Source organism: Xyrauchen texanus, chromosome 2 (genome assembly GCF_025860055.1).
Source record: "Xyrauchen texanus isolate HMW12.3.18 chromosome 2, RBS_HiC_50CHRs, whole genome shotgun sequence".
NCBI classification, from domain to species: Eukaryota; Metazoa; Chordata; class Actinopteri; order Cypriniformes; family Catostomidae; genus Xyrauchen; species Xyrauchen texanus.
The window spans coordinates 32,986,345-33,108,240 of record NC_068277.1 but is presented as its reverse complement, the minus strand read 5'-3'; the positions used below and the strand labels follow the sequence as shown (position 1 = coordinate 33,108,240).

General features: G+C 38.3%; 1 protein-coding gene across 3 annotated transcripts; it reads right to left on the bottom strand.

The window, feature by feature from the left end:
- Window positions 1–1,789: 1,789 nt before the first annotated feature.
- On the bottom strand, window positions 1,790–100,564 carry LOC127660099 (uncharacterized). Of its 3 annotated transcripts, XM_052150178.1 has the most exons (24): window positions 100,385–100,563; window positions 72,575–72,772; window positions 64,251–67,422; window positions 60,770–60,949; window positions 60,549–60,672; window positions 59,778–59,871; window positions 53,517–53,603; window positions 52,689–52,805; window positions 52,214–52,312; window positions 48,304–48,452; window positions 43,175–43,313; window positions 39,729–39,851; window positions 39,249–39,440; window positions 17,039–17,958; window positions 10,268–10,517; window positions 8,871–8,960; window positions 6,578–6,802; window positions 6,281–6,451; window positions 5,734–5,914; window positions 4,676–4,792; window positions 4,258–4,506; window positions 3,832–4,025; window positions 3,057–3,115; window positions 1,790–2,893 (listed from the first exon to the last, which is right to left on the bottom strand). In XM_052150178.1, exons 1-23 carry the CDS (start codon window positions 100,385–100,387, stop codon window positions 3,077–3,079), a joined length of 7,113 nt encoding a protein of 2,370 aa, XP_052006138.1. In that variant the 5' UTR covers window positions 100,388–100,563; the 3' UTR covers window positions 1,790–2,893; window positions 3,057–3,076. The 3 variants fall into 3 exon arrangements, with proteins under 3 accessions (XP_052006138.1, XP_052006153.1, XP_052006147.1); XM_052150193.1 differs by lacking the exon at window positions 4,676–4,792 and having other exon boundaries at window positions 100,385–100,564; XM_052150187.1 differs by lacking the exon at window positions 3,057–3,115.
- Window positions 100,565–121,896: the final 21,332 nt, after the last annotated feature.

Genomic DNA, 121,896 nt, shown 5'->3' with positions numbered 1-121,896 from the left:
GTTTATACATAAGGTTACAATCTATCGAAGTTTAATGGTGTAACACTCAAATATTTAGTAGTGCATAAATTGTTACTTCGTGCCCATTTACGCCAAAACTAGGCTTGGTTGTAACTTATGTATGGCTGGTGCAACAGGCACCAAGGCAACACCTTGAACTCTTTGTCATGTCCTCAAACCATTCCCGAACAAATTACCCTGCTGGTCACTGCCATCAGAGAATACTATTGCCATGGAGTGTACCTGGCCTTCAACGAGGTTTAGGTAAGTGGCACGTGTCAAATTGACCTCTACATGTATGGCCGGACCCAGGGTTTCCCAGCAGAACATTGCAAAGAGCATCACACTCCTACCACCGGCTTGACTTGTGCCACAGTAGACCTTCAGACCAGACGGAATAGCCTTCATTTCCCTCGTGCATCGATGAGCCTTGGGCGCCCAACGCTCTGTCGCTGGTGTGTGTTTTGACCCTCCTCGGACCACTGTCGGTAGGTACTCACCACTGCTGACCGGGAACACTCCACAAGCCTTGCCATTTCAGTGATGCTCTGACCCAGTCGTCTGGCCATTACAATTTGATCCTTGTCAAAGCCGCTCAGGTCTTAACTCCTGGATTCAACACTGACTTACATGTAATATATTGTTTAAATGTACCCAGACCTTAACATGTGGCATTGTTAGGAGATGATCAACGTTATTCACGTCACCTGTGAGTGGTCGTAATATTTTGGCTCATCAATGTGTATTACAATATATTTAGCAATTATATATTTTTTTTGTTAAAATAAAAATTGGTTTATATTGCACAGCTATCAGCCCTGCCGAATAGACCAGCATAACTTTTCATGCTGGAAACCAGCTTCAGAAACACGACATATGTTGCAATATATGCGGTCTCTTTTTTATTCCACCGAGACCCCAAGTGCACTCAGAGGAATAGCATGTTTGTTTTCCACTAACACATGCTGTAGGTTTGAAAAGACAATGGCACCTGAAGGAAAGTGAACAGATGTGGCTTCGTAAGCATCATCTGAAAACCATTCACAGAGCAGATCGATGAATGCTGCAGTGTCCTCTCTGTATCTAACAGTGAGGAGGATGCAACAGACAGTTCCTCCTATAACTCTTAGCCAGCACAACCCCTCAACCACCTGCTCTAGATTTTATGGAGTGCCTGAGATGCAACAACAGACTGTCGCAAATGTTATTGAGTGAGTGCATTAAACAACTGCTGGAAGGGAATTTGTCACAGTGCAGTCGGTTTCTTATGTGCTCTACATTATCTTTTTCTTTTCCCTCTGCTGACACTACTGTGGTTCAGTATGTGCAGTGTTCTCGGATAGAAATGTGTTTAAAGACACAGAAAGAAGTGTTTTATCTCAGACACCTTGAGACAATGCATGCTTGCATGTCTGTTGCTTATCTATATAAAGATGAATAGTGTGACCAACAAAGTTGCTATCTCAAAGCTAAAGAGAATTTTGAGTAACTCTACATGCATTAATTTATCTGCCATTAGCAAAGAGGTATGCAGAGTGTGTGAAAAAGGTTGAAGAAAGTTCCTCAGGCTACAACGGTACAGTAAACTTAACTAAGCATAATTTCTCACCGTGCAAGCATTTACAGGTATTTGGGAGAACATTTAATCCTCATACCGCTTGGAGCCCTTAGGCTGAGTAACATCGTTAACAACAATGAATCTGTTTATTAGCTAAGTGCAGAAACTGAATACCAGCCTTGAGGGTACGTGAGATTTGTTGTAAAAAATAATAAAATCAACCCACTTCCGTTATCAGTACAAAGAAATCAGTCTTTATTACTTCTGTGTGAACTTAAGATTGGAAAATAGTACACGTGTACACATTCATGCTCCAGCTAGATATGGAGATTGCAATGCTTTTCTTTTTTTTTTTTTATTGTTTTTTTTATTTTGTACTTCAGATATGTGTTGGCGACAAAGAATGGCACTTCAGTTATTCCCATTTTGACATGTATAAATTTGGAACATTTCCTAAACGCTATGTCCTCAAAGCACCATCAGTGCAGCTATTTACAAACAATGTACATTTTTTTGTTGAAATTATTAATGTAAATAAAAGAACTGAAATTAAAAACCTCTCTCCCATCTCCAAACAGGCAGCACTACCCAGTATCTAGGAGCAGCAGTGCAGGGCAAAGCTGACCTGAGGTCAGTCTTAAGATCTTAGTTTATGCTCTGATAAATCCTGAGTCTGTCCCACAGAAATATGATTCTTGATCATTCCAAATGTAACAAGCTGGAGAGGCACAAAACTCTTCATAATAATGTCCAAACTGAACCGACTGACCAAAGGTCAGATTTGAAATTAGAAAGAATCATTATGGAAACACTGTAAAGAACACAGAAATTCTAGAACATCGCTTTGTCAGAAAACAAATCTTTTGAACATTGCTCAAAACTCTAGTATACTGATGCTCAGAAATTTCCACATGCCTTTTATCATTAAGGCATTTCTAAATCAAATACATTTCAGTCTGCAGCAAAGTGGGCAAAAAAAAAAAAAGTGGGAGCTGAATAACTGAAACAGTTTAGAACTGTATTGTACACTACTACAGGAGTTATTTACAGTTAATAATACAGTAAGAACACTACTGTATCTAAACATTTGAAAAGATAAATACAAGAATATTTATTCAGTTTAATAGATCATTTTTAAATTTATATAAAAAACAATTGAAGCTAAAAAGTGGCTTTAAACAAAGAAAAAGAGAAACAGTGCTATTTCGAGCGCTTTTTAAAGTCAATGTAAGATGTGAGTTGCTGGCACTCAACAGGAACAATAAATACTAGCTTTGTACTCCTCATCTGAGTGGTAATGTTGTTTTCTCGTTCTCAAGCAGACGGATATTAAACCTATGGGACAAAGTGGTAGCAAACATATTACATAACATAGGTTTGTAAATACTCCAGATATAAATGAGCATGAAAAATGTATTGCATATGCAGAGATGAGTTTATTAATGCACATGCATATAGCTCTGTAGGTGTGATGTCATGGAGCGAAAGCCAGACTTACTGCAGCAGGGGTTACTGAGCTCACACTATAGTAGATGGACCTATCACTTGAGCTTCTCCCTGTGGAGAATAAATTAATCACGGGTTAGAAGGGAGGCTTGCACACATGCTTGCTTTGGGTTGATCATCAGGTGATCAGGGTCTTGGAGAATGTGGATTAGTGCAGGCATAAACATTGGTTTCTGCACCAGTGAGACACACTGATCTGTTATCTGGTGTGGGCAGTGCATGAATGTGGTGGAAGCAGCTCTCTGGTTAGTTCAGTTTCAGAAGCTGAACCAGCTCATGTTTGCAATGATCCACTTTCAAATAGGGTTAAACGGTGCATTCAGTGATTTTTTCCCCTCAAAACATTACACAAAGAAATGAATAGTACTTTTGAAATACATTTTAAAATCATGTACAGAGAATGCTATTAATAGCTGTTTTATTCTACATGGAGCAGGTCACCTCATGGAGGCACTTGAACAGCCAAATACTACTAATTGTATCTTGGTACTCCTCTTATGGGATACGCAGAATAAATGGCTGACAATGTTTGCTTTTGCGTAATGCTACAGCTATGCCTCTAGGTGTCAGTATAAGACCAAGACAACATATTGGCCAGCAAAAACAAAGTTACTGAGTGCACCTTTACTATTGTTTTATTTAAAAAAGTGTGCCATTGCAGAAACCCAGACAAACTCGAATAATTTAATGAACAAAGTAATTTTGGGGGGTTCAGAGTTCAGGAGAAGGGTGTTATGCTTTGAACTAAAGACACATGAAATACTAACCGCTGAGATGTATTCACTACTAAAGGAGGGTTTTTCCTGGGTGGGAGAAGTGATGGAGTAACAGGAGTAGTCACATGGTGAGCTGGGCTCCTCAGATAGAGCCTCGGGCAGGTGACTGGACACACATCCACTGTCCGAGCCACTCGAGCCACTACCAGACAGACAGTGAGAAGACGAACCTGAACTCTCTGTAGCTGCAAACACAGGCAGACGAGTCAAAACCTCAGCATCACATTTTATGTGGTTTCTGAGATCTTCAAACTGGCATTGTATAAATATAATCTCCATAAAGGACAAGAAAACACAAAGACAAATCAGACCAATAAAAGGCTCTTAGCACTAGGCTACATTGTAAAAAAAAAAACAAGGTATAATTTAAAGTTACTTGTCCAGTGTGGTTTTTGATAAGACTTTTATGTTACATACTCATAGACGGCTGACTGCTGGTCTCATGTTCCAGTTCGTCTTCCTCGATGCAGGGACTGATGAGAGGTCTCTCCCCAGCTAACAGATTTTGGCTGCTGTACATATGGAGATTCAAAGGCCCGAGGAGTGTGGAAGAGGAGGGGCCATTGGCCACTGGGGGCCCGCTAACAGGAGTGTTCACTGCAGCTCGTTTGAATGGGTTTGAATGGTCAAATAGAGAAACAGCAATGGAGGCTCTCGTTCTGGCCCCTGTAAGAGAACAAAGAGAGTATGATGCTGGTAAAATCAAACACAGAAAATCATTTGCGGATCATTTTGAATCTAAATATTATTTTGGTCAGCAAACAAAGGTCAACATAAATGATCTGTTCAAAGGTAATCTGATGAGTTTATACCATGTTATTGTTAATAGTCTCACCTCTGCCTTTCATTATGTAGTCAATGGCCCTGTCGTTAATAGCAGCATCGCTGGGTTTAATGTCCAGGAAGGGTTTATTCCCCACCCCCATAGAGACCATCTCCTGCATTCGAATTTCTGCATGCAAGCGCAGTGTATAAACTTGTTTAAAAATAATGCTATGTATAAGATATAGGACTGCACGATTAATAGAAAACCTAAACACGATTACAATTACAGCTTTCGCAATTATTTAATTAATTATTAAAATGAAAAGTGTCAATTACAACATTCCATTTAGGTGTACGCCCATTGTGCCAAAATGTTTTATTTACACCACATATTTTGGACCATTGTGTGCCTGAATGCAGAGGCAAATCGGACACGTTTAAATTAGTTGCATATCAGTAATGCTCACTATCAAAATTATACTGTGTACAATTTATTCAAAATATGAATAACACTTTTTGTTTTACATGCAATTAAAATATTAAAGCAATACAGGCTACATAGTTTTCAATTTGTTTTAATGCATAGCCTACATAAAGAATATGGCATGCAACTGCCCCACACAAATTAAGTATTTTCATGTAAATTATTGTAATCTAAATGAATAATCACAATATCAAAATAAATAATCGGCAATAATGCGCAGCCCTAACAAGATACACAAAGATATTGAAAGACATGTTAAAAAATATACGTGTATATTTTAGTGTAATTAGTGTATAATGTGAAAATGTGCAAACAAAGGAACCTAAGAAAGTTGAACAGTGCATCTAATTTGCATCATTCACTCATGCTTTTACAAGTCTTACCAAACTGGAGTAACCTAATATTGGTGTGACTTAAATGATGAGTGTTTCAAGCAGCTTCCTATCTGCCTGAGGCAGTCTTGGATTAAATACAAATCTTGAAAAAAATAAATAAAATACATATGCTAAGGTGGGATGTAACAGGAGATTTTATTTGCAAGTTTCTTTTTCACCTCTCTTCTATTTTCATTAGCTTTTTCCAGCACATTGGACAGAAAAATCCTCCCAAAAATTATTTAAGCTAAACCACTTTAGTTCTATCACCTTTATTTCGTGTGGCCTGTTGCCATAGTATCCGTGCAATGTCAGTGGTCCAGGCGTGTTTTATGTCAGCACTGCTGGCCTGGAGAATATAGGCTTGGTTCTTTGAAGTTCTCCTCCGGAACCAGATCTCAAACCTCAGACCACTCTCTCCCGATGTCTCCGTCATACCAACATCGGCTGTCTGCAGAGAAAATATAAGAGAGATTAAAGATAATACCAAGATACCAGTACCATCATAAAATTCTGTTAAATATGGAGGGGTCAAGGCATCTTGTGGCTCACATGAGGCCAAACTGATTCTCAGATCCTCAAATCTAATTTTGAACCCAATGTAAACATTAACATGGGTCAAAGAAGGTATAATAAAAGAAAGTGAATGTATCAGTGTACTTAAGTCATGAAACAATGAGTAACTCCGTTGGCGTCAATATGAAAACAGAAGCTCTGAGAGAAGTAGTGCATGCCGTACCTCATGCAGTAAAATGTGTTAAAGGTGTGCGTTTTATTTTTTGAATTACGGATTCCACACATTTGTTTAAGTTCTTACCTTAAACGAATGCTTGTATATGTAAACATCTAGGCCACCCTCTATGCGTTTGGGTTTGCTGAAGAGTACCAGATCCTCAAACAGGAACACATGTCTTTGGCACTTCTTCCTGCCATAGCAAATCGTAAACTCATCTTGACGAACCAACTGCCCCTGTTCCTTTAGATTCACCTGAGAACACGAGAAAGAAAATGTTACAACTGAATCTGAACATGAAATGGCTGTGCAGAAGATCAGATGTATTCACATGTGTGAATTTGTTACAGAGTGCATATCTGGTGTATCAGACACACGTACATCGCAGTCTCTGATGGCATCCATGGCGAGCAGATCATTGCCATGGCGCAGCTGGAATTTGACCATCTCTGCGGCGGCACGTAGATATGCTAGCTCCTGCTCCTGGACCTCACTCACTTCTTTGATCAGGTCTTTCAGCAACAGTGCGTATTTACTCATCCGCTGGATGGGCTTCAGAAGGTATGATGCCAGGTCCATCTTATCCCCCAACTCCAACTGCTTGTGCTAGAAAGAGAGAGACTTCATTCTAATCTCACAGTTTTAACCCATGAAGAGAATTTTGCAAGATACAGTGGGTATCCATTCAGAATAGACTTTCTACCGCCGCGATCACCGCGTGAATAAGCAGTTCTAACCCGCTAAGGGGTGCTATAACCATAGAATTTTAACTGGCCAGAGATGAATGCCTCAGTGCTTTTCCTCCCAACTTAATGACCATTCAGTTAGAGGCTGTAAGGGCATGTTAAGCTTGTTTTGCATATCGGCATAAAAAAAAAGGGGGAAAAAAAAGAAGAGACAAAACAAACTTTAAAACACCACAACATTTATTTTCTGGCTAAATATTGCAACGGAGATGTATGATAAAGACTTTACTGCAGCATTCAGCATTCACGAGGATGTCTACACATGGGAGAATTATTTGTTTGAATTTATTCATTCACATTTCATTAGAGAGAATTGTAATTTATGAGTATTTGTATACATATACACAGATGCTATGAATGAGCACAGACTGCATTTTTAAACAATTGTGACTTCCAAAAACTGCTAAGACTCTAATCCTGTGCTTTCATTTAATGTGCTGATAGGCTAGCACATATTTTCTATTTTAAATAGTATTATCAAATGTGAATTAATTGATTTACATGTGTATCATTATGTCATAATATCCTTGTAATAAAAACAAATGAAAAAGCAAACAGAATCATTATTTATGGGAGCAGAATACTAATGAAATATTTGAAAATATTTGAAAAAGTTAAATTGTTGAATTCCTGTTAAATTTCCTGCGTCAATATTCGCTGAGCTACCCAGGCCCCCAGAAAACACAGATTTGATGAGTTTAACAATGGTGTTACAACAGTATATGGTGTTAATATAGTAACCATGTTTAATTTTGTGGTTATAATTATTTTAACCACGTTCTACATATTCAGAATTTGTTGAGCAGGAGTGGGGAAGGGGTAGTTGTTCATGCCCAAATGGGTTGTCACAAAATTAGATAACGCAGCCAGGGCACCCCCAGGCATTCAAGGGCTCCTAGGCATTGGCCCGGTCGGTAATCCGTCCCTGGATGCCAACATTATGTAGTTAGTTTATTTAGAACTCAGCCCCAGTTAAACCTTAACACCAGAGAATGACGTAGAAGGAACCCCCACTATCACAGAACGGTGGCAGGCATGATGAAAGTAATAAAACAAACACACCAGCAACAGTAGAACAGTCCCTGAGCTAACAGTCCACAAATGACTTTCAAAAGAACTTCAGTTTTTAACTACTCACACCAACCACTGTAACTTTACAATAATCTTATTTGAAAACAAAATAAGCACACACGTTTAAACGCACACGCACACGCACACACACACACACACACACACACACACACACACACACACACACACACACACACACACAAGCGGGCCTAACACTTTTGGTGTAACACTACTGACTTGCTGGGTCAATTATAAACATGGGTAAACACCATTAACTAAATGCATTGTTGTTGTTTTTTCATTAGGGCTAACAAATGAAATTATGAATATTATGTATTTTCATTTTGACTTTCAGGAAGACAATTAAATTGCTAATATCTATGAAACAACAGTTTTAATTTATTGAAAAAGGCTGACATTCGAGCATTTGTTTCTGTATATCAATTCATGATCTTACTAAGCTATAACTTTATTGTTAGATCACCTTCTACACATAAAAATGTAAAGAAAATACAATACAAATAATAATTTTACCAATTTAATCATAATATCTCTCCCTTCACACTATTAAACAATGGTGACAAAAGTGTCTCTTTGCACCTCCTGTGATGATTTTGCAAACGTTTTATTTGCAAAGTTTTCACGTGGTGGTACTCCCCGCAGTACAAAGATTCATTCTGGTTGCTTACCTACTGTACATATCTTTCTAAACACAGTAAATTATAGCAGGTACAAACTCCACATTCGCAACTCTCCAAAATGCTGTCTAAACATTACAAATAAAAGGTTATCACACTTATAAAGTCCCTTATGTAAAATGCTCTGTTGTGGTGTGTAGTGTGGATCCAGTTGCTCACCCTGAAGAAGCTGTTTCCATGGCTGGCCAGGAGTGTATCTGACTTCGGCTTGTTCTTGCTGTACAAGGCGTACAAGCTAAACTGGTCTTGCTAAAAATGTATATGGAGAAAAAGAACAAGAAAAGGAATATATTGAGTGTAATTGTTCACATTTTAATATTCCTGTCCTGAAGAATTGCTTGTTTTTTTGTTATGAAAATGGAGGGAGGGAACATTTTCCCAAATCATTTCCAGGTTCAGTTTTGTTTGGAGTGTTTGTGATAGGGTCAACTGTTTAGTAATGTGTTTTAGGTTCATATGGAATGTGCCATAATTTCAGTGCAGGTTTTGCTGTGCCAGGATTAAGTTAAAAGTTATTTCAGCCTAGTACGTGTTCTGCTGTAGGCCAAACAGCCCCCTTCTGTATCTCTTTCTGTATTTTCCTATCCATTGCCTGAGAAAGCATCACAAAGTAGAGATCTTACTGGGAGCCTCAGTTGACCACATCTATGGGGAAAATAAAGGAGATGCAGGCTGGTGGTCTTATGCTCATTTAAAGACCTAGGAACAATTCTCCTCACAGGGTGAGAGACAGAGTGAGAAAGTGAATACAGAGAACATTTCTTGATGGTTTTAGACTATAGTGTGGGGTCAAAAATGAGTTGGTTATAGACTGGGAACAGACAAACACTGACTTTTGTTTTAAGCACACCAATAAAATCCTGTCTTTGACTATATTGCACTGTCTAGTGGGATTCTTCAATGAAAACTTTACTACATCTAATTTAGATGGTCCCTAATGGAACAAATTAAGTCTTGCTATAATCAGCATAAGTTATAGATTGCACAATTTATCAGACTATAACAACAATTCATGTTTTTAAAATGTCACGTTAAAGTTAAAGTCTGACTGAAATTACACCAGTCCAGTTTTTGCAATTTAGGTCTAATCGACCTAGATAACGAGATTGTAGCTCGGCTTCATCCAGCATGTACAGTATACAAGTTAATGGACCACAACTGGCCTTGCACATGCTCCAAAAAACAGAGGTGATATAATACAGAGGTTAGGTATTAAACTCAAATGTCGAAAGCAACACAAGCAAGGCAAATGGTATCATGGCGAACACTACATCTGATTTGTAACAAAGTGAGTGTTAAGAACATAAGAAATGTACAGATCTGTAAAGGTTTCCATGTTGTGCAAGTCTTGCTGTTGAGAAGCTAGATCAGAGACTCTCTCTTAGTGCTTTTGTATACTTATGCATTCTGTCATGTATACTTGGACAGACAGATGAAGACAGTAGCTTGACTACACAAAAACCTGCAGTAGCTCAAATATAACTGGGCATGTAATCATTAGTCATTTCATAGATACTGTGAAAAGACAGTAAAAGAAAATGAAGGGACTCTCTTACATGCCGTAGGAAGCAGTGGCTGACACGTAGTGGGTGGTTACAGCAGCTCTCCAGCTCTTTAAGGAAATACTGGCTATGGAAGTCCACTAGTTTCTCCAGGTTACCGAAGATGACGCTGCGCTTTCCCCGCAGGTCCTGCGGCAGATCGGCAAGCTCCATCTCAGGGAAGTAGTTATCAATGATGTACCGTAGAGAACGCACATACTCCCTCTCTGTTGTGACCATCTCATCCACAATGTGACGTAGTTTGCTGAGGGACAGAGAGAGAGAAACGTGTTAACATACTTTGAGCGATTTCATTTTATAATATGACTGTGACAGGGCAGAGCCGGGTCGTGATTCTACACACCCGGCCCATTATCAGGCTAATCAAGCCTCCGAGAGGGATAAAGGCCGACTGCGGTGCAACGGAGAGAGAACGTTTACGGGCAGCTGTCTGACACCTTTGTGTGTTTGTCGTTTTGTTTAAGTTGCTTATGAAACTATTATTTATATTGTCAAGCCGGTTCTTGCCTCCTTTCCATTAATACAGTTACATTGACCTTTAGGCTAATGGGAATCTGACTTCCTGCAAATAGTCCAGAATGAATTTCCATATTCTTACATGCTGGTTAGCTGGTGGTCCAGCACAGTCATGCTGTTAAACGCAAAAGTTTGCTGATGAACATAGTTGAAGAAGGTATTCTTTTTCAGTATATGTATAAGCCCTATCCTACTGCAGGTACTAAAGCCTGTTGTAGGTACTTTTCCCCGGAACTAGTACTTTTTCGCTTTCGCACCTGAGGAACTGTAGTTCCTCGGAGTTGTTTTAAGAGACATTTTTAGCTCATACTTCAAAGAAGGTACTTTCAGGGCGTAGAGGGATTGTGCGAGTCAATGGTCAAAAACCTATGATGCAAAAATAGCTGCCACTTGTAAACAAACTTTTAGCTGCTAGCCTGCTAATCAGAGGATTGGACTAATTTTATATAACATAAAACAATGTATCCAAAGAGAATCGCCCGTTTCATATGCAGCTCGGCAAAACATTTAAAAGAACACTGCAAAATAATCCATTTCCCTGGATTTACTATTTGTAAGTATGTGTTTGAGGAAAATATATATTTTGGTTTCACGCGTCCTTCACAAAGACGAATCTGCCCGATTCCAGCCTTGCTGAAGCACCCCCAGATCATAATTGATCCAAGCAGAGTGTCTCACAGAAACTGTGAAATTTGGTGGAGTATCAGTGACGATCTAGGGGTGCTTCAGCAAGGCTGGAATCGGGCAGTTTCTTATTTGTGAGGGACGCATGAATTAAGCCATATACAAGGTTATTCTGGAAGAAAACTTGCTTCCTTCTGCTCTGACAATGTTCGCCAACGCTGAGGATTTTTTTTACAACAGGACAATTCTCCATGCCCAGAATACTCCAACACAGAAAGGTCAATCAATGTGTGGATGGAGGCCCACCGGCTCAAGACCCTGTCATGGTCAGAACAATCTCCAGACCTAAACCTCATTGAAAACCTCTGGAATGTGATCAAAGAGGAAGATGGATGGCCACAAGCCATCAAACAAAGCCGAGATGCTTGAATTTTTGCACGAAGAGTGGCATAAAGTCACCCATCTATGTGAAAGACTGGTAGAGAGTATGCCAAGACACATGAAAGCTGTGATTGAAAATCAGGGTTATTACACAAAATATTGATTTCTGAACTCTTCCCAAGTTAAAACATTAGTATATTGTGTTGTTTAAAAATGAAAATGAACTTGTTTTCTTGTTGTCAAAAAACACGGCATCTTTTTTGTTATTTTGACTAGTTGCCATTTTCTGCAAATTAATGCTCTAAATGACAATAATTTTATTTGGAATTTGGGAGAAATGTTGTCAGTACTTAATAGAATAAAACAAAAATTTTCATTTTTCTCAAACGCATACCTATACATAGTAAATCCAGAGAAACTGATAATTTTGCAGTGGCCTCTTAATTTTGTCCAGAGCTGCATGTGTGTATGTCTCATCATCGGGAGACGCTTTGAGTTTTCATCACATCTGTACTGTTTGTAATGTATGACTACACAGAAAATAAAGTGATTTCTGGATAACAGCATACATTTTTTTCCTGGAAAGACATATATAAATAATCAGATGTTTATTGAGATTAATTTAAATGAGAAATTAATCTAAATTATAAACTAATAACTCATGAAATTTATTTTACATGAGGGAAGTACTGTGTGCCCGTTAATGCGTGGTTAACTTACATCAAAAACGTCTTTAAGAAAATGAGTATTTAAGTGCAGTAATTTATGTTTATTCATAAAAGCCTTTATTGTAAAAGATTGTGTTGATAAACAGTGGACAACATTTTCAATATGAAATGCGAGGCATGTCTCTTACTCCGGCTGCAGCACTGCATGCAATGCTTGTGTGCCTAGTAAACTGTAACCTGAAGACACCGGCTGCATCTGACAATGAGAAATTGCTGCCTTCGGAGGCGCTATAATGAGGTATGATGAAATAAAGTGCTTTTTCAACTGTAAAGATACCAGTTTCCTTATGAGTTTCATTCATCCAAAATGCTGTTGTTTAAAACATTTACCGATTAGGCAGCTGCCTATGTTTTCGGATGCAGCCAAAGTTCATATAAAACAGTTCTACCAAAAGTGCAGCTCCGGTCCTGGCATCCTCCATTGGTGGTGTTGATTTTGTTGCTATTGAATCACGCATGCTAACGACGTCAGAAGAATGGTCGATACTAGATGACGTCACTATGGGGGTTATTTTTGTGAAAACAAATCTAAAAAAGGAATGTCTCCTCTGGTGTCCCATTCCTCGTAACAGTTCTCATCTAGAAAGTTACTAAGGGGAAAAGTACCGGGACTGTAGGTGGGAAAAGGCCTTATGCTAATGTAAAAAGAGCCTGTTTCCCCTAATAGCTTTACCAGATTTCTAAGAACAAATAGCTATAAAGGATGGATGTTTTCACACATTGGCACCTTAACACTCCAGGATGCGATTGCACACCAGTTGCCTTCATTCAGATCTTTAGAGAACTAATGGTTTTAAAACACAAAGCTTAACTCTTGTGTTTGAAGGGGCATCTGAGCAATAACTCTGGACTGAATCGGACCTTCTAAGGCTGGGCTCTAGACTAACATTTGACAGTGGTGGAACGGGTGCCACAAAGAACCTCATTTGTTAGCTGTGGTGGTAGTCAAAATTAAAAAAGTAAAAAGTGAACTAGGGCTAAATTAATAATTTATTTTTTAATTAAATTATTCTGAATGTGAACTGAATTGGGACTCCTTTATTGGAACCTAGGTTATTGTTGATTCAAGTTCAGTCATCTCTGGGATATTTGAATGCCAAAAAAGAAATAAAAAAATGATGGATTGTTACATATATTTTATCTTAAATCAGAGAGAATTAGAAGAGAACAGATTTTACATAGAAGGAAAACTAGTGTTGTCCATAATTCACACAGGTCCAGGCTTTAAAGCCATTTGGCATTTCCCCTTATGAAAATCTACAACATTTTTAAAATAGTTTTAACTGGTTAACAAGACCATGGTAACCACAGGTAAAACAAAGCATGGATCATCCCTACCATGGTTAGATTTAACAAGCTTTCTATAAAACAGACTATGGCATTTTTGTAATGAAAAACCGTACTAAACACATGTAAAACTACAGTATAAATACATAAACATTTAGAAACTGCCATAGTTGAAACAAAAAACATATTATATTCCCTCACTACCATAATGTGGCCTATTATAAACGTAATAGAGATGTAGCATGTAGTAATTTGATATTTATTATGAATATATTTCTTCCTAAAATACTATACTACTAAATGTATGGTAATTCTTTAAGGGTGCTAAAATGTGAAAAGTCCTATTTATATCTGTTTTTAGAGGTTTGCATAAGATAATTCAGTGCTGAATTTAAATGGTTTCCGTGACTCACGCCATACTCGCTGCTTCTCGCAGCACTGTAATGATCAGTGGTGAGAGCTCGACACTTGATCCACAAGTAAACGCACCTTTTCTGCACTCGCATTGAGCGGTCACGTATTGGTCCTCACGGCATTGTAATGATTGACGCTCCGCAAGTGAATGCACCTGTTCTGTGCTCTCGCTGCTCTGTCCATTTGAGCCGTGCTGATAATTGGTCCGGGTAGCGGATATATCGCTGTTTTGTTCCACATTTGATGTGTTTGTCATTTGATATTGAAAGATTGAGAGTTGGCCAACACTGTAGTCGCACCAGTGCGACCTGAAACAAAACTTAGTTGCACTGCCAGAAAAAAACAGTTGCAAAATGCGACCATTTAGTCGCAGTCGGGAGCCCAGTAAGATATAAAATATGTCTTTATTATTCTGCCTTCCCCACCTAAAACTTTACTGGGCCAACTCATACAAAGCTAACTTAACTCTGTTTTATCCATAGTTTTCCTGACTAACCACTGGGTGGCATCATGATGATTCGAATTGCCACTGGACTGCCTTCTGGTTCCGGTCTACCAATATGAACAGCAGCCATTTTAATTAGGAGTAAAAATTAGCTGTTGTTATCAGCTGTCAAAACTTGAAGTTATGGGAACCACTCCTTAACCTTTGAAGAATGTGTTATTGACATTGTGACTCTCTAAAGTACCAGAACCATGGAGCCACATGCTTTTTAGACAATTTGTACAAATTGTATATGCTAAACATCACATTATCTACTAGTAAGAACATGTGTCATTGCAGATAAAAACACTGGAGACCGGAAAACTAAAAAACATTCCTTATGAATCGTTGAACATGTCCACGTTCAGGGAAAGGGTGTGTTTTATCTGCTTGGCTACTTTACTTCTTACTACATGGTGTGTGTCCAGTACTTTAAGTTTTATTCTATCCATGAATCTCAATCACGGTTCTTATCACAATGTCTAAATCTCCCTTAACGCTTTGCAATAACTAGACCACACAGGGAAAATTGGCTTGTTGTCTGAAAAACTGTGTTAACATCACCTCTGTACTGCAGTCTCAGAGAAAGGGAGAGAGAGAGAGAGTCTGAGGAATGTGTTTTGAAAGACACCCAGATGTAAAGACTGTAAGATGTCTATTTAGCCACCTTCATCCATCTCTTCTCCGTGAAGGAGCAAAACACGAACACATCCCCACCACTTCAAAGCCCAGTGGAGTGGCTCCCACCTGGGATAGTAATCTGCATCTCAGGCTCTTTCCCAAGGGGTTAAGAGGTAACCTGAGGGGCTCACAGCTGGAAAAATCATCCACAGAGATTCAGGAGGATTATGAGGTTGTGACCGTTTAATACGAGACATATTCAACCTTCCCCTCATATGACTTTACAAAGAGTGGTTACAAAGAGATATGAGATACACTCTGTATTTGTGTTTTTAGCTGAAAAGGATTCTTAAAAAACCTTTGCTTACTGTATGGCTTCCTTATATGCAGGGTTTCTGCAGATTTTATGAAGCTAAATTTAAGATTTTTTTTTAAGACCAACTAAAGAAAATGTAAGGACTCAATTGTATGTACATCAATATATTCTTATTCTCTATATTCTTCTACAACACTTCTGTGTCACTTACTGACAGATGAAGCAGCACATACCACCAACTATACTGTTGTCTGATCAATGAATATTTAGCTATCTAAATGTATACTTAGTGCTAATATTTAAGCCATGTGGTGCAGAAATTAGACCTAGTCCTCACTCTAAAATAACTTCAACAGGGTGACCAGTTTTATAAAGTCTCAAAACAGGACACACGTGTGTGTTTGTGAGTGATTTTTTATTTTCTTTTTTAAATGAGGGATCATAAAAATAGCATTTTATTTATGTAGTACTGTCCTGAAGAAGCTATTTGACATAACTATTTGACATAACAGATCCTCACATATGGGGCTTTTCCACTGCATGGTACAACTGGACTCAACTAGACTCTGCTCTGTTTTTTGGGGTTTTCCACTGTGGATAGTACCTGGAACCTGGAGGGAGAGTGCCCTGGACTGGCATTGATCCACGATAGAGGGTGGTACATTTTGTTATGTTAACTCTATACTCTGCTTGAAAGCTTATTTTATTTAGTTGACCAGCTACTGGAAGCTTGCTTCTAAAACAACCAGGCCAATTTAACTGTTACACTTGTGTAAAATCACCATGCAACAACTGCTTTATGCAGCACAATGAGCTAGTAGCTAACAGCTAGCGGTCGTGTTATTGTTTGGTTAGTTTGTGTCATGTTTAAGATGATGTCACGGCAGTAGAGGTGGCGCAACTATGACGATCAGCCTATAATCACACCCACGTTGAGGTGGCACTAAACTGCAATGGAAATGCAAGCTCAGAAAAAGTAAAGCGAGTAGAGTTGAGGCGAGACGAACCGTAACGTGCAGTGGAAAAGTGCCAATAGTAACAGAATTTTTACATTCCCTTGGATTTTAATATGGTGTGTTGATTTCTCGATGATCAATTATGGTTTGTGTAATAATAGTTCATGAGACCTTGCTTTGTCCTGAGCAGTGACAATGCCAACTTTTCTTAAGAATGTGCATGTGTCCCCAATTTTTGTTACAAAAGCTGACTGGTAATGCATTACTGCCAGTGTGTGAGTGTGCGTGTGCTACACACTTTTCATACTGTGGTGGTTATATACTAAGCCTGGATTTATGCTAAAGCATACTGAGCCAATGACCAGCATTCAGCAAATCTCCCTGGCTGATTGTCTTTATGTTAGAGCAAATAAGTGTGTGAATGGTGTATGTACGCACCTGCCCTTGCCGCATGTTTCCAGAGCAGGACTCCCGCTGCGCTCTCTATCAGGCGAAGACCATCCGTGCATGGGCGGAAGTCGTGGGCTATACAGCCGATCAACCACCTCTGTGCTGCTCACCTCTAGACCCTTAATAAAAACCCCTGTGTTCCCTCTCCGCGCAGGCTCACTCAAAGTTCGCTGACAGGTCCCGTACCATGACACACACTCGCTGCCGGCCGTATCAAAGCTCTGGGTCTTCCGCAGAACCCTGTGGTTTGATTCGACAGAGGAGAGGCTTGGGCTGATGGAGCATGTGGAGCCACTTGCCTGCGCCTCAAGACGTGGCAGCTGATTAGACTCATCTGTAGAAATACTACGTGCTAGCCTGTGGGATCTTATGGGGGTACTATGTGGAATTCTGTGCTCAATGTTATAAGGACTTCCTGTCGGGGTATGGATGGAGTCATTGGTGTCCAGGCGAATACCAGAAGGGCTTCCGGGTGTTGAAGACATGTTAGACTGTGAGGAAAGTCTATCCCAGCCCCAGCCTCCACTAAAAGCTTTCCGGCAGGAGAAAGAGAGGCTACTGCTACGCTCCTGAGGTTTGCTGTTACCATCTGACTTCCGCCGAGAACAGTCTGATTTGGAGTCGCTCTCATGGCGGGTTCGCAAGGCCGTCTCCAGCTTCTTCTCAAACATTTGCTTGGTCTCCTGACACTTGGACCAGGCGAACTTCCACTGCTTGAGGCCCTGGTCGGTCTTCAGTTCACTGGCGAGGTCCTTCATCTCCTGGAAGTGTGCATCAGGGATTGGTGGATGCTGACTGCGATAAGCCTCCAAACAAGTGATCACACTCTGGCACTTCTCAGATATGCTGCACTCCTCCATACTAACACATGCCAAATGACGCATGCCCTCTAGTGCCCATTCATAGGCCTGACAGAGAGAGAAAGAGAAAGAATTGTGTCAGCCAATGAGAAGTAATGGGAGAGGAGTGTGAGAAAAACATAAAAAAAAAAGACACTTTCTGTGTGGTACAACTGCAGCTTTATGCAATAAGACAGAAACAGGGAAATATATAGAGAATGAAGGCAATTTATCACAATAAGAAGTTTTACACACCTTTTAAAAAGATAAGAACATAAGAGACATTTTATGGAAAACAACTATGAGTGGCATGTGAATTAGAGGGAAATTAGCAGAGAGATGGAATGAGGGAAGGATAGAGTAAGTGAGAAACTACCCAGCACCTCTTTCAAGTGAAATAAAGAGGTTTTTAGGCAGGAGCTAGGAGGTCTAAAGCCCAAAGCATGCTTTGGTCAGACACTAACACCAAGCGTCCGTGTACAGGACACATTGTGCAAAACTCGGCAGAGTGCACAAGCACTGATCGCCCGCGGCCCGATTGTCCTAAACAGCGCGTCTTTGAGCACTTAGAATGCACATGGAGTTATTTGCACTAATTAGTGCGTCCACAAGGTGGCAACACCATATTGAGCCGTTGTTATCAGGAAGCACTACTAGATGTAATTGCAGCTAAACATCAGGAGATGAAGTCAAAAAAACCAACAGTAGATATTCAATTCAATTCAATAGAACGTGTGTGAGGAGGGCTGCATTTATATTCCTTCAGACTCAAGTTATACAAAGGCATAATTATGGGTATAAAATCCTACAGATAAAGCCTGGTGTCTCATAACAGTCATAGCGCACTTGCGCCAACTGTCCATGTATGCGTGCACAGTTATATGGAGTATATTTTGACAGGCTTGCATTTGACTGTACGCAGACGCGGAACGTTTGCTTACAATTGTAAGTATACCCAGGGCTTTAGGCTTTAACATGCATCTCAGCAGCAGGAGGTCCTGTTTCAGCTTTGTGTGAAAGCACCCTGCCATAAAGCTACATAGGACAGCCTTACTAACTTTATCTCGCACTCCATGATGCTGTCGTATCAATTGGCCTGTCTGTTTTTATACTTTTTTCCATTAGCATCCTAATGGGCAGGTTGCCATAGAGAATACTCCTGAGGATGTGAGTGTTTATCGTTCTGGTAAACGAGTGGTTACATTTTAGAGGGGATCAAGACAGATCAAACACAACCCCCTTCCACCCATACAAACACACATACACACACTAATGCTGTATGCAATCACAGGCTTGTGTTTAGACATTCCGGAGAAAAGATCAAAACTTCTCTTCTCTCCTTTTCTGTCCATACAAAACCTCCTTTTTCCCCCTCCGCACATTTTTTATTATTTTGTTTTGCTGCTATGTGACATGGTGACATCTCTTACCTCTTTCTCATACATACTCTCACTCTTTCCCTCTCTTTCTCTGTTTCTCTCTATATTTTAAGTTAGGGTGACACAGAGGCCACATGCCTGTGTAGGAGCCTTCAGCACCCAGATATTAAAGTCTATCTCAGGAGTCAGAGGTCAGTGGACCACACCGAAAAGACACACTATTTAGAAGCGAGTAGTAAATTCACAGAGATAGAGACACACACACACACACACACATATTCACACACACACACACACAGGCAACATAATTGATGACCAAATGGAAAAAATGCATTTTAAGTCTTAATAAAAAAAAATATATACCATCAAGCTTGATTTGACTTTATTTAATAGACAAGCGAGAATGTTTAGATGTTAAATACAACTTAAGTGTCATGAAGCAACCCTAGTGCAACACCAATTGTTCACACTTCACACTTAAAAATAATAATAATAAAAAAGGTCATGAAAGTGTTATGAATATGTAAAATGGTGGGTGAGACAAAGATGAAGATAGTAGTCCAGTGATTGGATGGAAGTTGGATGGTTACTTCTCAAGAATAATGTGGATAAATGGTGCATTAGTATACTCTACTTCAAATCACAACTCAAGACTTTACACACATACGTCATATTTTATGATGTTGCTTTAAGTTTTTTAAAAAATTTTTTTACTCTTAACTACAAGCAATGAGTGCTTTAATTGTTTTCAATGATGTGCAACCTGTACATATCCGTTAACATCTCAAAAAAAAATATTTTAAGCTAAAAAAATAACCATTTCAAGGCTTTTTCTATATATATATATATATATTTTAGAATTCATGTAAATGTTAAGAAAAATATGTAGATTCACATTTATGCTTCTAAATCCTCCAGTTCACTTGTCCACCAGACTTACATATTAGTTAACATGCATTTTCATGCAGTGACAGTAGTTTGACATGCTATACTACAACTAATTCAAATTGTATTTGTTATTCCTGTATACTTATTATGCATGCTGTTCTAAGATCTCATAATAACTAAGAGGCTACATGGGATATTTGGTACACACCACAGGGCCACTTAAGTGAAATTATTAAAAATTGTAAAAACATTATTAAAAAAGGTTGGAAAAATATGCACAGCACCTTACATGCATTAAAAAAAGTTTTATCTAAAATTATGATGTAAAAAAAAAACAATGGTCATGCTATTTGCCAATTACCCAAGTGTGTTTGTTGCATTGTGTTTGCTTTTACAAACTAGAAGATTCAATATTATATTCTGTAGTAAATGTGGTAATATTGCACATTGTATTTAACCTGTAATATATTGATAATTAAGCTGTTTTTTATTGAATCACAGTCCTCAAGTGAGTCCAGAAAATGTATTGTACCTAATATACTTAATGAGTCCTTTCAAATGTCTATTACCACCGTATTCTGCTAAACTCCTAATGTGTAAAACAGACACAGGAAACACAAATAGAACTGGGTTCCTGCAGTAAAACACCACCAACAGTTTATGGTGATTAAGTCACAAACCAGCTCTCAAAACTAACCCCCTGTGGGCTGGACAAAAAAACATGCTGTGTTTTTGCCTTAGTGAAATCAAGCAATGCTTTGATCAATAGCCCAAGGTAGTCCCTCTCTCTATCTGGTGAGGTCCATAATACTGTGGGCAAAGTATGGCATCATTGTTTGGTTGGTTAGATGTGCTCAAAACAGAATGGTGGGGAGACAGATCTAGCCCTGTACTGAGCTTTTGTACACTCTGATAAATTCATATTTGATCAGTTTAAGTGGATCACAAGGAGCGTTTTAAACTTGAAAGAACCATTTTCATTATTTCCTCTTAAAGAAAACCACAAAAAGGGGCCCTTGCTGTGATAAAAATGTTAGCACTGTAGAGTATAGTTGAATCACCTCTCTTCCTGAAAAGAAAGAATGAGTACAGAAAGAGGCTGAAAATTAAGAAGGAAAAATGAGGAGAACATAAGGAGAAAAGAGAGACAGCTGTGGACCCTCCTGAACCAGAAAGCAAGATTTGAATGAGTGGATCTGGCGAAAGAGAGAGAAACAAATAAAGAGGGGAAAGAGCTAATTAGAGGGGGAAAGACTGATTTGCTAGACGGCAGGAAATGAGAAAGAGAGAGAGAGAGCGGGAAGACCCTTTTTAATGAAGACATCCTGCAGAGTGTAGGAAGACCAACCACAGACAGCTATCACAGGAAAAAAACAAGTTCTTGAATCATGTACGATAGTTGCAAAAATGTTTACTGCACCCTCTGCTGTTGCTATAATAGTCTAAAATGTGATTATATATATATATATATTATACACACATATACACACATACATAATGTACGTGTGTATATGTATATATAAATGTACGTGTGTATATGTATATATGTGTACGTGTGTATATGTGTGTATATGTGTATATATGTGTATAGATATATATGGAGGCTCATGCTACACTCCACGATCCACACACAACTTACCATGTGCCCCCATTGAGAGCGAGAACCACTAATCACGACCTCGAGGAGGTTACCCCATATGACTCCAACCTCCCTTGCAACCGGGCCAATTTTTCTGCTTTGGAGACATGGCTTGGGTCACTCAGAACACCCTGGATGAGTATTGACGCCAACTACCACACCTGGAGTCCAGGGTGTGCTGAGTGACCCAAGCCATGTCTCCAAAGCAACAAAATTGGCCCGGTTGCAAGGGAGGTTGGAGTCACATGGGGTAACCTCCTCGAGGTCGTGATTAGTGGTTCTCGCTCTCAATGGGGGCACATGGTAAGTTGTGTGTGGATCGTGGAGTGTAGCATGAGCCTCCACATGCTGAGTCTCTGTGGTGTCATGCACAGCGAGCCACTTTATAAGATGCGCAGATGGTAGTGGGAATTGGGCATGCCAAATGGAAGAAAAGGGGATAAAAAAAAATAAAAAAAAAGCTTTTACAAGCTTGGTGGATTCAGGAAATTAAAAGCAAAGGAGATAACTTTATTATTAAATGAGGAAGCTCTTTTGTCTGCGAACAGCATTTTCAAGATGAGGACTTACAAGCAGTCGCTCACAGGTAGAATTGTGAAACGCTTTGAAATCTGAGCTGTACCGTCAAAGTTTCAATGGAATGATTAAACATCAAACCAACACGAGTGTGTGTGTTGGCAGGTTTAGAAGTTGGATGGAGCGGGACATAGGTCTCTCCACTCCTTCATATCCTGCATCGCCACAAATCAGGTATTAGTTTCACAATTAGACTCACATTTTTTTAAACTGTTTAACTTTTTGCCTTTTTGCAATTAATGCCAACAGATACCTTGTTCCTTTAATAAATAAATCTGTACCGATTGTAGCTAAAGTTTTTGTTTCTATTCATCAAGGCTAACTATACATCCCTTCTTTCCTACTTGCCATTTCTTCACTTGTTGGTCAGATAATAGCACTATACAACTGGTTACAATTTAAAAATCAAAACAACCAGTTTAAAGTATATAAACTTAATAGTTTTTACCAAACTTTAAATAATAAAGTGGTATTTAGCAATACTCTTTCTCCCACTTTTTCAATCTTTCCCCACATTATGGCAACGGCGCTTGACGTGAAATCATCGGAATACCATGTATAGTCAAGCATGATAAACAGAGAGTGAGCGAAAGAGAGAGACAGCACCTGTACGATAACTAGTCCTTAATTTTGACTGATTCAATCTAATTGTGGTTTTAAATGTAAAATAATGGCACATCAAATCCAGCACCTACAACCCAGTGGTCAATTAATGCTGTTGTATGATTGATGAGGAAAGTTGCAGCAGTGTGTGATTCAGCTCTGTTTGGTCTTTTGTTGTGGTGACAACTGCAAGTATGCGTGTCTACTGTGGAGGAAATTGTCTGTTTCTTACAAAGCTCCATGAATGTCAAAGACAATGAAATCGGGCTCAAGAAAGAAGAGTTTAGCAATGGCATGCACAACCCTTGACAGATGTGTTTGCGGTCCCCTCCTTTATTATTATAAAGATTGTGCTGACAGATGAACATGTTGCATATGTAGAATAGGAGAAAGCAGACATACGGCAGCTGCTCCACAGGGACAGAGACCATTAACTCTTGATACCAGCTGCCCTTAAAAGCCAGCTTAAACCAGCATGAAATTCCATGGTGGTCCAAGCTGGCTAATACTAGTTAGTGCTGGTCTTGCTGGTGGAACATATACCCATTAGGGCTGTAACGATAAGCGAACCGCAACCAAAATCGCGATACTAACATCCACGATCCTGTGTCATGTTTCCTGAAGACCGAACCGCGACACATAGACCTCTCCAACCCCAGAAGACTGCCAACAGTTACAGATGCTGCCCCTTGAGCTCTTTACACACACTACAATAAAATTCCACTACAACAAAATTCATTTTCTCATTTCACAGTAAACATTACATGTAAATCATGAAATTATTATGGAGGTGGCAGTGAGTAGCTGGGTTGTCTCCTTATATTAAGGGTTTTGCACACATTGAATATTGCTTCGCAAGCAGGACTGCATGCTCCGTGTCAGTCGCTTGCTTTGTCATGTGAGAAAAGTCGTGGCTTTCTTTCACCGCAATGCCACAGCAACAGCTGCTGCTCAAAAGATGCTTGAGATCGCATCACATAATCTTATCATGGATGTTGTTACATGCTCAATGGAAATGCTGGAACGCTATCTTGAGCATCAAGCGGCTATAACGTCAGCCCTCGTGAGCACAGAGGTGCGCAAAAATGCCAGTCATCTCGATACTCTGGATAGCGCCGACATCAGTGATGCCGAAGAGATAGTAAACCTTAAACCGCTAAAAAAAAAAATAATAAATCACCACTGTCCTGTCTAATGAAAAGAGCGCCACCCTGTCACTCATTGTGCCCTTGAAATCCACGATCGAATAGAGCATGATGAGAAATACTCTACAACTATAGCTAACATGAAGACAGCCATCCTGCAAAACCTCTCAAGCAGATTCACAGAGGAACAGAATTATCTGCTAGGGAGTACTGCCTTGGACCCCAGATTTTGATCGTTGCCCCACTTACTCCCTGAACAACACGAAGAGGTTTTCCTCCGGTTGGAGAACAAATCGAACCAGTTACAGCAGGTATGTATGCATTAATAATTGTGTGAGAACCTGTGTATTTGCATTTGTCACTCCATTTGCATGTTGGTGTACTGTAACTGTAAGTAACCTAAACAAACCCACAAGCTGTTTGTATTGAGTTGAACTTGAACGGAACAATATTTGTTTTAATATTTTGTTTTTTATTTTTGCACTTTTACTGCTTTAAGAATTTCTCTTAGGTTTCAGCTTTTAATCTTAATTCTAATTTCATGTTAAAATTCAGTTTTATTGTTCAGTGACACCTAGTCAATTGTTAATTTACATACAGAAGGTTAAAATACAACAAAGTTAGTTATTGAAAATTGTTAATGCTTTGGAAATAAATCTGTTATTTGAATTTGTTTCATTTTTTAAATTTTGTTCAAAATATTGTGATGTGTATCATATCGTGAACCCAGTACCGTGATACGTATCGAATCGTGAGCAGAGTATATCGTTACACCCATATCCATGCTGTTCAGCCTTATAAAATAGCTGGCAAAGCTAATTGACCAGCATTGTCTTTCTTTAGGTCATAACATAACGTGGTGACAAGCTATGAAACAGTCTCATCCCACTAAAGGCCTGTCTGAAGGCATTGGGCCTTTGTGAGCTCTACATTTCCTATTTCCTCTCTGGTTTAACTCCAATTCAGATGCAGGTAAAAATACCCTTAATGATGCTGACACTCTTGAACTGCTGCATAAGCTTTAATACTTCATAAGGCACAAGATAACGTATATATAGAACAGATGTCAAACAAATTGTTGAGACAGGTCTGTTTCTGATAAAGTGAGGGTATGGCTGGCTTTCTTGGGGGTCACGACTGTTTGGAAAGCGGAGAGAACTATGGGGCTCTTACATGTTTTTGCTCTGGCCGGGTTGACAGCGCGTTCACGTGAGAGCTGTAAAGTCGTCATGTCTGCCCGTTAGTCCAATTTTATGAGTCAAGCAGGAGATAGTGTTTATAGCCTTGGTGTTTTGAAGACAAGAAGAGTGAGTCTGTGCTTCCATAGACACAGAAATGTAAAATGTTTATAATTTAGAACTACCAGAGACTAGTTTCTAAACGTTAGTTGCATACAGAAATCAGTGGAGTGATACAAATTTTCAACTTGCATTGTAAATTAAATGTATAAATTTCAGGTTACCAGCTTGTTAACAGACAAGGATGAAGCCATTTAGGAAGAATGATGCCTTTCAAAAGTACTTTTGAAGTTAATTGAAGGCAGCCTAGCAGTAGACTACCACTTTATTGTAGTGTGTGTGCACAAAAATCACAGGAGTGTGTTGTTTGTGTATGTGTGTGCTCTGTCTGAGTAAGTATAATTTGGTTGAACTGCACCCAGGAGGGGGATGAGAAAATGGAGTCTGCAATGCAAGCCAATCAGGCTGCATTAGAACTATCAGAGTGGCATTAATCAGAAACAATCACCATACTGATCAGTGTGAGTGGTTACTTAAACTTGTTTTTCTCTAACTCACACACACACATGCACGCACTCACGCGCACGCACGCACGCACGAAAAGGACTGGGCCTTATCAGGTCACGCATGTGCCCCAAGGAAATACACATTATACAACAAAGGAAGAAATCAGACCAGTCTTTTTGCTGACTTTGTTTATACTTTCACTTGGGATAAAGAGTGTGTAGGGTCAAAAATGATGGTGAAATTTTACTTGGCTAGAATTCAAGGGTTTTATTTTAGATGCACCCAACATTTCAAAACTAAAATAAGTTAACAAAATAAAACCAAAACGTTTATTATTGTTTTTTTTATGACCAAGTAGTAAAAATACCAGTCCTTGACTCTTATGATGCATTAAAGGTGCCGCAAGCGATTTTGTTTTCATGGAAAGGAACGCAAAAAATTTTCCTACTCCCTGAAAGATATTATGAGATATCTCACCTGTCTCTTTGACCGCTCTAGGCTCTGTTAACAGCAAATAAAAATGTGTCCGCGGACAATGACGCTTTCGAACTGTCAATCATTTTGAGGCTTCCTGCAATTTTTAAGCCATGTTGTTCATAACAGTTGTCAGTTGAAGGCACTATTTTGCTGTTTAGTTTCTGCACATGTCTGTCTCAAAAAAGCTCATTTGTTATCTTTGGAGTGCTGGGTTTTGGAAAGAGGAGGCGTGGCTAATTTAAAGGCTTAGTGTCGTGGAATAGATTGGCTGAAATTGCTTACAGCACCTTTAAAGCATTTTTTACAACCAGCACATGCTATCCAGGTGGCTAATGAGCACAAGGTGCAAATTCACCCGTGATTAGTCAATACTGCATTAACAAGCTGTGAACAGAAAACTGCCAGCCCCTTTACTCTGCTACTTTTGTATCCACAGGTGCTCACCCCAGGTTCTGCCACAACAGAGCAGGATGCAAGGACCCAGAGACAGGAGGCCACAGTCAAAGCATCACAAAAGACAGCATCACTTAACACCTAATTAACGGAGCATGGGGCCTCTTTTGCCCCCCCCCCGAATTATGTCTCCTGTTGTCTGTTGGGGGTGTAGTGGGGTGTATAGAGGGAGTTGAGGTCTCATGTTTTTGGGGGGAACCATCCAGAGATGGTGGTCTGTTGTGGGGGGGGGCAAATGCCTCGGGTCCAGTCAAGCATCATGATGAGAGAATATCATATTAGTAAATATTAGTAGAGACCAGGGGTGATTCTAGGGTTTTTTTCTTGTACAGACATTTGGCGCATGCGCACTATGACTGCTATGAAATACTAGGACTATTTCTTTCTAGGAGTTGAGACCCATTAATATGTCTTCATAGTCTTGGAGACTCTCCTGACCTCCTCAAACATGAACTCTTAACATGTACATCCACTGTTGTTGTTTCCACCTTTGTCTCCTATTGTTCATCATCTTTTATATCATTTTGCACTTCTTTGTGAAAGCAACAGCCAGACAGTGAGTGTTGCCACCTTGTGGACTCACTAATTTGTGCAAATAATTCCTGCCGTATGCGCATACTGCATGTTCAGAGTATGCATGGTTAGAAAAACTGTGCTGCACGTGTTCATTGCTTGAGCACTCTGCCGATGACGAATTTCACGTCACTCACCCTGTACGCATGCGCCAAAACCGAAGTATACTTTGGGCTTTAGGGGAGCTGAGCTCCTCATAAGACAGCATGAAATATTTGTCTGGAGAAATGCATTTTTTTTTTTTCACTTTTAGTGTCATAAGTTGGGGAATTCAAATCTTGCTTAACTAACCTTTTATTTTGAAACCAATAAGAAGTTTTTGCTAGTGGATATATATCATATAATGGGGTGCATCTGGATGCATTTTAATCTGTGATTTCACTAGAACTGAATGTGAAGGAGCAATTATAAAGCAAAGTGCGCATCTGAGGAAATGTCAACCCCTGCTGCTCTAGAAAACAGTCCCAATGTATACAAATGCCTAGGTATGCCAGGATATACGTAATATAGTTACCTTTTAATTTTTTTTTACTTTTTGTAAAATAACATGTGAAATATGAGTTAGTTTTGTATGAGTGTACATTTCTAGGATGTAGAGCTAGAAATGCGCGCACACTTTCATTGGAATTGGCATATGCTAGAGGTAAGTGTCTGGATAATGAGTTTTCCATCCAGGGGTCCAACATTAACAAAGCAGCCACCTAGTACATTCTTTCCAAACAGGACTCACTCCAAAACCTGCATTGTGTTTTCAATCAAGAAGCCCCCCAAAACATGTGACTTTCTCTTTCATTTTGACTTTCCCTGACAATCTTGTATCAATTTTAAACAGGTCATGTCTTTACAGGACTTAATGAATACAGACCAGTCACTCTCACATGGTCATGAAGTCGTTTGAGAGACTGGTTTTGGCCTACCTGAAGGACATCACTGGTCCCCTGCTAGACCCCTTCAATTTGATTATGGAGCAAACAGGTCCGTGGATGATGCTGTCAACATGGGATTGCATTATATCCTGCAACACCTCGACAGCCCTGGGACTTATGCAAGGATCCCATTTGTGGACTTCAGTTCAGCCTTCAGTACCATCATGCCTGATCTTCTCTCAACCAAACTGACCCAGTCAGTCGGTGAATCACCAGCTTTCTGACAGATAGGGAGCAGCTAGTGAGACTGGGGAAACTTACATCCGGAAACCTCACTATTAGAACTGGTGCTCCTCAGGGATGCTTTCTTTCTGTATACGAATGGCTGCACTACAAAGGACCCCTCTGTCAAGTTCCTGAAGTTTGCAGACGACACCACGGTCATCAACCTTATCTGCAATGGTGCTCAGTCTGCTTACAGAAGGGAGGTTGAATCCCCCCCGCACTCCCCAGAGTAATCATTCAGGTTCCTGGGCACTACCATCTATGGACCTGAAGTGGGACACTCACTCCATTGTGAAGAAGGCTCAGCAGAGGTTGTACTTCCTTCACAGGCTGAAGAAGCTTAAGTTGCTTCTACATAGATCTACTCTGCAGTCATTGAGTCTGTCCTGTGTACATCTATAACTGTCTAGTTTGATTCAGCCACCAAATCAGACAGAAGGAAACTACAACAGACAGTCAGGACTGCTGAAAGAATTATTGGTGCCCCCCTGCCACCCTGCAATACCTGTATATCTCCAGAGCAGGGAAATGTGCAGGTAGAATCACTCTGGACCCCACACACCCTTTTTACTGTTGCCCTTTGGCCGGTGCTACGGAGCACTCAGCACCAGGACATCCAGGCACAAGAACAATTTTTACCCAAAATGCCATTTACCACATGAACAATTAAACTGCCTTCAGGACTACCCATAGTGCAATAATGCAAAACAAATATCTCATGCACAAATGTAAATTCACTAATATTTGTACACACCCCTACCTTGCACATATATTACCACATGCACCATTCTATGTTATATGTCTTTATATGTCATATATTTTTTTTAATGCTTTTTTTATACTCTTAACTTGCTTTATATTCTGTGTCTCACTGTAATGGTCCGTGTGCACTTGTTTCTCCTATAACAAAAAAAGAAAAAAAAAATCCTTGTGTGCGTGAGCACTCTTGGCAATAAAGCTCATTCTGATTCTGAATAGTCAACATACGTCTTTAAATAAAATTTGCAATTTAGAAACATACAGTATATACAATACAGATCAGCAGTCTTAGGAACAGACTCCTGAGGCAAAACCGTTGTTAAGTAATCCACATCCATAACGATCTGCCTAACAAATTGTGGAGTTACTTTGAGATAATTGATGGCATAAACCCCCTGATGAGGCCATTTGCCCAGGGCAACAAAATCTAATCTGAGCTGTGTGAGAAATGTTGGTCAATACCATATGCAGAGAGGAAACTCTATTAAACACACCCACAACAACACAGACTGAGCATTCCTCAGCAACACACTTTATCAGTCCTGGCTTTAATGAAAAGTGGATTGAAGAAATTGAGTACAAAGAGAGAGTGCGAGCAAGAGAGAAAATAAGGGTGGAGAATGAGTGAAGAGTTAGAAACTCTCATAGACACCTAAGAACTTCACTCAAATGTGCTTCCACCATCATTTCAGTTGGCCTCTTAGTGAAGTACAATCACACATGTACACCAACATATGCTCATTAGAAACAGCACATGGAAAGAACTATTACAAGTAAAATAGTTCCCTGGAAACAACATTATTATAAAGATTCAAAAGCAAAATGAAAATTCTAGTGCATGCAAAACATGAGCAGCACTACTAAAAGTACCATGGGTTATGTTCCTGAATGCTCCTCTGAACTCCTACCTCTCCGTGGCTATACCCATTTTCCTGCTCGGCCAAAACGCTGGAGGTCCCATGACCAGTGCACGGAGTGGCGGCGGTCATCCTTTTCTCTCTCTCAGAATGACAAAGTAACATAGAGAGAGAGAGAGAGCGCAACTGGCGCCCATTCTCCTCCTCTCCCCACCTCCCTATTCACAGACAAATGCAAGAATAAATACCAGATGGGTCTGCCCCAGCAACTTCACAAGAGGGGGCGGAGGGGTAGAAGGCAGAGAGGGAAGGGGGGGATGGGACAGGAGGGTATCTGTCAACAATACTACAAAGCCCCTCGCTAGAAAGGGCAAAGGAAAGAAGAGAGCGGACAGGCTAAAACTTGGCACGCTGGTGCTAACTGGACCTTGTGAACCAGTATGCAGATGGACTAAAAATTCCGGCACAGTGATGGCCTGGGGAAAACTCAGGACAACTGACCAGACGTACTCATGAATCACAAATTCACACACATACATTATGACCTGACTGCAGGAAATCATGCATTATACTATTATCATGTGAGGGCTGGTGAATACTTCTGCCAGTTAATTCAAATGGAACACATTTACATTGAAGGGTCAATCTGTGTGTTAACCGATTTGCCATTTTGCCATTCAGCTAGAGAGATTGGAGGAAAGAAAACAGCAGAAGGCGTGTGGGGAAAGAGTTTATTCCTCAGCAGATGGAGATATCAATAACCTGATCAGTACCCAGCAGCTCTCAATATGTTGCACATACGTGCTAATTCTAATACATTGAGAACTGCTGCTTATGTCAATGATCATTTGATAAATGATATTCTCTTTGTGAATAAAACGGAGACTGCTGAGACTGAGACAGAGATATAAGAGATAGAGCAGCAGTCACCAAATAGCGGATGGCGGTCCAGGTCCGGACCTTAGCTTGGTTCCATCCGGACCGCGAGATATCTTGACATTTGCTGCCCTATCTCAGCGTTTCTATACTTAAAGTGATCAGCGCGACAAAACAAAGGAGCTGTGTACAGCACACAGGCACACTTTTTTTCTTATTTTACAAAGTATTAATAATGCCAAATTGGAAATTTACAATTAGGCCTAGTTTGTTATAAAAAAAAAAAAAATTGCATTCCCTTATGTCACTTCATAGCTATATTGACTACTAACATGTAAGTTATTATCCGGACCTTTGCTAGGAAGGAAATCTTGAGACCGGACCTCTTTAATTGAATACCCCTGAGTTAGAGTTTTAAGATATCAATTATAAATCCTTCAAACAACTCTTAAATCTCATTTCACATTGTCAGAAAAAGACCCAGTGGTGTTTCTGGGGGAGGGAAGTCACACAACAGTTCAAGAAAATTTATATTTGAGCTACACGCCTTCAAAAACCAATCATTGCTCTGATCTCCTTATGCAATAATAGTCTGCACAACAGATTATTCTTAATTTCAAAGAATATCTTGCTTAATATTTTTATACTGTTCGTATTTAATTTTTATTTTACATTTTGATATCATTTTTACCATATACCATTTTACCATAGAATAAAACTGCAACCCACAATCCCCTGCAGTAAATTATAATAATTAAACATCGTTGTTTAGCAACTATTAACAGTATTTATAGTCACTGTGGGAGAGGCAGAAATGCGTTCATCATTTCAGAGATTAGCTACTGAGCAGAGTGTTAATTCAGGTCTTGAGTGAAAGTCTGAGCTGGTCTTATTATCATTATAATGACAGACAACATGGAGGCGCCATTTCCTCTGCCCAACAATGTGGGACTGTATGTGTTTTGGACTGAAACATGTAGCAAAAATGAGGAAGGTTTCCTCAAAAAAAATTATAGAGATTAGTGAATTCTTAAGTCTCCATTTTCAAACACTGATTAGGATCTGAATGAAACATTTCAACAGATAGCCGTGGAAAATATGCTAGTGACCTATTTCTTGACTAAATCAATCAACAAGCCACACACATTGTGTTAGCAACAAAGAACGTAATCCTTAAAAGCGATAGTTTACCCAAAATTTTATAATTATGCCATGATGTTCTTTCTTTCATGGAACACAAAAACAGAATGTTAAGGACTGAGACCTTAAGCCCCTAACATTTTGTCAAACATATAGTTTGTGTTTCATAGAAGACATGATAAATAAACAGCAAAGACTAATTTTATGATACTTTTGGGTCCTTTTTTAGCTTTATAGTAAGGCACTATCAACTACTATTGTATTAAAAATATACATTGTGACATTAAAACAACACGTTTTGAGTAAAAGTCAAATGGGTTTGAAATTACATAAAGGTGATAAACTATCACTTTAATAATTTTCTTCTCTCTCTCAATTTCAAATTAAAGTACTTTATTAGCATGATTGTGTTTACATACAATATTGCCAAAGCATTAATACAAAAAATAGATAATGACAAGACAAATAATAATAAAACAGTAACAAATAACAATAAAAATATAATTAAAATAATGTGCCAGGTAATGAATAATATAAAAACTATAATAACAATATACACTATACAATATAAATAAGCATTTACCAAGACATTATGAAAAAACAAAAAAACAATACTGTGACTAAAGTACATTAAGGCGGTAATTGGTTTCGGAGGGTGTGCACTTGCTTGGGTGTTGCATTATTGCCCTCCCCCAGAAAAACCTGCATTTGATCTGTTTCTGCTGAACTGGAAAACTGTGGCATGAGGTTTGAGAGTTTGTGGAAGTATTTCCCTCTCACCTCTGTAAAATTCACAGCGAAGGAGAAAGTGTCTCTCTGTCTCAACCTCACCAGTTTCACAGTGAGCACAGACTAGTTCTTCCTTTGGAAGCCATGTTTGTCTGTGTCTGCCTTATTCTCTCTCTCCCAGCCTTTCTCTCTTTTAGTGGACATCTACTTTGGCTTCATCTTTCCATCAAACAAGAGGAGAAATGATCTCAGTGATTTCTCACTCTCTGCTCTTGTAAACACCCAGACCATCTGGAGCAGAAAGGAGTCAGTCTCACACACACACTGGGCCGTACTGTCTGCGGTGCCCCAGGCTGTATCACAGGACATGATCACAGCTCTGCTGTCACTTTCTGCACTGCTAGCTACTGTGATTGCCTCCAGGGCTCTTATCCAGACAATACATTGTCAATATTATGTTTGTCACCCAATGTGTGTCAGTGAGCTCAAACAGGACTCAGTAAGGTAAGAGTAAATTTATACATTCATCATATACACACAACAAGTCACTTTAGGTGTTTATTTAGATGTGGAACCTTGTAGGTCACAAAGAAGTGAAAACTCTTTTAATTCTATCTTTTGCCACTTTAGTTATTTAAAACGATTGTATAGATAAGGGACAGTAAATCATAGCAAGAGAGAAAGGGGATGGGACCAAGGCATTAAACGCACGTCTCCCACATGAGCACCACATCTTGACATGTCTGAATCATGTCAAGATGTACCACATCACTGTACCACATCTACAACTACAAGACACTTCTGAGACTATATGATGTAGTGCCAGTCTCTGTATGCAGAATTTAAGTCAGAAGTTTACATACATTTAGGTTGAAGTAATTAAAAAAAAAAAATCTTAACCACTCCATAGATTTCATATTAGCAAACTATAATTTTTGGCAAGTCATTTATTTGGCCTGGGGAAAACTCAGGACAACTGACCAGACGTACTCATGAATCACAAATTCACACACACATACATACATTATGACCTGACTGCAGGAAATCATGCATTATACTATTATCATGTGAGGGCTGGTGAATACTTCTGCCAGTTAATTCAAATGGAACACATTTACATTGAAGGGTCAATCTGTGTGTTAACCGATTTTGAGACTATGATTTTGAGACTACATTATGTCGTTTATGACATCTACTTTGTGCATGACAAGTCATTTTTTCAATAATTGTTTAAAGACAGATTGTTTCACTTTTAATTGACAATATCACCACTGTGCATTTAAGCAGCTTGGAAAATTCCAGAAAATTACATCAAGCCTTTAGGCAATTAGCCAATTGGAGTAAATTGGAGGTGTACCTGTGGAAGTATTTCAAGGCGTACCTTCAAACTCAGGGCCTCTTTGCTTGACATCATGGGAAAATCAAAAGAAATCAACTAAGACCTCAAAAGAAATATTGTGGAAATTCAGAAGTCTGATTCATACTTAGGAGCAATTTCCAATGCCTGAAGGTACCACGTTCATCTGTACAAACAATAGTGTGCAAGTATAAATAACATGGGACCACACATCAGACATGAAGTTAAAGCTTGGTCGCAAATGGGTCTTCCAAATGGACAGTGACCCCAAGCATACTTCCAAATTTGTGGCAAAATGGCTCAAGGACAAAAAGTCAAGGTATTGGACAAAGCCCTGACCTCAATCTGATAGAGAATTTGTGGGCAGAACTGAAAAAGCATGTGTGAGCAAGGAGGCCTACAAACCTGACTCATTTACACCAGTTCTGTCTGGAGGAATGGGCCAAAATTCCAGCAAACTATTGTGAGAAGCTTGTTGAAAGCTACAGTAAGTAGCTTGGAAGTAGTGATCCTAACTGACCTAAGACAGAGAATGTTTTCCAAGATGAAATGTCAGCAATTGTGAAATGTATTTAGTTAAGGTGTATGTAATCTTCTGCCTTCAACTGTATGTAGTGTTTCACAAATTGAAATAACTAATAATTAATAAACCGATAGTAGTAAATCACAAGTTTTGTTCCAGCTCATGAATTTATTAACATGTTATTGTTGTCCCAACTGTAGTCAACTTTAGACGTCTAGCAAAGCTTTAGCATGAAATGTCTCTTTTTCTGTGGGTTGATTTCAGCTTCAGCTGTCATATCACACATTCAATGTAGTGACTACAATCCACACTGACTAGCTCATCAACCATGTCTGGACTGGCTCCTAGGAAACACACTTAAACAGCCACTGTCTAAATCTGGGATGAGCCAGTCTGTCATCAAAGACAAGTCAAGCAGTGGAATCTAGCTCACATGTGTTTTTCCCAGCACGGAGAGGACTTCACTTGTTTTTATACTGCGCTCATGATATTTTCTGTTGGCTGGTCCTCACAATGTAGTTGACTTCAGGTTTTACTGTCCTGTAGACAAAAACTGACCCCCAACATACACACACAGAAACACAATGACAGAGGCACTGTCCTTTCAATGATATTTCATATGTAAAACACACACATTCTAGTAGACACATAAATATGCACACAATGGTCACACAAAACTAATAAACATCCTATATACTGTTATGCTGAATACACAACTACCAGTGTAGTTTAATGCACAAGTCCATTCAAATGCATGAAAATATATTTCACAAGACTGTGTAAAGGACAAGTTGATTGTGTCAACTCGATTTTCTTTATCAATAATTAAATTAAAATTAGTAAAAAAAAAAAAAAATCTTATATAAATCACTACTGGTAATAACTTTTGTACCACTTATGTTTTATTTAAAGCTGAAGTGTGCAATTTTTATGCCGCCATCATCACCAGACTTTGCAAAAGAAAAAAGAAAAAAACTGTTTCCATTGGTTGTAAATACAGACAGTAAAACCCCCTCAGAGTTGGACTATAACGGAAGACACGTAACGACATTATCATTTAGATAAAAAAATAAATAAAGTAACTGTATTCAGCTCCTCTTATGTTTTCAAGCATCTGTATTCAAAATACAGTTACTTTAAAAAAAAATTTTTTAGAATATGTGGTGATTGGGGCGTGGCCAAGCGACGTTTACAGAGAGCAAGGCCGGGAGAGACAGAACGGTAAGGATTGACACCTGTGGGATATCAATTCTAACAGCTGTTTTGTGTTTGCAGTGGGAGCTGGAGAGAGGATAAAAATGGTTAGTCCAGACTGACAAAAGAGAGCAGAAAGAAAATCATTCTTGTCAATCTTGTGAGAAACTTGATTTTCTTCCTGAACAGTTTTTCTAAACAGCGCAGATGCACTCTGCACACTTGTCCTATCGCTCTCTCTTCCCCAGAGCAGCTGCAGCACGTGGGCAGTGTTGCCAGGATTTTTAATGCCAAATTGGGCTCATTTGAAAACAGCATCATGGGTTAAAATATAGTTTAAAAATGGACAGCGGTTACCAAATTGTTTGATGGTAGACACTAGATAATGAAAATACAACGTCTTAGACATGTATAATAATTTCAGGATTAAATATCTGGCAACCGCACCAGAATGTTGTTATCTTAATCAGCACGCTGTAAGCCCGAATCAAAACCATTTGAGCACATGATACATTGTTTCCCGCAATTTTCCCACAAAAATAAAAGTGTCAGTAATAAAAGTTACAAATACAAAATATAAACAGGCCTAAATATGGAAGATAGCCTAGTTTAATAATTCATACTACATTGTTGTCACAGCTACTCACTATGTTGCATGTTTAATTTTTGCTAAATAAAAAAGTATCATTCAATTAAAGTATAATTTCCAAAATATGGTTAATTTGCATTTCATATCCAATTTTGTCAGAATATATTAATCTTTGTCAGTCAAATAAAAAAATGGGTTAACAAGAAGATTAAAATACAATAAAAAGTTATTAAAAAAAATGCAATTATGAACATTCACAAACAACCCTGCTTGGTAGCCAAGTAGCTAAGAATTCTCCCCAACCCTGCCAGCCCCAAACTCACACCATTGGTCGAGCCAATGGGGCTGGACGTGACGCTCAAACAAAGAGCAATGTTTGATAGCGCCACACTATTAGGTGAAATCAGCTTACAAATGACTTATTTATAGGTGACAGTGCATATTAAGCTGGGATATGATAAATTATTTTAACATTGAAAAAAATTACACCGATCAGCATTAAACATTTAAGAGAGGGAGTAAACTTTTCAATTTAATGGTTGAATTTGTTTCAACAGTGCATTCATGTCAGTGAGTTTCACAAGCATCATCCTGCTGTGAGCATTTTAACACAGCAACATTAAGACTCTGCAGTGCTACATACCACTGATCTCAGACCAGTGAAGAGTGCCTCAGAAATGAAGAGGTTAAATATATGACCAGTATGAGACTGATCTATGAAAACATAGTTCTATATAAATTAATCCAGCTTTATTTTAAATCCTCCCCTGTTGCAACCTATCACAAAATCTGCCTTTGATTAATACACAAACAAGCTTACAACTTTTGTCAATATGCCAACAGATGGCAGGACAGGTCTAAGTCACCATGCCAACAGGGCAATGGGATTGGGTATAGATGATATGATGAGTCAGGGAAGAGCACTAAGATTATGCTAATGATAAAATCTGATAGTGGTCAGCCAACAAGACCATCTGCTCTCTCTGCTGGGTCTCAGGGGGAGACACTGAAGACAGAGTGAAGCGTGCAACACTGACCCAGTGCTACTACAGAGGAGAAAAAGCACCAGTAACTATTCAGAATGTTCTGATCACGGAGACAATCGAGCGTGTGTATTTGTGTTTGCTTGACATCACTGTCAGTCAAGGATTTCCATAATATCTAGTGCTTTAAAAACACTGCATTCTTTTTAGAGGAACTCAAATCTGAATGAAAACCTACATGAAATTCTTGTCCACTGTCATCATATTTATGCAACTTGAGTTCATGAGTATGCATGAGTGCATTGTTGATGTTGACACCAAATTACAATAACTGAGCACTTTATTAGGAACACTATGGTCCCTAAGGTAGTCCATACACCTCAAGGTTCAACATGCTGTGCATTCTGAGATTTTATTCTGCTCACCACAATTGTACAGACTGTGATTATTCTGTGATTATCCATTCTCAGTTGACCTCTCTCATCAATAAAGCATTTTTTGTCGGCAGAACTGGTGTTTTTTGTTTGTGGCACTATTCTGAGTAAACTAGAGACTAGTGTGCACTAAAATCTCAGGAGATCAGCAGTTACAGAAATATTTAAACCAGCCCGTCTGGCACCCACAATCATGCCATGGTCGAAATTACAGAGATACATTTTTTCCCAATTCTGATGGTTGATGTGAACATTAACAGAAGCCCCTGACCCGTATCTGCATAATTTGTTGCACTGCACTGCTGTTACATGATTGGCTGATTAGATAATATCATGAACAAGCAAGTGTACAGGTGATCCTATGACAGTGCTCCACGAGTGTATCTGGTAGTTCTATAATTTTTATCATTGTTTAAGAAACCTTTAAAAAAAAATAAGCAAATCAGGACAGACTTTTTTTCACTGCAGCTTTGATTCTGTATAAAAAATAAATATATATATATATACTGTATAAAAACCAAACTGTAAGGAGGTTGTGGGGTAAAAGAAATCCTAATAGGAACTAATAGCGTTTACAATATCCAGCTGAGGTCAATTGGCTCTTTTCTGCTATTTTTCCCTAGGGCTGTTACAGAGAGTAATTTCTATTTCAGCTATATCTCTATTTCAGCATTTTTTATGAAGTGCTGTACATGATATTATGTATCTTGACAGCAAAAAGAAATACAACCAAATTTCTGAAAATAAACAAAGTCTAAAAGATAACCATAACCACACCCTAACCACTTTCACACGGTTTACACTTTCACAAAAGAAAGCAGTTAATGCCTGTTTAATCATAATAAGCATCACATGGGTGAGGCAGGGACCGGTTATAATGGTCAGTTATTAATGGATTAACAAAGTATGGTTAATTTAATAGAGCCTTTTACACCTTAATTTAAAAGCAGCATTGATCCACTGGATATAATCCCAAAATCCAAATAACCAGTTGGAATACTTCCACCTAGTAGAGCTTCAAAGTCCATTCTAGCATCAAAATGTCAACAAACTGACAACAAACAATATTTCTAACAAAGCTCTGAATCTCCTAAACGTTTTTTACAAAAAAAAAAAAAAAGAATGCTGTTACAGCGTGTCCATGGTTAACACAGATAACAACAAAGAATTAACTTCATTGATGTCAAAAAGAGGTGTAAAAGAAGAAGGAATAATAATGAATGTATGAGTAAAGTCTTGAGGAGAACAACCAGCAGAGTTTAAACTCTGAGCTACTGGTGGTCACTCACCTTGTCAAAGAACTCATAGAGTCGGACAGTCTTGTCAATTTTATCCTTGGTGTCTTCAACTCGTTGGGAGAAATTGTGCAGATGAACCCAGAATGATCGCACCTTTACCTCGTACACCTGAAGTTCAGCGGAAGAGACATCCTCCCACCTCTCCAAGCGCTTGAGCAGAGCTTCGCCACTCTTACAGTGCTCCTAAATACACACACCCAATGTTACAAATTCAAATGGTATGAAAGCAGAAGGGGCGAATAAGGTGACTTCAATTAAACAGTGACAAACACTGCAGCTTGTGTTGACATTATTAAACAAATGTTTGACTCCTGCAGAAAAATATAACTTCAAAATCACACCGGGCAGAGGTCCAAATAAAAACATTGCGAGGGATTTGTTCAGCAAGACTATGCAACAACCCAAGTTACAGAAGCTGTGGTGAGAGGTGAAATGTGCAGCGTTAAGTATGTTTAATAAGAGTTGACGTACATATGCAGCTGTGTAAAATTCTCTGAAGACAGTCTGTTTATGATGTAACTGCTCTAAGGAATCTTCCAGCTCACTCAGTGTCTGCAGACGAGAATCTCCCACCTCCTCGATCCAATGAATCACCTAGGAGACCACACAAACAAATACAAACATTACTATCAGTCCCTCTTGCTGCAGTCCAGCTTTACTCTGTTAGTTTTCATTAAAATTACTCGGACTACATAAATTAATACGTTCATAGTGCATTTATGACTGATCTCTGCTCTGTTTTCTTTTGTTCTCTCTAGAAGTATACCTCAAAAACTCCTGTGATCAACTGAAACATGAGCAAACAAACACATCAATCAAGTGTGTGCCATATGATACACATTCTGTGGTGCTAGATTAAAATTTCTCATGATGTGCGCGAGTGTGCATGTTTATTTGTCGGGGTGCTCGGGGCATGTGTCGGCAACTTCCACAAGATCCATGCCAACTGGATATTTCCCCCTCTTTCTGCCTGCTGGGTACAACATCAATTAAATCAATGTGATACTAAATCACAGCAAAGTGTGTGTAGCTGAGTGAGGCTGTTTGTGAGTGTCAGTGTGTGTTTACAGCATTGCAATGCAGTACAGCGTTCTCAACATATCTAGTGCTATAGGTAAATTTACTAGAAAAACAAATTGCATTAATAATCTGATATTAAATTTGAAACATCTATATAATAATGAAGGAATAATTAACCATAAACACAAACTGGGGAGATGTAGTCTGTAATGCAAAGGCACAAAACACAGTAACGACATATTTTGTCACAGTTTAGTTATGACCGAAATTGGGTATCTTAGACCAGGGGTTTTAAAACTTTTTAATCCCAAGGACCTATAAAATATATGATGATCCCTTTGCGAGGGACCCTCTGTTTGAGAAAAATTGTAAACATGATATTTTAAAGACATGGGGCGAATTCCCAACAGCGTTTATTTGCCAGATCACATTGGGAAGGGGAACACAAAGAGCATTCCAAACAAAGTGAGCAGCTCAACCCCTCCACAAAGGGCCCATCCACAAGGCCGTAAGTGAAAGGTACATGTGATTGTCACGTCAAGGATGCAAATTTAGCGTTTATGATCACGTGACCTTGGATGGCATATCCTCGCAATATACACAGATCATCCACAACATTAATACCACCTGCCTAATATTGTGTTGGTCCCCTTCGTGTCACCAAAACAGCAGCAATACGCAGCTCAAAATATATTCTTCTCACCACAGTTGTACAGAGTGGTTATCTGAGTTACCATAGACTTTGCCAGTTGGAACCAGTCTGGCCATTCTCCTTTGACCTCTCTCATCAAAAAGCCATTTCCTCCACAGAACTACCCCTCCCTGGATGATTTTTGTTTGTGGCAACATTCGGAGTAAATTCTAGAGACTGTTGTGTGTGAAAATCCCAGGAGATCAGCAGTTACAGAAATACTCAAACCAGCCTGTCTGGCACCAACAATCACGCCACAGTCCAAATCACATTTTAAAATTTTTCAAACACAAGATCAAATTTTTTCCCCATTCTGATAGTTGATGTGAACATTGACTGAAACTCCTGACCCGTATCTGCATGACTTTATGCACTCTTGACACATGATTGGCTGATTAGATAATCGCACGGAAGATTTGTATTTATTTATTTTTATTCTCAATATATATGAAGTTCTATGCAGGTTTTGTTTTTATTTCTTACCGTTTAAAACTATGGTTGTCTGTCAATACAATAAAATAACCACTATTAATCTCATATTTCCAGAATGAAATGGTAATAAAGAAAAATAAAGTCGTCATAGTTTTTTCGGACCCCTGAGCGGACCCCAGTTTGAAAACCCCTGTCTTAGATCTATAATCTGCCCTATTACAGAATAGTTTATCTCAACTATATTCGGATCAGGAGAAAACATTGTGAAAAGTGCAGTGACTACGAAATCCAAAATAAAACCTAAAAGCATAAGAATCCATTTCTCCCAGTTTCAGTGTTGCCAAAGTTACTGCATTCTAGGGCAGTACTTTGTGTGATTCAGCTACACATTAATAACCACATTGTTCTGTGTACTTGTTGAAAATTGAACTTAAGCAATGAAAATGAATCAGCATGACTCATTGTCAAAGTATGGGCAGTGAGCTAGTATAATCAATAAAGCATGGATATCTTGGCATGAGCAATAACAACAGAAAACTTTAAACGGCACCTATTATGGAATTTTGAAAATAACCTTTCATGTAGTGTGTAACAGATTTAAGTGAACAAAAATATCCTGCAAAGTCTTATATATGAAAGTTCACTGTAAAAAAAGTTATTGTCTCTCAAAAGTAGGAGTCGACTCTGAGTCAATGTAATGAATCGTTTTTCCAATGAGTCATTTTCCTTTTTGTTGTGACGTCAAGACAAAAATTATCAAATTGGCGCGCCCACTCATTGTAGCGCGAGACCCCAGGAAAACTTGAAAACATCATGTCGACAACAAGACGCTGTGTTCTGAAGTGCATATCAAAAGCGACCTTTTTTCACTGCCCAGGGACGAGCATGTGAAGAATCAGTGGCTAGAGTTTATATTTACAACTATACCACACAAGTATAGCCCGAACCTTGTGCTGTGTTCAGCGTCATTTTAATGACGATTGCTTTACGAACATGAATGCCTTCAAGTGTGGATTCATGAGCGGTTGATACTGAAGGAAGGTTCAGTACCAAGTTTATTTGGATCAGCTTCCTCCTCCGAATCACAACCTGTGAGTATTATTAATAATTGTTGCTTTTATGTGTTTTTTAGCATGCTTAATACGTATTTGTGTGTGTTGTGTAAGTTACGCTCAGCGCAGCTTCTAGGTCTCCAATGTCAATTTTTTTTTAAATATGTGAAATGTTTGTCGATGTTGTTGGAGTTGTCATAAAGAATAGAGCAATAACTTGTAGCAATGCGGTGCTTTATCAATATGTTTATGCGTTGGGCTAACGCAAACAATAACTGATTGGGTGTTTACCACCGAACTTTGGGCTATGATCGCTAACATAAATCAACTCAAATTCCTTCTCTGATTTTGATTTTTTTACTACAAAGCGGTGATGGGTGTTCCGTTTCCGACAATCTCTGCACAGAGTATACCAATCACAACTGACTGGGTTATCTGAACAATCACCGCAGTCACGCAAAGGAGGGGTTTGGAAAAATGAGTCATTGAACGAATCATTTGGGAGTTGGTGAGCAAATCAGGTAAACATAAATGCATATTATAAGACAACAAAAGTGTTTTTTGTTATTGCATGCATGTAAAACTGTTGTTGCGGACTCCCAAAACAATATTAGGAACATTTTAAATGCCATAATAGGTGCCCTTTAAGATCATACTTCTTGGAGGCATTCAAGTCTTTCATGAAGAGTTTAAAACAGTGAGCACAACATTTTAAACCTCACCTCTCTGAAGCCCTCCTCCAGAGTCTTAAACTCAATGATGAATTCCAGTTCCTGTGTGCACTTGTTGGACAGCATCACCAGCCTGTGAACCAGCTCGTCCACCTGGTTATACAGACGTCCTGCACTCTCGATGGCATCTCTATAACAAACACACACAGGGTTTCTTCAGAATATTGAATATAGAAATTGTCCAGAGTTTGACACTTTCCTCTTCCCTGAGAAACATCTCAGAAGAAGAGAAGACAGACTGCAGGGTTTTTAGCCTCACAGGGCTCTTATTGGCTATAACAGTCATTCAGATCATATTGATTGGATGAGGCTTTTAGATTTCAAATGTGACTGGATGTGCAAGTTTGTCTGACAGAGTTGTCTGACAATGAGAGTCAGTGCTGGAGGACTGCTCGAATGTTTGTGTGTGTGTGTGTGTGTGTGTGTGTGTGTGTGTGTGTGTGTGTGTGTGTGTAAATACATAGAATAAGAGTGAGAGAAAGATGCCAAAAGATATAAGAGATGTGAGAAGTCATAGAGTGACTCTATACTGTAAAATCATGTGTAAAGTATGATATGAAAAAAATACTGTATTTCTTTTCATGCATATTTGTGAAGATTTGTATCTGTGTTTGTGTGAATTGGCAGTGCAGTAATATACAGTCACAGAGCACAATGTACAGGGCAGCAGAGGTTGATGTCTACTGGATGACTTCATCACTGCTGTAGTTGACTTACACAATAATGTATTGTGTTCTAGTCAAACATTCATACAACATTTCCCCTCAATATGCCAACTGACTCAGTCAAAGAGTTATCCAATCTCTGATCAACACATGCACAAACATCTACCCCACATTAAAAATGTCTATTTAAGACCTCAAAATACTTCTCTTATCATTAATCTTATAAAGATTTATCAAAGGTAAAACTTACAATCACCCAAACATGCACATGCATGCATCAGAACACAGCCATACTAACTTGTGCCCCCTGCTGTTAGATGCATTTATATACAGATGGTTCCTAAATTCTGAGACCAAATTGAAAATATGGAATTTATTTTTTCCCCCATTTAAACCTGGTAATAAACAGAGCTTTCAAAAAAAAAAAAAGAAAAAAGAAAAAAAGAAAAACATGTAAGGGGCCTGGATAGCTCAGCAAGTATTTATGTTGAATACCACCCCTGGAGTTGCGAGTTCAAATCCAGGGCATGCCGAGTGACTCCAGCCAAGTCTTCTAAGCAACCAAATTGGCCCGGTTGCTAGTGAGGGTAGAGTCACATGGGGTAACCTCCTTGTGGTCACTATAATGTGTAATTCTTGCTCTCTGTGGGGTGTGTGGTGAGTTGTGCGTGGATGCCGCGGAAAACAGCATGTGCCTCCACACATGCTGCGTCTCCGTGGTAATGCACTCAACAAGCCACATGATAAGATGCGTGGAATGACGTCTCAGACATGAAGGCAACTGAGATTTGTCCTTCGCCACCCAGACTGAGGCAAGTCACTACGCCACCACGAGGACTTAGAAAGCATTGGGAATTGGCATTCCAAATTGGGGGGAAAAAAGGAAGACATGTCAGTTATGACTCACTAAGAAAAATAAATATGAAGAAGATCTGCCCTATTTGTAGGTCATCAAATATAACAAATTTGTGATGTTGACAATGTTAACTCATATGTACAAAAAGTCAGCAATATGCTCTTTGGAACATTCTAAAATCATGATGGGATAACATGGATCATCAGGATTCTATGCCAGCTCGAGCACATGCAAGATGTGACATTTTCACTTAAATTGTTATGCTTACAATGTGTAATTGAAAATGTTGCAAACATTAAAATAGAAAAATGCTAAATAGAAGCATTTTTTCTTGTAGTAACATATGTTTGGACCTGTTGTACAATGTATTCACTTTGTAATTCAAGCATTTAGAAGACTTGGAATATAGCACACAAGTTGTTGACTGCTTTAATGTTACTTTTTGGAGCCTAACAGAATCTGTACCCATTAAGTTCCATTATATGGACAAGAACAGCATTATCACCTCTTCAAAACTCCATTTTTGGTGCATAAAAAAAAGCAGTTTTCAGACGACATGACAGAATTTTAATTTAGACTGAGCAACTCTTTAAGGGTAGCGGCCATTCTGATGGAAGATCCGTGTTGGAAGTGTTCTACACAACAAGGCAAATCAGTGACCTCAGACTCAGCCCAAAAGCCACAAATTATTTACAGCACACACCCAGAGCAAACAGTGGTTATCACAGCATGCATGGGATATCAAAGACATTCCAGCAAGAAAAGAAAAAAAGAGTGAGCGAGAGATAAGAGTCTAAGATGGATGTATGGAAAGTCTGAAGCAAAATCATTGCCTGTTCAATAAAGCACTTAGTCATGGTGCTAAAGTGTGTAAATGTGAATAAAAACTAGATTCAGAGCATTTCAGACCCAATGTTGAAGGATTCTAATTCAATATCAATGACTTTATGGTTCACACTTTATAATGGGTGTCTTTAACTGCTATGTACTAGCATTAAAATGCATACAATACACTGTATTTACTGTGTTACTACATATTGTTATATCTTGATACATATAGTATCAAACCGACTCTCCATCTCTTCAGCCAAGGCTTATTTCTCATGTCAGCACATCTGGCAGATTGATTAAACATTTCATCCAGAATACGTCACTGACATACATAAACATAGGTGAGGTGAAATATATATATTTTTCCTGTGCGTGTGCTTTTGTAGCAAAAATTAAGCTGGTAGTCAGCAGCACTGGTGAGTAAGATCCAACTTAGTTTAACACATTCTACCAGGTTTCAGTCCATTCCACAGAATTACAAAAACATTTAAGCAGAAAATTCCAAAAAGAGTCTCAAGATTCATCAGGTCGAGATAATAACACAACCATTCCAGTCAATGAATGGAGTCAAGGTTCACCTTTAGGCTCCAAAGGCAGACAAGGTCTAGAGGCTTTATGTGGGAGGAAAGAAGTCAGGGTCACGATCGCAGAGAGAGAGAGCTGGATTTCTTCACTATTGTCCAGCACTTCAGACTTAGTCACACCTGTGATATTAAGCCTTTTGTGTTTCTGTCAGCATCCAGGTGATGTGTAGTGTGTGAGAAGCTTGTTAGTTTCATTAGACAGCAAATGAGCTAGAGCATGTACCAAAAACTCTAACTTTAAACTTTACAAAAGGCACAAAGAGAAGATAATGAGACCGACAAAGAAATACATAAACAAAGGTTACAGAAACAGACATTTGGCCTGAATGGAATCTGCAACTTGCTGAACCTAATTTAATCATGCTTTCGTTTACAAATAAAAATGTAGTATTCTAAGCTCTTTTAATACAGTCTGCTCTATTTATATTTGAAGTGTACACTGATCAGCCACAACACTAAAACCACCTGCCTAATATTGTGTTGGTCCCCTTCGTGTCGCCAAAACAGCAGCAATACCCATCTCAAAATAGCATTCTGAGATTATATTCTTCTCACCACAATTGTACAGAGTGATTATCTGAGTTACCGTAGCCTTTCTGTTAGCTTGAACCAGTCTGGCCATTCTCCACTGACCTCTCTCATCAAGGCATTTCAGTATACAAAACTGCCACTCACTGGATGTTTTTTTGTTTTTGGCACCATTCTAAGTAAACTCTAGAGACTGTTGTGCATGAAAATCCCAGGAAATCAGCGGTTTCAGAAATACTCATACCAGCCCATCTAGCACCAACAGTCACCCATGCAATTATCAAATCAGCCATTCATGTGGCAGCAGTGCAGTACATACAATTATGCAGATATGGGTCAGGAGCTTTAGTTGTTCTCATCAACCATCAGAATGTGGGAAAAAATGCGACGTCAGTGATTTGGAAAGTGGCATGATTGTTGGTATATAGTAGCTGACAATGAGAAATAAATGTAATACTGAATGTCTCAGCTTGCTAAAGTCACACAATAGACCTTATTCACAGCAGCAACATCTTTGATTTTTGACAAGAATGACGACGATGCTTTGAGGGATAGACTCACTGTCTCTTCAATGCTACTGTTGTTTAAAGTGTTTGGGGGTGAGGTAACACCCCCCCCCCCCCATAATCACCAATAAGCAAGTACAATCACCCCACATAATAGTCAGACAAAAGCAAAATGTTCAAAAAAAAAATCTAGATTTTCCCATAGACTGCCATTGTAATCTTAAGTCCCACAAAATTTACGACAAAACAAAAAATGCTTAAAAAAAATTAAATAAAAAAAAAAATCAGTGGCTTCCTAAAAACATGTTCAAGGACGAAAAATAGAAGATAAAGACACATTGGGCTCAGTATGTGTGTTTGTGCCTGAGGAGGAGGCTTTTAAAAGTGCCCTTGAGAAAGCCAGTGTAGGCATGCCTGGGTGTTTTAAACAAAGTCCAACAGGAAACAGCAGAGACCCACTGCATCCAAACCATACCATGTTATCAGAGACATGTGCATAGTGGTGTCTCTGTTCAGGTCTGAGATAATGCTTGTATGTTTCAGGATGAAAATAATTGTGTGGATAAGGACATTTCTTTTGGCTCAGTTGTGGGAAACAACATTTATACTTCCTAAACCTTGTTTTGAACCCAGCCCTGATCATCAGAGGCCTGGACAACTCTCCCACACTCTCACCCGTTTCTCTCGCTCTTATACTTTCTCTAACTATCCCTCTCTTGTTTATTTTGCAAAATTTCTGATGGTCTTTGTTTTATTTTCATGCGTTTTGTTCATGTCTTTATTGTGAAATATACTGTAGTTTGGCTTTTAGTATGGTGTTTCACTATATCGTGCAAGTTCTTGTTTTTTCTGTTCTTTGTTTATAGATTTTTCACAGTCTATGTGCGTCTTGTCATTGGTTGCTGTTAATTAGTCTCGTTTAATAATTGGTTATTGTTGATTTAGTTTTGTTACATCTTTAACCCTGTGTATATTATTTATGTTGTGTTTAACTACCAAATCAAATCTAGTTAAGTCTAGAATCTCTTCTTGCAAGCTTTAGTTTGTTACTCTCAGTCTCTATCGTTTCTCTTTAGTTTTAGATTTGCATTTGATTCTTTGTGGTACAACGGTATAAATGAGTTTCCAAATGTACATGATCTTGTCTCACCTGTAGTCCTCAGTCATGCTGACACTGCTCTCTTCCTTTCGTAGACGGGACAGAGCAGCTCCTCCTTCCAGCTGTAACCGCACTAGCCTGCTGTCTTCCAGTACAGTCCTCATCAGCTCTCTGTACTTACTCAATAAAATCTCGGCCTCCTGCAAACACATACACATATCTATGATCTAACATATCCAGCTCCCTAAATTGTGTTATTTCCTGTATATCTTCCAGAACACACACTCCTATACCCATACACTATATTACTACATACTGTATGTACATCTTATCTACGATTCTCAATGAGTAACACCTGTCCCTTCTCCAGTACACACAAACACCCCATCATTATGTTCCTGTCCCAAAAGTTCCTAATTCTCTCCCTTGACCTCAAAAGCACACATGCACACACCTGTGCTATTACCTGTATACACTCTGATGCAGACATGCAATCATCATTTTGTTTATTAAATTATGTCTGCACCTCCTTTATCTAATTCTAGGTCATGTGCTTATTAAATAATCAAATGAGCTTAAACTCACACAGTACACTGTGTAATTCACATTACTTCCACACATTCATGTGTGTATAGAACTTGTTTCACTATACTTATATTTCTTAGTCAAAATAAGGATGGCTCTAACTTGTTAAAAAAAAGTTCATAAATGGGCCAAATAATATCTTAATTAATATCTAAAAATGCCACGTGTCTATAGTAGGTGTGTTAACCTCAGAAATCTCAAGGAGAGCTTTTTCAAATGATTTTCATATTACAGAGCTGCATAAGTACTCGGAGCAAGAAATATCACATAATTGCTGTCATACGTCAACACAACCCAATAAGCATGTGTGTGTGAATGCAGGTAAACAAGTTTGTGAGTGTATCATTACTACCTAGAAAGCTTCCACAATACCAAACTAAAGATGTAGATGGTGGTCCAAGCTAACTATGCTGCATCTATGAGATGCTTGCATCAAAAGGTTAATTTCTACAGAATAACCCTAGGAACCTCAAGGAAACATTGTCTAAAGTGATGTTCATATTACAGAGCTGAATAAGTACTCGAAGCCAGAATAATTACTGTCAAACATCAACACACCCTAATAAGCATATATGTGTGAAGCAGGAAAAAATATAATTACTTGAATTACAAATGTTTGGATGTGGATGTGATGTTTCTCTCGCTCTCTGCGTGTAAGCATATGCAGCAATCAAGCAAAGAGTATTTTAAAAGCCATGTTTTTGTATAAAATAAAAACTTTTGAGGCATAAGCAATTATGAAATAACACTACCCAGGAACAAAAATTGTGTTACAGTGTAATAGTGACCCCCTTCTGGAGATGCCACTAGGTAGCAACAAATGAAAGTCTAATGTGCTATGAGCAAGTCATAGAATCATTTGAAATGTTCACCGACCGAAATCTGCCAAGAGACTTTATAGTGTTTAACCATGATAAGAACAAAGCAGATCTATAATTTCCATTCAGTTTGTGAATGGCGGAGCATGACTTTTCAATAAAAAAAACAACAACAATAATAATAATAATAATAATAATAATGAGTATCGATAACTTCCTTACCTTCTACATTATTAAAATTTGCATGTAAAATCTACTGACTTGAGTAGAATGTTTAAGCATTATAAAAACAAAGCAGATGTACTGTATCATTTTCCTACAGTATTTAAACTGCTGAACATTCATTTTATCAGAAAAGACAACAATGACTGGAAAACTGTATAGCAACATTCCAAGTTTTCCAGGACGTGTGGGAACCCTGGGTATTGATTTGATCTAAACCAAGTCCATCTAGAAAACCAAGTTATCTAGAAATCAATCTATAATATATAAATGATCATGTTTATCTAGAAAGTACTCATTGCATATCAAACAATCTGTGTGTATATTCATAAAGCCCTGCAGATAGGGACACACTCGTCTTAGTGGTTCACACTGAGCAGCAAAGCAAAAATAATTAATTTATCATCGCTTGCCATATGTTGGATGATGCTGCATATTGATGAAGTACACGTCATAGAACAAAGCAATAATTAGTGATCTATCTGAATCATCTTGTTAAAAGGAGTGACAAATGTTTGATTCTCCCATATATAGCTTATCCATGATTTGAAATTAAGCGCCAATAACTCTCAAGTAACTGTTTTTTATGGGTAAAAAGTAATAAAATGAGACTGTTCATCAACGTGCTCACGCCAAGGCCAGTTATGGTCTTAAGCCGGTGTATACCTGCATGAAGGATGAAGCGGAGCTACAAATACATTGTGTACATCTGGGAATATTACCCCTGTCTTTATATCAGTCTCTGTGTTGTTAACCTGTCATGTTTATTTGGAGTGCCACATGTGCAGCTGATCAGATCGGGAGTGGCATTAAGAAAAGCATGATTAATTATTTTTCTCTTCATTATTCAGCCTTAGGTGGATTTACAACGCATCTAACGCATGTTTGAAATATTTTTTGCTAAATCTCGATTTCTCAATTAAAAAAAAAAAAAATGGTGTCAAAACACAAATTAATCGGAAAATCGACTAGTTGGCATAAAATGGAAAAGAGAAAAAAGGAAGAGTGGAAAAGCTTCTTAATCCTGAGGGGAGAAAGAGGGGTATGAAGAAAATGGACATGTGAAAAAAAAACGCATTGGCGTTAAAAAAGGACATGTAAATGGGAAAGGGGACATATTCAGAGTAATGGCTAGAGAGAGAGAGAGATGACAAATATGAAATGAAAGAGATAAAAGGACAAGCAGAGACTTGTTCTGGTTTTCTAGTCATTGAACATCTAAAAAGAGGGGCTATTTTAACATTCAGCACAGAGTCAAGCAAAAATCCATACCCTCATCCTCAAGACTGGCTTTTCAATCTACTCTTCAAATAAACTCTCAGTTAAGTAATTTTAAAGATGGCTGCAGATAAACAGTCCTCTGGGAGATATGTTTTCCTCTTGAGGCCCTGTTTCTCCCAGAACCCTGTGGGTAAAAAGGTCCTTTGTGACCTCAACTAACAGCCAGAGGTCAATTCAGTCAAAATCTTGACACACTAACCCTAACCACATACAAATTGAAGTCTACTACGTCTATTTTTCAAAACTCGACATCTCTTCTAAATGGATCAGCCTCTACATCAGTGTAACTGGACACTGAAGCCGCTGCTGTACTCATGGAAACAGAATTGAAGTCGCTCATACTCAGAATAGAAGACTGCAGTGCCATGGCAATGCTGTCACTGCTGCAGATGGTAACAAAGCTCATTAAGATGGAGGCCTAGTAAATATAACTAGAGCCTGTGGCACACTTGGATCACAGACTTACTGTATCTTGGTAGTTGACAAGAAACACTTTTGGGAAGTTGTCATGCTATATTCTAACACTATTTTTAACTTATATATATATATATAAATCATTTTTATGCATAAAGTTGTGAATTCGTATCAATTGAGAAATTAAATGGAATATTTGTACTTTTAATAATTAATTTGTCACACCATTAAACCATTCAAATTAACTAGTGACAGCATAACTTGTGACCGGTTATTACACATTCCCTAATTCCCTCTTTTACATGTAGAGTAATACATCATCTACCCATTTTCTGCTCTCATTATTGATGGGTCTGGGGAAGGAAGGGAAGGATTTTTCAGTTTTACAAATACTCAAGGAAACAATGGCATCTGAGTGATGCAGAGGTTGCAATGCTAGATCTCATATTAATGGGCAGCTTCCAGTGTGTTCCAATGCCACAGTGCCAGCAGTAGGGCAATAACGCTGCAAGTATGACACATTTTACAAGCGGAGTCTAGCTGAGCACAGTGTGTTGCTCTGGATTGTTGGAACAGAGCACTTCCTGTAAGACTGCTTTTAGAAAAGCTGTCTTAAGGGTGTTTTGTTTTTGCAGTAGTACCTCTGCTGAATGTGGCAGTGCTGTGGACTCCAGTTTGCTGGTGGTGGTCTGAAGTAGGTGTACAGCATCCTCACAATGACTGGTCAACTGCTCCAACCTCTGAGACACAAAAAGAAAAGACTTTGATTCAACAAGAAACCATAACATTAGATATTGGTTAAAAAATGGACAGTTTAAGCTCTAAGCCACATTCAAACTGTTGTAGAATAGCTGATAAACACACACACCTGTGACCACTCATTCACTGAATTCTATATTAATGCAGTTGTTTACGTTTCTGGTCAACCAAATAAAGCCAATGGTTAGGCTAATGAACCGTATTACTTAGCAAAAGAATCGTTTATTGTGGTTATTATTCATACATTTTATTCATTGAACATCATATTTTATCATATTGCTGTTGACAGTGTTTTATAAAAAAAAAAAAATTATGTCCATGAATGATGACAAAAATGATGGATAATGATATTCTCACCATTCTGAAACAGACCCAGCTTCTATGGGAATAAGGGAAAGTGCCATCAAACTCGGTGGGCAGTTGAGAGATGTCCACATGCTTATAGAGAGATTTTAGCGATGTTAACAACTCCACCTGATAATCAAAGAAACCACACAACAATTCTTAGCTTTAGCATTCAAGGACACCAATATGTTTTGTAGTGGTCTTCTAAACACTTAGCCTAGACATCTATCCAAGCCTTTAGAACAGCTGTTATTCTATGCTATCTGTATAAATGGATCCTGTCCAAATGTTATTTTGAAAAACACTTGTAGTTAAGTAGGAAAGTGCTTGAGCTGAGAATATCTTTGGCAGTGTGATTTGTGTCAGGCTCTAGAGGCGCCTCAGTACAGACACTTGTGTTTTAAAATAGCCATCTGTTTCTCAGAGAGCGCTGTGTAACCAGGCAAAGGCCAGAATCTTGTCAGCATTGTGGGATGCTGTTTGTTTAGTAAAAGCATGTCACTATGCTCTATCTGGTATGAAACCATTCAGCCACATTTGGAGTATTGGAGTATGATGCTCTTGTCTTTTTACATGAACTAAATCACTTCAGTAGACTGACTGTGTTCACCAGGACATCTTAAGTTGAAATATCACCTCCATTTTCTTTCCTATAGAGTAAACTGTGGATTTATGAACGTCTTCTTTTCCATCAGTAAATGTGCTGCACAAACTACCGCATTAATTGGCCCAACAAGACATGAATACAGCTATTGTAATCCCCAGTTATTGTTTGGGTGTCACTATGGCTGCAAAGTTAGAGGTATTGTTTATGCTTCCATGTGCAGATGTTTGTGTTACCTGTATAGAAGAGGCTTTCTCCATGCGTAAAGCCAGATCTCTGTCAGCCAGCAGCAGCACTGTGTGGATGCATCCAGGCATGGCATCCTGCAGTGAAAGAGTAGATTATCACAGACAGAACCATGACTTCTAGGCATTTCAGTGACTAAACTGCAGGAATGGCCTCTATCAACACTGACCTGCAAAGGTAATTGCATATTTTGTCAAAATGTTGCTATGATCTCTTAATTCTGCGTTTTGTCCTGTGATCGACGAGTTTGGCTAAACTATGCTTAGATTGCGGTTAAGAGATAGACTACTTCATAATGAACATTTGGCTGGACAATCAAAAAACTTTTAAACCATTTTTCTTAGTTTAGTGTTGGCATCGTAGAGGTGTTTTGGATTTGTTTAAATTTTTATGACATGAGTTGAAATATTGGTTAGAATTTTAAACAAAGTTAGCAAAGGAATTCTATGACAATAGTCACATGCTAGCATAATATTGTATGTAACAATGTAAAACATTTAAGTGTTAAAGCTGTCATTTAAAAATGTGAGGAATTGTACAGTCTATTTTTATGATAGTTCTTGTGCTGTGCTATTGCCCTGCCCCAAAGACTTCTTTAAAAGTCTATTATTGTACACACATTTGTTTTAGTTTTTTTTGCTGTTCCTGGTTTTTTAACAGCATGTCACAGATGCTGGCAATAGAACTTAAATAAATATTCCAGGTTAAATACAAGTTAAGCTCAATTGACAGCATTGGTGGCATAATATTGATTAACACAAAAGTCTTTTACAGTGAGGCACTTATAATAGAACTGAATGGGGTCAATCTGCAAACATTAAAATACTCAAATTTCAAAAGTATAGCCACAAGACATAAACAATATGCGTGTTAACATGATTTTTGTGTGATAACATTGCTTACAAACCTTGTCTGTGTAGTTATATCTAATTAGACAACTATGTTGCCATGACGATGTAATGTCAACAAACCCTAAAACACAAAGAGACTGTAAAAATTATGATTTAAACAACTTTAAATCAAATGATACATGAGATTTAACAGAATAATTAATGTAAGTGCTTTTATAAAACTATAAGCTTCACATTTCTTCCTTTAAACCCTCCAAAAGTTGGCCCCATTCACTTCCAATGTGTGCTTCACTGTAACCTCAATTTTGCTTTTTTTAAAGAAAAGGATGGAGAAGTTGAAATAATTTGTTTGTGGTAATCAACATTATGCCACAAATGCTGTCGATTAAGCTCAACTTGTATTGAACCTGGAATATTTTTTAAGCTATTTTAACCTTGAATAGTTCTTAAGCAATGTACGTTGAAAAGTTATGAACGTTTAAAAAATGTTACATAACCTGTTTATGTGTTTGCTGTTACATAGCAGACACATAAACACTACTCTGTCAAGTGATTTAAGACCAACAATAAAAGCCTTCTGTGAGTGTCATATTCACTATAACAACAGAGAAGACATGAAAAATGACACCCTGTAAAAACTTGGGGAAAAGTCTATTGTGCCAGTTCATGGCTGTTTTTTGTTTGTTTCCATACATGTCATCATGCATTGCACATTAAGCCTTGCCATCATACCAAATTATCATAGCCACATAATAACCAAAAGGAAGGGGAAAAAAAATGGAAGGAGACAATAGCATATTTACTGAAGAATGCTCCAGAAACATCAACAAATTCTTCTTAGCTGAGACATACACTGCTGATTTTTTCTGACTGTTTACTGAGCCACAGCATTTTCTATTTTTCTGGCCATTGTTCACTATGCTTTAAAATAACGAATATGGGTGATATGGGTCAGGTTTTCAGCTTTCCCCTGCCATGTGGGATTTGTAATTATAAAGACATAGCACACGAGAAGCAATGATAAATGTTGGATTTGGGAAGAATTCAGAATTTAGATAAGTCAGGAAAAATCGTCTTTTTTAGAATTCAGCGAGTTCACTTTTTTATTCAACAGGTAGAGCGATGAGGGGGAAGTAAACTATTGGAGAATGAAAGAGAATGAGGAATACAATTGGGACACATCACATAAGAATGGATGGAACTTCAACCTGCGTCACCAACATAGGCACCACAATCCCCAGTGTGCTAGCCCATCAAGAAATCTGAATATCCCTTCACTAAGATTAAGAGCAGTAATTTATTTAGTCTGAAATGTGTATGTATGCATGCATGTATGTATGTATGTATGTATGTATGTATGTATGTATGTATGTATGTATGTATATATATATATTAGATTTTGTAAGACTTTGGTGGGTTGACCTCAGACCCTCTAAGGGGTCCGGTGGCAAGCTCCCCCATAAGAAAATATTGTACATTTCAAAAGTTAAATGCATCAATCTAGTGCACTTTGTGAACAAAATTAAGAGGCTAGACCTATGAAGAACTTCATGCTATTGTAAACAAATTTGTGCTCTATTAGTAATTTAATCAAACACATTGGTTGCAGGGCTCGACATTAAGGATTGTCATAAGCTTGTCTTCTCGAAAAGTAAATTGGTCATTCACTTGTCCAAGTAAAAAAGTTACTTGTCTGGAGAGAAAAAAGGACATTTAAGTTACATGCTTGAGTAACATGTCAAAGTTTAAGTTGTATATTTTTCTAAAAAGATGACTGATGTGAACCTAATAGTGTACCTATGCAATCAACTAAATTCTCTGTGACAGAATTGTAAACTGCACTGGGTAGGGGAGGAGGCTATTGTCATATGATTATTATTTTATGTTACATATGGTAGTCAAATAAAGGAAAGCCTCCATCATTTACAGCAGGGATGCTCACACTTCTATGGAATGAGATTTATTTTTGTATACACAACAAATAAAAACACAAATTAATTGGTTAATTATGGAAGAATTGTTTCAAGTGAATTAAGTTACTTGAAACCATTCTTTCATAATTAACAAGGCTAGTAAACAATCAGTAATAAAATAACAATAAAAAACAGCAATGAATAGAAATAATAGAACAAAAAAAATAAAAATTAAGAAAATTCTGTGCATTTTTTAACAGCTTTAAAAGATTTTAATTGCAGTAGGCTATCAAGTATTCAAGTAAATATTCAGAATTAACTACTACAGGTCTTCACTGTATAATTATAATACATTAATACTTTATAAAGCTACAAAAGTTACTCAGTCAAGAGCAGTGTGTGTGTTTTTTTTTCGTGTTATGGTTGTTTGTTAATTATAATGACACTCTAGAAGGCAGCAGGTCTAGCTTACATTTACAAGTCCAACATTTTAACAGAAATGTTTAAAAAAGTTTATTTTTACTTTAGACTCTCTGTGTTTACATGAATACATCTCCAAGATGGGCATTTTGGCAGAATATATTTGACCGTTCAGGTACGCACGCACGCACACACACACGCATGTTCAGCACACACATACGCCGCCTGTCAATCAAACAGGGCGCAGATGTTACTAGATCACTTGCGAATTATAAAATTACATGCTCTGGATTATTTTCAACAGCAGAATAATAATATGAACTTTCTAATTAGTGACACAGGCCTAGGCTATGACAAATATAGCCAGTTATTTCTGTTTTGTTATTGACGTTTTAATCAGTCTGCTTGTCCGGTCGGGCAAGTAAAATTCACTAACTTGCCCCTTCAAAAATCCACTTGTCCTGGACAAGCGTGCATCAGTTAATGTTGAGCCTGGGTTGTACAGATATAAATGGTGATGACATGGCAAAAAAGTCACACCTACAAAGCATGGTAAACGAGACGGAGTTTAATGCAGTTCAAAAATGGTCAAAACACAAAATCGACTAGAGCATACATTTGAGCAATCAAAGAACTGTCTGGGAGTGAGAGATGCTTTGCCAAAGCAATGGCACAAAACACAAAGAACTTTGTTATTATGAGAAGTATTAAAATATTTTTGGTTCATTATGAAACTAGAAATTAGACTGGTGGGCCGCCACAGTCAAGGTAATTAATGGGAAACACAGTATCTATTATCTTATAGATACACACTAGGTTTTCTAGCTAAGACCAAATCAATCTGTTCTAGTTAATTATTAGAAATTAAAACACTTCATTGCAGTACCACAGCATTTGTAACTTAAATGCTACCTATCTCCTTACAAAACAACACAACAATCCTTACATAAACCTGGGAGAATTAGATGACAAATGGTAAAGGAATTTGTCTTTACAAACCTAATATAATCAAAGCCTCTCATCCAGAAAAAGTAAATCAAAATGACTCTTTAAACAGGTTGCTACTATATTGTTTCCAAATCAATTTATAAAGCAAGAGAAAAATAAATTCCTTGGTTGGTCATGAGTCAAACTGTCTCAGAGAAAAGTGTAATTGTCATCTATAGGACATCTATAATAAGATGATAGCATCAGTGGCGGCCAATGTGATGCAGAAAGAGAGCCCATGGCTGTTCCCCGAGGAACATTCATTCAGAGAGCGCTCATATGTCAGCTTTAGCACTGACCCTGAATGCTCTGAAGGGCATTCAAACATGTGACGTTTACATAGTTCAACAATATTTCATCAAGTAATATCTCCTATATACACACCGTGTAAAGCTGCCTCTTCCACAAGACAGCACTTATTTATCAAGATTTACAGATAATTCAGATGGAAGATCAAAGCAAAGAGAAAAAAAATAAACGAAGAAAAGGTCAAATGGGGAATTTATGCAGCTGTACCACTGCACAAAGGAGTAGATAAGAGACGATGAAAACTTCTCATAGAGGCCCAGCGATTTCCAAAACAACACTGTGATTAAAAACATTCTTCAGTTTTACTTTCCCATTGCTCATTTCTATCTCTTTCTTTCGCTCTTTCTTTCTTTCTCTCTTGCTTTCTCTCTCAATCAGGCAGTTTTAACTGATGAAGTCAGCATTGGCATGGCCTCAGTTTGTCTGAGTTGAGCAGGTTGCTGGCAGCAGAAGAAAGAAGCATAAATCTGTGTTAAGGCCCACAGCACAAAAACCAGGAGCCACATCCATTAAATGTACTCAAGGATCATGTTCCTGCAGTATTTCTGAGGGAGCTAAAGAATCACTTTAGATTTTTTCCTCAAATCATTAAATGGAAATTACCAGCGAGATGATTGAATCGGTTCTCTTGAGTATCTTTGCTGTGTAAAGGCCCTGATATATACAAGTTCCTAATCGTTCTTCGTTCAGGGGTAAAAAAGTTTGAAATAGCTGAGCAACGGTATACTGTTTGCAAACATTCAGACACAGAGAATGGCTTTCGCTGCAAATGGCACAGGAGTGAAAGAGGGTATCGGAGAAGATCTGATTCCTTTTGTTGACTAATTAAACAAAAGCATTCACATGACATGGTCTTGGAAAATGACTATGCAAAAGATCGAACAGATGTAGGTAAATTTGCGCACGGTGTTCATGTTGACTGATCTTGACAGACTGAAAAACTTAAGTAGAGATTCAGGTAACACCTATCGATGCGGTGGACCAATGGCAGTAAGTAGGTGTTTAACAACCGGTTAGAATTTTTGCGGTTTAACTCCAAAACACCTTTTTTTGGCCAGATTTTGTTCTAAATGACGTCACAACCATACGTTCTTCGATTTTGTATTAAGTATATCAGGGGCTTAAGGCCAGTCAGATGAGAAAAATGATCCATTATCCATAAACATTAAATAAATATATGTAAATATATGCAAGTCTAACAGAATAGGAGCAAGAATCCAGGGTCTTCATATCAGAGTAAAAGCTGATGTTCTTTTCTGCAAAATAACCAAACCTCTCTCAGATTTCTCTCAATCTCTCTCTTTCTTCTGACTCTTGTGTGAGCTTTTCACAATGTGTGTGGTTGTGTTTGAATGTAAATGTTTATTTCCAAAGCTGGTAAATCACAGTTATTATATTTATGAAGTGCTGCTTTTATTTGCCTTGTTAGGAACGAGTCTGTCAAAGTTGAACCTACAATTATAGTGTTTTTGTTAATAGAAACTTTTCTCACAGGTTTGGTTTAGTTTAGTTAGATGGCTTTTAAAATCCTCAGTAGCAGATGTCTGATTGAGTTAGAGTTAAATATCATGATTTATGACGTGTGCATTCCATGCAGTTTTGAAGCAAGTTTTAGAGGGGAAATGCCTTGAGGATATGAGCAGCATGAGACGGTTTTCTTTGTGAGGGATATAGCTGCTTATAAAAGCACATAGGATTTTTTTAAGTATATGAACCATAGAGTGCGTGTGTGTGGGGGTGCATTTCCTCTATACTATCAGGGTGTTCATACCTGGAGGATGTTGAAGGATTTAAATAGGGCGGGGACAGGAGAACACCTGCGGGCATCCACCAGGACAGTCAAACCCAGAGCACTAACTTCCTTCCTGTAACACATATATGCAGAGTAATTTCAAGGTTAAACACGGTTGATGAAGGTAGTGCAAATTAATAACTTACGCAATGGTTTGTTGCCCAAAATACTAAAAAACAGCACAAGTGAAAGTAGAAGTAATGTGCAAACGTTTTCGGCACATAACATGTTTCACGAAAATCTTTGTCTTATGATGGTTATTTAGTGTGTCAATAGGACATGTACAAACTGTAAATGTTAGACTCCCAGATATTCCTTTTGCAAATAAAACAGATTAGAATAGAAGAACAGGGAGCCATGCAACAGATGGCATGTCCCCCACAAAGCCCCCCACTGAACAGAGTCAGTCTGGGATTACATGAAGACACAGAAGCAATTGGGACAGTCTAAATAGATAGAAGAACTGTGGTACATTTTCCAAGATGCATCAAAGATCCCATTTGCCAACAACCAAGAAAAACTGTGTCATGGTGTACCTAGGAGAATTGGTGCTGTTTTGTAGACAAAGGTGGTCACACCAAATATTGATTTAGCTTTTTTATGTTTAATGGACTTAAATTGATGAATGAAAACTATTTTCATCCTCACTATCCAACTTTTTTCACAAGTACCTTTTTTCTGTAAATCCTCTAACAAATTACTGACAAAAAGCATAGGATTTGTAGCAGATGAAGTTGAATAGTAGTTCACCTGAGTGTGGTGTAGAAGAAGACCATTATCCGCACCAGCTCTCCACTGTTGCAGTTTGGATTCAACCAGACAGTGTTTCTCATTGTCACTGTTACAAGTGCATGGCCTGATTTATCTCTTGTTCCTAAAATTCAAAAGGTCAGTAGGTGAGGTGTTTTTTTTAGCATGTTAATCCAAACCTAAATTCAAAGCAATTATTAGTGTTGGAGGCAGTTCCTTACCAGGCAGGCAGAGCACTCCTGAGCTCAGGACATCAGGGTTGATGTCATGGACCTCACTCAGAGCAGTCTGGGTCCTCTGGGTGATAATTGGTAGTGGTAGGGAATCTGCTCTCTGGCTCTTACCCGGCAAAGTGGCAGCAGACAGGTGGCAAACATTACGGTCTACTCTGTGACTGGATGCTGAAAAATTAAGATTTGTTGAGTGATTTTTTTTAACACAAAGAAGTCTGTTTACAGCCAAGTCTGCAACAGTCATTCCACAATCTGTTTTATCATTAAAGACAATAACACTCTCTGTTTTAGGCTTCAGTAAGAGCACAGATAACATTGATTTAATCAGTATTACTTTGTGTTTGCTGCAATTTTTGATTGCTCGGTAACACATAATGGAGTTAACTAGGAGTCTGACCGTCTAACCGTTGGATTATAAAGCCTTCAGATGTCTGTGTGCGAACACTATTTTGCTCAACCTCAAAAGTTCATTAAAATAGCTAAATCTCAATAAGTACAAAGCTATTCAGACTCCGATGTCAAAAACTGAGGATTGTTCACATGACACATCTCTGAATTACGTCAGTAGGCCCACAATCTCAAAATCCACTAACAAACACTATCATAGAGACGCCCAGTAACAAGTCTGAGCATTTGCCCAGTCTGAACCAGTACGTGGCTTGGCATCAAAATCGCAAAAACTCTGCTAACAAATATAAAAGCAGTCCATGTATCACTTCGTGAATCGAACCATGGGGTGGCTTGAATCTGTGCCCCAAATTCCTGACAGCATGATAGGGCTCAGTGATAAATTGAGATCAGCTTCCGAGTGTCATAAAGCTAAAGATTTGCTCCATTGCACTGCCACGCTCTAAAACAGATGAGATACAGTACTGGGAATTGAAAATGTAGCCCAGGACTCGTAAAACAGCTTACACAAGGACAAGGAAAACTGGGATGTATCATTGCGAAGAATAATCTGGCTGAGTTCGCTATATTACAAGAGGGATTTGCACTGTAACAGCAGATGTGAAGTTCTGAGGAAAGAAATATAAACATATTGGAATGTTTTTCTTCCGCCAAAAAAACTAAATTAAACCTTTTACCCCCTTGAAGCCCCTCTCTCACTCCATCTCTTTTGATTTTCCTCCTTGTCCATGCTCTGGCCACAAACTCCTCACATTGAGGAAGTCAACCATATGAGCCCCCGAGGAGCCAAGTACTGCCCCAGACAAAACAGAGTTGAGAGGGTCTTGGCTTCACACCCTCTCACCAGTCTGGAGTTCAGCCTGGAAAAGGCCATGGGCCATCACCTCTGCCTTTCTTCCATTTTATCATGCATTTATCATGCATTTATTTCTTCTATATTTCCTCTGATTTGGCTGTGGACTCAGAATAGCAAAACCATTGGGATCATTTCTAAAATATACCATTTATAACAAGTTATTTCCATACAGCAGCTACATTTATTGTCCTAATAATGTGTCTATTGAGTATGTACCTTCCAGTGAATGTGTATATATCCTGTATGTGTGTCTGTTCTAAACATCACACATCACTAAATGCAGTGCTCAGAACAAACATTCACAAATCAAATGATACTCACTTGCGGAACAATTACTGAGGTTATCCATATAACCTAGTTCCTCAGTCTTTTTCTTCCATCTGTTCTGCTCATCAGCTCACTCTCACAGCCTGAATTCATATCAAAGTCTCTGCTGCTTTTTAAGCTGAAGAGGTTTTATAGAGCCTAAAATCATTGTGCAAAGGCAATTTGCCTTTCAAAAAATGCTCTCAGCAAACTGCTGACACTGAAGTTTTGATGTTTAACTTTTCTATTTATATGCTCAATCTTATTTAATTGAAACTGTGTATTAAGATTAGACAAACCTGAAATCCTCAGAATTTTTTTTTTATGAATGATAAATAGAATAAACAAAACAAAAACTGGCAAATAAGCAACATGTTTTGTCTATAGAGGTAATAATAGCTTTAGTACTGAAGCTCGAACAATGATTTGGGTTTGTGAACCACCCACTATGAGAGAAAGGATAAGATCTATCGTAGTCAAACTACAACAACAAACACACCGTAATTTCTTCTTTCTGCTGTTCATTTCTTCAAAGAAGTGCAACCCACACCCATTCTCCATTACTGAAACACTCTACAATCCCCCCACCTGTACCACATCTGAGTCAAGTGAACACATCCAAATCTGCTGGATGAAAAGGAAGGAGAGGAAAGGGAGGTGGGACATTGATATCAACTTAAAAATATGACCAATAATTAGTCATAGCCATGTAGATCTACTTCCACTACAGAAAGCACATTATTTTGGTGAATCGCTCTTAATCTGCAAATACAATACAGTATGAACGTACAGATAACCATCTCCCGACCATGCAAAACATCCTCAGACTACATGCAATATCAGCCTGACTCACGGCAAACAGTATCCAAATATAGAGTTCAATCAAAATGAAAGCATGATTAAATTACCAAAGTATACAAAGCAGAATTCCTGCACATGACCCAGGCTTCTCTTCAGCCATTTCATTTTACTATTCAGATGTGAAACACTGTCTATCTTGGTCAGTGTTCTGTGGAATACATGTGTGTGTCTAAATTTGAAAACAAACCGTCTAGATGCCAGAAAATGACCTGCAATGAAGCCAGTCCTTGTAAAGCAACCTGTCTAAGTAAAACCAGACCCTCTCATGCCTTTCTTTTAGTCATTTCTCCTGAAGAGAAAAGCAGCTCTATCAGGCCATAGCACAGGCAATTTGACACCCATTTGTAACTTGGTCTGCGACTGAAGGTCCGGCATAGGGACAACCTCAAGACAATAACCTGATAAACTAGAGTAAACTATATACTAGGTTTTCATGCCAGTGGATGAATGGTGATAAAAATTACTCACAACAAAAAGCACCTGCAAATTAGCATGATACATTTTCATGAAAATAAAAAGATAAAAAGTGAGGAATAACAAAAAAAAAGAAATAAGTGAATTGTGACGAGGAGGCGGCTATGGCCAAGCCATGAGGATGCACGCCTGGCACTGAGATGTCCCAATCAGTGGGAGAGAGACAGAGAGGGAGAGATACAGAGAGACACTCTCTCGCTGATTGGGGCAACTCAGCACCAGGAGTGCATCCTCACGGCCTGGCCACTCCCTCGTCACATGAATTTAAAGCAGAAATGTAATTCATATAATGAGGATGAAATGGTGAAGAGGGTTATGAATGAAGTGAAGGAGGAAAAGGAAGAGAAGCAGGTGCATTGACATCAGCCGAGGCAGTGGAGGGAATCTTAAGATGCAATGGAGACACTCTGGAGGCAGCTGTCTTAGATGCAACTGTTAAGATGAGGAAATGGAGATGGTGCCAATGGAAAATAGTAGAAAAATTGAGAGATTTTTATAAAAAGGAAGAAAGCTTGTGGATAAAGTAAAGGTGAGAGGGATGGACTTTGGTAAAGATGACTCTACCTTTTTCTTCCTGCTGATGGTAATGGGACTCTATGTCTGCTTGATGTTGATGGTCTGCTGGAGAGCCATTTACAGAGGAAGTAACCCCATCCTCTTGCCTCTCCTCCTTTTCCCCCTTTAACTCCTCCTTTCTTTTTTGCACTCCTCCAACTGCGGTGGGTGTGTCCTCTACCTTTATCAGTGTGTCCTGATAGTATCTGTCAATTTGTTCTGGGCATGTGTGTCCATTTGTGATTGACACCTCTGAGGATGGATCAGGGACTTGAGAGCATGTTGACATGACTCTATTTTCAGAATAGCTGGTCACTATGACCTCCTGCTCACTCACAACCACAGGGAATCTCACAGTATCGCTCTCAGTGTCCTTTGAGCTTATGGTCACCTTACATCTCTCCTCTGCCTCCTCTTCCTCCTCCCCTTTCTCTTCAACTTTGGTTTGTTTCTCCATGTTTGTTACAATAGAGGATTTGTACTCCTTCTGAACTCGAGAGTTTGTTGCCATGGAGGCAGATATGGGAGTGGTATCTACCAGACCTGTTTGAGTGGTTTCAACTTCTTCTGTCACACTTAAAGCTAGTATATCACTCTCTGTCTCTCTTTCGGTCTCTCTACTGCTTTCATTTTTCACCTGTTCTGCCTCCTTACTAGGCAACATTTCCCCTTCTTCTCCTTCTGCATGTTCTTCCTTTGTCTTGTAACCTTCTGGGAGTTCTACCACTTTCTCATTGACTGTGTCCTCACAGGGCTCTGTCCTCAACTGTGAAATGGGCATAACCAGATCCTCCCTATGCACTGTGGTGATGGAGGCCAAGTCTATTTGTTCCCTTTGCAGAGTAGCTGAAACAGGCCTTGATACTTCCTCAGCACTGGGACTATAATCACTGTCAGATACATTATTGTCACTGCTACAGTCACTAAATGTCTGGCGGTTCTCATTTACTGCAATAGGGTTGGGGACTGACTGGCTTGCAGGACACCCTTGCTCAGCGGGTGCATGGATGTGTGTGAGTATCTGACATTGTCTGAGCTCTGATTGCTTGGTCTGTTTCTGCAAAGACACACTGACAGCTAGAGGCTCAGAAACTGGCACTCTATTAATCTGCATTTCAGAACTGCCTTTAAAATCACTGTCACCTCTCACCTGCTCAGATTCAGGAACAGACATAAAGGGTTCAATAGTAGCTGGGAAACCTTGCTCTGTGTTTTTACTTTCTAAAGTACCAGTTAAAACTTCATTTTCTGGCTGTAATGAGTGAGCTACTTTGCTGTCTGGTTGTGATGTAAGGACTGATCTGTAGTTTGTTTGTGATGCATTTAGTGGCTCATTGTATAGATGTGATGTCTTGATTAGCTTGCTGTCTGGTTGTGATGCGTTGACTGGTTTGCTGTCTGGTTGTGATGCGTTGACTGGTTTGCTGTCTGGTTGTGATGCGCTGACTGGTTTGCTGTCTGGTTGTGATGCGCTGACTGGTTTGCTGTCTGGTTGTGATGCGCTGACTGGTTTGCTGTCTGGTTGTGATGCGCTGACTGGTTTGCTGTCTGGTTGTGATGCGCTGACTGGTTTGCTGTCTGGTTGTGAAGTGTTGACTGGTTTGCTGTCTGGTTGTGATGTGCTGCCTGGTTGTGATGTGCTGTCTGGTTGTGATGTGCTGTCTGGTTTGCTGTCTGGTTGTGATGTGCTGTCTGGTTGTGATGTGCTGACTGGTTTGCTATCTGGTTGTGATGTGCTGACTGGTTTGCTGTCTGGTTGTGATGTGCTGACTGGTTTGCTGTCTGGTTGTGAAGTGTTGACTGGTTTGCTGTCTGGTTGTGATGTGCTGTCTCGTTGTGATGTGCTGTCTCGTTGTGATGTGCTGTCTCGTTGTGATGTGCTGTCTGGTTGTGATGTGCTGACTGGTTTGCTGTCTAATGGTGATGTGCAGATTGGTCTGCTGTCTGGTTGGGATGTGTTTACTGGTTTGCTATCTGGTTGAGATGTCTTGACGGGCTCATTGTCTATTTGTGATATGTTGACTGGTTTTCTGTCTATCTGTGATGTGCTGTTTAGTTTGTTGTCTAGTTGGGATGTGCTTACTGGTTTGATATCTGATTGTGATGGCATGACTGGCTCATTGTCTAGTAGTGATGTGTTGGAGGGTTTACTGTCTGGTTGTGATATGGTGCGTGTTGACATATCAGAAAATGGAGTACTATCACGGTTGGAGTGTTGAGACACAAACAGTCTTTCAGATGCAAGCATAGACACACTGTCACAAGAGGCTGTACCTGTAGCACAGGTGGGTGCAGAACATTCCACCTGCTGGTGCGGACTCTCTGCCTCTGCATAATTCAGATTTTCTTCGATCAGCATGGCACACACCATGCTCTGCGAGCATGCTCCATACTTTGGAAGACTCTCAGCTGGTTTGGCTTTAGGCTGAGTGGATGCTGCAGACTGTGGTTTATGTAGATTTCTGTAATTCATGCTAATGGCCTGAGTGAGAGAGCCTTTCTGTGGGGAAAACCGTGGTAAGGAGATATCGGCTAGCTCCACATACTCGCCCTCTGAATCCTCTAATGTGCAGCTAGAGCTCCGCCCACTGCTATCTTTATAGATCTCACTAAGAGCAGGGAGGAGCTTGACATCCTTGCTTTGATGGTCTATCTCCCCTGATTGGTCCGTAGAAGTGTCAATAAAAATCCTGCATTCTAAGTCATCAATGTTGTCCTCTTGATTTTTGGAAGAGTCCCTCTCCTCTCTGTTCCCAAGTTTCTTGGCCACACTTCTACTTTCACCTTGTCCCATAACTTTGGGGGGCCGGCTGATAAACTCCGGATGAACAATATCCTCCCATGGTACCCTAAAAATATCATTATCCGCTGATAAAAGACAGTGTTCCAGGGCAGTTTTTCTGACCACACTCCTCTCCCGGTTGATGGAGTCCAGCCAGTCCATGGTAAATAGAGAGGTGTATGCTAGCTGAGACACGTCCAGCTCCTCCACATGTTGCCCGCTAACTGCCAGACACTTCACTGTGATGCGTGGAGGGCTTTTAGGTGATGGTGTCACTTGCAAGTAGAAGTCACTAGGACGTAGCACACGCCAGTCCAATGAGGAGAGTTGGATTATGACCTTCTCATGGACACACAGTGGCCAGCCTTCATGACGAAACAGGAAACCACAGTATGGGAACTGTAGAGAGAAGAGTAAAACAATCAGTCGGATAATCCATCATTAAAATCACACTGTTGGTAAGTTACAAAGACAGACTGTTTTTCTGATTTCTGTTGCCTTTCTGTTGTCTAAACTTTCCCAAAAATATATTTCAAGTTTTAATATATTGACAATAAAAATAAACTCCCCAAACTAGTGACAGTTAGTGGTACGATTCTATCAATGAGTAATCTATGGAGAAAACCATGGATTAATACATCTAGTTATATTATTATGTGGCACATACATTTTTCAGGCCTTTATAAAAGCAGTAAGCAATTTTTCCTATACTGTAAGTCTTAAATGGGAAACTATTGTTAACTATGGTTAACTGCCCCATAACATTATTTTCCTGATAGCTAATGAAGTTAGTGTTTTCATCACACATAATACCTTCATTCTGCATGTCCCATTTAATTCGTAAGTATTGCATTTTATGCTTCTAATAACGTGTATAATGGTACCATATTAATGTACAGTATATACATAGTTACATACTTTGATGTTTACATTGCATAGCCATTAAAATAATCACTAAATGATGTACAGCAGGGAACAGCAACCTTTTTTGGCATGAAAAGCCATTTTAATTGTCCTTTTGAATCACTGTGCCATCTCAACCGCACAGCGCAACAAAGGCAAAGCAGACTTGTTACTTTCGCAACCCTCTTCTGCAAACACTGCTCAAACTGATATGAGTCATGCCATCAGTGGCTCATTATTAGCAGTGTTTGTGTAAATTGTTTGTTTGTGCTGTTTGCCTCTGTTTTCCAGCGCCGTTTCGTCACACTTTAACAATGTTCGGCTTTCCATTAAGTTCATAACTAGTTCAACTACTCCTATCTCTCGCAATCGCTCGCGTGCGAGTAATTACCACGTGCAAATGGTGGATCAAACTATTATTTGCAGCCCTCCTACGGTACCACAGCGGATCCCCTTGGCCTTGACATGTTGAGGACCCTTGACCTAATTTAGGGCTGTTTTAAATTAAATTATACATTCGAATATACGTCAAATTTAAGGAAAAAAAACCCATTAAAATGCTAATACTGTGCATTTGAATTTTTAATGTGTGCCAAACACTGATGATGACTTCAAATCAAATCGCATTCTTGTGCGAAAAATGGCTAGGGCAACAAATATATTTTATCAGATAGAGGGAGTCTTAAGATGCTTTTAAAGTTCTTTTTAATTAGACAGCATCTAAAAAAAACAGCACCTGCTTTGCACGAGACACTGAATAAACAATAACAAAGTGAAACAAAGACATTTGTCTAGTACGCATTTACATGCGCAAAAACAAATGGGTGGTTGCAAAAAATTTTGGTGTGAACAGCCCCTTACAGTAGGTGAAGGTCTTTGGCCATTGCATCTCATAAAAGCATTTCTCAGATAAAGCAATGAGTTTTTAAACGCTTTGTCCGCGTCTCGAGATCCTCGCGTTCGGTTCCATTCTGTTGTGTTCCGTCTGTTTGAACAGTATTTTATAGCACAATAGTTTGAACAGCCCCTGGCCTGTGCTCATAGTCTGAGTTCAGCCGAATACCACTACTATCTGGGAATATTGGTACCCTACATACAACTATAATGAATAAAATACAATCTGATATATCTCTGTTATTATAACTTGAGTCTGGATTAGTATGCTCTGGAATCAGTTCAAGTTTAACACCATGTGAACTGTCTATAGAAGCTTTTTTTATCGGTGTATAGATATAACATCAACACGCACGGGCGAATTCTGTATGTATGCAATTTCCCGTGAAATCCATTCCGACAGCTCGAAAATATAAATTATTATTATAGGTTTATCAAAGTGTATTTATGTAAAGACATGGTTTGGAATATGGATTTTTGTTGCACTCTCTCATTAATTACATTTTATTATTTATTAACAAAAAATAAAAAGTGATATAGTGTAGAGTTAAGGTAAAAATTTGAATTTAGTTTCTGTGCCCAACTGACAGCCCTAACCTAATGTCAACATTCTGCCACTTGTAGCATGTTTTTGCGAATCCATCCTATTTAATGAACACAGTAAATAGCACAGATAATGAGATCACAGTGACTTGTGGATTTTTTTTATTGTTGAATTAAAATGCCTCTAGACTGTGCAGTGAGATGGTTTAGACAATAAGCCATTTTACTGTAACTCAATTTTAGTCACTCTGTACCCCATTTCATTCATTTGCATGAATTTTGCTCTCAGTAAAAAGTCTAAATTGGGTTTACTACTACGTAAGTGGACTGGGAGACTAACATTCAATAAAGAATGAGAAAATGGCCCAAGAAAGTCCCAACAGAAATCCACAGTTCATTGGGGTTCTTCCTATATGCCTTGACAGTCATCACATACTGTAATACTGACCCATTCTCTGTGTAACATGATGCATATGTGCTTTCAGATATACAGGCAATGAACTGAATATTCTGCTTGAGTTTGACTCCGGTTAGCTGAAAAGGACCCATTTTCTTTGAAAGGCAGAGCAAGGCAAGGGAGGAAGAAAAGTAGTGTGTACTTGTGCTGAGGGTATGATGGGGGTGAAAGGGCTTTTTATTCACAGACCTCTCAGTTTAAGCTTCTGTGTCCCATTATTATATCCTCATTCACTTAAAAAAAAAATGACCCCAGGTGCAGCAAGTAGGAGCTGTTCCCACAGTGTTCAAGAGAGCACACATTGACAAATAAATGCACACATAAACACACTACAAAAAAATATTACCTCTCTATCCCCTGACACTGACCCTAACCTCATGGTACACCACAGATATTCCTTTGTGCGAGTCTGCAAAAAGCAACAATAGGAAGTATTTGTGAGGTTTCTCTGTTGTCAGAGCCAGCATAACTCACTGAGAAAGAATTGTTGTTTTTTTGTTGTTTTTTTTATGGTGGATCGGCACTACTGTTAGCATTGACACCATTGAAAGAAAATCATGAAAGCACAAAAACACAACAAGAAAATCAATGGAAATGTGATTGCGTAATTATCAATGTTTAAGATTCAATCTCATCAAATTGAGCTTTGGTGCTTATACAGGCAATGTGAGTTAGAGTCATTCCCCTGTTGAAAAGACCAGCATTGCTGTTCACTAGCTTAAGTTGTGTTTTGGTTGCTGGTCCCCAAGAATGGGATGCTGGTGTGCTGGTGTCCACAACAGGCTTTTAAACTAGCTTAACCAGCTTCATCATAAAGATAATGCTGGTCAAGTTTTGCTGGTGAAAATCATGGCTATGCTGGTCCAACAGCTAGACCACCACCAAAACAGCACTAACCAGCATAATCCAGCCGAGACCATCATGGGAATACCATTCCCCCATTATTTCCTGTCCACTGTAATTATGACAGAAAAGAGGCCTTATATAAAAAAGAAAAAAAAAGAAAACATACTTTTGGGAATATGCGGGTATCATAAAGAAAACTCTAACTGAGGAACCAGCACCTGAAGTGGAGTATACAAACGTGAGTGTGTGCACAGACAGCTGTGTGTGTTCATGTCTTTGCGTTTCATGTGTGAGGGCCACACTAAACATCTGGCTAAGAAAAATCCCTGAACTCTGAAGCACCGATAGAACCTCTAGGGGCTTTTTCTCAAATAACCAAAACAAGAAGTACTAACACAAACTTTTGGGCCAACAGGCTTGCCCTGCCTTTTGTTTCACATACTGTACACGTGTGTGTGTTCCGAGTACACCCTCATGAGGACTAATGATAAGTGGGGGCTCAGCTAACAAAACATGGAGCACAGAAGATGACAAGACAGAACAAAACCAGAGAGAGAGGAAGAGAACACTCACAATACAGTCATGAATGTTGAGCTGAGATAAAGAAAGAAAATGAGTAAAGTAGTGAGTAAGAGAGAGGGAGTAGAATGAGAGGGAAATGTGTCACACACATGCATCCTCCAAGTGAGTGAAAGTCTATGGCATGTCTATTGACCATTTCAAGACGGTTTGAGGAATTGACGTCTTTTTGTTCCTTGAACATTCCCTGCTAGACGCGAACTCAGACTGCATTCTGAACTGGATAAATCCCTATCCGAAAGGCACTCTGAAGGGACAACAATAATAATAATAGTCATGCTGAAAGATCACTTAAAACGGAAATTCCAATTAAAATGACTGAGTTGGAGTTCTGAATTGCCCTGAAAACTCCACATCTTTTAGCCTTTCAAGCACTCACAGTGGATGGTAAAGTGTTCAAAGGGAATAGGGCATAGGGATCATCCCTTCTGAAATGGAACACACCCTCATTCAATACAACAGTGGGAGGTGCTTCATTCATAGTGACTTAAACACGATTGGCGTTACTAACATTAACACGATTGTCAAAATGACATTATTAAAATGTAGACCAGGTTTGTCAGGAGTCTGGATGCTCCCTGAATCCCTGGGTCAAATGGAAATTAAAGAGTTTAGATCTCCGAAAAAGCAAAGTCAAATGGACACATGAACTGCGTGAGTGAAGCAAGACAGCTGGATGGATATGAGCAGTAATAACAACTGTAGCACACATCTTATCTCTGGTAGGTGAATGAAATTTATACCAACTAATTGTAAGTTTGAGAGGTAAAGCACTAAAAGGTAGTATCGCCCCAATTATAATGAATGAAGCTGCGCAGGTAATTTACATTTACATTTGTCATTAGCAGATGCTTTCATCCAGAAGAAAGAGACAAAATCCTTTTTTATCATTAGAAAATAAATCCTTACCTTATCCACAGGTTAAGTAGACACATTTTTTATTAATTTGTTATAGTTTACATCCTTAAAATTGTCTATACACCGATCAATGTGTGTCTGAAAGCGATGAATCAAGAGAAATTTGTCATCAAGTATATATTCTGAGTAGCACTTCTTTTGTGATTCCAAAAAATTGAGGTACAAAACATCTTTGGATGGTAGGGAATAGGCATTCCATTCACTTTACGTTCAGGCACCATGGGCTACACAGAAGTGAGGAAGGAGGCAGATTACCTGTCGGTCCCTGAAATCCTTAAAAAAAAAAAAAAAAAAAAAGTGTTTACATTACTCAGCCCAGCCCAGCCCAGCCCATTCCATTCCCTCTTTTGTGTATCGTTATTATCCTTTTCCTTCTCAATCTCTAAAATTAAAGGAAATTTTAACACTCACACATGCATCTTGTTGAATGCTCTGTAGGATGTGTTTAGCAGGCACCAGGAAGTCGATGAGGTAGCGTAGCCCGTCTCCACGGTATGTCCTCTCAACCACGTCTAGCACCTGGCACAGCACAGTAGCCGCAGTGGTCTCGAACGGAGGGTACAGGGCGGAGAGTGTGCTCTGAATACAGCTGTCCAGAGATTCAGAGTCCTATAGAGAAACAAACAACACCATCATTGGAAGCGGTAGAAATTAACAAGACCTTAACATTAACCATCTATTAATTTAGGACCCAAGCACTGTGAAATATCTACAGAGTATTTTATTGCATCGTAAAATGTTATCGTCAATCACATCAAATTTGTTTTTTTTTGTTATTGATACACAGAGCATGCTACAAGTCTTCAGTTAGGCCACAAGTCCTCAGAACTGCATGAAAAACTATGCTGTTCATCACATCTGATAGACTTAAGGCCCTGATGTACTTCATATGAAATTGAAGAACTAACTGGTATGATGTAATTTAGAACAAAATCAGACCAAAAAGGTGTTTTTGCTTTTGTTTTGGTGGTTCGTAACAGCTCTTTTCTACAGAACATTTAGGAAAACTTCTAACTGGCTGCTAAACACCTTCTGGTCCACGTCATGTGTACGTGTGACCAGAAGCACCACCTCCTACTTTGTTCACGTTTTTCAGTACGTATTCAACACAAGTTATTAGCCAGCTGGTGCAAATTTACCAACATCTGTAGGATCGGTCGCATTGTGACATTTTCCAAGGCCATGCCATTCGATTTTTGTTTGTTTGTTTGTTTAATTAGTCAACAAAATAATAAAATCTACTCAAATACTCTTCAGTGCCTATTCACTCATGTGCCTTCGGCAGTGAAAGCCACTCACACTGCCATAAGTAAGCTTATCATAATTATTTTGTCTTTATTCTGCACATTAACACTTTTATACACTCATCTTTACAGTAATATCAGTAATCATAAATTACAATAACGGAGTGTAATCAGCACAAATTTGGGTCATGAATTCACAATGTAAACAATACACATTTTCTACTGCATATTTTACTTTTAAATCATCATTGAGTGGTTAAAACAGCTTATTTTACTCTTCTAGTGTGAATTCTGCTAAGAATTCTATAAAGTAATTGCTAACACATTTTAATGTCACATTTGTTAAGGTTTTACGGAGCGTCCTCATATTTAAATGCTGAGTGCCTCCCACTGCGGAGTGGCCTGTGTCGGATATTAGGGATGCACAGATACCACTTTTTCTGTTCTGATCCGATATTGGAAATCTCAGTATTTTTTGCATAATCAGTTTAGAATATCTTTACATTATTGTGTGGAACTAATTGGGTGTACTCTATAAGGGGCAGTGGTGACTCAGCGGTTAAGGCTCTGGGTTACTGACCAGAAGGTCGGGGGTTCAAGCCCCAACACCGCCAAGACACCACTGTTGGGCCCTTGACCCCATCTGCTCCAGGGGCGCCGTATCATGACTGACCCTGCACTCTGACCCAGCTTAGCTGGGATATGTGAAAAAAATGTCACTGTATATATGCAAAACATTTATGTATAATGTGTGACAATTATTTTTATATATGTAAAGAAACAAACCTCCAACTACACATTATTTCAATATAAATGTATAGCTTAAGAAAAACTTTATTATTAACTAGAATACTGGATAATGTAGCAGCAAAATTTACAGTAATTCCAGTCTAAGTCATCAGTAGAAAATAAGTTTTTAAATTTTTTGCAAAATATTTTCAACTTGTATCTGGACTTCAAATCTCTTTTTTGTTCAATTTAGTTGTAAGATATCAGCACACTTTTCATTCACACAGTTATTTTTGTAACCCATTCAACTTAAATAATATTATAATTTGTAAATAATTGATATTAATAATAATAATAATAATATATATCTCAATTGTGCACCTTTTGTCACTCACTCACTCACTAGTTCTGATTACATGCACCCGCATATCATTAGTGGCTAATGCAGGACTGCATACAGTGCATAAGGAAAGTATTCACTGCGCTTCACTTTTTCCACCTTTTGTTATGTTACAGCCTTGTTCTAAAATGTATTAAATTCATTATTTTCCTCAAAATTCTACAAACAATACCCCACAATGACAACGTGAAAGAAGTTTGTTTCAAGTTTTGCAAATTTATAAAAAAAAAATAAATAAATAAAAAAAATCACATGTACATAAGTATTCACAGCCTTGGCTCAAGACTTTGTTGAAGCACCTTTCAATATCAATTACAGCCTCAAGTCTATTTGTGAATGATGCTACAAGCTTGGCACACCTATTTTTGGGCAGTTTCTCCCATTCTTCTTTGCAGGACCTCTCAAGCTCCATCAGGTTGGATGGGGAGCGTCGGTGCACAGCCATTTTCAGGTCTCTCCAGAGATGTTCAATCGGGTTCAAGTCTGGGCTCTGGCTGGGCCACTCGAGGACATTCAAAGAGTTGTCCCATAGCCACTCCTTTGTTATCTTTGTGCTTAGGCTGTGTGCTTAGGGTCGTAGTCCTGTTGGAAGATGAACCTTCACCCCAGTCTGAGGTTTTAATCAAGGATGTCTCTGTACATTGCTGCATTCATCTTTCCCTTGATCCTGACTAATCTCCCAGTTCCTGCCGCTGAAAAACATCCTCACAGCATGATGCTGCCACCACCATGCTTCACTGTAAGGATGTATTGGCCAGGTGATGAGCGGTGCCTAGGTTTCCTCCAGACATGATGCTTGCCATTCAGGCCAAAGAGTTCAAGCTTTGTTTCATCAGACCAGAGCATTTTGTTTCTCATGGTCTGAGAGTTATTCAGGTGCCTTTTGGCAAACTCCAGGCAGGCTGTCATGAGCCTTTTACTGAGGAGGGGCTTCCGTTTGGCCACTCTACCATACAGGCCTGATTGGTGGAGTGCCGCAGAAATGGTTGTTCTTCTTGAAGATTCTCCTCTCTCCACAGAGAAATGCTGGAGCTCTGTCTGAGTGACCATCGGGTTCTTGGTCACCTCCCTGACTAAGGCCCTTCTCCCCCGATTGCTCTGTCCAGCTCTAGGAAAAGTCCTGGTGGTTCCAAACTTCTTCCATTTACGGATGATTGAGGACACTGTGCTCATTGTGACCTTCAATGCTGCAGAAATATTTCTGTACCCTTACCCAGATCTGTGCCTCGATACAATCCTGTCTCGGAGGTCTACAGACAATTCCTTGGACTTCATGGCTTGGTTTGTGATCTAACATACACTGTTAACTGTGGGACCTTATATAGACAGGTGTATGCCTTTCCAAATCATGTCCAATCAACTGAATTTACAACAGGTGGACTCCAATCAAGTTGTAGAAACATCTCAATTTTGAGTGTCATGGCAAAGGCTGTGAATACTTATGTACATGTGATTTTTCTTTTTTTAATTTTTTATAAATTTGCAAAGATTTCAAACAAACTTCTTTCACATTGTCATTATGGGGTATTATTTGTAGGATTTTGAGGGAAATAATGAATTTAATCAATTTTAGAACAAGGCTGTAACATAACAAATGGTGGAAAAAGTGAAGCGCAGTGAATACTTTCCAGATGCACTGTAAATGCACCCCTCTTTCACACACACTCTTTTTCTGTTCTTATCGATAGTATCACTAAGACTCCATACCTTTCTACTATGTCAAACATGCCTGTGTCTTCATTATTGCCTCCAAGTATCATAAGACTGTTGTGAGTTGTCAGTTCATCGTGTCTATATACCTTGTCTGGATATTACATACCTGCTGTTTGCCACTCTGCTCAACTGGATTTACTTTATATCTCTGCCTCCGTGACACCTTTAACCTTTAAACCCTCACGCTTTTATTTTGATATTCAGATAATTATTTTTGATACGCAGGAAGTCCTGTATGTGTCCGTTTGAAGGAAAGTTCACAGTAGATTAATTCGCTTCTTATTCAAATTCTGGCAAAATGCACCTCCAGTGCAGTTCTAAATGCATAGAAGTGAACCAAACTATTGAGCTTCTACATCTGAGATGTTGTCCGTGAGTAGCGCTCAAATATTGCACACCCCATGAAGGCAAAAAAATAGGCACGCCAGTGTGTAAACAGAGCAGCGCCATTCAATAATGAGCTGGAGCCGCGCGTGCATTTTATATATTTACTTATAAAACACAGCCTTTTGTGATTCACGGAGCTATTGCATGTCTTCAAGTGGCTTTGAATAAAACGCACAAGTCATATGAACTACTTTAATTGTGTTTTAATGGTTCTATTATGGTTATTTTTGGAGTTTGACAATAACAAACATGATTAACACACAGTAACGGATTTTGATCAGGCTCTTCGGACTGATACACGATCAGTTTAAAAACATCAGTATTGACTCTCGCAAGTATATTGGGGCCTTTAGAAAGTGAACCACCCAGGCCTGGTCTTGTCTGTCAAAAGCCAGACAAAGCTTTTTTCTGCAATGTCAACACGTGTCTTGAAAGTAGCTGATCTGCGTTCCTGGTGGTCTCTGTGATGGGCATTTCGCTCTGAGCAGCTCAGAAGAGCACATGGACCGGCAGTGAAACCGGAGTCTTGTAGCCAGTGGAGGCCCGAGGACCAACCAAAAAGCTGCTAAAAATATCAGCCGCTCAAACCGCAATTTAAGGGATAGGCTTCTAGTGAATTCTACTCTATTCTAGTCTGTTTGCTCTTCCTAGCGATCACCGTGTCTGCCATTCACACTTTTGTGGTTGAGCTTGTGCGTGTCGGTGTTGCTCAAAGTCATCATGTCTCATATTGAAGGCACAATACACCCCCTCAGCTCTTTTTATTATTTTTAATTCTCATTTACCATGTAGCACTATATTCACTTTCTCTCAACATATGAGGATTTATCAATTAATGCATTTCAGTTGATTGCAAATAAATTTGAGGATCTTATATACCGAACACCACAGCTCTAATGATCCACTAGTGTTTCCAAATTTTACAACTGCACTGAAAGCAGCTCTACCCTACTAATAATTTACCCACTGGGTGTCAGGCTCTTTTCTCATGACGTATTTACTTACACTACCACTTATGGTCTCACAACACTACTAAGGTTACCAAAGATCAGAAGTACAGTAAACCATATCCAATAACTGAGGCCAGGGGAGTGGCTGAGGGATAGATAACTGTTGATAGTTGGAGTATGATAAGCTAACCTGTTTGTGAGTGTACGCGTGATCACCTGTGCGAGTACAAATGTGTATGTAGGCTACACGTGTCTCAAAGACATCCATGGGTAAGACAGTAGTGATAGTAGAACTAGCAACAAGGCCATGAATAAAGTGTGACTAGATGTTTAGGCTATATTGAGAGAGAGAAAGATGTATAACATGGGAACGAACAGACTGAAAAACAACATAGCACAGCTGCGAGCAAGGCTATCCAACAGGTGCACTCTGCGTAGGTATTTTAATTCCACCAGCACAAAACAAAGGATGAGAGAACTAAGATATAATGTAGGAGGAATGAGAAAGACTTTTCTGTACACAAAACATTTACTGATACAAAAAAGGAAGCACCATAGAGACTACCTGTCTACATGCAAGTTTAGAAAGAGGATTACATGAGACAGAAAACTAAAGCCAGATACAGCATAAAGGTAGGGCAACAACAGACCTACATCAGTATATATTTCATTGGTCTTTGCCTCGGACAGAAAATACCATCTGATCATATTGCACACAAAAATGGCAAGAGCTGGCTGAAATTAGAAGCTCCAATTTGATTGGCTGACTGTTACATAACTTCTTGAAGTCAGGCTGCACATGTTTGAAGGGCCATTCACACAGAAAATGTTCATGCTTTAAAAAAAAGTTGAAGGATCTTCTCAGAATGAGAATATGTGCTGTATTTTCTTCACTTCCACAGTTCTTTGAAAAATTCTGGTACTGTTTACTGTGATAATTGTTAGTAAGGGGGTTGCTGTAAAGAGGTGAAAAGTCTTTTAACTGATGCTGGTGTTTTCTCTTTCCATTGTCAGCAATGCTGTTCAGAATATTGCGGCTGTTTGGCCATTTGACATGATTGAATTGCTCCACAGTACTTTAAAATAGAAAATTCTCGTATATAATTAAAATGTGCCATGATATCGAGGAAAGCCCAATTTAAGCATGCATGTGCTACCCCATCACCGGAGCTCGCAACCCAGTTGACGGGCACGCATGGGCAGAGCACAGCGCAACTTCAGGTTTAAATCTTCCACGCACATCCGTGTCCACATGAGAAGCATATTTTGCACTTATAAAGCAAAACTAATATCATAAGGTTTCTGCATCGTCTGATGGAAATGGGTATGGACGTGGCTGGCATTAGAGTGTCAAAATAAATGTGTTACATCGATGACATTGCATCGTTGATTATTTAAACTATCCATTGATTATGGCTGTCAACTTAAATTGTAATATTTGTTGAATTTGAGAAAAAGAACTGTGCCAAGAACTGATGATTTCAGGTCACACTCATTCTTGCTTTTTAAAGTTTTTTTTTATTTTTTATTAGACACTGCATTGCTGAGTGAATCCAGCCAGGTCTTCTAAGCAAACAAATTGGCCTGTTTGCTATGGAGGGTAGAGTCACATGGAGTAACCTCCTCATAGTTGCTATAATGTGGTTCTCACTCTCCGTGGGCTGCGTAGTGAGATATGCGGAGAGGTCTCTGTGCTATGTCCTAACCCTCTATTAACACTGCAGACTTAATGGTTTGAAGGTCTGAAAAAAACAAATCCAGCATGCTTGAAATTCTCACTGGCTGTGGGTGGGTCTGGTACATATCACCAAGGCAGTGACCAATAAGTGCTGTTCATGTATAAAAGAGTGTTTTTTTTTCTAGAAGACAGTAGCTATTTTTTTTATCTGCAGAAAAAGCATGGCATCTGGAAAGCGCTCGTGGATGGTGTATTTGGAGGAGAAGCTTATTCCTCTTTGGATACAACAAGTACGTTTGTATGACATATCGAATATGTCATATCATGAGACCATGAAAAGACAAGCATTTCTGCAGCCCAGATCTTTACACAGTATGACAATAAATGTGAAAACCTTTCGCATTTAGTACTTCGGTCTTATATTATTTTACATAACAAAAATCTAAGCTTAATTTTTGTACACAGCTTTAGATTATATAACATATTGTAGAATGCAGTACATTTCTATAACATTATGTGAAAACATACATACATGGATAACATGTTATACTCTTGTTTTATTTTAGTTCATGGTACTTTAATATACTTTTGAATAGTTAAATTTCACCAAAATTACCCATATCGCCCACCCCTACTTTCTCCTACACTGAAAACATTCCCACATGCTATGGCATTGATAAACTGCATCCATTAGTATAAGTATTTTGAAAGGGTGAAACCCATTTGAGAAATCCAGTTCACATTATACAAATCTCAATTCCAGAATCTGCAGCATTTGATGTAAAATTGATGTTATGAATTTCTAAAAAGCATCTACACCCTAAGTGTTCTACATCATTTCAGATATAAGGAGTACAATCTAATGGCCCACTTCAAGAGTAAACAAATTCCATCTTGCTGAATCTACATTGGTTTGAGACATGGAGAAATGTGCCTTTCAATTCAGCTATGTGCCACAAAAACAAGAGAGAAGAGCCTAGCCTCAAGAACCAGAGCTGAAGAATTTGCAACCAATTATGTCCATCATTAAGCAGAGAATTTGAGATGTTTTTTTCAGTCTGGCAGCGGGACAGCCTTCAAAAGGGTTTCCTCTCAAACAGTTCCGGCCGAGGTGCCAAGAACACATCAATCAAAGGGCAGTCTCTGGGGTTTGGGGAAAAGCTCTCTTGTGGCCACCAAAATCCCTTCGTCTCTCTCTGCTGAATAATGCATAACATCATTAGGATCTCCCATTCAAACCCACATGGCAACACACCACCCATCACCTGGAGTAAAAAGTAATATCACTTTGCAAGAGCCGTCACTCCAACTAAAATATGACTGCAATCATGGGAAGAACAGTGGCAGAGCATGAAAGAAAGATGTTGATTAGAGGAGGCTGTGGTATGTCATCATGACTAATGTTCAGTTATGAGTCTGACTTGTAGTGCCTGTAGTGTATTCTCAATCAATGCAGGTTTCCTCTCTGCAAAATTGTTATCGAGAGTGTCACATATTTAGCATTACTTCTTAATTTTTTACCTTTTAAAAAGGTAAGATACATCTTTTCCTCAGTGTCTGTGAGCCGAATATGAGACCATAGATGGGCCCAGTCAAAGTGGAGAGGGATTTACGCTTAGCTTGCAGCAGACCACACAACCAGTCATCCCCCCCAACCCAAATTTCACTAATTTTGCTTGTATCTCTCAGGAATTAGTTGGGGATTTGGGTCTACAGTAGCATAATTTTGCAAAGGTTTGTAGTCATGCCTACAGGAAATACACTTTGCCTCATCATGAGCTTGTGCATGTGTGCCATGCCTTGCTTTCTCATAGGAATAGCCTATGCTGTAGTTTTTGGAGAATTTGCGGTCGGACTTGTCACTGCAGTGAGACTTCATAGAACACAAAACTGCCTTTGTATTGATTCCCTATTTAATTTTTTTTATAATATAAAATCTTTGCCTAATATTTAACCATATTCCAGAATGTGATAAACCATCTAATAATGTCTGTGTCTGGGCTGTTGCTGTCTGCTAAGAGGAGTGTGTTATTTATGGCATGGATGCTTTTCACTAATGATAATCATGACACACAGCTTTGTTAAATCAAGCCGACCTCCTTTTAAGACAGCAGCTTGGCTTTCAGCTGGACAATATTAGATTACTTAAATAAAGCATCTTTTTGGGTCACACTCTAACCAGTAAATAATTAATTGCAAGTGCCCCAAGGGAGTGAAGAAACCCTGTGCTAACTGTTTTATACCTTGTTTTAACCCTCTACAATCGAAAGACACAAACGCTTTAGAAATTTTAAATTAGCAGAGTGGAACATAGGCTGGTGTTCATGTACACTGGTTTGGTATTGCGTAGCTTAGTAGTTGAACACATGATGGGATTGTGAGATGTACAGACTTGTTTTTAAAAACTGCACAAAAATGTAATCTGAAAAATATTGTGTAGGGCTCCTCCAGGAATGGCTTCAGGGTCTGGAATTCATTTCTGAAAATGGAGGGAAGTTCCCCCCTTACATGGCTCATGGGGGGGGGGTCAATTCTTACCTGTAGTTCTATTTAGATGGACAGCCTTGTTTATTACAAACAGGGGCTATGTTTTTATCACATCGCTTGCTTAGAGATGCAGTGTAATGGCACTTACATGTCAAATTAAAAGGTTTATTAAGGTTGTACATCTGTAACATCTTAAGTTCAGTAAATATACACTTCTTCACTGCGCGCGCTCACACTGAATTCCATAAGCATTCAATGCAGCAGAGCTGATTTACTGGAATTACAGTTTAATTCAAAAGACAAGATTATTGATTTGTTCATCTGAATAGATTGGTTTACTAATTGTCAGCTACATGTTAAAGTGTATAACAATGTGTGGGAATTCCTCGCATTATGCAGGTTCGTGTGCACAATGTGTGCAATATCCGCAATCCCACGCCAAATTTCAGGCCTTGAGCTTAACTGTATAGGTTCCTGCAGTGGCTATTGCTTGACTACATGTGAAGCACAGCTTCCCCTAAAATATACAGAAATTGGGCAATGATGAGTTTAATTTATGTACAATTTATTTATATAAAATGACATATTACTCATTTTAAAATTTTTGTGAATAAGTGTAAAATATTACACATCACTTCTATGCTTTTCTTTAAAATAACGTAATTGCTTTTTCTACACAAATATTTCCATGGAAGACAGTGGGCCCACGACCTATAGAGCCATATTAAAGCTATGCTTCAATGGGAGTCTATGGCAGATACCTGTACCATCCAGTTTCAGGTGAGTAGATTCATGAGTTATATTTGCATTGGATCTGCATCTGATTTCTGGACATATGGCTTTCAATCAATAAATTTTTGTCCCGCCTAGAAGCCCAGCATCTTTATATGATGATCTGTAGAGCTCTTAAATAGACTTAGCAACAAATTTAAATAATTGAAAGAGTGATTAACAGCGTATGAAATGTAATGTAGGTATGCCACGGTTTAAGTTTTTGATGGTTGGATGTCCGTCTGTGAAAGAAACGGAGGCAAAAAGTAATAGATCACAAATGAACGTGTTAGTAGACACATTTCTTAGGGATATATGGATGCAAAGTGTGTTTCATAGGGATATATGGAGGAGAAGCACGTTTCTTAGGGATATATGGAAGAGAAGCACGTTTCTTAGGGATATATGGAAGATAAGCGCGTTTCTTAGGGATATATGGAAGATAAGCGCGTTTCTTAAGGATTTATGGACGATAAGCGCGTTTCATAGGGATATATGGAAGAGAAGCACGTTTCTTAGGGATTTATGGACGATAAGCACGTTTCATAGGGATATATGGATGCCAAGCACAGCCCTACTATAGGAAAACGGATAAATACTCAACAAATAAATAGTAGATGTATAATAAGAGAAGCTCCAACATTGGGGACAACACTGCGTATGTGCATCCTATGCACAGAATGATGAGAGTTTGGGTGTACCCAAGTATAACAAATTGAAAGTTCACGTTCAGTCAATGATACCTGGCCAAGCACCACGTGGACCTCATCTGTAACCATAGCAACAGCTGCTCTAACCACCCAAGGCACAAGCATTAGAGATTGTTACATTTGGGTTTGCACAAAAAAAAAAAAACTATTTTATATTATACATTTATTATATATATATATATATATATATATATATATATATATATATATATATATATATATATATATATATATATATATATATATATATATATATATATATATATATATATATATATATATATATATATATATATTTTGCCACTTGTAAATAAATTTTTTATCCATAGATTTTTACAGTTAAATTTACAGTGAAAATTTTCATCATGGTTAATAGCGAAACCGTATAAAGCACATCTGTAGCGCATAAATTGTTTGGCGGCTCGGAGATGTGCACTTATTTGCAATCTAGCAGAACACATTTAGCTATGTCAGCAATCATGATCAGATATTTTTTTGTTGAAAAAAGATAATATCATTTATAAAAAATGTGAGTCAATGTGATTGAAAGGGATAAAAGAGACCTTTTCTTTGAACAACATTTGCGTAAAACTGCAGCTGAGCTCTAACAGATGTGTAAGGTAATAAGAGACACAGTCAAATGTGCACACGCACACACACACACACACACACACACACACACACACACACACACACACACACACACACACACACACACACACACACACACACACACTCACTCTTTGTGAGACAGTGTACGGCAGGGCAGAACACTGGGGATTTGACCTTTTACCCCAGCACAAGTGACAGAATGAACCAATTGGCAATTAGAGCAACTAGGGCTAAATAGAGAAACGAAAGCCCAGTCCTAAAGAGTGACAAAATATTTCCAGTGTTTGTCCTGTCCAAGCTGATCAGGTGATCATGCAATTGTCCGAGAGGGTGGCACAGTACTTTAGTGGGTGGAAACTCTGGCAGTGCTCAATATGATGGCGGCATGTCAGTCAGTGGGGAATTAGAACAACAAAAGAGACCTATAACCCCCTGCCTCCGACTCACTCGCTCTCCACCCCCTCAACACAGACATTTCCCCAATCCATAAGTTCAAACAGGCTGATAAGAATAAGGTTCAGGATATGGGAGCATTTTGGATCTACCCACTTCTCGAAGAGATGACACAGCTGTTGCTCCCAAACATCTCCTGAATGCTCAGTAACCACATCAAAATGTCCATTCAATACTGCTGACTTCACTCACAGATCACTGAAGGGGTCAAACCTGCCTGGAACACCTTTCAAGTCCTCAAATATAGTATCCAAGAAGAAAAACACATTCAGGAAATATTTATCGACTGGCTCACTTGACAAATAGTACCTGTATAGCTCTTTTTCCAAGAAAATGGGTCCCAAGAGAGATAATTTTCCTTTAGAGAACAGGAAAAGGGTACAGAGAGATGAGCTGAAAGAGTAAATGAGGAACTATGTTCAATTGTGACTGTCAGCAGTCTTTTAATTAGACCATTACATGATATTTGAGGACAGGGCTCAAATTTTGGGATGATACTTCATATTTTGTTTATAGAAGATTCACACACACACGTCTCAGTTAAACAAAGATTGAAAATAAGTTAAATTAGTTACAAATATCAGATATACACCAGCGACCAAAGGTTTGGAATAATGTACAGATTTTGCTGTTTCAGAAGGAAATTGGTACTTTAATTCACCAAAGTGACATTCAACTGATCACAAAGTACAGTCAGGACATTACTGATGTAAAAAACAGCACCATCACTATTTGTATTTTTTTATAAAATATAGACAGGCCCCATTTCCAGCAGCAATCACTCAAACACCTTATCCCTGTGTAATCATGTTAAATTGCTAATCTGGTAATAGAAAATAATTTGCCATTATATCACACACTGCTGAAAGATATTTAGTTCAATAAATGAAGCTTAACATTGTCTTTGTGTTTGCTTTTGAGTTGCCACAGTATGCAATAGACTGGCATGTCTTAAGGTCAATATTAGGACAAAAATGGCAAAAAAAGAAACAACTTTCTCAAGAAACTCGTCAGTCAATCAATGTTTTGAGGAATGAAGGCTATAAATTGCTTGAAATTACCAAAGAAAAACTGAAGATTTCATACAAAGGTGTACACTAGTCTTCAAAGACAAAGGACAACTGGCTCTAACAAGGACAGAAAGAGACGTGGAAGGCCAGATGTACAACTACACAAGAGGATAAGTACATCAGAGTCTCTAGTTTGAGAAATAGACGCCTCACATGTCCTCAGCTGACAGCTTCATTGAATTCTACTCGCTCAACACCAGTTTCATACACAACAGTAAAGAGAAGACTCAGTGGTGCAGGTCTTACGGGAAGAACTGCAAAGAAAAAGCCACCTTTGAAACAGAAAAACAAACAGAAAAAGGTTAGAGTGGGTAAAGAAACCCTGACGATGGACAACAGATAGTTGGAAAACAGTGTTATGGATCTTAACCCCATTGAGCATTTGTGGGATCAGCTAGACTGTACAGTGTGTGAGAAGTGCCTGACAAGACAGTCACATCTATGGCAAGTGCTACAGGATGTGTGTGGTGACAAAATGACAGCTAGAATGGCAAGGATCTGCAAAGCTGTCATTGCTGCACATGGAGGATATTTTGATGAGAACACTTTGAAGTAGTTTAATTGTAATATTAATTTTTCATGTTATTAAAGTCCTGACAATACATAGTGATTGAATGCCACACTGGTGAAAAAAGTACCCATTTCTTTCCAAAAGAGCAAAATCTGTATATTATTCCAAACTTTTGGCCGCCAGTGTATTGCTTCAAAGTTCAAAAACAGAGCTCATCATCACATTCCTGTTGTGAGCGAGGCAGAAAAAGAGAGTGCTCATACATTCCACAGGGAATCCAACCTGATGCTCACACAAGTCATAACTGTTCAGACAACTGCTGTGAGCCCTCAAACACATCAAGAAAACCTCCCCATGTGATTTAGAGTATGCACTGTCAATACAGCTGTGGGAAAGCTTGATAACCATGTATTATAACTTGTCCCTTCCAGGCTGATTGAAATTTACACAATAATCTTTACTTCTGAAAGGTATATTCTGGGTTCAATACAAGTTGAGCTCAATTGACAGCATTTGTGGCATAATGTTGATTACCTCAATAATTAACTTCACCCTCCTCTTCTTTAACCTCCTGAGACACTGGCTAGATTGCTGTGCATTTTCCATTTCCCTTTATGATTTACTAACTAGTAGCAGTAGTAGCTATTAACTAGTAGCACCTGATAACCATGCAGACAAAGCAATTTCTTATAACAGCAAATATTTTTGCTAAAAATGTATGTCCTCATATGGGGACAGTGGGTCTATGATAGGATTGCAATGGTATCAGATTTTCACAGTACGATAACGGTCTCAGAAAATGTCATGGTTTCACGGTATACGGTATTACACAATTACTATGATCAGTTACAATGTCCCTTAATTACTTCTATTTTTTTGGTTGAGCAAACACTTTTTTTTATAAATTAAACTTGAAACAATTTTTTTTTTATTGAAGTATGGGTAAAATAAATTTAAAAAAAGTCTCCCCTTTGAAAATAAATAGAATAAATACGAAAGCTAACATAATAATAATAATAATAATAATAATAATAATAATAAACAGAATTATAAACATGATTAAAAAAATAGCATGTAACTATAACAACTGGTTTTGCTTCAGGACAGATTTTACATTGGAAATCAAGTGGCAACCTAATATAGATTAAACAAAACCTGTATTTAATGTATCCTGGGTCGCATTTCCTTTCCATAGTTTTGTTCATGTTTTTCCAGTACAAGGACATGCATCAAGTAACATTATTTTTGTTTTTGATGTCAACAACAAAATCTACAGGAAGTTTTCCCTCCCCCCTTTTAAAAATTAAAGGGTATATTTACTTATATGAGCCCATTATTATCCCATTTGTTTCCTAATTTCAAACATAGTTCAAACAGAACACACATATTACCATGGTTAAGTCAGTGTAGCTAGTCTTAAATAATAGTAATAAAAATAATAATAAATTATAGTATTTATAAATACTAGCTGAAACACATCTTGAAAAATGCAACGGTTGATATAAAATGAGTTCTAATAGATTCTACATTTAGATAATTTCAAATGAAACAAACATTTTGTCAAAATATAACAGTTACATTTACTCATGTAAAATCCTGAAACAAATTTGCAAAGGTGGTGATTAGGGCTGGGTATTGAGTTTGATAAATTTTAGGCACCGACCGAATTGCCTCTAAACAATCGAGTATCGAAAAATGTTTTGTCGTTCGGTACCAAATTTCGATACCTAAGGGGTTAATCTCGTCAACGTCAGTGATAAGCATGTAGCATGCTAGATGTGTCCAAATCTAATTGTTTAGGCATCAAGGAAAAACACTAGTATCAGAAAATGGTTTGAGTTCCAGGGCTAAGAAAGAATGTTATAAGTAACATTGCTAACGCAGTTCTACATTACAGAGAAATACTAAACATGTGCATATATGACGCGCTGATACAGAGGAGTGCAGTCTCGTGGAACATGCGCATCTAAGGATCTCACACTTTGTTTCTGCCTTCCGATTTTTATTTTTTATGAATGCTGCAAATGACCTCAGACATCTCACTTTAGGAGGTGCTTTGAGTTCAGTTCACTTCATTTCCACAGAGCAGTTTATTGTGAACGCAACTATGCCGCCTGTAAAATAATATAAACTATATAAAATAATACAAAAACACATTCACCTCGAACCATGATTTATATTTCAGTGATTATTATCATCATCATAATTATTATTATTATTTTTACATTTATAATTGTTTATATGTCTTCATTTGTGTAAGAAATTTTCCGCCTGCATGTTTAGACGGATTCTTATATATATATATATATATTAGGGCTGTCAATCGAAATAAAATTGATCGAATTAATTACATGGTGCATTGATTAATTAATCATGATTAATCACATTTAAATCGCATATACAAATATTTGCTGAAAGCCCCTCATATAACAATAATTCAATATATAATGATGAAATAATTATATAATATTTAAAGATAACTATGTGTGTGTATATGTGTATAGAAAATATTAAGATAATTACAGTGCTTTACATTCTTGTAGCAGAAGAGATAATCATTGATAAGACTCGGCTTTAGAATACAATGTATTGTTTACTACCATATTATTGATCATGGTAGGGCTGGGTAAACGATTATTTTTTAAACGATTAATCTAGTGATTATTTTTTCGATGCATCGATTAATCTAACGATTCATTTTTCCAGTCCGATTCGATTTTGATTCGATTATCTCCCCATTAATTGACTAATAGCAATTTATACATGTTGATTTACATTTCTGAATGAAAAAAAATATTAATTCCTTAACATTGCAATATATGTTTATTGCTCTTAAAATTCCAAAATAAAAGACTATACAAGTGCAAAGTAATGCATTCTTAGTCAGAGGTAGCATTCAATAAAACCTTGAAGCCTTGAAAACACATAGGCCTAGCTTACTGAAAAAAAGTGCATCTTGTAATTCTTCATTCACATAAAAATAACAACAACATATAGTAATACACTCTGCCACTCTCCTTTTTCTTAAACTCAAAATTCAAAAATAAAATTCAAGTAAAAGTGTACAAGAGCAAAATAATGCATTCTGATGTCTAGCATTCAATAAAAAATAAAAAGGTCACCCAGCCACCCTTTCTTAGAGCTATTGATAGAATACAGTAACTATTGTAAACTTGGGGCTTTAAGCTAATACAGAAAGTGCTTTTCCAACAAAAAATACATAATGAAAATAAACATTCAGAATTCAACATTTATGTTGAACATACTGAAAAAAGTATCTTCATTCACATGCAAATAACAACTTACACTCTGACACTTTCCTTTCACCTTAAGAATACTGTCTGTGTGTGTGTGTGTGTGTGTGTGTGTGTGTGTGTGTGTGTGCGCGGGCGCCTCTTCAGATGCTGGTGCATTGCCGTGGTGCTAGAATGGAAGGCCATCTCCATTTTGCAAAGACGACATATCACGGAATTGTTTCCTTTAATTTAAAAGAATTCCCATAGAGGAACGAGTGCCTTGCACTTCTGATAGTCTGAGGAGCCACTCGTGTTGCAACTACTCTCCGGCGCCACCATCTTTGTTTTGGGTCTGACGAATCGACGCACATTTTTTGCGTCGACGTATCCCAGCCCTAATCATAAGCCATTCATTGACACACAGTTCACAGCAATCCATTTCACAAGTGAATTTGTCAATCATATTTATTATGAGGGCTTGTTTAAGGGCCCATCAATGAAAACCTGCATCAGACATGCTTGTGTAGAGTCTCGGGTGCGTTGCGTCATAAACATAAATGTTTTCGGTCACTGTTTCAAGTTAAATATCATTTAATACTCTTTAAACACATCTTGAGATCCCTTAGTTCGGATTTGCGCTCCTTCAAGTGTTTTGAACACAAGAACATAACACATGTTTGTGTTGTGCTGTTGCTGGATGTTGTTTTCATCACTGTATAAACTGTGCGTTGCTCATACAGCTGAAGTGTCAATTACTGCCCTCTGGTGTAAACAGGTGGTACTACAAGCTTGCATTTCTCAGGAATCTTCCTTATTATGGTCCGGGGGTATGAGATTAATTGCGTTAATTGTTTTAACGCGTTATTTTTTTATAAAATTAAATGCACTGAATTAATGTGTTAAATCGACAGCCCTAATATTATTCTATCACTTTATTATTTATTTATTTGCTTTGTTTCATTTGGAGTGCAATTTAAATGTAGAAATGTATTTGATTTAAGTTTTTTGTTTTTTTTAAGTAAATTATTTAATTTTCAACGCAAAATCAATAAAGCAAGAATATTCACTAATCCCTCAGCCCGAGGTTTCCGATGTAATTGTGTGTTTATGTATGTATGTATGTATGTATATATATATATATATATATATATTGTGAAGGAGGGAACTAAACTAATTTATTCACACACACATGATATATTTTCCTGGATAACAAAATACCCGACAGGTAGAGAACGTACGGATGAAGCTTCTTTGCCAGAGAGATGCTCACAACTGTTGTAAATCCATCTTTCAAAAAGTTTAAATAAGTTTCATTTGAACTTTTAGTTCATATAAATAAAAAATAAAGTTCAAAGTTCGAAATCAAGGTGTATTCTTTATTGTGTAAGCTTAACCCTAACCCTGCTTAATGAAAATGATCCCATAGTACAACCTAGCGTCAAACCAATGGTAATAACTTATTCATAGTTTTCCTGCAGAGTTTCTTTTTTTTGAACAAAGTATCCGAAAAAGTGTCATTTAGGAACCGGTATCGAAGTCAAGGTATCGGTATTGAAAAAATTTTAACGATACCCATCCCTAGTGGTGATGCATCATAAAAAACATTTTTTTTAGCATAGCACAGTGTTGTTCTATTCCTCCTCAGTGCTGTATGGCATGTCAAGGCTGCCTACTGTTTGAGAAAAGTCTCACTAGAATTTAAATTGGTCACATAATATCGTGCTCCTCAATATCGAGGGTAACCCGGTTGTTGCACGCACACGTCAGAGAGTATATCATGATCGCGAGCTGGTTCTGTAACACTCGTGCGAAAGTGCAGATGAGAAGCCTTCAGCTGATTGCGAGATTATCATTATATCGGTCTCGGCAGTGCTACATAGGCTATTACTTGGGCGGATGCCAAACTATCTTCAATAGGAGAACCATGGCATTGTTTTTTTCCACTGCATGTGTGTGGGGCAAGTTGATGAGTCTGACAGGCAGTCGAGGAGGAAAGGAGATGCTCAAGGTGAAGTCCGTTTGCATTTTTTTCCTCAATAACATATATAAGCAAATATACATGGAATGAAAACCATCAATTATCATACTGTGAAACCGGTATACCACTGCAACCCTAGTCTATGATTTTAAATGTTTAATTAATACAAAGATATAGAAAGTGAGCTTTGGTTATTAAAATACTTTCTCTGCTTTGGCAACAAAATCTCACTCTTCTCTCTCAGTATTGTCAAACAAGTGGTAGCCAGTGCTGCAGCATTTGAACAATGAGAAATTGGCTTAAATTCTGAATCAAAGTAATGGTCACCTAAGTCCAATGTTGAAATCAAAATTAGCTTTAATCAATTCTGAATCTATGTACTGTTCAACATTGTTCAAATGTCCATTGTCCATTTCATCTAACCTCTGTATACAGCCCCGAAAGTTCCCAATGGTGACCCGGTATGCTAATAAACAAGGACATTGTGATTGTCAAAAATCACTGAAATTTTCAAATTGGCACATTAAATGAAACTAGAGATGTAACTCTTTTGACACTATGTAAAAACTAGAGATGCACCGATTGCAATTTTCTTGGCCGATTCCGATTTTTTGCAAGTGTGACCTGCCGATACCGATTTTTCCAGATTCCGATTTTCTTTCTAAGAACTATTATTGACCGCATATACAAACAAAATGTTATTTTCATAATAAAATTAATTATTAAACATTACAATTTCCCTCAAACTGCACAAAGTTACAGGATCTTCTCTCACTTAACTCTCAAAATAAAGTGCTCTGTGACTGGAAAGAGGTAGAAATAACAATTAACTGCAAATCAGTTGCTTTATATAACAGATGTCATTTCCCACTATTTTTATAAATGGACCTTTTTCTCTTTATTACTCGTCTAACAAAACAATTCCAAAGATCTGAAAAACTGAAGTGTCCAATACACTCAACGTACGTTAGATGTCCAAATATCAGTTGTAAAACTGAGCACTGCTTGTAACGGCTTGTACCATACCTGTCAACACTCCCGGTTTTCCCGGGAGTCTCCAGTTTTGTTATTTCTCCCAAAAACAACTCCCATAATTTGTATGGCCCAAACCACGTTATATGAATAATCGCATCAATATATTATTCCAAGGTGGTCCAGTTGCCAGATCTTGAATGAAACGCATCCTACTCACACAATCGACACATCATACACATTACAAATCATTTATGACCTCAACCTGGCAACCAAAACCCATTTGTGCTGCTGATATCCGCGCAGGTAGTAGACGCGGGATGTTAAATCAAACATCACTGGTAGATGGGAGGAGAAGACTCAGCTGGTGCTCCGGTGAAAAAAACAAAATATCCATGTACATTTAACAACAGCTGGATGGAAGAATTTAATTTCATATCCCGAAGCCATATCGACAATGCCCACGCCTTTTGCAATGTGTGTCGCACTGATTTTAATATCGGACACGATGGGAAAAATTACGTTACTCAGCACATTAAATCACAACGGCACAATTTGTATAGTATTTAGCCTGCCTCTGCCATCCAGCAGCCCACTTCCCCTCTCCAGATTTGTGTACCCAAATGTTGACAGATAACAGGCTGCGTGTGTGACATGACACGAGATTAAACAACTCAGGCAACGCAACGTCGGAGAGTACCTCCTACTCTGTATCGAGGAAATTTATCCGATTTCTGATCCCTCTGTCCTCAACTATGAAGAACAGCTGATCATCCAGGGCCATGAATTCCATAATTTTCCTCAGTAATTGCTTTGGTCTTTTCGCTGCTCGTACCAAGGATTGATAGGAGAGGCTGCTGACTTGTGGCTGGCTCTGAGCTCTGGCTAGCTTTAGCCGCTTTCACTTTTTAGCTTCTTTTTTAAAATGGGCATTTTCAGCTGGGTGATGGTGTTTTAAATGTCTAATTAGGTTTGTTGATCCAAAAGTTATTGTGGTGGTTCCCCCACGGTTTACTTTTGCCTTACAATTATTACACATTTCGAACTTTATGTATTCTTCACTCACAGTGAAGATCTTCCACGCCAATGACATGTTTACATGCAGCTGTGACGTTATTGCCTGCGCCGCTGGCAACAAAACGGACTGGCTTGGAATCGGAAAGACGTGAGGCTGACCGGCCGGTCACCGGTCCGGCCGAGCATGGGGAAAATCAGCTAATTCTGGTCCCTGGCTGGTCGATCTCTTGTAAAAACTTAATGAGGTTTCCTACCAGATGCACTTTTCTTTTTCTGTTTTCTGGTCTGTTCACAATGAATAATTTCACTGAAATTGCTGCCATCTTGTTTTTTCATATAATTTAGGCTTTGATGATTTAACCCTTAAAAGCAAGCCTAGACCTTCCTGATTTGAGATCACTAGGTATAAATCAATTGAAAGGTATAGGGTACAGGGAAGCTAAAATTCAATGTCCTCATGAGGACACGGGGTTGCATGATGTTCAAAAAAGTTCCAATGAGGTATTTACAATGGAAGTGAATGGGGCCAATCCATAAACATTAAGATACTCACTGTTTCAAAAGTATAGACACACAATTTAGGTGTTAACATGACAGTTAACATTTATGTGATAAAATCACTTACTAACCTTTTCTGTGTTAAGTTATATCCAATTTGACAACGTAAAACTGTAAACCCTAAAACGACAATTTAAACAACTTTACAGCTCAAAAAAAGTTAACAGAATAATGAATGGACATGATTTTCTAAAATTATAAGCTTCACATTTCTGACTTTAAACCCTCAACAAATTGGTCCCTTTCACTTCCATTATAAGTACCTCAGTGTAATTTTAATTTAAGAAAAGGAGAATTGAGTCGAAAATATATTTTGTAGTATTCAACATTATGCCTCAAATGCTATCAATGGAGCTATACTTGTATTGACCATTGAATATTCCTTTAATCTCAACATTTACAGAGTACATTATAAACTACTTAAAAATACTGTTCTGAGATCATGACAGCCATTCAGTAAATGCTTGAGTGGAAGTCATCAGACAGCTCACGTTGACGCATAGGCATCAAGCCAGTACTTTTTCTGACTCACATTGCCACCGTAATGGCATCAGGCTGTAAACAGTGTGCCGTAAACTCATGAGAGGCCCTGTCCCGCTATAGCTGTCTATCAAAACAATCACATGTGCATCATTAGAGCCATTTGGGGGCCTACAGTTATTCTTTAAGGTTTTATAGAGTGTGACCAACTGGTTTGCGCCTTTCTGTTTTTGTCTACCTTGCTAGCACATGCCCCAGAGATGACATTGAATAAAGACAACTTACTTGCTCCTAGTCGTAAAATAATTTACCTTAAACCCACAGTTTGGGGCGATTTAAATTCTCTGATGAGATGTCTTTTTAAAGTACCAAAAAGTACAATGTGCTTACTATGTGTTAACCATGCTTTCGATATGTACCATGGTAATACCCTGGTATTCTCTGAAGTACCTTGGAATACAATGATACAGGGTCATTGCTTAAATTCATGAGAGCCACAACAACATTTGTATGGGTGGCGATATTGCATATATTTGTACTTATTTCCACCAAGCCTATTCCAGCCTAAAAGAGTTTATCTCTTAGTTTATCACTATGAAGACAGGATAAATCCAATTTATTATAGGGCAAAAGGCACGTCTTAATGACAACACCAATGAATCCTGAATGAGAGAATACTGACTGAGACATGGCTGAGTGTCAGTAGCTAAAAGATACATGCTCATCTAAATCAAATCCACATGCAGTCCAGATTTACAGGGGCCAGCAGTTCTTAGCTTCAAGTGTCTCCTTAAAATAATCCCATCTAATTTTAATCAGACTTTCCCCGAAATCCAAACCCATGGATGGGACTCCATCTAAACCTATTGGCACAAAATCAGTCAAATACACAACTCAAAATGAAATCCTTAGTGCTTGGGTCTTTGGGGTTAATCTCCAGAACAGTATAAACTTCAGAGCGGTTGCATTTAGATCAAAGTCTATTCATGAGCTACACAAGACTTTGACTTTTGGCCCTCTGCCACTGAAAGATTGAGTTCTTGTCTTTTCCATTGTGAAGCAAGAATTCATTGGCTGAGAGCTGGATTGTGTGGCGATGCTGTATAGGGCTGAACTCAGCAGGATGTGACACCATAAGGTCATGTGGAAGAGGTTACATAAGTCAAACATAGAAACCCCCTCAAATTTAAGCACATACAGGTACCAATTGTGAAGAATATCAGGACAACACATGATAATATGGTATTGATCGTTATGTCAAGGACATTCAGTTACCAGAATGACTTTCCAAACTTGCTGTCTGATAGTCTGTCAGGAGCGGTCTGTGCTATTGAAATGGTCATGGACACAACTCATTTAGCCTCTGCAAAAATAGGTCACAGTGTGTAACAGGGCAGCAGGGATTTCACTGAAACATGAGTTTTTACACATTGTCACTAAAGCGTGCTGGCACGCGCGTGCATGCGTGCGTGCGTGCACGCGCGTGTGTGGACCTTTTGCATTTTCCTCTTTTAAATGGACCACCGGCACACACAGAGATGTTTTCTTTCGTGCATAATGCACTGGGATTACCACGCTAAAAGAGAAAGACACATAAGTGTCTGCACATTTAAAGTAAAAAGGACTACCAAAACAAGAGCTTGTTGAATTCATAATAGTATGTTGTTTCCTAACCCATTGTTATGCAGTGACATTCAGCTGCAGACATCCATTCTATGCTGATAATGCATAATATCTCAGCATAGTAGCTTGATCCAAACTCATAGATAGTATGTGAAAGAATTTTCCTGCTAAACTACATTTAAGGAATATTCCGGGTTCAATACAACTTAAGCTCAATAGACAGCAATTGGCATGATTTTGATTAACGCAAAATGTAATTCCTTCAAAATTGAGGAAACAGTGAGGCACTTACAATGGAACGGCGGCTGTGGCTCAGGTGGTAGAGTGGGTCAGCCACTAATCACAGGACTGGCGGTTCGATTCCCGGCCCACATGACTCCACATGCCGAAGAGTCCTTGGGCAAGACACTGAACCCCAAGTTGCTCCCAATGGCATGCTAGCACCTTGAATGGCAGCTCTGCCATCATTGGTGTGTGAATGGGACACAGTGTAAAGCACTTTGGTAACCACTAAGGTTAAAAAAGGCGCTATATAATTGCAGAGTGTGGCAGGGCGGAGGGCGGGGCCGGGTTGGGATTATACACACCCGGTCCCTTATCAGGCTAATTAAGCATCCAAGAGGGATAAAGGCCAATGGCAGACGGTGGTGTGAGGGACCAATTTTTGGAGGGTCTAAAGAACAGAAAAGTGAAGCTAACAATTTTATAAAATAATTTGCATTAACATCTTTTAAAACTTGTGTATTATTTGAGCTGTAAAGTTGTTGAAAATCTAAATTTTTACAGTTGATTAGGGTTTGCTGACATTACATCGTCATGGTAACACAGTTATATAATTAGAAATAACAGGTTATTAAGCTATTTTATCACACTAAAATCATGTTAACACCTATTGTTTAAGTCTTGAGGCTATACTTTTGAAACATTTTGTATTTTAACATTTACGGATTGGCCCATTCACTTCCATTGTAAGTGCCTCATTGGAACACAGATTGCTTCTTTTTATTTTAAGAGAGTTGGGGCAAGTCAAAATTGATTTTTGTGGAAATCAATATTATGCCAACTCATCTTATGTCATATGAGTTTGAGACGGCATAAGGGTGAGTAAACGAATTTTTGAGTTACCTATTTTTTTGAGGATGGAGCAAGAATAGAGGCACTCTGAGCTTGAATTGTAAAGGAAAACAAATATTGAATAGTTCACCAACAAATGTAAAACACAGTCATATTGTACTCGCACTCATTTCATTCCAAACCGTATGAATTTCTTTCTTATGTGGAACACAAGGAAAGTTTTAATTAATATAGTGACACTGGAGTGAAATCCCTTAGCACTTCTTTCTTTCTCTGCATCTTTAAGTCCATGTGTTTTAAATTTTGTCTGTAAGTTATGGTTGTCACAAAGATGTCCAGTTATTTACAGCCATGTATGACCAAATTAACCCTGAAAGTCTTTAGCTAATATCTCTCAACTCTTTCCATCTGACTGTCACTCTTTGACATTAAAAAACTGCTTCCCTTACCACATCTGGTAAAGCTCACACAAAAAAGTATTCAAAGCTAGGCCGACATTACTACTGGAGGATCTATCGGTGTACCCACTATGTCAGAGCACTCTAGCTGTGAATGGAATGTATGGAATCAAATGGTTGGTCAGATGAAGGTAAATTGGTTGCCAAATAGCATTTTTATGGCATTTATGAATGGAAGACTTATCAAAGCTCCCCGTATAATTCCTGTAACATCATCAATGCTGGGCTTACCTGACCCATCAACCAACATGTAACTAACTGTGTTAACACACAGGGGTGACAGGGTTAGCATGGGCTAACTGTAAACAAACAGCATATTCTGAGTGCTGCTAATAAGACATTGTTGAGAAAAATGGTGGTAATATTCGTATAGGAAGAGAGAGAGAATGTTGTGATCACGTTTTATACTCGTATGGAACAGGTCTGATAAGGAGAGGCATCGAAAGCATTCCTCTAACTCAGCAATAACAAGAGCAGCCTGTCACGAGATCTGCCTTGCCATCTCTCTCTCTCACACACACACACGTTTTCCTGGCTATAATAAATAAGCAGCATAGGCTTGCATAAAACTTTCTATTTTAGAATAAACAAAAAGTAAAGCTGTCAATTGATAACAAATTTGTAAAAAATTGTAATTCTTTGCCGATTAACCATATTAATCGCAGTTAATCTCACACATCAATATTTGGCGAGAAGTATTGCAGTCACGAAGTGGAGTATATTTCAATAATTCATCATGGAAACCTCACCTCAAGACATTTTTCAGGTTTTTATTTCAAGACATTTTCAGGTTTTCATCCCTACAGCACTACGGTTACTAGAACTACCTTCTTCCGCCACAGATTCAGCATCTTGCTTTGATATATCCTAAGCCTTTATAGCTAGTTCAAACAAGTCACTTTAGAAAAAGTAACGGAGGCTCAGGCTGCTTTAAATCACTTATTGGAGTAACAAGGTAGTGTGTTTATGCGTGTGTGTGTGTTAGTGAAAATAAATAATAGTGAGAGATGTGTGTGCATGTGAGCAAAAAATAGACACAGAGAGGGAGCAGGGTGCTTTCCACAGATATTTTCACACCAAATTATTGCATTACATCAACAGTCCAAAAAAACATTATTTACGAACAACTTTTCCTTTGAGGATGTCCCCTGGTATCTCCAAATGGAGGTTTTGTCAGATTTAGATTTTTCAATTTTGTCCATAAAGTATAGCAAAGTAAATCCACCAACCAACACACATAAACAGACAAATCCATCTGCCGTACACATTTATAAACATAGATCTATGTGTTAAATATCATGCACAAGGAGTTTATTATTACTGTCATACCCCTATTTCCCTACAGCTGCATTTCTCATGATGAAGCTCCTTACACTCTGAAGAACACATGAGTGAAATTCTTCAGTCAACAGTCATGAAATCTCTCAAGCATGCGGCTTTACTCTCAAGGGTTAAAGATTAACACACCAGAACAAGCTCAAGGAACAGCCCTCTACCTGAAAAATAGATTCTGACAAAACTCAGTAAACACACACCCCAGCATCCGAATAAACCTGCTCTTCAAACACAGCATCTAGATAACCCAGTGACCTGTGGACAAATGTCTCTTAAGCGAGGTGGACCAAATTAAAGATCGCCTCACTGCCAAACTGCCCTGAAAGACAAAAAAAACAATGAAGATAAACGGACTAGACTATAAATGGGCCTAATTTAAGACACTGACATCTTGACACGCAGCAGCAGAACAAATGAACGAGTGGGACCGTTTGAGGGCTTTTTTTGCTTTTAAAAGCATTTGTTTCCATTTACCTCTGAAGCTATTGTGAGCTACAGATGACTGAGCCAGGGCTGCAGTGATGCCGATAAACTGAACCATATGCAGCCCTGTGTTTGGAGGCAATAGAATTGGATGATGTTTAGATTGACTTTGTAAACTGTACCCAGATCACTCAATTACAAGGACAGAGTGATTGCTTTCCTCACATGGCAGGCCCAACAGTGCTCTCAGAGAAGACGTGGGTTTAGAGATTGGAGTTAGTACTCAAGGACATGCTTCAAGTCAGAGGAACTGCCCCATGAAGGGTTTGAACTACAAAGAGCAGATGTAACACAGAGCAACCTGCTGTTGGACTGATAAATGAGCATATGAGTGCACTAATAACAATGTACATCTACTGTAAACACATACAGCCAGTGCCTCTCTTTCTTTCCTCAATTCTATCATTCTGGGCCAATTTTCAATATCAACTCAGGCAAACCCAAACATATAATATGAAGCTAAATTGAATCCACACATGTTCTCTAAACCAGCTGTAAGGCAGAGAGAGAAAAGGAGAGAGGGTATGGTTTCAGATGAGAGGTATTGCTCTCTTGTCGATTTCTTTCCATTTCTCAGCTTTATATCCCCATCGCTTCTTGTCTTTAGGCAAGCAGTCACCTCTAGGGCAGTGGAAGGCCATGAGTGTCACACACACACACACACACACACACACACACCCCTTCCTCTCTGCATGATTGACCCCTTTATAGGCACACTGAGATGTAAAGAGATGAGTGTAAGGCAAAGAACAGCTGGTGTGACATGCCCAAACACACATTCACATTTGGAGCACCCTGATACACAGGCACATTCAAAACTAGCTCCTCTATGAAACATACATGAGAAAAGCACACAGTCAGCTCTCAGTACAGATCATTTATGCTGAATCCACAGTTTCACTCCCCTCTGCTGCTTTACCTGCCTCAAGGACAGAACAGTTCAACACACAAACACACAGAGACACACACACACACAGACAGACAGACAGACAGACAGACAGACACACACACACACACACACACACACACAGACAGACAGACAGACAGACAGACACAGAAACAGAGACAGAGACAGAGACCAAAACTACTTACAAGAAAAGCAATTACAGGACGAAGATTCACATTCACAAACACACGCATATACTCATTCTTGCAGTCCCATTGATATACAGTGAATCAGCAGCAATAAAATCAGGAACAGCACCCCCCTCTCAACGTCTGTAAGGTTAAGCCATTAGCAACTCCGCACTGCCATCCAAACTCTCCTCTAAACTCCCGCACTTTGCACTCACCATGCTGCAGGCTGGTTGTCCTTACTACACTTCTCTTCACCTGGTTCATTTTTCAGCGAGTCCTGAGACGTCCCGTGTTGCTGCAGTGCGCGGATGTGCGTACATGTGTGCTGAGTGGGCAGGTTCGGTGTGTGTTGCTCGGTAACCCTTCCAAACTGCAGGTCTCAGACACACTGGCACACTCTCCACACGCTGTAGCGGATCACAAGGGAGAGACCGCCCACGCACTCTCTGCCCCTCCCTCACGCATTGCCTGTACAGTTGTCACTCAAACAGTTATAGCTCCTCCCTGCTTTAAAGTTTTTTTACTTAAAAAATTTAAACAGGCAGGATCTAATATAAAAAACAAGTATTACAAGTAAACAGTATTAACACTAATTTAAATGCTGCTCAAATGATTGTAAAAGGTTGAGTTTACTTACTTTAATTGACCCTAATTTAACTGACCTTGCCAAACGATTCCACTTAATTTCAGCTATTATTTTGCTGCAGAAAGAATTAACTAATTAATTCTATATTTAAAAGATTTTCGGTAACACTTTACAAGTTCCATTTCTTAACATTAGTTAACAACATTAATTAACATGAACGAACAATGAACAATACTTTTACAGCATTTATTAAAGGGGTCATGACATGGGTTTTTTTATTGTATTATTATGTTCCCTTAGGTGCAATTATAGTATTAATATATTTTTTTTTAAGAAAAACTTTTAAAATCTAGTGATTTATGACCTTTTCCCACCCTGTTTCTCATCCTCTGATTCAAACAGTCTGTTTTGGGGGCGTTTTCCATTTAAGACTTCAGTGTTAACGCCCACTGTTATGATTGGCTAACGTCAGTGCCTATGTATCAATTATTGACGCCCCCAGCCAGAACAATATGCAAGTAAACTAAGTAAAAACACTGTGATTATTCATAATGAATGAAATTGCGCTTTAAAAAGTAGTTTAAAGTTTAAAATAGATTACTTACAGTTTGCGTCGTCGTTGTTCCCAGAATAGTCGGCACGGACTTATCTTTGAGCAACAGTTTTCTGGCAAAGCCAGCATCATATTGAGATTTGTTCTCAAAACAGTCATCCTTAAAATGTACAGAACAAACGCTTAAGTTAACACTGCCGTGACTGGGTCGATCCGCAAAAAATAAACTGCATCCATTTTTCCCTGACGTCTGGATCTTTCGGCAGCTTATTCAGAGGTTTTGTTTGACCACAGCCAGGAACAGCACATCTGTGTGGCATCGTAATTTTCCTGTGCACAAGTAGTCTCTGTCAGAGCTCGCTGTCCATCGACTGAACACTTGTGAGGCGACGGCGATACGAAATGGCGTAGTTGTCTTGCGCTAACGCGTAGTTATCTTGTGCTGGAGGCGGTCATATGCAAACGCTGTTACGTCACTTCTAACCGACACGTCACTTCTAACCATGAATCCAGAACGAGCTGTATTTTGAGCTTGATTAAATAAATGATTCGTTTAGAATGGGGAGGACGTCTTAAAATATTAAACTTGCAGGACGTTTTAATGATACAAAGACCTCTTATATACCAAAAGATCAAGGCAAATTTGGTTTCTCATGTCATGACCCCTTTAATATTAGTTAATGTTAATTTCAACATGTACTAAAACGTGTTTAACATTAAGCCGAGAGAGCACTGCCTTTCTGTGCTTTTTGAAGCTTTAACATTTTGGTCACCATTCACTTGTAGTGTATGGACCTACAGAGCTGAGATATTCTTCTAAAAATCTTTGTGTTCTGCAGAAGAGAGAAAGACATACACATCTGGGATGGCAAGAGGGTGCGTAAATAATGAGAGAATTCATTTTTTTTAGGTGAATTTTCCCTTTAACAAAGATGAATAAATATACTGTAAACATTATTTTGTTATTTGTTTGTTCATGATACCTAATGCATTAACTAATGTTAACAAATGGAACCTTACTGTAAGGTCTTACCCAATATTTTAACAGCATATATTAATCTTGGTTAATGTTCATTTCAAACATATACTAAAACATTAAAAAGTAGTATATGTTAACTTTTGTTAATGCAGTATGAATTAACATTAACTAACAATAACCTTGTTGAAAAGATTTTCTTATCTCTCCTTAAACTATTTTTTAACATTTTTAATTAGTGTACTGTAGCAAATTACTTTTTAAAATAGTAGCTTGACTGTAATTTAGTTACTTTAAACTGTGAGGAGCTTGTAGCTTGCGAAACAGCATTAAAGCTTCACCAACACTGGTTAAATCACAAGAAGGTAAAATCAAATATACTTGTCCAAATAGCTCATGAAGTTATTTGAAATATACTGTACTTGTAAGGGGGGGGGGGGAGGGGGATACACAGCAGTAATCACAGTAATCTGGCTTACAGTGAGACACACACAAGAGAGTGGCTCCCTGCTGATTCCTGGGCTGCCAGTGAATGAACACAGAGCTCTAGTGGGAGGAGAAATGCTGTCCGAGATGAATGATTGACACTTTTTCGGCTTTCCCCTCTCAAACAGAGCTTAGAACGGGCAACTAAGAGAAAGACAGGCCAACATGGGGCACAGGAGGTCAGTGCTTCAGTCAAAAGAACAGCTGGTCTAAGAGGCTTTAAGGCACATTTAATTTCATTTGAGTGTTAGGACATTGTTTTAAATGATAAATTATTTGTACCTTATTATCCTTTCATTTTTCATTCAAAGTCTTGATCTCCCTTTCTTTACCATCTGTTCATTCATCATACTGTTCCACTGTTTGAGTGTTTTGGGGAAAATGTTTACCCAAATAATAGCCAAATCAGACAAAAAAAATAGCTTGTTGTGTCAGGTTTGTCACAGGTGCCAAACAGCATTAAGTTCTGCATGTCTCATAACAGATTGCGCAAGTGTGAAGGGGATTTGAGAGCTACAGTGGAGGGCAAACTTTTCAGTGAATAACAACTTAAACTTCAGGATCTTCCGGACACAAAGATATTGTATGGCTTCAAAAGACCTAAAATACAGAGCATGTGTCATTTGGACAACTTTTTTGTACATTTTAGAGCTTGATAGCCCCTTGTTGCTGTATGGTTTTATTGAATGGAAAAGGGCAATGTGAACACTCTGCAAAATATCTCCTTTTGTGTTCCAGGGACAAAAGAACATCAAACGTATTTGGAACTACATGAGAGTAAATTATGACAGAATTTGTATTTTTTGGTGAACTATTCCTTTAAAACTTAAGCCATAGCTTCAAACAGAAGACATCTCCATATACAAACAACACTGCAGTTATTTGTACCAGAGTATTGGGGCTGAACTCATGTACCTCTGCATAAAGCATGAAAGTTCACCCAAAACTCAAAATTCTCTCAACATTTACTCACCCTCATGCCATCCCTGATGTGTATGACTTTCTCTCTTCTGCAGAACACAAACAAAGATTTTTAGAAGAATAGTTCAGCTCTGTAGGTCCTTACAATGCAAGTGAAAGGTGATCAGATGTTTGAAACTGCAAAAAGCATATAAAGGCAGCATAAAAGTAATCCACAAGACTCCAGTGGTTTAATCCATGACTTCTGAAGCAATCTAATTGGTTTTGGGTGAAAAATAACCAAAATATAACTCCTTTTTTACTGTAGAACTTGCCATTGCAGTCTCTAGGCATGATCATGATTTCAAGCTCGATTATACTTTCTAGATTTTGATGCATGTGCAAAGTGCTAGATGGAGCCATAATGAGTCAAATCAAACTTGAAATCATGATTGCTAAAGAAACTGCAGATGTCAAGATTTATAGTGAATAAGGAGTTACTTTTTGGTCTGTTCCTTCACAAAACCAATTAGATTGCTTCATAAGAGTCTTATGGATTACCTTTGTGCTGCATTTATGTGCTTTAAAGATTTGATCACCATTAACTTCCATTGTGAGGCCCTACAGAGATGAAATTTTCTTCTTAAAATCTTTGTTTGTGTTCTGCAGAATAAAAAAGGCATACACATCTAGGATGGCATGAGGGTGAGTAAATGATGAGTAAATAATTGTTTTTGGGTGATCTATCCCTTTAAAGCTACTGGGTGGATTATAATAAAAATTCCAGGACTCTCCGACTGGGCAAACAAATGTAACTTTTGTGTTTATAAATTGTCTCAAATATAATTGGCGCAATGACAGTTGGGTTAGTGTAATGTTTCATCCGAATCCTTTTAAAATGATCATGGATATTGATTTTATTATGTAACATTGACAGGACTTAAATTAAAAAATGAATCCACATTTGTTATGCTAAATCATTTTGGAAATGTCTAGGAATGCATCAGTTAAAATAGTCATCTTAATTTGCCCTTATGTTGTTAATTTACAATGAACATTTCCCCTATTGTTCAATAAAATATGATATGTGCAACTAGAAAGTGCTGGAAACAGATATGGAGTCATAATCCCAGCCCTCATACTCAAACATCTAGCTGACAACAATCAATTATTTTTAATTTGAAGGCCAGAGGAGATGTCTCAACCTGGTATCAAGCTCCAATATAAAGTAAACCTTTCCTGATTGCTGAATAAAGGTCATTATACATTAAATCCAGGTATGTGGGTCTGTGTGTTAAACTTTCTTGTTGCTGGGTTGGGTTTGTCTGTTTATATAGGGGTCCTGTATAAACAGAGTCTGTGTGACCCTGCCTCACTAAAACACTCTATGACAAGCAAGTGACCATTCCTCAATTAAAACCTATTCACTTTTAACCAGGCCTGTAAAAACACATGTTCCCTTGACTCTAAACCGTGTTGAGAAGTACTTTACATGAGAACACATTCTCAATAAGTAATTAAAGGAGAAGTGTGTAATTTTCCAATGTTAAATTACCTTCTTTTATCCATGTTTAATGTGCAGTGAAAGATGTAAGAAAGAATTTCATAAGTCGATTTTCCAGAAGCCCGTAAACACTTTGACTGATTGGCGATTTCAACATTGCTCTATTTGTTTGAGCAACACAACATGGGCTCAACCAGTGGCATGAGTCAGGGGCAGGACAGGTTTGTCTGAACAATTGGCAATTTCAATGGGTGCAACTAGTGGTGCAGAAATTACACAGCTTTAATATAATTTGAGAGAAGAGATGCAAAAATAAACTCCCAAAAGGTAATTTGGGTAGATAAAAAATGTATCTCTCACTTTGTGGATAGGGAAGGAGTTAAATACAGTAACCAGAGGGAGCCAAAGCACTCTGCAGTGGATGGGACACACTAATGTTCCAGCTGCAAAGTTTCTTGCAGTTTCTTTCTTTCATCCAAATTATTTTCTTATCCACTCTCAAACATTTTTTTGCCTATTTATAAGATGTGTCCATTTCAATTGAATAACAAATTTCCATCTAATTGAGTTTTATTAATTACATCAAGACTATTCAATTCAATTAGATGGAAATTTGTTATTCAATTGAAATGGATAAATCTTAAAAATAGGCTAAAATATTTTTTTGAGTGCATACATTTGTTCACTAATTTCTTAATATATATTTTATATATTCATTTTTACTTATTTCTTTTAATTTAATTTAATTTCTTGTTAGGTTTAGCTATTGCTGTGTAATATTATGTAGTGTCCTATATCATCTCCACAAGTAAGAGACAAGGGGTCTTCTACAATTTATTTTCAATATCAACTCAGGCAAACCCAGACATAGAATATGAAGCTAAATTGAATCCACACATGTTCTTTAAACCAGCTGTAAGGCAGAGAGAGAAAAAGAGAGAGGGTATGGTTTCAGATGAGAGGTATTGCTCTCTTCTTATTGATTTATTTCCATTTCTCAGCTTAATATCCCCTTCGCTTCTTGTCTTTAGGGGAACAACCTAGGTCTTCTAGGTTATAAGACTCTTTTGAGAAACAGTAATTTTCCCATCACTTTGCTTGTTATAATGACACTTGTTTAATTTGTTTCTAGTCAGAGGAAATCAGACTGTCTTGACTTAACATGACTTGGTCAGAGGAAGTCAGACTGAGCTTTGATAAAAAAAATACAACTAAAATTATTCCATAAAGAGTGCATCAGTTTGTCTCCAGCTCTTTCCCTGCATGTGCCTTTTGGATCTTAGAAGAGTGCTAAAATATTGACTGACTTTAAATATCAGACCTTCCCTGACATTTTCAGATGGAGATATAGATCTAGTAAGAAATAACTGGATCTAAACATTGGATCTAACTCTGTCTATTTCTTTTTCTTTCAGACCCTAACCTGTTGTGACACGTATGTGTTACGTTGTAAATAGATACAAAATTGGTCAAAAAGTCAGCACAGTCACTATATGGCAGGAAGTGGAAAACCCTCTGTTTCATGTAACTGCTTTTGTAAGGGAGAGTGGATATTCTACCATTGGGCAAAAAAGCAGCTTTGAATCTCACCCTTTGTTTATGGACCATTATATGACAAAGTCTTTCACCCGCAGCTGTCATCAGGAGTAATGTTCAGTTCATATGAGTGTGTGTGTGTGTGTGCTCAGCAGCAGCACACTTCATCACAGGCTATACGGACAGAGCAGAATTTGAGGAAAAGGAACAGCTGAGCTGTACAGAGGTTATTCTCTGGCGGCAGGGATGTTGTTGCATATGTCTGCAGAAGTCAGCTCATGTAAAGTGAGAAGGTGTATAGTTATGTCGAAAGTATGATGGTTGCACTGTGGACTGTAACAAGTAACAAGTGCAGTTTTTTCAATCAATATTTTCATTGATTCCCAAGCAATTTAATCAGTCAAAGGAGTGAGGATTTATATCCAGATGGAATCTCAGCAGCTAATACCTCTTCACAGCAGGTATCACACATACACAACAGAGTATCTGGGTAAGGGTAGGACATCTACTGGTCAGATCAGTTAGTGTGTGCTAGATAGTGCTCTTGTTTTGTTAGAGACAAGGAGCACATTTTCAGATCAGATAATGTACGGCTGATAAGCATAATTCTATTCAAACAACACAGAGTAAGAAACAAAGGGTGAAAAGGAAGACATGAAAATAAAGAGAGGTATGGAGGAAAGGGGACAAATGATCACTACAGCTGTTTTTGTACACTTTTTATGGTGTAACAGGCCATGAGTTAGGAAGACTCCAGGCCTCTCAAGACATGCAACAGATAACAATCAGTGTGTTTGTCAGCATGTTTGGATATAGCATCACAACAGGTACAGGCCTCAGGCAGTGACATACAGTTGAGCTCCAGCAAGTGAGAAATAAACTGTGGTGCTGGAGACTAATGGTGCACCTCTCTCTCTTCATGAACCCAAACACACACTCATGGATTTTAATTATCACTTCAACTTTCAACACATAACGAAAGGGGTAGACTCCATCTGTGCCTGACTTAATTACCACACTCTTAATTTTTTCAGTAATGATGGCCATTGTGTTATAATATACAGGCATTTCAAATCATCCATAATTGTAGAGTTTCACTACTATAACTACCATAAAGCTAACTTGTAAAAACAATTGTAATTTTTATTTGTATAGCGCTTTTAACAATACACTTAGTTTCAAAGCAGCTATACAGAAAATCATAAATGTCTCAAAGCTCATAAGAGAGTCGTGCCTTTATATATTTTTCTTTAAGTCCCCAGTGAGCAAACCAGAGGTGATTGTGGCAAGAAAAAAAAAGACTCCATAAGATGTTTGTGGATGGAAAAAAACTTTGGGAGAAACCAGACTCAGCTGGGGGAGCCTATCCTCCTCTGATCAATTCTTAACATCTAAACAGCCGTTCAGGCTTTTGACACTGACAGACCGATGTAGTCCTCAATGGCAACTTTACACTTTTTTAAAAAAACAACAACACAGATAACTGTCACGATTCACTGTTGTCTGCCCTGTGTTTCTCCCTTGTCATCTGTCCCGGACTACACTTCCCATAATTCTCTGTAACGAGGCAGACGAGGAGTGGGATCTAAATGCAGCTTTTAATGAAATCATAAGATAAACCAGGTAACTCGGTGTATAACAAAAACACAGGGAACAAATAAAACATCCACGATGGGAAACCAAAAATATAAACAAGAGAAAACATCCACGAAGGGCACGGGCAGAAACACATTCAAGAACATACATTCAACAACTGACCACGAATGATAAACAATAGGGTTAAAATACACAAAGGATAATGATTAAATGACACACAGGTGAGAACAATGAAGTACTGCTGGCAGTGATGAGGGCAGGGAATTATGGGAAGTGTAGTCAGGGACAGATGACAATGGAGAAACACAAGGCAGACAACAGTGAATCGTGACAATAACACAGTTGGTACAAACTGAAAATACCGCACAAATACACAGGTTCATGAAATGTAGGTTTCCATAAATACCCTTATTCTGCCAAATATTTTCAAACTCAAAAGTGTACAAGTTTATAACTTAAAAGGTTTTGCACCTTAATAAATTAATAGCACTTTTAGCCAATATACGCTCATTGAGCACTTTATTAATAACACTATGGTCCTAATAAAGTGCCAGACGTGATCTTCTGCTGTTGTAGCCATCTGCCTCAAGGTTTGACGTGTTGTGCATTCTGCTTACTTCAATTGTACAGAGTGATTATCTGAGTTACTGTAGTCAGCTCAAACCAGTCTGGCCAATCTCTGTTGACCACTCTCATCAAAAAGGTGTTTCTGTCCACAGAATTGCCAATCACTGGATGTTTTTTGTTTTAGGCACTATTCTGAGTAAACTCTAGAGACTGTTGAGTGTGAAAATCCCAGGAGATCTGGGATTGGCTGATTAGATAATCACATGAATAAAGTTCTCAGTATTTAAAGCATTGTACACTCATCATAAGATGAAGACTCCAGTCATATCAGCAGAATTGGAAAAGCTGTTTTATTCCACATAGACCGGGTCGTCCTCTCAGTGGAATAAACATTACATTACATTTTTGAGTGTGCCTTTAAAATCACTGTTATTGATTGCTTAACTTAAAAAGCACATTTATCTTTTGCCTGCTTAAATACACACAGACACTTGCATGACTTGCAAACATATATCATAGAAAGACTGTCTGTCCTGCTTTGTTTCTCTGACACTCAATCTGATTAAGTAATTAGACATGAAAAGAGACACAGTATGTCTGACATGACTGACTAATGCACTGCTGATACCAGTTAACCTGAGGCCCTTTGCTTTTTGAGTGCATCAGGGGAGAAAGAGAAACAGATTTATTTTTAGATTTATTAGATTACATTGTTTATTTAAAGACAGCAAAGGAATAAGTGAGAAACAAAGAGAGTAAAACACAAGTGTTCAAAAACACAACAGGCTCGCTCCATAATGTGATCTGGATGGGAAAAAGTAGTAACACAGACATGACCTCAATTCATGAGTAAAAAAAAAGAAAAGAAAAGAAAAACTGGTGTGGACACTGCTGCAATAGACACGTCATATGTCATTTGTATGTATGTATGTGATCCAGGAGTGCAACATTATTGGAACAAGATTCTGCTAATAGAGATATAAAGAGACAGCAGCCAAAGAGTAGCACGTGAATTAATGTACCAAATGTTTTCATGTGCTTCTGAGAAATGCTAAGAGAGAGAGACAGAGAGAGAGAGACAGACACTGATGTGCGGTCTGGGTAGGCAAACTAGGCACTGCCTACCCTGCCAAAATTCAAAAATAAAATGTTTATTAAATAATAAACTTGTATTTGTATTTTTATATATGCAATATGTGTGTTATTCCAATTGTTTAGACGTTATGATGACAAATGTAGCAGTTACGCATAATCAACTAAAAACAAATGGTAGAATAAGCAGTGCTTTTACGGTCCATTCATTGCAGACGACAAGCGGAAAACCCATGTTGCGCATGCGCACTTCGATCCTGTATTCTTTAACATGTACGGCAAAAAGCACAAATCTGCTGTGCCTTTTGACGTAAATATGTTATGCCCGTAATCATCTCCGTTACGTATCAGACATGGACCAATTAAAATCGAGATATTCCTGGACATTTGCGTAGCTAACGTCATTACACCACAGCTAGCGTACATGCCTAATCCCCGCCAAATTCAAAATCAAAATGACAGCACTGGCCATAATCTGTTACGATGAGTAGGTAAAGGCAGAGGAGGGTGAGGATCTAAATGCAGTTGGTTTTTAATTGAACGTGAAAACAGACAAAACAGGAACAAACGAAACATCCACGATGGGAAAATAAAAATAAAAGCACAAAAACATCAAGGGACCACGAACGGGGAGAACAGGTTGAACAGGGCGAAGAACAAACATCAATACACATCAACATTCGACAGGGGAATGAAGAAACAACAGGGTTTAAATACACAGGAGGCATGATGATGACAAAACGAGACACAGGTGAGAACAATGATGCAAAGATGGCAGTGATGAGATCAGGGAATTGTGGGAAGTGTAGTTTTTAGACAGACAAGTGAAACACGGGGCAGACAACAAGGAAAACGTGACATGGAATGTGATCAGTGACGAGTGAAACAGAAAACACGGGGCAGACAACAAGGGAATCGTGACAGTAATCACGGAATTAAGAAATTTTTCCAAGCTCGATTTTAATTCCAAATATGAGTTAATTGCAAGAGGGAGGTCTACGCCAGCCTTAGATGGACTAGTACAGCAAAAGGGCCCAAAAATGATCCGATCATTTCAAACTGATTTGTATGTAAGAAAAGATAGCTGTGCTAACAATCAGCGGCTGTACTGCTATCCCTGCCTGCTTTTTTGGACTTCAGCGGGATATTGTGATTTGAACAACCTGCCCGCAGCTTTAACCAAGCATGAAAAGTCGTCAGCTCACATCCAGTGTCAAATTACACTGAAAACCTTTGGAAAATCTCGGATCGACCTTGCACTTGATGAGCAAAGGAAGTTGAATATAACCTACCACAATGAAAAGGTAAAGGAAAACCGAGAGGTTTTGAAGGATCTGATAAATGCGTAACGTTCACTGTTTACGCAGTGTGTGTGTGTGTGTGTGTGAGAGAGAGAGAGAGAGAGAGAGAGAGAGAGAGAGAGTGTACACGATATACATCCTGATTTGTAAAATCTTGATATGCCGCGCTTGTGCGTAACGTTCACTGTTATTACGTATTATTAGCTTAAACAATAAATCAGGTAATCTGGCTTTCATAACTCAGTGCCTAGCCTCTTTAAGACATCACTGCACGTCACTGGAGAGAGAGAGAGAGAGAGAGAGAGAGAGAGAGAGAGAGAGAGAGAGGCTATGAATGTATGAATGTCTATGTGTGTACAAATAAGCACAGGTCCTGAGGTTTCACAATCATAAAACAATTCACACATGTACATACACAAACATATGCTTTGCTTTACTATACATAGAGTGATCAGTAATAGGAGCAAGAGAAATGATCACAAGAGAATCAGAGGAAGGCCGCTGATGTGAGAGGTTAAGTTATATTTTGGAAGGCATTTATTGTATGGCCTGTATCCAAAATAAAAGTGTTAGGTCTCCTGAACTGAGATCAGTCAAACCCATAATTTAAATTAATTTAAACTGACTGATATTTGTCTGAACCACATATACATGGATATCCTTGAGCGACCTCACGCGTTACACATGCGTGGATGTTGTATTTTGGCTTTACTATATGAAACCCATAATTTAAATTAATTTAAACTGACTGATCTCAGTTCAGGAGACTCTGGGCTGTCATTAAAGGGTTAAAAGTTTGACTGAGTCATGTGACAAAACAACATGGTACCGATCACATCAGATTTTGTCTTTGGGAGAAACACCAACAAACCTCATCTGGAAAGAAAGCTGATTGAGTTTTTACATTATGTTTTTACCATTTTGAATCAAAAGATTAGAGTCCCTAGTTTCATCCGATATGCCATTTAAAATATGTGAGCGATTTATCTTAAAACGCCATGCTGCTAAACAGCACAAGGTTTTCATAAGAAATCCTATGTCCATTTGCACACTGAGGAAAAAATTGCATTCAGAGGCTTTACATGGAGTTAGGATGAAAATAATGTGCATTTCGAACTCTTCTGAGACTAGTGCAGACAGACAGCACACTTGAGGTTAAGTCATTCACTAATTAGGGAGCAAGGAAAAATTCTTATAGATTTCCAATAAAGCAAAGTGCATTCATTTCAAACTTCAGGCTGCAGATGATGTTTGAACCACTCAGCATGTTTGGGAGACATGGGACAGTAGTAATCAGAGTTTATAATGTATAATTTGATTTTAACATGGTTGGCCATGGACGATGCTGGCCATTACGTATCATGCTATTTTCTGATTTTTTTAAAAAACAAATTCACATTTATTAGGTGCTACTTGTTACAAATCAGGAAAAAGGGAAATGGAAAATGCATACTGCAGTCACGCTCAGGTACTAACAAATAATAATAAAAAAGCTTTTATTTAGAAAGTTTTTTTTTGCTTGCAATAATTTTTTCAAAGTATGTTTTTTTAGCAACTCTGCTTATTTCCTGCAGAAGTTCTTGACATAGGATTGTGTTTGATTTTCAAAAAAAAATATATATATATAATATATAACTAAATAAATGATGCCCTCTATCGTGACTGGCTGAACAGTTTTTCAATTTGATATAAGCTCTATTAGCCTATTTAGATTTCATAATTTAGTATAGGCATCGGTAAATCAGTTGACGTATGGTCAGTGGTAAAACCATAAATGAACACATCATGGGCAGCTTTTAAATCTGTAATATTCTACAGATTTTCGGTCAAACCGAATCTTCAAGGATTCTATCAATTGCTTTGAAGATAGTTTCTGTTGCAAGGGAATTATCACTGTACAGCTGGATTTACTGGAGAAGTTTCTCAACTGAGAAGGTGGTGATCTTGCACATCCTCTTGTCGGCATGAACTGAACATTTTTTACACTAAAGTTTCATGTCAGCCTACACCCTTTGTATTGTCCTCTTGGACTGTTTAATTCACACACAAAAAAAAAATATGGAGTTCTTCACTTTCTTTTTAGATACGAGTGTTTGCTAAATCAATATTTTTCGATGTGAATGCACTCCATTAAAAAAAGAAATTCACTAATGCCAAGTTTGCACCACAATTTTAGGCCCGATTTTCACTCGCCGAGAGTTTTGTGGAGATGGCCGACAAAAGCCCGAAATCATAAATATCAGAGCTGCCGTGAGCGACGAACGCAATGTTTGAATTATCAAAGACGTGATCTGAGAGCAAGGACCATTCGTTTTTATAATCTTTCTGAGTAAGTTTAGAAAGCATTAGGTCAATGTGGGAGGGGATTGTTTTGCCCATAATATTGGGATTATCTTTTATTTCTGACATGATGGTAAGTAATATAAAGTATTCATAAATTATTCAATATAAAGCAATAAACCTTTAGGGGCAACTGTAAAGTGGCTTTGGGAAAACCCATCTGCTAAGTAAAGAAAAATCTCCTTGCTTCAGGGTAGTTTAACTTCAGTTCCATATATTTCACTTTATTTGCACTGAAACACTGAAGTGTCTAATGAATGGAGGATTCACCAGCGCTTGATATCCTTTTGTTGACAATAAGCACATGTAATCCTCTTGAAAATAATAAGACGAAGTCTACACATGCTTATAAGTGCACCTGTAGTTAAAATAGTTAGCTTAAAATAAAACCAAAGCACACAAGACTCATAAAACACTCAACAATACTTATTTTGCACTGGATCTGGGTCATTCAAAGGTAAACTGACCTTCATCAACATATGTTGAGATGTCTGTTGTTGCTCTGCCGGTCACCTATTGAGTCAACATCTGTCATTTTTTTTGTTAACATGAGTAAACACCCACTCAAAAAAAATTCTGATTATTATGTGAGACATGAGAGAGGTTTGTGGTTTAAATGAACCTTTTTGTAATGGCATTAAACTGATGTGTCTGTTGTGGAGAATACTGCAGAGAATAGTTTTACTTTACGGTAAACACATAGGCTTAATAGGTCATGAATTAAAGAATAAGAAATGCTATGTTAATATTTTAAATATTTCAAAATGTTGTCAATATGGCCTGAATGTAGGCCTTTTTTATTTATTTATTTTGGCACAAAGTGGATTTGCAATCTGTTTGTTTGAGAATCCTGTCTAGCCGCGACATAACAACATTGGCTCAGTCAATGGTGATGTGTTTTGTGTAAGGCAACCTGATTGGGCAAGTGGGGCACACTGGGGATAAATGATTCATAGTCTTCAAAAAACAAAACAAACTCCCTTTATATATATCCAGTATGTGTGTTTATTAGGTTATCTGTGTGAATTATGAGTCTGGATGGGACACAGGACACTGTGGGTGGAAGTGCCACAGTGATGGTGGCCAACACACACTTCACTTATTTCAAATACAACACATTAATCAACTGTGCCTCAATATGACTGTTTCACACACTGCATAAAGCAGTCCCTTTTCAAATTGCAGTCACAGCACTTTTAGATTGTCTCTGCTCAATTAAAAGGGCTTTGTAAATTTAACAGAATTTTGATTTGGGATATAGGGAAAATCTGATTTTGGACACAATAAAAACATTACTGCATGCTGAAGTCTTTATAAAAACATGTGCTGACATCAGCTTAGTAAAGACAACAGGACCGCACTGAATGCATGACTGAATCCTGCATCACATGACCATTTTATGACTTCAGACAAAGAGAGATAAAGATGTAAAGAAGTTTGTATCATATAAAATTCTGCAATAAGCCCAGATTTCAGCTGCAGTAAACTACTGAATCTGCAAGTGAGATAAAAATCTGAGAACAGATTAATTTCTCTCAAGGGGACACATTAATTATTGTAGGATAACAGTTCAGGGTTTCACAGACTTTTTGTTGTGCATTTTGTTCCATGTTCAGTATGAGGGGAGAGTTCACGGTCAGGACTGTAATTCTGTGAGGGTTAAAAGGAGACCACAGGAAACCCATTTAAAAATGTCTTTGTAGCCCTACATTTTGAGAGACAATAGAAACTCATACCTTACCATCTTGTTTCTGTGCTTCTGAGGATAAAATCATATATATATACACACACAATTGATTTAGTGCAGAAAATATATGATCTGCAGTGGAAAGCCAATGATAAGAAACAACAACATAATATCCAGTATGTTAGTAGGTTTTCATGAAAGAATGAGGAACAGTGGCACAGACTTCGCAAAGACATTTCTAAGCAACCACTAAAATGCACAAACTCCTATTTAACTGACACCCCACAAACATAAATAAATAATTTATTTACTCACATGAGTTTTTGCTGACCAGTGTATAAACATATATTCTACAAAAATAAAAGAGTTGCAAAGAATGTCAGCTAAGAACAATTGCCTGATAATCAAGTGCTATCTAAATGGACAATTATAAATGATCGAACAAACATCGAAGGACATCTGCATGATAGGGTGAATGCAAAAAAGTGCACATGAAAACAGGGATAACTTCAGCAACACTAAAACTTAAAAAGTAAGTGGTAAAAAGGAAAATAAAAAGTGTGCATTTTGTAGCTACCCTATCCAAACCTGTCAAAGGACATATAAAATATCTGATTTTGGAAAAAATGTGTAGTTATGTTTTATCTCTGCACAGCAACCTCAACTATAAGAGAAACTTCATATTTTGCACCCAAACTTCACCATTCTCCATTAATTGCAAAAGTGCAATGACTGTGTGAAAAAAAAACTCACAACCTAAAGGTGATGAACTGGATTAATAAACTAATAGAATGAAATGAAACCTTACTGAAGTAAATGTGACTGAATTTGTGAGCTCATCTTTTCCTGATTTCAACAATACAATACAATACATCCTGATTGGAGTCCAGTTGCTCCCTCTGTTCTGTTTGCAGTTCTGTGGTTACCCACTTGATCTCCCCTAGTGAGCCAGAAGATTCACCCAAAGACAACTTGTTACGCAAACCTAATGAGAATTAGATACCATCACTGGGGAAATCACCGGACTGTTTGTCTAATTTAAACATGAAACACAGTATATTCAGAGAGAGAGAGGGGAGAGAGTGATAGAGAGAGCGGATGTGGTTTTTGTTTGAATAGAAAAGTAAAGGGTTTAATTTGAGGTTATGAAATTTGGAGAAGTTTAAGAAAAGCCTCCTGATATTTCAGTCTCTGCAAACCCACCTCACTGCCAAAGTTTCTCTTTCCATCTCTCATCTCTATGTATGAGCTTTGAGCAAGGAATACACACAGTTAACTCGAGGATGAGCATTGGGAAGGAATGAGAGAAAGCGGATGGTTGGGGCTTCAACAGAGGAAATTAAAGTTTGAGAGCACTCTATTGTCCTGTACAGACATACTGTAATATCCTGTGCCTGCAACTCTCCAACAATCTCTTTCTCAAACTCTCTGTCCTTTTCGCTGAAATATCACTCATACCTGTACATATTTTGGCCACATGACACTTATCAAAATTTTACTTTGAGGCCAATCTGTGATTACTTCAACTGGCATTGGCAGTCAATCAAATGCCTTAAATAATATAAATATATTCATGTGGCCCTGTCCCTGTGTTTTTAAACACTGAGCTAATTCTCAAAGTTTAAATTAAGAAATGTCCTTTACCTTCAGGTCCAGCTGTAGTGCATAGAATCACCCATCCGTGATTGTACAGCACTGTACTCGCACTACAACAGGGTTTACACAGGGGTCTTGAGTCACACGCATGCACACAAACATATTTCAAATTAATAAACCTTCACTGATACACCCTCGTAAAGATTTGATCATCATATCTTGAAAAGTATTTAATAACAAATCTGGAAATTCTTTTTAATTTTATACAGGAAATAAACAGTGTTTTGGTTTTTGAAAATATGTAAAACAAATAAAAGTTATGGTTGCTAAATCAGGACTTGCAGGGTTATTCTAGGGAAGTAAACGAAGGACCATGGTATGCGTTAATAATATTCCGTTTTGGGAACAGCTATGCTCACAGGTAATTTGTTTTGTCCTTAAACAGTTTGTCATGAGTGCAAGCCTGCTGTAAATTATGTGTGCGCAGTGTGCTTGAAAAGAGGCGTCAAACAGTGGCCTTAGCCCTGTTATAGTACAACTGTAAATCAACACAGTCACATTCATCTGGACTCATTATCATTTTAACGAACCAAACTCTTTTTGTTCTTTTTCGCATTCCCTTTTGAATAGTCTATGTGTCTCCCCCATCTCTGTGGTATTGAACTAGCTGATGTAAGAACGGTCTTTTTTTGCATGTGTGAAGTTAATGGTGTGTGAACTCAACTCAGTCACAGCACACAAAGTCTTATCAGGGCTATTTAAAACAATAACAATGTGCAGAGCAGTGTAGGCATCTGTTCAATCCACACACACACACACACACACACACACACACACACACACACACACACACACACACACACACACACACACACACACACACACCACAGCATTCCAGCACAACACTATAATGCCTATTAAGGTCACTATAAGGTCACTGTTTGACCATTATAAAAAAGTTTTTGTGTGTGTATATATATATATATATATATATATATATATATATATATATATATATATATAAGTACTGAAGAGGCACTTTTAAACTTATAGCATGACATAATATATTATACTGTATGTGATTATATGATGCATGAGCATTGCATAATTGGTAATTATAGTTATGCATAATTTAGTAAGTTATTCAGATCTGTTTATGACTTTAAATTAATTGTTGACATGACATTTACATTGTCTTGCAAAGTCAGCATGATACGTATTTATAACTATTATAAACATGTTTCAAATTCCTTTAAAATTGTAAAACATGCAGTTTCTTTGGATATTTGATTACTATATTTAGATAATTACATATTACTATAACTCTGCAAGAATATTTAAGTGAACTGAAAAAAAAAGAAAAAGAAAAAGCTAAAAGGTCCTTTAAAATTATGAAAATTTGGAGACCTGATGTACACTTAAATATATACTTTTCCTAATAGGTTCATACTCATTTCAAATTCTAAGTTCATGCCCATATTACTTGCCAACAGCCCAAATTCGAGAGAAAGGGAGATATCAATTAGGAGGTAAAGAAAGGTGTGGAGACAGTAAAGGCACACATAAAAGTGAGGGAAAGAAACTGTCAGGATGACTTGCTCGGGCATGGAGAACAATGATTGAAGGCTGAGTGAGTGGACAGGCAGAATTCCAAAGACAGGTGGAGAGACAGAGAAATTCAAACATATAAACACAGACAGACAATGTACTGAGAATCACTTACCCTCAGTGTATTTATGCTATTCCGCAGTATAATATCCCTCAACAAATTCAAAGTCTTTAGTCCTTCAGGATCATACTAATCAGAACACTGTCAGTCTCCCTAAGAATTCTGGCGGCGTGTGAGACAAAACAACAATGCACCCTGTGAGCATACACAAACACACGCCTTCCAACACACACTGAGATGGCCTGTCACTGTGGTAACTCACCCAGGGAATGCTCCTCCTTTTTCCCTTCTGTAAAACCTCTCTCTCTCTCTCTCTCTCTCTCTCTCTCTCTCTCTCTCTCTCTCTCTCTCTCTCAGGGTGTGTAAACCCCTCTATTTGTCCCTTTCCTCCCGCTCTTCCAAAATCTGCCAGTTGGAGCATGTAAAACTTCAGAAGCAATATGAACAATGAAGACTTAAAAATAATATCACACACACACACACACACACACACACACACACACACATACACACACACACTTGTTGTGTTTCCATGTTTTATGGGGACTTTCCATAGACATAATGGTTTTTATACTGTACAAACTTTATATTCTATCCCCTAAACCTAACCCTACCCCTAAACCTAACCCTCACAGAAAACTTTCTGCATTTTTACATTTTCAAAAAACATAATTTAGTATGATTTATAAGCTGTTTTCCTCATGGGGACCGACAAAATGTCCCCACAAGGTCAAAAATTTCGGGTTTTACTATCCTTATGGGGACATTTGGTCCCCACAAAGTGATAAATACACGCTCACACACACACACGCACACACACACGCACACACACACGCACACACACACACACGCACACACACACGCACACACGCGCGCGCACAGAGTACTCCCTTCCACACACTGTCTCTCTTTTGGACAACCAACCACACTGCAGAGCCAAAAAACGTCTCCAGTCAAATATGTAACCTCGGTTCCCTGAGATGAAGGGAACGAGATGTTGCTGTAAGTACTATGGGAAAGTGTGCTTCTTCACAACCTTGCTGAAACCCTTATACAATCAGACCAATCGTCTGATTTGCAATGGTGTCTGAGCCCCTCCCCTTCATCCACACAGCTGTCCAGCATTTAAGCTGGTGCTCGGTCACCATTTCTTCCGAATTTTCTGACTGAGGGACAAGAGTGAGTCACTTGTATTATGAAACTCTGACGTAGTAGTCCCACGTGGCAGATGCCAGATGGAAATTAATGCAGTCTGAGATTTATATGAACCATATAAATATACACAGTATGGTTTATTAACCATCTCACAGCATGGTTAGAAAAGTAGTTTTTTTTTATTATGGGAGTGCTTGTGACTTTTAAAGGGGCAGTTCAAAAGCATATAATTAGGTGGCTGTGTTGATTATAGTTGGTAGCCCACCCAAGGGCTTGGGCTCATCTACTTGAATGTAAGAAGACACACCATATGTCCATGCCCGTGATGAGGCCATGCCTCTAGTTGAATGTGCTTTGAAACCAATAGGGCAATTAGCGAGGGCGATCGCATCAACGATCCAGTGAGAGAGCCTATGTTTAGAGACGGACATTCCTTTTGTGCATCCTCCATAACAAATAAAGAGCTTATCTGACAGGCTAAGCTGACGGGTGCGCTCCACATACAGTATGTATGCAATGCCATCATCACCGGGCATAACATATACATAGATTGCTCTTCATCCGAAATAAATGGTGGGGGGAAAAAGGCTTGCAAACGAACCACCTGAGCCCTGAAGGGTGTTGATAAAACCTTAGTCTTTTCTAGGCTTAATGGTGGCTTTTGACAGATCTAGACCAAACTCCAAACTTTATTACTATTCTAAACATAAATCTAATCTAACACATATCATACATGAGACAGGTTGGTGAAAAGTGACAGAATGTGAGATAAATGATCAATACAGTGAACATGAACTTTATGGAGTCTGTTAACAATACCTTAAGAACCATTTATCCTTCTTTGAGTCTACATTGATTTGCTGTCAGATTACCCAAAGTATTAAGCAAATACACCAGCACTTTGAGCACAATATTGGAGATGTACTTGCGTGTAGTGGTGTTTCCTTGCGTTCTTTGTGTTGCTTGGTTCTTGGTCGAAAGTTCGTTCCGTCGATGTTTTGAACCTCTGTAAGATCGAAGAGTTATTGTCTATATGAATAATGAGGTTGGCTTTGAACAAGGCCTTCTCATGGGTGTGTGAACCGTAGAGAGTGACGAGCTTTCTCAGGACCTCGAGATGAGCAGAAGAGGAAGCGACTGAAGAGAAAGAGGGTGTTCTTCCTGTTTGGAAATATTTGAACTGAAATTGGCCACATCCCCAAAGGTGTCCTGCGCCAATCAGAAGTGACTTTTCAGATTCACATGGTCAACTGGGCTGTCTTTTCCAAAAGTTGATTTATGGTCCTTTGTTTCAGATTCTTACAAATCTCCCACTCAAAAATAGTGCATATTTAATCATGAACTTTTATATCTTGAGAATGGTACAAGTGACATGATATTCTTTGTCATCAGCTTCCTCAATGTAACTAAGCGAGCTTTTGCATACCCAATTTGACATTCTTTCATATATATGTATAATATGTGTACGTGTAGGTAACAAAACATGAAAATCCCTGGTTACAAATCATACTGGTTAGTTCCTTGGTTATACCACATGGATAAAAAAAATACACACATTTTAAAGAGGTACATCAGGCTATAATCATTAATTTGTCATTTATACAAGTTACCACAGATCAAATCAATTGTCAGAATTATCTAGCAAGCCTAGGTATTGTATAAATCATGGATTTAAATGCATTCTGTACATTTTAGAAGGTTAAATCGGTAATGTACTGTGACTTTGTGTAGAATTTTCCTGGATTAAGATGAAATGTGTTAGTATTCGAGTCGTGCAAATCTGATTGTCTTTTGGAAATCTTTCAAAGAGAAGTCTGCTTTAACTCTGTGTGGAAGTTCAGGAGGTCATGCTGAGGGCCCTTTCTGAGCAATGTTGATGCCTGGGCCATCTAATTTATGATGTTGTGGAATTCCAGGATTAAGATTGGGTAAATCCTAGATTCAAATCATGTCTTTTCAATTCTTCTGCATGTATAATCCAACAGTTGACAGGGTAAACCAGTGTCCAGCCGCTCTTGAAGGAATGTCAAAATCTCAGCTATGGGGCAATTCACCGGTTCTTTACCATGTGAAGAGCACCAATTTGCAAACACATGTCATTTAAGTGCATAGAGGCATCTCATGGACAGTGCTCTTGCCTGTAAAATAGTGTTCATTACTGACTTATGTGCTCGTCGAATGTG

Bases quoted from the DNA above. Each gene is read 5' to 3' on its own strand.
- LOC127660099 (XM_052150178.1), bottom strand. The intron at 39,852-43,174 runs GTGAGGTTTAAA...GTGGTCTCCTAG, and splicing joins TGGAGGAGGGCTTCAGAGAG to GTGATTCATTGGATCGAGGA. The intron at 10,518-17,038 runs GTGCGTACATAC...TCTGTCCCTCAG, and splicing joins GAAACATGCGGCAAGGGCAG to CAAACTACGTCACATTGTGG.